The sequence below is a fragment of the Artemia sp. Qi Xiang Cuo genome, chromosome 7 (genome assembly GCF_049724085.1).
Source record: "Artemia sp. Qi Xiang Cuo chromosome 7, ASM4972408v1, whole genome shotgun sequence".
Taxonomy (NCBI): Eukaryota; Metazoa; Arthropoda; class Branchiopoda; order Anostraca; family Artemiidae; genus Artemia; species Artemia sp. Qi Xiang Cuo.
In genome coordinates, this window is record NC_142800.1 from 54,204,989 (window position 1) to 54,343,989 (window position 139,001).

At 34.8% G+C, this 139,001-nt stretch overlaps 1 protein-coding gene and 1 pseudogene across 3 annotated transcripts; one reads left to right on the forward strand and one right to left on the reverse strand.

The window, feature by feature from the left end:
• Window positions 1–35,795: 35,795 nt before the first annotated feature.
• Window positions 35,796–38,013, reverse strand: LOC148950432 (uncharacterized; annotated as a pseudogene).
• Window positions 38,014–45,981: 7,968 nt separating this feature from the next.
• On the forward strand, window positions 45,982–121,336 carry LOC148950433 (uncharacterized). Of its 3 annotated transcripts, none has more exons than XM_089091604.1 (6): window positions 45,982–46,104; window positions 63,058–63,285; window positions 68,943–69,018; window positions 80,263–80,434; window positions 97,668–97,888; window positions 121,219–121,336. In XM_089091604.1, the coding sequence occupies exons 1-4, from the start codon at window positions 46,000–46,002 to the stop codon at window positions 80,283–80,285; spliced, it is 432 nt and encodes a 143-aa protein (XP_088947730.1). In that variant the 5' UTR covers window positions 45,982–45,999; the 3' UTR covers window positions 80,286–80,434; window positions 97,668–97,888; window positions 121,219–121,336. The 3 variants fall into 3 exon arrangements, with proteins under 3 accessions (XP_088947730.1, XP_088947731.1, XP_088947733.1); XM_089091605.1 differs by lacking the exon at window positions 121,219–121,336 and adding an exon at window positions 110,368–110,539; XM_089091607.1 differs by lacking the exons at window positions 97,668–97,888; window positions 121,219–121,336 and adding an exon at window positions 87,796–88,683.
• Window positions 121,337–139,001: the final 17,665 nt, after the last annotated feature.

Consider the following 139,001-nt stretch of genomic DNA (forward strand, 5'->3'; position numbering starts at 1 on the left):
CCAGACATGCATTTTTTTTTTCATTATCTTGGAACTTCAGCTATGAACTTTTATTTGTCCAGCTGGGTAATGTTATGCCATCTCTGCTGCTGGTGTATTTTTATTTCTATTATACCCATGTTAAAATGCCAATAATCTGGTACCATTTAGGTTTTTAGATGGAATTCTGTCAGTAGAATTCACTGTAACATGTTTTATATTTATTAACTCCAAATTTATATGAGTTATCTTTTTTCTTATAGCTCATGAATGTGAAGATAAATTCAAAAAATTGAGGGAAACCTATTACTGACAAAAGCGAAGCATAAAAAAACCATCAGGATCCTCAGGAGAAGAGAGGAAAATTATGTGGCCTCATTTTAAATTAATGGATGCTTTTTTTGTCAGACCACATTAAACTCCGGCAAAGCAAAAAAAGCAGGGTCTCAAATTATAAACCAGGACAAAGTAGGGAAAGCACAAGTTCACCCATGGAATACATAGTAAGAAGTCCATCAATGGAGTATATGGAAGAAAATGATATGCCCAGCACTGCTGTGTATGAGGAAGAATCCAACCCTCTTGAACAGACTTCTCAAAGTTCTTCTCACGTCAATGCTGGTATTGGAACACCTGGGAGGTTTGCTCTCTTCCTTCTTCTCACTTTTTCAAAGGAAATAAGTCTCCTCCTTAAATCAAATATCCATTCAATAGATAAAGCTCAAAATATTTTTGAGGCAAACCCATAGAAAAAAAGTTGTATGAAAATATTCTTCGATTCATTAAGTATAGAATTTGTATAATCTTTTTTGAAATTAATTAAAAAAAGCTTTTCAAAAAAGTAAGTTTTTTAAAAAATTAACGAACAAAATAAAACACAAATGAAAAAAAATAGAATCAAATAAACTACCAAGAAAAAGCAACACTATATTATGTACTTTAATGAACAGAATTAAAATGAATTTATTAAAAAAAAAATATGAATTGTCAGTTTAATATAAATATGCTTATATTTATTCCTTAAAATCTTAAGTGTTTTTGACTTCTTAAAGTTAGAAAAGTGAAAACATTTAAAACAATATTTTAAGTAAAGTATAAATTATATTCTGGCCTTAGAAATATTGGGGTTTAGAAAACTACTCATATTAATGTATTCTCGTCTTTAGTTTGAATTCTATATATTAATTTATATGTGATTTCTGTTTCAGTTATTTATTGATACTGATTTGTGGTAGTTGTAATCTTGTTAGATTATTTGATTCTATTTTGTTCATTTTGGTTTAATGTATTTCTTTAATTTTTGTTAAAAAATTTATTTTTTTGAAAAATTTTTTTTATTAATTTATTTTTTTTTTATATTGACATAGTCCTTTTCAAGTAGAAAGACTGAGCCTCTTCTAAAGTTAAACAACTGTATCTTCCATAAAAAAAAAAAACTTTAAATACCCCCTGGGCATAGCTTACAACCCTTGCCCCTAATCTTTTGGTATTGTGTCAGCCCCAAAGGCCTTGGTATATGATATTAGACTAGCTATCTCAAAATTTCTATTAGATGCATTTCAAGAGAATACAATGTGTGTGGGGGGGGGGGGGGGTAGCTCCCCTCTGATCACTTTGACTCTTAAAAAGAACACAAGAGAGTCTCATTACAAATCCAATGAGCCCCCTCCAAAGTTAATATGACCCACTTTCTATAAAAACCATCCCCAGGACATAACTTACAACCTTTGCCCTGGGTGCTCTGTCATCCTCAAATACATAATTTATAAAACTCTCCACTACATAGAACAACCTGGCTATCTCAAAACTTTGATTGGATGTGTTTTGGGAAATAGTGGGCTTGATAGGGGTGTTAGTTGCCTTCCAATCAATTTCGACTTTTAAAAAGGGTAAAAGCAATTCCAATTTCCACTCTACTTAGTATTTTTTGAAGTTTCTACAACAACACCTTCAATCCAAAGTGCCCTAGTCTAAACCTCCCCCCCCCCTCAAAAAAAAAAAATTATTATGCATTATGCCAACATTATTCTTTACTTACTTGCCTCTCAATTACTTGGACTATCTGTCTTGGCTTTTCTATGTCTAAAATTAGCCATGTCTTGATGCAACCTACTGCAAAATACTTGATAAAAGGTTTTTTTTAAATCTCTAAAACAATTAAAAAAACAAACTTAGACTTGTTTTAAATGATCAAAATTGAACTAATAGCAAGCACACATAATCCTTCTTGTAAGTGGGTCTGCTGCCCCTGAATGATTATGCTGAATTTGAAGAGGATTTTAAGTATTTTAAAAATTAAAAAAACTACAAATAAAGGATAAATCGAGTATTAACAATAAAAAATGGAACGTTTAGGGCAAGTATTGTATATTTGATTATTTTTTTCAATGTACTGATCTGTGTGGTAGTTTGTCTATAAAATTCAAATGAAAATGTAAGTTTTTGTGTTTTTATCTGATCTGGGAGACAATATTTCAATTTTAACTACTGATGACTAGATTCATCAGATATGTAAAAATTTACTTCAATATGCTTGTGGTTTACGGAATTTGAAAAATCAATTTAGAGGCTAGTAATTCTACTAATTTCTTAGATAGTATATATATATATATATATATATATATATGATATATATAAATATAGTAATCTTTAACTTGAATAATTCTACTTTTAGCTCTAATAGCAAGAAGAAATCCAAGTCTACAGAGCTGGATTTGCAAATCACTAGCTTAACTTAAAGAATTGGAGATGTTGTGGAGGCAATGGAGAATAAAGATAAAAAATGAACTGTCAAATGATGGACAATCGAAATTCCAGATGTATTGTATATATATATATATATATATATATATATATATATATATATATATATATATATATATATATGGAGATGTTGTGAGGCATGTGGAATATAGATAAAATAGTATGTCATATGATGGATATGATATTCTGATGTATTGTGTGTGTGTGTGTGTGTGTGTGTGTGTGTGTGTGTGTGTGTGTGTGTGTGTGTGTGTGTGTGTGTGTATATATATATATATATATATATATATATATATATATATATATATATATATATATATATATATATATATATATATATATATATATATATATATATATATATATATATATATATATAGTATGGAGATGTTGTGAGGTAATGGGGAATAAAGATATATAAGTATGTCATATGATGGATATGATATTCAGATGTATTGTATATATATATATATATATATATATATATATATATATATATATATATATATATATATATATATATAATCTTTAACTTGAATAAATCTTCTTTTAGCTCTAATAACAAGAAATATATCCAAGTCTACAGAGCTGGATTCGCAAATCACTAGCTTAACCCAAAGTATGTGGAGATGTTGTGGAGGTAATGGGGATATAAAAATAAAATAAGTAACTGTCAAACGATGGACAAGAAATTCCAGATGTATTTGCTGTGGCAATTTCAAAAGATTTAAAGACTTTACCAAGTGATTTGCAGATAAGTGCAAAAGCAGAAATGTATGCTGTACGAGCAAAATATTCAGACTTAGCATAAAAAAGGATGAAGCAACAAGCATCTATCTTAAGAAACTTTGACTTTCATAATTATGCTAGGAAGTAAGTGGACTGCCATTTGCATACTTCCTAGGGTATATTTTATTTTTAAACTAGCTAACTAGATGACTACCTCATGTTGCATATACATATATATATATATATATATATATATATATATATATATATATATATATATATATATATATATATATATATATATATATATATATATATATATATATATATATATACATTTATTATTATGTATATTTTTGTATGGCACTTAGTATGATTCTTTATTTTGTTTTAGTATAGCCTCTGAGTAAATAAACAATTATACAAACAATATATTGTACTTTATTTATAATTTGAATATTAGTAGAACTAGACAATATGGTATGTAGCACAAGTTTATAATCAGATAGGAAAAGAAAATTGAGGATTTATTGTCTATTGATAATATCATTCTGCCAAGGCACACTCCCAACACCATTGAGGTAATTGCAGAATATATCTCGAAGTTGCCTCACCCTTGCAGTATAGTTATTTGCACTACTTCTTCTTATGTTAGTCCATGTATCAACTGGCCTTGAGAAATTTCTCCACTGGGCATTATTTTCATCACCATTATCAATTTCATCAGGACGTATGTATCGTGCATTAATTGATGTTATGCTATCCCTCACTCTCAAAAAATTATGCAAGATAACACAACACATAACAATTTGGTTTACTTTTTCAAGTGAGCCATCAATTGGTGTGTTGAATATTTGCCACTTTGAGGCTAAAGTGCCAAAACTGTTTTCAATTACTCTTCTGGCCCTTGCTAGTAGTTAAAAACTCTTTTGTCATTTGCTAAATATTTCCCTGGGTATGGCCTCATGATATGCATCCTCAGAGGAAAAGCTTCATCTCCCACAATAAAGTGAGGAAACATTACTCTTGATTGTGGGAGGAGAGCATTGGGTGGAAGAGGGAAGGTCCCATTATCCAAGTCTTGGGCAAATTATGTTTCAGAAAATATACCTCCATCACTCCCACTACCAGGTGCACCAATGTCAACAAAGGTAAAGTTGTAATCAGCATCACAAATTGCCATTAAGACACTACTACAGTAATTTTTATAATTATAAAATGTTGAGCCTGAATTGTTATGGGCACTGATGCGGATGTGCTTACCATCTACAGCACCACAACATTTGGACTATTCCAAATATGAAGAGATGTATCAACAATTTTCTTCAATGTTTCTGTAGACGGTGTAGGTAAATACTCACTTTGAAGATTTTAAATAATTGCAGCCATGGTTTCCTGTGTTATTTTTACTATTGTACTGTGCCCAAGTCTGTGCTCATAGGTCAAAGACTTTTGGGAATTACCTGCTGCTAAGTAGTGCACAGTAACACAAAGTCTTTCAGCAGGAGTGATAGGTTTCCTCATATTGGTTCTTTTTTTCTAATCTTGCAAACACTTTACTTAGAAGGAAATTCCATGTTTCTGGGGACATTCTTACATAGTTGGCAAATAGAATTATGTCATTTGAAAAAAACAACTCTTTCATTAAATTGTGAAATGGGCCCTGTTCTTTTCGCTTAGAAACTTTGAAGACATTCCTCACCCAAACTCTTCTTGTGCTTTTTACAACTCTCCTTTTCTTCAAAAGTAATATCAGGAGCAACTGCATATTCAAAAGTAATAAAATTTCTTCTTCCATTTTTATCTAAAAAGCAAAGAACAGGGAATGTTAAACATATGTGTATATGCAACTAAAAAACAGTGGGAGGAATTCCATTGGTTATACAGAGAATTTATTTTGAAGCCATGCATCTTAAGAATTTGATCAATTAGTGGTTCCAGCCAGATCTCTTGTGTACACTAGGTAACGTTTCTATTGGGAATCAGAATCAGAGGACAGTAAGCATTCCTAAATTTGTAATCCTTAGTCTCAAGATAGAGGTAACGAAACTCAATCAGATCCTATTACATTCAATTCATAGGAAAAGGGATTCAAACCCTTTGTCAAGCTACCTCTAAATTAAATGTCAGAAAACGCCTTCAAGATATGAAAGCCTCCTTGAGATAAAGCAACCCATAAGTTTAAACATGACCCCCCATTTCAGTTCGATAAGAAGCATGTTGAACTTTGTTTATGCTCCAAAGACAATTTTAAACCTTAAAAAACATTTATTCATCTTACACTTTATGTCATTGCTTGCCCTCTCTGTAAAATGTAATGCAAATGACCTAGTAAGAATCCTTTGCTACCACCCATTCTAGCTGTTTTGCCAAGTTCAGCTAGTCACTATCAATCTCCAACCCCCCCCCTCTATACACACACTTTCAATATCCCTTAAAACCAATGTTTTGCCCCTTCATATACATTTTTTATTTTTTTTTGTTAAACTTAGTGCAACAATTAAAAAAAACCACACAGGCTATTTAGATACCATACAAATCTAACCTTTTTGAGATAGTAATCTTACACCTCATTTGGAAGCATGCAGCATGAATGCTGAAACTTGTGTCTCACTGTATCTTGAATTGCACTGAAAGTTTACATGGGCTTCATTAGAGGTAAGTTCATTAGTTGATGCAAAAGTATTGTAAAACACAAAAACTTTATTTGGGGGCCAGAAATTGGAAATTAAATACCAGATTTTTAATCAGAAGAAAACATGAATAATGATCAATCCATCAGAAATATAAAATGGTTTTTATATTTTGGCTTTGAGTGTGACAAATTTCTAGGCGGCACAAAATTGTGTCATAATTTTGTCTGTAGAATAAATATTTTGTTTATTTCTATATAAAACTTTGTTCACAATAAAAATAATACCAGTTTTGGCAAAATTCCAGTATAAATATTTTTATTATCTTGGAAAGGGGTTAGTTTATGAAAATGATGGTGTTGCCAAGCTTCCTCTGATTTCTTAAGCTCTCTTGTTTGCTTACTTGACAGGTCTATAAAACCTATTGAAATTTTGACAAAACAACATTTTACCTTAATTTTCAGATACCAGTTTCTGTTTCTCTAGTCTTTATTCTGAAAATACAATTCTGATCATTTCAGTAAAATTTTAAGCCATATTAATCATTTGTTTTTTTAAAATTAGGAAATGTATTTGTAGAACTCTAAAACCTCATAAATTGGGACTGAGCAAAGATGTGAAGCTGAAAACAGTTTTGTTGTACTTCATTTAAGCAGAAAATCTGTTTTGTAAGGTTTCATGTTCATAACATTAAGATTTTTTAGAGTCATCAAATCTCACTGCCTTGTTGAGGGAGGAGTGGAGGCAGGTACTTCAAAGTGCCTTCCTGGGACACAGGGCTACTTTAGTCTGTGGACCTGTCCCTGAAAATTTCCCTGACCTAACTCCTTTCAAAGATATCAAAGTGTAGCTAAGCTAAAATTTTACCGCAGTTTCCTAAATGCAAATCATTAAATATTGCATAAGCCTAGATAAATAGGATTTCGGTTAAATCTGATACAGACCTAGGCCAGCTTATAAATTCACATGCTTGTAAGGAACTGATTTTGGTACAGACTCTGTTTATTGTTCAGATGAGCACAAATTGGCCTAGGTGTTTATGAATTTTGATGAACTAGCCTAATAACTGATCAGCCTACTGGAAGTGTTTATCACATAGTCCAGCAAAAATTTGGGGGCCTAGGCTACTTTTTATCTGAGCCTTCTTTAATAAACTTTAAAGTGAAAACAACGTCTAACTTAAGACTAACTTATTAAATTGAAAAAGTTATAAAAAAGAATGTCAGATATACTCAAGAATGAACGTGTGAATAATTCAAATTAATTGCTTCAAAATATTTCCATAAAGTCAGGAAGGTAAAATTCATGTGTGAGCGGGACGAACTTTACGGTATGTAACTTAGCGGAATACTTTATTAACTTTATTGACTCCGTGGGAGCCCCGCATAGTGGAGGAAAGATACGGAAAAAAATGATCAAACCTCGGGGAAATTGCAACAGAATTTTTTTTTACACCAAAATGTTCAGAAAAATTAGCTTAATCACACAAAATAAAATCCCTCCGAATCACCTCTGCACAAGTATCCCAAATTCGCCCTTGAAGGGGGGAAATGAGGGGGGACATCGATTTTTGTGGTTATAAATATTTTGGAGTTTGAATAGTTGTTTCCTATCAAATCAAGCATGCTGAATCCAAATATGAATTCAGATTTTAATTTTTCAGTACCCTAATGCCCATTTTCACCCATAAAGGGCAGAGGGTGGCGGGGTAAAAATTTAAATTTAGAGATTGCTGGATTATTTGGTCGTTTCATATTAAATAATTGGCGGCTACTTCGAAAATGTAGTTAAAAACTTGATTTTACGTGGTCAAGTACCTCATCTTTCCTAAAACGATTGTGAAAGTTGACCAACACGAACTAGTTATTTTAATCACTTATCAGTTGATTCACCATTTCCAATCAAGCTAGGAATGGAACCTTAGAATGCGAGTCTCGAACAGTTTAATTTCAAACCAGTATTCTAGAATCCCCTTCCACTCCCCCTCAGTTTGCGGTTTCCATTCCTTAGTGTCATTCTTTATAGTCAGTGGAGACATCTACCATAGTGCTTGATAGAAGACTGGTGTGTTCGAGGCTATATACAATGTTTGTGCCGTTTTTTTTTTACTTACGCAAAAAAAAGACAAAAGAATAAACTGGGATCTGTGATTTTTAATTGACACACTGCACAATCTCGGCTTCTGCTCTTCGCACTCAGAGGTAAAAAGATTTGAGAGATGTGGAGCAGTATATCAAACGTTGAGTCCAAAGAGAAAGCACATTTTTTTTCAGTATGTAGGAGACAATGCCAATTATGATATTGCTACTATCGACGGCCTGAATACTTTTCATGGAATGGGTCTTATTGAAGTGTCTACACCTGAGTTTCCGGCAATGGAGCTTTCAGTGCCAAGAAAAGAACTAAGTGGAAATGAGATGAAGTCAGTCGGCATCGTACCATTCTACACTTACCAAAAGCCTGCCAAGTCACAACCTAGGACTTTTGTTTGCTTGACAAAAAATGGTGACGCTTATGACAATGATTGGGAGCTTGAAACACTCTGGCGCATCTTTGGCTTTTTCAAAAGCTCATACATGAGCTGGTCGAACTTTATATGGTCAATACTCCAAAAGCTACCTCATCCGGGAACATCGAATATTCGTTTTTTGCCAAGGATTAACCACAACCCAAGCGATATCTCCTGTGTTTATTCTACACTATCATTCACCCAAACACATCCAATCAAAATTTTGAGATAGCCATTTTGTTCAGCGTGGTTGATTTCCATATAGAATACATGTTTTTGAGGAGGACACTCCCCCACAACCCACAGGGCAAGGGTTTTAAGGTATGCCCAGGGGGCATATAATGTTTTTATAGAAGGCGTTGTCGTAGAAACTTCAAAAAAAGCTCATTCGATTGGAAATTCAACGGGCTAGTGCGCTTTGAATAGTCGAAAGTGATTAGAGGGCAACTAGCCCCCCCCCACGCCCATCATTCCCCCAAGCACATCCAATAAAAATTTTGAGATAGCCTTTTTGTTCAGCATAGTTGATTTACTGATAGAAAATATGTTTTTGAGGAGGATACTCCGCCACAGCCCTCAGGAAAAGGGTTTTAAGTTATGCCCTGGGGGCATATAAGCTTTTTATAGAAGACGTTGTTGTAGAAACTTCAGAAAATGGCTCATTCGATTTGAAATTCAAAGGGCTAGTGCCCTTTTTAATAGTCGAAAGTGATTAGTGATATTTTTTGCTGTTGTTGTTGTTTAGACCAGGGCACTTCATATCGAAAGAGCCGTCGTGGGAACTCTGAAAGGGGCTCATTTGATTGAAAATAGAAAGGGCTGATTCCCGTTTTAAAAGTCGAAAGATATTGGAGGACAACTAATCCCCCTCCCAGTCCCACCCTCCCAATTGCCCGATATGTTTAAAAAGTAAATGTTTCCTTAAGATTAAATCAAAATGCACTGTAATAATGCTAATTCGCAATAAGGCATCTCAGCAGTATCCCAAGAACGACTGAGGGTATTATGTTCAAACTTTCGAGGCTACATCTGCTCTTAAAATTTAACCAAATCCGAATAGTGTAAGTTTATCAAAGCTATCAAAGAAAGTAAACAGATTTTTTTGCGAATGGTATCAAGTTTTCCATTTCAGGTGAACTAGAGGATATATGAAACTAAGTTAAACAGTACTATTTGTGTCCAGATTTTTAAAAGGGTGTATGTTGTTAAAAACTGCTGAAAATTTTTCTCCAGCATACAAATAACAGGCCAAACTATAAAGTCTTAAAAAAACGAAAAGATTTAAAGTGTTATTTTCTTTTTCCCTGAAAAGTTATGTCAATACAAAACGAACAGAAATTAATTAAAAAAACTTTTTCAGCAAAATAAGTTTTTCAAAGAAAAGTAAAGAACTCCATTAAACAAAAAATGAGCAAAAATAAAATAATCTACCAAGCTCGAAACTACCACAAATCAACATCGATAAATAAATGAAACCCAAAACGAACAGAAATTACAATAAATAACCGAGTCAAACTGAAAACGAGCAGAAATTAACATAAGTTGGGCGCAAAACCCCTATGCCTTCCCAAGGCCAGAACAAAATTTTCACTTTACTGAAGAAAATATAAATGTTTTTACTTTTATAACTTTAATAAATCAAATAATTTTAACATGTTGATTACTAAATATCAGTATATGTATATTAAACTGACAATGCATGTTCATTTGCATTTTTTCAGTAGAGTGCAAATTTTGTTCTGGCCTTGGGAAGGCATAGGGGTTTTGCGCCCAACTTATGTTAATTTCTGCTCGTTTTGAGTTTGAATCGGCTAATTATTGTAATTTCTGTTCGTTTTGGGCGCAAAACCCCTATTAAAACCCAAAATTGCATAATTTGAAAAGTAATAAAGACAGAAAGAGAAATGATTTTTTCAAATACATTATAATGACTACTATTTTCAATAGCATTTTCCAAAAACTTTTTTTCTAATTTGAACTCACTGATTGATTTAGTAATAAATAACGTATATAGTAATTAAACTTTTTCTTAATTACTTTTCTTTCTTATCGCTAACATAAAAATATAAGATTCACAAAATACCATTTTCTAGGTATTTTGGTGTGACGAGCTTGTGCTTTAGACTTTGTTTACTTGCTGATTCAACTTTTCTAAAATTATGGATTATTCAATGATTTTAAAGCAGTTCAAATATGGATGAAAATAGAGAGAAGATAATTGTGGTAAAAATTTACGAAGATTTTAGACAAGCCAATGTTTATCAGTTTCTTTTTCTTTCACAGAAAAGAATATATGGCTTCTGTTTTCCTTCATTTCAATGCATTGTGTTCTGCCGTTTTTGTCAGATGGAATACTCAAATACGTTCCCACACTCTTAACCTTTAGAAAAGTGAATCATCAATGTGCCATTTTCAAATTTTATTAGTCATGTTTCTGTGCAATTATTGTTTTTGGTTGTAGGATCGTTAATATGTATTCATGTATCGTGAAAAGTTGCGTACCAAAGTTGTCAATAACTCTCCCTGGACTTTGATTTGTGCGAGTTTCGCCCTGAATTATAATTATAGTGTTTTATACGATTTTTTTTACTTTTCATTACAATTTTTAATCGAGATCACATGAAATATGTATTACAAATAGTGTCGTCTATAGTATCAATACTTTTCCTAGGCCTGAATATTTCTTCCTTCATTTGGGGATACAATTAACACTATTACAGTAAAGCGATGGAATGGCAGAATATCTGTTTGGTTTTTAACTATGGCTAAACTTGTCAGTCCAATGAAAACAGTGAGGGGAATATTTAGTATTGACATGATTTGAAGCAAGAAAATAGAGATGAAACTAAATTCATGTCAGCTTACCCAGGAAAAATAAAACTCCTTCAACAAAACCGTAATCGATGGAACTTTAATTATTACACCTTATTCCTAATTGGGAAATTCCGCATTTCTAATTTACAATAACATAATATCTTTAGACTAAATGAAATATCACCTTTAACCTTGGCAACGACGGCATTTCAAAAAGCCTCTAAGCAAGGGTGTATCCAGGAGTTTTATTCGGGGAGAGGGGGGGGGGCAAGAGAAAAGCTTTACAAAATGCATCAGAAATTATTTTATGTGCATTTTTTTTTATGTTTTTCCACGAGTCAGAGGGAAATTTCTAAGGGTGGGGGCTTCAAACCTGGTAACAACCACTCCCCCCCTGTCCCTCGACACGGCCTTCTCTCTAGTAATAGGGGACTATAAGACTTTCAAACACTCCATACGGTAAATTTTTTCACCTCTTTGCTTCTGAAAATTATTTGCCGAAAGTTCGTTAATTTGCTCGTCATGGAAAGACAGTGTGGTCTGGGAAAAGGATACCTAGTAAAATCAAGCGAGTTAACTGAAAACAATTTTAGCACGTAAGTCAGTATTTAGGAGATGGTTTAGTCGGTTTGATTTTTTTACTTTTTTCGTTAGGGGATAAAATTAACTCTGTAACAGTAAAGCGACGGAACGGCAGAATATCTTGTTGGTTATCAACTATGGCTAAATTTGTCAGTCCAATAGAAATAGGGAGGGGCAAATTTAGTATTGACACGATTTGAAGGAAGAAAATAGATATGAATTTCGATACCAATAGATACATCAAAAGAATCAAATTTCAATGCTGAATCCAAATATATAGCTTTCATCAAGTTTATTCCTACCCAACAAAAGTTACGCGCCTGAGAAAATTTGGCTGATTTTCGAAAAAGGGGGAAAGACTCCCTAAAAGTTATAGAACCTCAATGAAAATAACACCATCATATTCAGCGTATCAGAGAACCCTACTGTAGAAGTTTCAAGCTCCTATCTACAAAAATGTGGAGTTTTGCATTTTTTTGCCAGAAGAAAGATCACGGATGCGTTTCTATTTGTTTTTTTTCCCCCAGGGGTGATCGTATCAACCCAGTGGCCCTAGAATATCGTGGGAGGACTCATTGGAACGGAAATTAAAAGTTCTAGTGCCCTTTTTAAGTGACCAAGAAAAATGGATGGCAACTAGGCCCCCTCCCACGTTCATTTTTTCCCAAAGTCACCTGATAAAAATTTTGAGATATCCATTTTGTTCAGCATGGTGGAAAATATGATAACTATGTCCTTTAGGATGACTTAATCCCCGAAGTAAATTTTGTGCTTGTGTTTATCTGTCTTTGATTTCATTCAAAAATATTTTCATCAATGTTGCCTTTTACAAACACTTGATCTTCACAAAAAAAATAAGAGAATTTAAATTACGTTTGGCCTTGACACAGACTTTGAAAAATATATCTTCATTAAAAAGAAATTGAAAAAATTCACCCTCCCCATTCTAGAGTGATTCTAGAATGAAGTGTATTAGAATAGTGATTCTGAAAATTTCATGCCCTTTTTAAGTGACCAAGAAAAATGGATGGCAACTAGGCCCCCTCCCACGCTCATTTTTTTCCCAAAGTCACCTGATAAAAATTTTGAGATATGCATTTTGTTCAGCATGGTGGAAAATATGATAACTATGTCCTTTAGGATGACTTAATCCCCCGAAGTAAATTTTGTGCTTGTGTTTATCTGTCTTTGATTTCATTCAAAAATATTTTCATCAATGTTGCCTTTTACAAACACTTGATCTTTACAAAAAAAAAATAAGAGAATTTAAATTACGTTTGGCCTTGACACAGACTTTGAAAAATATATCTTCATTAAAAAGAAATTGAAAAAATTCACCCTCCCCATTCTAGAGTGATTCTAGAATGAAGTGTATTAGAATAGTGATTCTGAAAATTTCATGCAAAATACCATCATAGTTTTTGAATGAAGTGTTCTAGAATAGTGATTCTGCCGTCAAACTAACTTTTAATCAACATTAAGTTTACTCTACCTAATTTAGGGAAAACTTTTTGGTTCATTTCACTGAATCGTTATTTTTTAATAATTGACTTGATAATCGATGAACTCGTTTTTCTTGTTTTTCATCTGACTTCCGCTTCTATCAGCGCAAGTTTAAGACAGATTTATATTTAAATCTTTGTCGTCACATACACACTTCTTTTATTAAATAGCAGCCATGCTGGACACACTTCAGACCACCATACACAAAAAAAAAATCATTAAAAAAAAAAATCATTTGTGTAATTAATATCATCATCCCACAGAAGGATACCCTTCTTACAATGGCCTTTCGCACTATTTCAGTTTTTTCAAATGGTGGTTTGTTTTATCTCCCACACAAAAAGGAGAAACTCTTTTATTCTCAATTAGCAAGATAATAAAAAAAAAGAATCATTAAAAAAAACATTTAACTTAATTAATAAAATGACGAAGGAGAAAAAATCGGTTCCCCAGGTCTGATGACAGAGGACAGATTCCGTCGTCCTTGAAGACTCGACTGGTAAATTCTACCGAGGAGAACAATTTTATGATCCACCAGAAGACTGCGGAAAAAGCAATTTAAGTGTGTTGGAGAATCAATTGGTCAACTGGAGGACCGCCTTAATGTGACTGTCAATGTATGCCCCGGATTCCCTTTTCTATGTATTTTGTACTACACGCAAAATTAGCAAGTTTTGCATTATGCTCTACTAATAGTGTTTTGTATTCATATTTTTTTTTATGAAGTTTCTGTTGTACTGTATTGACATAGGAAGTCAACTCTCTATATGTTCATTTTTTCCCCAAATGCATCCGATCGAAAAAAGAAATTTAAGTGTCTTGGAGAATCAATAAAAGGAGTTTTATTTTTCCTGGGTAAGTTGAAATGAATTTAGATTCATCTCTATTTTCTTCCTTCAAATCGTGTCAATACTAAATTTTCCCCTCACTATTTCTATTGGATTGACAAATTTAGCCATAATTGATAACCAACAAGATATTGTGCCTTTCTATGACTTTAATGTCACAGTGTTAATTTTATCCCCTAACGAAAAAAGTAAAGAAATCAAACCAACTAAACCATCTCCTAAATAGTGACTTACGTGCTAAAGTTATTTTCAGTTAATTTGCTTGATGTTACTAGGTATCCTTTTCCCAGACCACACTGTCTTTCCATGACGAGCAAATTAACGAACTTTCGGCAAGGTTTGTCTTATTTTCAAGAAAAGTGGGAAACATCCCCTAAAAGTCATATAATCTTAATGAAAATCACAGCATAAAAATTTCATTTCTTTTGATGTATTTGTTGGTATCAAAATTGCAAATTTTTTTTTTATAGTGTTGGCTACTATTGAGCCAGGTTGACAATTTTTCAAACATAATTCTGAAAAAAAAACATGAATTTGACTGCATTTTCTGTTTTTAGTTAATTTATATTTGTAGTTAGGCACCAAAAAAGGTGATAGAAAAACTTGAAATACAAGAAAAGAAGTGAAGATAAAGGTTTTCCCCCAGCAAAATGTGTTAACTAGGATTAGGCTCGGTGTAAATGTGTGAACATTTCATTACATAAGGAGACATTATAAGAAAACAATTCTCACCTCATAATATATAAAATTATTTTTTTTTAACATATTTTCCAGAGGGAGAACATTTATCTTCACTTCTTTTTCTAACTTTGCCTTAAAATTTATGAAAAAGGCCATGCTTATGATAAATGTTTTGTCAGTTTTCAAATTTGAGCTGAATAATAAACCATCCTACAATTTTTTTATACTACTACTACTACTAACAACTCACCGCAGGAGCTAGCCGCCTGAGGCCAACACAGCTACGCTTGCTCCTCCTCCATCCCAATCTATTCACAGCTTCCCTTTTTATGCCGCCCATGAAGTTCCCATTTAGTTTAAATCTTTCTTTATGACATCCTCCCACCCCAGACAAGGATGCCCTGCTTTCCAATTAGCCCTAGACGGTTGGCCAAAAAGAACAATCTTTGGTAATCTGTCATCCTTCATCCGCACAACGTGCCCTAGCCACCTCAACCTTTCTTTCACTTTAGCCCAAGAGAGCGGTATTGAACCACATTTTTTGTATAGCTTATCGTTTGAAATATATTAAGTCAGCTGGGTACCCAGAACAATCCTTAAGCTATTTCTCTGGAAAACATCTAGCAAATCTTCATCCGCTTTTCGAAGCGCCCATGCTTCAGAGCCATATTTGACCACTGTCATCACTGTTGCTTCTAATATTCAGTTCTTGGTTACGAGATATGTATTCCTATTTTTCCGGCATCTCTTTAATCGTGGAAAAAACATCCTGAGAGTTGACTATTTTAATTTTGAGGCTTTCACTGCTCCCACCATCTTTACTAACAATATTACAAAGGTAATCGGAGCTGTCCATCCAATCAATATTTTCATTACCCAAGTTCACCTTTTCATCTTCATTTATTCCTTGCCTTAGTGACTTAGTCTTTTTAACATTAATTTTCAAACTTATTCTAGCTCCCTGAACTCGAAAAACCTCTAAAACCTCATTCATTTTGCTCACACTTTCATCTAGAATGCTTAAATCATCATCAAAATCTAAGTCCAGGAGAATTTTTCCTCCCCATTTGATTCCGTGGTCTCCCATTGCCTTTCCTGTGCTCCTTAAGACAAAGTTCATCAAAATAATCCATATAAAGGGGGATAGAACACAACCATGCATAACTCCTGATTTAATACAAAACCAGCTGCTAAACTCATTTCCAACCTTAACCGCAGCAGTGTTATTCTTATTCTTGTACATAGCACTAATCACTTTAATGTATTTGTCTGGTATACCATACAAGGACAAAACCTTTAATAAAGCTGTTCTATCAACAGAATCGAATGCTTGCTCATAATCTATAAAACTGAGAACTGAGGAAAGGTGTTTGAAAACTAAGGCACTTCTCAATTATTAACCTAAGAGTGAAAATTTGATCAACACATCATCTACCTTTTCTAAAACTGTTGTATTTAAGTATTTTTAGAATAAGTTACTCTTGAACAAGTTAGTTATAAACTAGTGATTTCTTTTTAACCAGTTTTCAATAAGATATAAGATATATTTATTTCGAGAAATTTCTATCACAAGCCCTTAAGGGCCGAATTCGAATTTCGAAGTCCATAAAAAAAAAAAAAAAAAAAACAAACAACAAAATCATAACAAAAGCACAACAACAAAAAAATTGGCGACAAATGCAAAAAAATAAATAAAAAATTAAATATTGGAATTTTATATTATTCCTTTGTCAGTTATATTACAATATTCAAAATTGCCACTATTTACAAATATAAAAAAGGATAAATCTGAAAAAATCAGTAATGCATATACATTAACAAATGTTTAAAAAACAACATAAAAAGGGGATAGGGAACAAAAAAAGAGCATAAAGAAAACGAGCTGTTTCTTTTATTATATAAGAGAAAAGACAAACTTTATGTACAAATTAACCACTATTTATTATGTCAGTAAAAAAAAGGGATAAAAGATTTCTTATACCGCAAGGTAGTACAAAGAATGGGAGATAAGGTGGGGATAGGCTGGGACACAGTTCGTGGAGGACGATTTCTATCAGGTACATGGTAATCAGGGAAAAGGGACGCAGTACGGGGGTTCAAAAGTTCCAACTTACCAAAACGGAGGCACAAATTATTTATTCGTCTCTCGAGGGTCTCTAGGTTTGAAATATTTAACAAATGCAAATATGGTATCTTGCCCTATTTAAAAATAATTCTTAAAGCTCTCTTTTGGACATTTTCAATTTTTTATATTGCTTCAGTTGAAAGGACAGGGTGCCACACAGGACAAGTATACTCTAATATGGGACGCACAAAAGAAATATTTACTTGCATTAAATATGATTGGGGGCAACTGAATTTAGTTAAAAGTTTAAGGAGGGAAAGCGAGGAGTTTGCTTGTCGTAGGACATTATTTATATGGGCATTCCATTTCAAATTAGAAGAAATTGTAACACCAAGGAGTTTAAGAGATGTGACGGAGGTTTCAGGAGGAATAGTAGCAAGAAAAAGGGGAGGGGATTTAAGGAAACTTACTAAGACTGTTGCGTATTTAGAAGGGTTAACTGTCATGTCAAGGGAAGAGGCCTCACAGGCAATATCTTGGAGTATGCCCATTGGGTTGCTAAAGATGTTTTTATGACATATCTCTAAAACTGTCAAGTCATCGACATATTTCCATCTATTGTCATAAAGGGTTGAAAGGCTATTAATCATAAGAGAAAAAAGGAGAGGGCCTAGAATAGTCCCCTGAGGAATGCCATTAAATATGGGGAGATGATCTGAGGAACAATTTAGATATTTAACTGCTTGAGATCTATTAGAAAGAAAAGAGGCAACGAGCTTAACAAGGAAAGTTTCAATGTGGAATTCATTTATAAGTTTATCTATGAGTAAATTTTGGTTAATCAAATCAAAAGCTTTTTGAAGATCAATAGAAATTAGATTAAGCCAAGTGTTAGGTTTTTCAAGTAATTTACCCTTGGTATCAACAAGATGGATCAGGTAATGAGTGTTTGACTTGGATTTGAGATTACCATTATGTCTAAGAACGATGAGTGTAAGGAATTTCATCTTATGACAGTCTGTGAGGAAAATTTCATACAATTTTGAAAAATTGAGTCGAGGGTAATAGGAAGAATGCCATCAAAGATAAGCGTTCAATTTTTATTTATGAGTGGGGTTATAAAGCCTTGTTTCCAATATTAAGGGACCTGTCCAGATTCGGTAATTCCATTAAACAGGGTGGATAGGGGTTTTGAGAGGTAATCACTGAAAGCTTTAATCAGAGGAACAGGAATATCTAAAGGGCAAATGCTTGATAGTTTTAGTTTTTCAATTTTTTTTACAACATCAAGTGGAGAAATATGTGGGAGTGAAAAAGGAACAGGAATATCAGGAAATTCGTAAGATAGTGGTGGGAGACTCTGGACAAAAGAAGCCAGAAACTTATTGAGGTCATTAGCTGTGGTCTTTGGAGGTTCATTGATCTTAAAATTTAGTTGTTCTTGACTCTTGCCGGTAAGTTTTTTTTATTTCAGAGTACCAGTTCTTTGGTTTATCATGGCACAAGTATTTAATTTTATTTTTATAATAGGATCGGTCAGCTTTTCTAATTTGACTTTTTAATTCCTTTCTTAACTTATTTGCTTCGTCTAAATTACCCCTCTTAAATAAGCTTATTTTCGTGCGGATTAATATTTTTATGTGATTATTTATGTAAGGTTTATCACTGGAGCACTTTCTGATTTTTTTTTCTGGGAAATATAATGAGTAGGAATCAATTAGTTTTTTGTGAAAAATCAAAATTTTGTCATCAAGGTTATTAGAATTATAAAGGTCTGACCAACTTTCACTGGTCAGCCATGATCCAAAAGAAAAAAGTCCTGTGTCACTGAGGGGATGGCAAACCCCAATGGAGGTAGTAAAGGAATGTTCAATGGCTGAGGAGGGAGAAAAAGAAGACAATAGTGGTAACTGCCTCCTAGTGGTGGCAGTGCTTGCGGGGAGTTGTAATACTTACTCATGTTTGAACAAATAACATCCAGAGAGGTGTTACCTTTTGTTGTACATATTTTAACCAGTTGTTTAATATTAAGAGAGGTGCAGATAGAGTCTATCCTCAGGTTATTCGCATCGCCAAGTAAGCAAATACCAGCGTTCGGATACTTTGATAACACAAAGTCAGCACTTATAAGAAATTGTTGGATAAATTTGCGTTTCTGGTCAATACTTTGGTTAGGGGAATGATAAAAGACGGCGGTTACAATTAAATTGAAAGGGCGGGGAAGTACTTTCGGTTGAAGGCTCAGCCATAGAATTTCATCATAATCTGATAAGTTGGGGGTGGGGATGTGTTTAGGTTGGAGGTTATCTCGGACAAAAAATAATATACCACCCCCTTTTTTCCCGAGAGGGTGATCGGGCGGACGAAGTTTTATAAACTGAGTATAATTGCTAATTTTAAGGAAATCTGGGTTCTGGGACTGAACCTCTGTCACAGCAATAATACTAATTTTATGAATCTCAGAGATACCCTCGAGTTCGGTAATTTTGTAAAAATTCAGGCTCTCAGCATTGGTAAGTAGGAAATTAGGAAATTTAAACCGATTTGGGTATTGGTACTTTTTGTCAATTCGGGATGGAGTTATTTGGAGTTGAAGTTTATAAGAAGGTTGCTATGGGTAAGGGTGTGGCTTTGAGGCATTATTAAAAGGCGGGACTGGACCGGGCTTGAGAGAAACGGAGGACAGCGAACAAATTATGGGAATTTTATTAAGTTGGGATGGAACTACGGTGAAATTCGTCTTACTATTTGAAGTTTTAGAAACTCTGCACGGATGTGTTACCTGTGGATCGTTCTGCCTGCTTACTCTTAAATCAGAGTCATACTGGTAGGGTAGCCCGGGGGGATAAAGTGCAAGGGAAGGGAGACAGGTTTCCTGGTGATCTGGGAATAAGTCAAATTGGGAGTGTTCTTTTTATGGGGGTTGGGGGGGGGCAAGATGATGCTGAGGGAGGGAAGTACTGGGGAGGGTGTCTGAGAGGGGAGCCAGCTGGTAACCGGCTGGTAACTTTTTGGACGTGCGGAGACGAAAGGAGTCGAAAGGAAGTGGATTTTTGGGAGGAATATGAGTGAGGGGAGGTTTGGGGATGGTCTGAATTTAGTGAAGTGATTTTGGGGGTTGGACTGACTGGGCACGCGTAAGAACTTGGGGCGGAGGATTGTTTCCAGGGATGGATTCCTGTGGAATACTGCTCTGTAACGGGTATGCAGGGGGATAAGACAAAGTCGAATGGACCACGAACAAGGGGAGGGGGGGGGGGTTGTGAAAAATTACGGCGTCGCGCTAAAAAACGTTGGGTTTTAAACCTTCGCTCCAAACCGGAAGATGCATTATCAAAAGGACACGAATTATCAAAACAAGATAAAACCGAACAAAGATCAACATGGTCAAAAATACACTTATGAGACACACAAACTCCCGAAATAAACTGGCTACAAATATGCAGAAACTTGCATTGTTTGCGGAACTTGCAGAAACCACTATTGAAATGCTTGCAGATTACATTTTCCTTTCTGCTTATTTTTGTATTTATTTCACTTTTATCCTTCACTTTATTAATTTTTTCAAAGATAATAAAAATTTCATTGTCTGATAATGACTTCTCCATAACCTTTTTGTTTAGTTAATTATCACCAGATAATTTATGTGAAAAGCCGGAAGTCACTGGACTATTAACGAACTCAAGGTCATCACACATAGGTATTTGTAAGCTCTCATGGGATACTCTGCAATTAATGCTGGATTTGCTGAACTCAGATAATTGATTCCCTAGGGTAATAATAATTGCTTCATTGTTTTTTAAATCCTCTTGTAATTTGGTGGTTTTCAATTTAAGGGTCACCTGATTGTTCTCTAGACTGCAGAGTTCATCTTCCATAAGGAGGCGTTGTGAATTATGAGAGTTTATATTTTCACTTAATTTTTTAATTTCATGATCACGCTCCTGTAGTATATCGTTACCAATTTTTTAGTCATTGAGAAAAAGTTCAACTTGTTTTTTCAACTCTTCAATGGCTACTTCATGCTCTGAATTCTTCTCTAACTGGGAGTTGTATTTAGCTCGGAGATAAGCCAGCTGTTTGATGTGTTTAACACAGTCAACACAAGGGGGGACTTGGGAAGCTTGATTTTTTGAAATTGATTTTGGGGTTGTAGTTTTTGTGGCAGACTTGGGCGTAGAGCGTGGTTTAGAGACAGGGGGTAGAGAAAGTGGTGTTAAAGGTGATGCTGGGCCCTCATTCAAAGAACGGGGAGACTGACAGTTTAAACAAAACCACTCACCACATTGTTTTCTCTCCTCAATAGAAATGCCTGCACATTTTGGATGAAACCACTGTTGACACCGACTGCACTGCACTGTTCCACTGGCGGCACGAAGTCGGCACTCAGGGCATGTGTATTTCATGGGCCTTGACATAATAGCGAAACAATAAATCCAGTTTATATAGCTCGAAACTGGTCAATGATTGAAACTTGGATTATAATAACTTCCAAAAATGGGTTCAAAAATTTAACCCAGCATAGGTGTTATCAGGTCAAATGACAGGAAGCGACTGAATAACTAGTGTTGTTAACTTCTTTGTGTGGTTACGAAAATGAAATTACTTTGGGACCCCTTTAAGGGCTCAAGATGCAACTAGCCCCAGAAGAGATTTCTAAATTATGAAAGAGCATAAAAAAGGTATTAAATGAGGTTTTCACTTTTATCTTAGCTAAATTATGTGGCCTACTATAAATTTCCCAGAAAAAAGAAATCAAGATAAAGGTTCTTTCCCTAGAAAATATGTTAACAAGGATCCTTAAAGCTCTCAAATGGATTAAGGTAAGGATCATTGTGCACATTATTAAGTAAGAATTGTCTTCTTAACATGTCTCCTTATGTAATGGATAAATTTTTTGTTGTTCATATTATTGACTTATGGATAAAGTAAACATGCCACTTGATGCCTTTTTTATGCTCTTTCAAAATATAATAATCATTTTTGATGGAAATGAATTTTCCCTCACCCCTATATATACCAATTCAGGGTATATATTTGCACCTTAGGTGGGTGGGAGGGAGTTTAAAATACCTCTCATTTACATGAGAAATTAAATTTACCCCTCCCCCCTAATGTGAAAATATATACCCTGAATTGGTATATACAGGGGTGGGGGTAAAATTCATTTCCAACAAAATAATATTATTATATTTGGAAAGAGCATAAAAAGGCATCAAGTGGTATGTTTCCTTTATTCCTAAGTCAATAATATGACAAAAAAAAATTACCATGTAATGAAGTGCTCCTAGACATACACCCTATTGGGTAGTAAATATGCATAACATTAATTAAGCATGGGACACCAACAGATGGCTTATTTGACAATATATACATACAAATCTTTAAATTATCCAACCAGTATTATAAGCCTAGAAGCCCAGCTGGACATAAGGAAACATGTTAAGAAAACAATAATATGCAGAATATTCTTGGTTTACACATTTCAAAGGGGGAGAACATTTATCTTCACTTCTCTCCTTGTTTTCCTAATAAATTCATGAATTTCTTATAACCTAATCACAAATGAACTTTTTCACCCATATTAGCCATATGGCAGATATCCATAAGACCCTTACTGGATGGTGAATTATCCATGTATTGTAATTCCTTTCCAGTGAAACAAAACCAGATTGTTGTTGAATAGCTCTGTCATAAACAACTTGGTCATAAAATGTTTTTGCCTTAATTCTTTCACTGAATAAATCTTTTACATATTTATTTTCAGATATTTCAGCGAACACTAATTCCTTTTGTGGAAGAACCATTTTTAGGTTTTGAAATCACTTGGAAAAAAGTAGTAACTGCCAATTGTCAACGTCAAAAGTAAAGGTCTTCTTCTTCTTCTTAAAATGCAAAGCCTTCTGGAGTCCACTTCGGTCTCCTTTTGGCTTCACGACGATTTTCAATCTACAGGGGGTGATGGGTCAGGAATAAGTCTTGCTACGATCTATGTGAACTACTCGCAGATATTGTTGTCAAACAGTTCGTGGTAACGAACTGTAAGTAAGCAGCGACCCAGCTCAATGGTAATCGAAAAATAGATTCTTTCGCTATTATGTCAAGGCCCATGAAATACACATGCCCTGAGTGCAGACTTCGTGCCGCCAGTGGAACAGTGCAGTGCAGTCGGTGTCAGCAGTGGTTTCATCCAAAATGTGCAGGCATTTCTATTGAGGAGAGAAAACAATGTGGTGAGTGGTTTTGTTTAAACTGCCTCAGGACTCAGGGTTATCTTTTGGTTTATTTTTCTTTAGGATTGGTAGGAGGGACGAACATTTCCATATATTGGGGAACCTAGAAGATGCCCAAGCCTCAAAGCCACACCCTTACCCATAGCAACCTTCTTATAAACTTCAACTCCAAATAACTCCATCCTGAATTGAAAAAAAATCCCAATACCCAAATTGGTTTAAATTTCCTAATTTCCTACTTAACAATGCTGGGAGCCTGAATTTTGACAAAATTACCGAACTCGAGGGTATCTCTGAAATTCATAAAATTAATATTATTGCTGTGACAGAGGTTCAGTCCCAGAACCCAGATTTCCTTAAAATTAGCAATTATACTCAGTTTATAAAACTTCGCCCGCCCGATCACCCTCTCGGGAAAAAAGGGGGTGGTATATTATTTTTTGTCCGAGATAACCTCCAACCTAAAGTCATCCCCATCCCTAACTTATCAAATTATGATGAAATTCTATGGCTGAGACTTAGACCAAAAGTACTACCCCGCCATTTAAATTTAATTGTATCCACTGTCTTTTATCATTCCCCTAACCAATGTATTGACCAGAAACGAAAATTTATCAAACGATTTCTAATAAGTGCTGACTTTGCGTTATCAAAGTATCCGAACGCTGGTATTTGCTTACTTGGCGATGCGAATGACCTGAGGATAGACTCTATCTGCACCTCTCTTAATATTAAACAACTGGTTAAAATATGTACAACAAAAGGTAACACCTCTCTGGATGTTATTTGTTCAAACATTAGTAAGTATTACAACTTCCCGCAAGCACTGCCACCATTGGGAGGCAGTTACCACTATGGTCTTCTTTTTTTTCCCTCTTCAGCCATTGAACATTACTTTATTGTGTCCCCTCAGTGACGCATGCCTTTTTTCCTTTGTATCACAACTTACCAGTGAAAGTTAGCCACACCCTGATAAGTCCGATAATCTTTGCGAGAAAATTTTGATTTTTCACAGAAAACTAATTGCTTAATATTTAATATTTTTCCCGGAAAAAAAAAATACGAAAATGCTCCAGTGATAAACCGTACATAAATAAACCCATAAAAATGTTAATCTGCACAAACATAAGCTTATTTAAGAGGGGTAATTTAGACGAAGCAAATAAGTTAAGAAAGGAATTAAAAAGTCAAATTAGAAAAGCTGCCCGAGCCTATTATAAAAATAAAATTAAATACTTGTGCCATGATAAACCAAAGACCTGGTACTCTGAAATTAAAAAAACTTACCGGCAAGAGTCAAGAACGACTAAATTTTAAGATCAATGAACCTCTAAAGACCACAGCTAATGACCTCAATAAGTTTCTGGCTGCTATTGTCCAGAGTCTCCCACCACTATCTTACGAATTTCCTGATATTCCTGTTCCTTTTTCACTCCCACATATTTCTCCACTTGATGTTGTAAAAAAAATTGAAAAACTAAAACTATCAAGCATTTGCCCTTTAGATATTCCTATTCCTCTGATTAAAGCTTTCAGTGATTACCTCTCAAAACCCCTATCCACCCTGTTTAATGAAATCAATGTAACACAAATGAAATCAAGTCCTGTAAACAAATGAAATCAAGTCCTGAATCTGTACTCCTTAATCTCAAGATAGAGGCAACGAAACTCAATCAGATCCCATAGATTCATTTCATAGGAGAAGGGATTCAAACCCTTCGTGAGGCCACCTCTAAATTAAAAGTCAGAAAACATATTCAAGCCATGAAAGCCTCCTTAAGATCAGCAACTTCAAGAGTTCAAACATTACCCCCCATTCCAAGATAGTGTTTTGTTTCAGAAAAGGGTGAAAATAGCAGACTTTTCAAAATTATTGAAACATTATTGAGAAAATTTTCTAAATTTCTTAGAAAAAGTGAAAGAACACTGAAATAAGTGAAGAAAAGCTTAGCTGCATGCAAAATGTGTTAATAACAATTATTCAGCATATTATAAAAAAAGAATTGTTTTCTTAACATGTTTCCTTTTCTGGGCATGCAGCCGAACCTTCTGATAGATCAGCAGTTATAAATTGAAGGCATTTTGCCTTAAAAATTGATTTCATAGTTTTTCTCACTTTTTAAGACAAATATGGTTGTTTGTTCACAAAATCAATGACTTACTTTTCATTTTTGGTGTCCTTAATAATTTAAAGCTAGCAACAGTTTTAAAGCTACTTAATAAATTATAGTTTTTCCTACATTATTGGGATGAGACAGCTACCCCCCCCCGCAAACAATCCCAATGTATGTGTAAGTCAAGGAACAGTCGAGTACATAAGGAAATATGTTAAGAAAACAATTCTTATTTCATTGTTGAATAAAAAATACAAGTATTTTCAACTATAAGTAAGGAGCAACATTAAAATTTAAAACAAACAAAAACTATTACATATGAGGGGGTTTAGCCCCTTGTCAATATCTCACTTTATGCTAAAGTTCAAATTTTGTTACAATTCTTTAAGAATGAATTACAAAGGCCATTTAATTAGAATAAATAGCTGTTTTAAAAGTACCCTACTAAAAATACTTTAGCATAAAGAGCAAGGTATTGACAACGGGGCAAACCCTGTCATATACATAATAATTTCTGTTCATTTTAAGTTTTAATGTTGCTTGTTTTTTTTAAATTTAATTTCTAATTTTTTTTTTAACTAATGCTAATAAATCCAGCACTTCCTTCATGAAAATCCTCTTCCCCCAATAAAATTCTTCTATGTAGAGATCCTCCAATGTAACCCTCCCCCCAGAAAAAAACACCTGAAAACGTCTGTATTCTTCCCAATAACCAATACTAGCCCTATACATAACCAATAGGCAAAGTACATAGTTTGCAGCCCTTCCAGTAGGGACTGTGGGGGATTAAGTTATCCTCAAGGACATAGTTATAATATTTTTCAACTGTGTTGAACAAATAGCTATCTCAAATTTTGATCTGGTGACTTTGGGAAAATAATGAGTGTGAGAGAGGACCTAGTTGCCCTTCGGTTTTTTTGGTCACTTGAGAAGGGCACTAGAACTTTTCATTTCTATTGTGCTCTGTTACAACATTCTAGGAGCACTGGCCGATACAATCTTCCCTGGAAAAAAAAACTAATAAACATGCATCCATGATCTTTTTTCTGGAAAAAAAAAACAACAAAACTCCACATTTTTGCAGATATGAGCTTGAAACCTCTTCAATAAATTTTTCTGAGATGCTGAATCTGATGGTGTGATTTTCATTAAGATTATATGACTTTTAGGGGATGTTTCCCACTTTTCTTGAAAATAAGACAAACTTTCTCAGGCTTTTAACTTTTGATGGGTAAGACTAAACTTGATGAAACTCATGTATTTAAAATCAGCATAAAAATTTCATTTCTTTTCATGTATTTGTTGGTATCAAAATTGCAAATTTTTTTTTTATAGTGTTTTTTATAGTGCTTGCTATCCTCTGATACTGATCCCCAATGGGAACGTTACCTAGAGTACACGAGAGATCTGACTGACATCTGACAATACAAACAAGAAGATCATAATAAACAATGGTTTTATTGTGCTTACATAAAATGACAATTGACAAAGTGAAAGTTGACAACTCGGTAAATGAGCATAAAAATTGTCTCTGGATGTTATCCTAAGACTGCCTTAAAACACCAAAGTTTCAGTTTATATCTATTGTAAAACAACTGGTTTGCTGACGTCTCCCATGCGTGGGAAGATACAAAAAAAAGTTATCACACTTAAATGCAAGTCTGCATCCGCAAAAAAGGTTTGATGCGCAAAAATCGTTTATCTGACACTCCCCCTAATTCGTTTCCACTTAGATAAAAATGAAGGCAAAAAAACTTTAGATTCTTTTTGGAAAATTCCAAATGTGCAATACTTAGGACGTATGTTATGCTTTGCACTATGCTTTGCACGTAAGCCATTGCCTGTAGCTATTGCGAAATTGTAGGGTCCTGTAAAATGATACTTTTTTCAAAAGATACGATTTTTGCTTTTGTGCAAAGGAAACGCTTTTATTAGCTATGCAATACATTACTTATCTCCCTTCCCCTAGTAGATAATTCCCCCATCATAATATTAAAATATTATATGTTAGAATGTATTCTTACAATTAAAACATTGTTCATTATTTTAATATAAAAGAAATACATTTCATACACACTGGGAGATTAATGTTTTATAAATTCATTTTCGATTATATCCCCTAGATTATATTCCTATACTTTGGATTACAGTAACGTCACTTAAATATGGAATAATATTTTAAATACACTGACAATAATTAAATTCTACTCTCTCTCTCTTTTTTTTTATATGATACCAAGCTTCAATTGTTTCTCTTATGTTAAATTTTACAGTTTAGTCTTTTCTATTTTCATTAGGATTATACAATTTAGTATAACTTTGTTCAATTGATGCTGGGTATTTTAGATTGCAAACATACGTGGTTATTAAAATGAACAAATAGTATAACAAACATTCACAATCATTTACTTGTTTTCTGGCCTATATCCACTTAAATTGTCACTTTAATTTTTGTAATATATTATGTTTATAATATGTTCTGTTCACTTTTTGCCATAATTCTACATGTCTCTTATCTACCCTGGCCACTTGTTGATTTTGGTTAACTATTGTTCTTATTGCAAAAGCAAACATCTAGTCTTTCTCCCCATTGCTCTCATAATTAAACTTGAAATTTGTAATAGTCTATAACTTATGTAAAAAGTCATGATTGGTTCCCTGTTTTTCATTTTTTTCACATTAACGCATATGTTAATACCTTATTTGGATTTAATAAAGATGGAAGCTTATTTAAGGTATATCTTATCTTTGTTTTTGATGAAATTGTTCTTATAAACTTCCTATTGCAGGTGGGTTTTCTTTTTCTTGTCTTGTATAATTTGGCGGCTTCGTTTTGGTCTGCATACGTGTGACTTCTTTAGTCTGGTATATGATTCTTTTCTTGTTGATGATTCTTCTTCGTTAAGTTGTTCTCCTGTCTAAGTTTTCTACAAGATAGGGAACAATATAATTTTAACAGGTTCTCTTTATGATGACTGGGTGTCTCTTGCTGTGATGATCAGCGTGATTGGGAAATATCAACAATGTATCTTCTCGGGTTTTTTCGGTGGTTGACGAATTATGACAAAGGTGTTACATTGATTATGACCAAGTTGGTATCTTTGTGACATGCCAGTTCCTATAACAAAAATTCTAGGCAGATTTGTGTTCAACAACATGTATAAAAGGAAATTATTGAATATCCGACAAGTAAAGGTATTAGACACTAATAATATTATAAAAATACATAGTTACCATACATATATTGTGTGCAGCTTGTAAAATACAACGGTTACATATATAAGCACTGTCTTCACCACTTATTACATTACTGTGGTGGAATAGTTGCAGGGCTACATAAAAATCATAAGACTATATATTTTGAAGTTACATTAATTATAATTAACAATGGAGGTCTTCATTAACTTAGCTTTTGGTGCCTTCTTTATTGTTGATGTATGTTATTGAAACAGTACATTAACAATATTTATTTACAATAGGTTTTGGATATCAGAAATTACAAGAGAGGACCTCTCATCTCTCTTGTATTATACAATATCCCCTTAATTTGTAAGGCTTAGTTATTGTCAGGAGCTGATGGATTTAATTGATGCATTTCTTGCACATCCATTTCTTCTTGTTTGGATTCTTTGTTGCGTATTTTTAAGAGCTTACCATAGTTCAAAGTTAATATGGCTCTTATTGTTAATGAAACAAGAAATATCGGGGATATTGTTATAATAATCTTGTACCATGAGTTGGGTGAAAATAGACCATATTGGTTGTCGACATGTTCTAGTCTTTGATCTTCATTCGTGAAGGGTGGTATCTGAGATTCCAATGCCTCTTTTATTTTCATCAGTGGCACTGTGCCTTTTATGTTATCTATTTTTTTCCAGATAGTTTTTTATTTCTTCATTGTTTATATTTGGGATTGTAAATGAAAGATTTATTCCCTGAAAATTTACTATTTTTGGACTTATCACATTTGTACTTGTCGTAATTAATGGTTTTTGCACCGTACTCTCCTTGGTTACCTGGCGGCAACATTTTTTGATTGTTATGGTTCCCACATCCTGTAATAGTAGTTCAGTTCGGTAGCTTGGGTCTATTTTCTCAGTATTGTTGTAGCAGGAAATGGTTCCAACAGTCGTTTTAGGGACAGTAAATAGCCATAGGTCATTTCTGAGGTTGATAAATATTTCTCGTTTTGCATTTCCTATAAGTGCTTTACACGAATTTGGGACGTCCTCATGTTGGGATTCTTTTAGAAAAACATCCAAAATACATGATCCTATTTTCACATTGTAGATGTGTAATGTTAGTTGGCAGACCAAGTTTTTGAATGGGACACATTTTTTTAAGTCTTGTGCATTTACTAATGCATATTTCCTTCTGTCCTGGTCAATTAGCAAATATTCTGCCTCTGGCACAATGCTTACAAAGGAATTGGTTTCTTTAATACTAACAGGAAAGGTTCAAACTTTATATAGATCATATATTGATTGTTGATTAATTAGGGGTGTCGTTACTACTGCAAAAAGTTGATCGTTTATTTCTGTAAAATGTACTTTTAGTTTGGTATAATATAGGAATAGGTTAGCAATTTCGGGTTCAACTGGTAAATGGAGACCGAATGTTAAGTGGGTTTTGATCTCATCTAGAATACTTTTTAAGCTGATTAGGTCAACTAAGTCGTTTGATAATGTTCCGCCTGTTAGCTCAAATAAGGTAAATTCAAATTTACTCAAATCTGTAGCCAGATTTAGTAATGACATGGTAAAAAACAGCAAAAAACGGCAAAAAACAGCAACAGCAACCTTATAAGAAAATCAAAATATATTTTCTTGTGATTATTATTGCTTCTAATCAGCAGTTGTACAAAACCTATCCTGCTCAAGTCATCCTCAGGGCTATACTGTGGTGTTTATACTCCCCATTTTATTGTGCACACGTTTTGATAAAATATATTTTCACTTCTTTTTTTTTTGTTATTTTTTTGTTTAAAGCTTTTACAAATATTCATTTTTTATACGACCTCAAAAAAAAAACGTCCCCCCAGATCCCAAATCAAATTCCATAGTGAAAGATACCCATCCTGGCTGGTCAAGCACCTTATCTGAAAGTTCTAATGATAGCTCCGATTCGGAGTATAGCACAATGATAACTGTGGGTCCTAATGCAACCATAAATGATGATAATGGGTTTCAAGAGGTCCTCTCTAGAAGCTCTAAAAAAAGGAAAAAAATCTCCCCAATTAAAAGTATTTCCCCTCTCCCTTCCCAAGATCCTCCCTCCAAAAACTTAGGAATTTACCTTAAAATTACTCCCACTACCCCATTTGAAATAAAAATGATCACTGCAATAAGAGTTGCAATTTTTAAATTGCTAAAATCAATGTTCTCTCTTAACATTAACCGTGATGGATCTCTACTAATAGCTGTAGAAGATCAGAAATCAGCAGATACAATAATTATCCTAAAATCCCTTCTGAATACCCCAATTATTGCATCTAATTGGAATCCAAAACAATCACCAACAAAAATTGTGGTTTATAATGTTCCCCCAGAGATATCTACTCAGGAGTTAAAAGAAGGGCTCTCAGATAGGGCTGGAAACACAATCCCAGTTGAGGATGTTACCCAACTTGGAAAACCTAGCTCTAATGGCCTAAAAACTAGTAGATCCTTCTTATTCACACTGAAGGATAAAATTGATATCCCAGGAAAATTATTCCTATTTGGACAAATCCAACCACACAAGGAATACAAACCTAAGCCTATTCAGTGTCAGAAGTGTTTCAAACTGGGATACACAACAAACAAATGCAATGAAATTCTCCAAGAGTGTAGTAATTGTAAATCTTTCCATCCTAAAGATCTGACAACTTGCAACAACACTCAGCCTACATGCATCAATTGCAAAGGCCCACATGAATCTACAAATAAATCATTATGCCCTGCATACAAGAAAAGAGCTCTAACACTCCAAATATCAACAGAGAAGGCCATTCCATACCCCTTTGCAGCAATGGAAGCAAATGCTGCCCAACAATACCAAATAAAGCCTGTAATGAAACCAACCAAAACCCCGACGTCAAATGCCCCCAATGCCGCACGCCCCCCTTATAAAACACCATCTTCTAAGCCCCCTAGCTCAAATCCCTATCAGAAGGAATCACCAAGCCAACAAGCCTCCTTGTCCGGTGAGATGAGGTCAGCCTGGCCCCCCCCACCCAAGAAGAAACAAATCAGAAAAACTACCAGGAATCAATCCCTTAACCAACAAAAAGGATGCAGTACCAAAAATGCAATCCCCAAATATATGCTTATTCATTTTAAACTGTAATCCAGTTCAGGCCATGAACATACATCAAATACAGAAAACAAAAATTATTGCAGAATTGGCAAAAATCTACATCCCAGATGATATGCTCATTCAAGCAAAAAAAGATCTTGCTTTACTTTTAACAAAGCTGAACATTGATACACAGTCATACAAAGAATAAATCAACAACACAACATATATCAATACTCCAATGGAATGTAAGATCACTCACAGAAAATAAGCTAAATGAACTAATATCATTTATGGATAATAATTCCATTAATATTGCTTGCCTCCAGGAAACTCATTTAACCCAAAATCAACAAATTATGTCTCCGGGATATACTATCCTGAGAAAGGATAGATCTTCAGAGAGAAAAGGAGGTGGGGTAGCTTTATTAGTTAATAATAATATAAAATTTTTTGGCACCAATTTTCCAGATTTTGCAAATGATGTTGATGTTATTGGTATCAGTGTTTGGCTGAATAATTTAAAAACCTACATAATAAGCTTTTATAACCCTAATGGCCAAACTAAAGATGCCAAGGATTTCTTTAATTATATAAATAATTCTAATAAGTTAAAAAATATCATTATTTGTCGTGATTTCAATGCCCACAGCCTTTTGTGGGGGAATAAACCAGCAAATAAAGCTGGTAAATTCATTGAGCATATGACTTCAAATAATAATGAATTAGCTGTTGCTACCCCTCCAAACCTGAACACATATTTCAACCCCAAAAGTGGCAGATTCTCCACAATTGACCTACAAATTGTGTCATTAAATTTTTTTAACACAATTTACATAAATAAAATTGATAATCTATGTACTGACCACTTTGCTATAGTTTGCTCTCTAAATTAACCTGCTGAAACTTTATCTCATACCTCCAAATATATCAACACTAAAGTAGATTGGTCTACGTTCCAAAATAAGCTAAATGATGAAAATACAAGTTTCACCCAAAGTTCATGCATTTCTAACACAACAGTTGACACACATGCTGAAGCCTTGATATCTTTACTAATAAATACAGCTAATCATGCTATCCCCAAGACAACACCTAAGAAAACATTCCCTAAACAAATTCCTAAAGCATGGTGGACAAATGAGTGCCTAAATAAATGGAGGATAAAAAAGGCAGCTAGGACAGAATTCATAAGAAAATCATCACCTACTACATATTTAAAAAAATTACAAGCAGAATCTAATCTAAAAAGAACTATAATAGATGCTAAATATAAATACTGGAATAATTTTGCAAATAATCTCTCCAGAGAAACGCATGAGCCAATTATATATAAAGTCATAAGCCACATCTGTGGGAAAAAGACTTCCCCCAACCCACTCCTGTATGAGCTTTTACATAATAATACCCATTATGACAATGATAATGGAAAAGCTAACCCATTTGCAACTCTTTTTGTTAATAAGCTAACATCAAATAATCAAAGCAAACTGTCCACAATTCCCATGAACCCAAGTTACCAACCACGCCCAGGATCCGAGTACATAACCAATCCATTTTCAATCCAGGAATTGAATATTGCAATACATCAGATTAGGACCAAAACTAGCAGCAGCTATGACAATATACACCCTACATGGATAAAGAATCTTACACCTTCATGCAAATAAGAACTGCTAAATTGTTATAATCATGCTTGGGCATCTTCTAGGTTCCCCAATATATGGAAATGTTCGTCCCTCCTACCAATCCTAAAGAAAAATAAACCAAAAGATAACCCTGAGTCATATAGGCCCATAATGATTACACCTGCGATGGGGAAAGTAATGGAGAAAATGATTGATCACAGACTCCTCTGGATTGTTAAAAAAAATAATATGATCCAACACACTCAAACTGGATTTAGGAAATACCACTCCTCAACAGATGCTTTCATTTTGCTAACAAATGCAACAAATGAATCTTTCTCAAAAAATAATATCCTAGTGGCAGCTTTCCTAGATTTTGAAGGGGCATATGACAATGTGAACCACCAAATCCTTTTAAATAAACTTGCAAACCTTGGAATACCCCCTAAGCTAGTATCTTTTATTAAATCCTTCATAGAAGTGCAAAGTTTCACTGTTTGTGTTGGTTCAGCCTCTTCACCCCAAAAGACAATATCCAAAGGCCTACCTCAGGGAGCAGTCCTCAGTTGCCTCCTATTTGCCCTATATCTCTGGGACATGAACCTACCCCACACAAATCTACAATATGCTGATGATCTGGTGCTATGGTCATCTGGCAACACCTTTCAGATAGCACAGTCAAATCTGCAAAAGTCACTTTTCCAGTTTGAAAAATTCTCTCAACATTCAGATTTACCCATCGCACCCACCAAGTCAAAAATAATCCAATTTCACCGGAAGCAAAACCATGTTAATGCAAAACTAACTCTAAATAAAACAACTATTCCAGAAGATAATAATATTAATTACCTAGGTCTCATGCTTTACCTAAAACTTAATTTCCACCTCCACATTTCAAACACAATAAAAAAATGCTATAAAAAAGCAAATATACTAAAAAGAGTTTTTTCCACACCCTAGGGTTGTAAAGAGAAAACCTCACTCTAGTTTTATAAATCAAATATAAGACCCCATATTGACTATGGGCTTATTTTCTATGGTGTATGTGCAAAGACCCAGATGCAAAAAATTGAAACAATACAAAATGATATAATACGTCTCATATTTGGTCTTAGGAAACCCACAAGCACCAAGTTTCTGCTTATGGAGAGTGGATTAACAACAATAAGGGAGAGACGTAGCTTTCTCTTGATAAAACATCTTACAAAAATTGAATCAAATAGCTCACACACCTTACATAATTGGTTAAGAAATCCAGCCATGTATAGAGGTATTGCAGATGAGTATGCCAATATTCAAAAGAAGTTCCCTGTACCAGCAAAGTCTATTGCACCTACTTTCCCCCAATCCCCTCCATGGAATTGGTCATTTCCCATAACAAATACTGAATTTTCAAAATGGAATAAGGATTTAACCCCCATTGCTTTTGTCCAGAAAAAATTTGCAGAGCTTAATACAATTACCTATAAAAATCACTTCCAAATATTTGTTGATGGGTCAAAAATGAATGAGAAGGTTGCAAGTGGTGTTTTCCTTCCTCACCTGAAAATTGCAATGGGCAAGAGATTATTTAATAATTTATCTATAATGTCTGCTGAGTTAAATGCTATAATCATGGCATTAGAACACCTTCAGCAAAACCAACCTTTGATTGAAAATTTGAATAATATTATCATCTATTCCGACTCTTTATCAAGCCTTGAGTCGCTGGCCTCAGCTCCTCAATATAAGTTGGACATTGACACTTATCATTGTCTCAGCATTATTGATAATCTTGCTTCAAGTGGCATAAAAACTTACTTTCAGTACATTCCTAGCCACTCTGGCATAAGTGGTAATCATCAGGTTGATGAAATAGCAAAAAATGCTATAAATATTGACCAGCCAAGTGGGAGACCCATCCCAATTAGAGATATTTACCAATGAAGGCTATCAGAAATTACTTTTAATAAGATTAATCCTATCCTTTCCCCTTTTCCCAATAAGTATCTTTCTAAAATTTATCATAGAATTTGTTCTGAAACAAATGGACTAAATTTCCTTGCATTCTCATATAAGCTTTCTAATTCAAGTGGTTCAATTCCCCTGTCCCCTCTTTGCAGGCATTGTAATATGAATAATGAAACAATTGACCATTGCCTATTTGAATGTAATATGCTGACGTCTGCACAACATACCTTGCTTTCTAAACTGTTAAAATACTTCAAACACCACAAAATACCACTATCAGCCAAGAGCCTAGCCAACTATACCTGCACACAGAGTATAGAAATCAACATCTATCAACTTATATTTGAACTCCTAGAGTCAAAAGATCTGCTTAAAGATATCTGAATATATCTAATAAATATGAGGCAATCAAGCCAGTAGCTCTGTAGCCCACAGAGTGAAGCAAAAGGAAAAGGGCTAAATAGTTTTACTGAAAAGCCCGCCTGCTGTTAAATAGAAGAAGAAGACATGGTTATGATGTCTATTGATATTAGTGTTAGTCCAGAATCTGATAATACACGGTCAACTTCATTTTTCAAGTAATTCATTGTATTGACTGTCCTTGAAATTTTCTTGGAAATTGCTTCAATTTTGTCTTTTTGGTAGCTAGCTTTGCTTGCTTGTATTTTCTGGACATGTAGTGTGGTGTTCATTGCTGTATTCAATTTTTTTTTACATTTTCTCTTAATATGTTTAAGTCTTCATCGGTTGATAACCCAAAGAATTGTAAGGCAAGTTCACCAATGACTGGTATTAAGCTTGTGGACCTTTGATATCTGCTTTTTCTGAAGAAGACTTCAAATATTCTTGTTGTGCTTTGCTTGAGTTTTTGTATTTCAGCATTAAATAGTTCAAATAAGGTTTGCAACCTTTGTCTGTACAATATTAAGAAGGTTTGATGATTTGATAATTTTAGAGCGTTTTTCTTGGTTAATTCTGGGAGTACTTCCAAAATATCTTCTGTAGGTTTGTCAGCTGCCAGTCGTGTGCAAATTTTCTTTCCATCAATAGTCCAACATTCTCTTGGATAATCATCATCATTATCCTTGCCATTTTTATTTTCTTTGATATATTTTTGTCCACTATAATCATTTTCGATGATTGGGATTCTCATTCGTAGTCCAGTATTCTTATTCATTGAAGATTTCCAGACCCACCTGGTGGTTTGGGTTAACTGTCTAATTGTTATGTAATTCTCATTTGGATATATCTGTTTGGGGAGGGAATTGGTTGTTGTTTCAGAGATTGATGTTTTTAATTTTGTAGGTTCTGGTGCAATAGTTATTATTTTTCTTGTAGGTTCTGGGGTGGTGGTTATTACTTTCTTTGTTGTGACATTTAAGATCATTGTGGTTTTGTTATCTCCAGTTATATTTATTGTTGGATTTATTTTTCTACAAAAATATTGACATTTAAATTTATGTATTGGCTTACTGACATTGTTCATAGAATTTGTAGAAATTTCTATTTCTTCGGTGCCTTTTATTATTTCTGGTATTTTTCTTCCTTTTAACACTTCATTTGTCTTTACTGTGGTTATTTGAATTGGGGGTGAAGTGGCTTTTGATGTATCCTTAAGAGTTAATTGAATTGGAGTTGAAGTGGCTTTTGATGTATCCTTAGGGGTTGCATCTGCTTCAATTTGGGTTGATTGAGTGTTTATTACCTCAGATTTAGATGTACTGGACTGCATAGTATCTTGGGGATTTGTTGTGACCTTAGTGTTTATTTTAGGAATTGATAGGTCATCATAGATTTTTACTAAGACTTTTTTGTTCCATGCATTAGGTCCCTTGAGAAAATTCCATGTATTTGGTATTTCATTTATTAATGCATAGTTTCCATCATAAAACTTCCTTTCTTTTGCAGGGGGTTGAATTGGAACCTTTGAGTTTTGATGTAGTTCTTTAGCATGTTAGGAGGAGGGGTGATCCTTTATTGATCTTTATCGTATGTTCCCTTTTGTGCTTATTTCCATGGCTTTATCTATTTCAGCCATTTTCTTATCAAAGTCATCTATTAGATTTTTTTATTTCAAGTTCGGGGGTATGTGACTTGATATATACTCTCTTTTTTTTTTAAAACTTTTATTGTCTTGTAATCCTTTTTCTGATCTTAGAAATTGAACGATTGAATTCTTTAGTTCATTTGTATTTCTTTCCAGTCTCATTACTTGGAGAAATAAGGTCTCACAGAGTTATGAATCTAGTTTCATGAATACTTTCCATGCATTATGTCTGGCTAGAAGTGAATTTTCATGCTTGAAAATTAATCCATGTTTTATTATGTCCTGAGTTTTTATATGTAGAATAAAAATGCTCATCATTATCGATTTGATCATCATTTTGGTCTCTAAAATCAATGTTAATATTAGTTATGTATGTTAATAAGAATTACTTATTTGACCTTCATTTGAAAAATTCGATGGTAAATATTGCTTTGTTTGCACCATGCCTATTGATTTTTTCTTGATATAGAATTACAGTGTCTTTTGGAGTTTAGGAGTAATCAGAGTACTGGCATTATTAATTATCATTTGTTTAAATTGTTAGCTAGCATACTCAACAATGTTTAGTTAATGTCCAAATTTGATTACACATTTACTAGGACTAATGTTTTTATTGATTGTCTATGCTATACTAAATTGTTTTATAAGGGTAAGCTAAAGCACTTCATGTATTAAGGTTAGTTGGCGCAATTCCATTAGGCATCTTTTAGGTTTTTCTTACCTTAAATTACCTTAAATCACAGCTTGGAGTGAAATAAGGACTTTTGATCCTGTTGAATCACTCCTTGTGATGACTGTTGTAGTTGGTTAAGTTCTGGTGGAAGATTCTGGTGCTTCCCAGTCAAACTTCCATGGTGTATCTTTCCACTCAGCATCCAGATGGCATTTGAAAGCATCTGTTGATTCAGCAGCAACAGTGTCCTCCTTGAGGTTATTCCAGAGGTTCTCAATCCAATTCGAGAAGAAATTGCATCTTGCTCCAGTTGTAGCGTGATGTTTGCGGATTTGTCTAGGGTGTCCTCGTGTTTTGTGGGAGGTCTCGATCTCCAGGATCTCATTTTCTTGATTGGTTGTGAGGAGTTTGTGCACCTGGATCATGTCTCCACATTTCTGTCTGTATACTAAGGAGGGGAGGTTGAGTTCCTTTAGCCGTTCACTGTATGTCTTGTTTTCCATGCCGGCAATCATCTTAGTGGCCCTTTGTTGGATTTGCTCAAGAACTGCCTTGTCCTTTTTGAATCGAGGGGTGGCCAGTATTATCCCCACCTCCAGTCTTGGTCATACTAATCCTTTGTAGAGTTTGGTGATTACGTGTTTACTCCTGCTGGTGATGCTGTGTTTGATGATGCCTAGGGCTCTACTAGCATTGGCTGAGATTTTCTGTGAGTGGGAGCTGAATTTCAACTGGGACTCAACGATGACGCCAAGGTCACTCTCCTCCTGGACAGGCTCAATTGTGTGGTGACTTCCAGAATTTTGGGTCATGAGGTACTGATGTTTGGGGTTTTTGTGTCCAAAGTGTATGACCTTGCATTTTTCTGCTTTGAATTCCAGCAGCCATCTTTTGACCCAGGAGCACATGTGGTTGAGATCAGTTTGGAGGGATTGGATGGAAGAAGAGGTGTTGGCAGGACCTATGAGTTTTGAATCATCCGCATATAGGGTCGTTTTGTTGCTGGTGATGAGGGGTAGCTCATTTATGTAGATGTTGAACAGGGTGGGGCCCAGGACGCTGCCCTGGGGAACCCCACTAGTGACTTTGATTTCGTCAGAAAGGACATGGCTGTTTGGTCCGGTTATCACTTTCACTTTCTGTGTTCTGTCCCTCAGAAAGTCCTCTGTCCAACTGACCACTTGTGGACTAACAGATAGAGTAAGTAACCTGTGAATGAGGTATCGGTGACAAACCTTGTCAAATGCTTTGGCTAGGTCCAACAATGTTATATCCACAGGTAATCCTCTCTCTAGTAGGTCAGTTACAAGACTATATGACTCAAGAAGGTTTGTGTCCACCGATCTCTTTGAGCAAAAACCATGCTGACTACTGCTGTTAAGTGAGTTGGCCTCAAGATGGTTAATGATATGCTAGTTTATGATTCTCTCCATGACCTTGCATGCCACACATGTAAGTCTGATAGGTCTGTAGTTTGCTGCAGAAGTTTTGCTACCCTTCTTGTGAATTGGGATGACTATTCCCTTCTTCCAGTCCCCTGGAAGCTTTCCTTGTGCCAGCAACAGATTGAAAAGTTTTACCAGTGGGGCTGATATTGCAGGGCTTAATTCCTTCATCAGTCATGGGCTGAGACCATCAGGTCCCGTCGATTTATTGGGATCAAGGTCCTTAAACTCTTTGGTTACTTCTTCGATTGTGACTGGTGAGTGTACCATCGGGATGGGAGTGTGAGCCTGTTCTGCTGGTGGGGGGGTTGATTGGGGGTCATCCATGGAGAACACTGAGACAAACTGCTGATTAAGCAGGTTTGCTTTTTCAGAGGGGCAAGAAGATAAAGAGTTGTGGTTTACCAGGTCTGGTACGGTGTGTCTGCCTGGCTTCTTATGGGAGATGTATTTCTAGAATAATTTTGGGTTTTCCTTAATGTTTTTGGCCAGTCGTTCTTTGTAGTTTGGGGTCAGTTTTCTGGTTTCTTTTCTGAGGAGGGTCCTTGCAGTTTTGTACTGCTTGTACATAGCTGTAGTCATTTGTTTCGTGTACTTCTCCCAAAGCTTTCTCTTCCTGTTGTGTAGTTTCTTGATTTTTGGGGTGAGGAAAGGTAGAGTTTTGGGTTTTTTTTTCCATGTTATGCTGGTGTGTTTGGCTTGGCTCTCTAGTAAGGTCTTTTTTAGAGTTAGCCATGAGGCTTCGACATCTTCTGAAATAAGTGTTTCCAGGTTAGCATCTTGTACTAACTGGGTTCAATTTACTCGTTTGGTAACATATCCCCTATGGTGGATATTAGTATTAATTGTAATTAAAATATCTCATACATTAATTGTTAAACATAACTATTTTTTGAATGAATTTGTTTTAGATATACGGGCTAGTAGGCCTATGTCACCTTAATTTATGTTTATATTAGGTTTATGTTTGGTTCATAGGTTCATTAGTTTATAGGCTTGTATATATTTGATAATGTAGTCCATTTTTATCCATTCATTTTCTTTGTAGATTAGTAATTTTACAGCCTATGTAGTTTAACAAGAATGATTTTTGATGGGGCATCGGTCGTTGCCGTTTTTAAAGGACCGTTCATACTGAATTTTACTATTTTTATTTAAATAAATATAATATTCTTTTTTTTGTTTATAGATTATTGAGGTTTTTAATGGTTTAAATTATTTTTTTTTCTATTTAATTTTGTTTAAAATTATAGTATAAACGTATTTTGCAAGATTTAATTTTTTTATTTTGATTGGCTTTGAGTTTAGAAACGGAATTTCTTCGTTTAAATTGACGCCATTTTAAAGTATCAAGGACACCTAAAATGAAAACTAATTCATTAAATTGGTCAAGTGCAAACTTACACAGCCATATACGTCTTAAATTAGTGTGAAAAACCGATAATTCATTTTTTGGGGAGAAAGATCGCCTGTTTACATAATGTATTCAAATACGCAAGTTCGTGGCCAATTTCAAAAATAAAGAACGTGTGCTGTTAAACAGCAGAAAATGACCAAAAAATAAATAAATCAGTATATGGCCTTAGAAAGTGTTGTTTTCTTGTATGTTCTGGTAAAACAGAAATCGGAACCTAGTTCAGCAAAGCTCTTTTCTTTGAAAAATACTTTTTAGGAATGCTTCTTGAAAAGAGCTTGGCTAGACTAGGCCTAATCTTGATGTTACTAGGATTTTTTGCACTCCAGGATCTTTTAACCATGAAGCAGTGTAAAGGTAAACATTAATGATTCTAAAAGAAAGTATCAATATATAGGCTACCCTATTGGTAGTTTTGCAGACCTAATGACTTCCACTGATAGCCTACCTTATGTAGGCTAAGGTAAGACACCTCTGTAGGCTGTGTGATTTGCTTGAATATTTTGATATAAATCTACCTCATAGTTACTATATAATAGTAGCATATACCTTTTATGCTTTTTTTATATTACAAATACAAATTACTTGGGTGAGCACTGTTTGACTAGGCCTATTAAAGTCATTGGTTCTTTATACTTTAAGCAACAAATATTGTCATTTACTCTTATATACAAAACACTATAAAATCAAAACAATAGGCAATATTGTGTTTCCTTTAAACATGGAGAATGATATAAAGTCTTCATGATATAATGACTTTTTAAACATCAAATTATTATAGAGAAACATGAATAAAGTTATACAGAATGCTTTTTGGTTTTCTTATTTAATATATGATCCACTAAAATGTCATACAAAAGAAATTACATTACCCCACTGATGCATAGAGAAAACAACAAAGTCATACAGATGGCTTTTCATAGTTCCAATTGCAGTTCAGGCAACTTGGTGGTCACATATCAATCCTAAAACTTACTCAACCTACCTGAGAATTTATGTGGCCAGGAAAATTAGGCTTAGGATGCTTGTTCATCAGCAAGTTCCATAGAGATTATCTGTTGTGAGTCAGCCCAAAAATCTTAGTCATCTCTATTGTAATTCAAGTAGACTTTCCAAGTAGGCTTGTCTGCCTAGAGTCTAAGGCATTTTGACCAAGTTTTAGGATTAACATTACCACTAAGTCACCTGGACTTGCAGTCCTCAGTCAGAAAACCCAATCTATAAGCCAAGACAGTTACACTAAAACAAAATTAATTGAAAATTGGTTGACTGAAAAGTTGCCTGGCCTTGTGTGCAAACAAGTGGCATAGGGTCTACCTGCCTAAAGTCTTAGACAGGCAACCCAGTTTATAAGCTCAGACAGTTACACTAACACAAAATTCATTCAAAATTGGTTGACTCAACAAGTTGCCTGGATTTGCAGGTGAACCAGTGACATAAGGTCTGCCTGCCTATAGTCTCAGGCAAGGGCAGCTGAATTTTAGGACTAACATATGAACATCAAATTGCCTGGACTCACAGGCAAACCAGCAACAATAATAATAATCAATTGAATTTTCAGAACATATATCCTATAGGCCTTCAAAAAATTATGGGTATTCATTAATGACAAGGATGTCACACTGTTATACTAAAGCAATGCAGGAAAAGAAGGTACTGTTCTAATATCTGGGGAACATGTGAGAAGTGAAGTTTGGTTAATGCTAGTGAAATAAAACAAAATAGGATAAAAATAGAATAGTTTAAAACAAATTTTGGCTGTATATTTGCACATTAGGAGGGTGGGGGTAAAGCATAGCATATAATAAATACTTAACTTAAACTAAACTCGGGACCTGTTGTCCTCCTAAACCCCTAAAAACTAAAGCTTGAATATAGTTCATGGAATGAGAAACTCCTTTTTTATAGACAATAAGATAAGAAATTACTGGGTAATGTTATCTGTTCTTGGCTTTTCTCAAGTTGCATTCTTGCATGTTGCCCATATATTAGAACAGTACCAAAAAAATTTTAGTGGAACAAAACGAATTATATTAAGAACAAAATTAGAGAGTCATGGCTTCTCTGAATGACAAATGTTGATTAAATAAATCAGTACTATTAGATCATTATCTGTCATTGTTATTATGTAATATATATTATTGTATTATGAATCATATACAATATATTATTGTATTGTTTGTACTTGCCATTGTACACTGTTTATTCTAATTCAGCATTAAGCCACATAATTTTGGGGTGCCAATTATGTGAGGGGGAGCAGTTGCCTCAGTTAGACTTTAAAAAATACCTTCTTATTTCTATTTTGCTACTTTTTATTTTATCATGGCTAACTGGTTATTTTTGCCCCATTTAGATTTTGAGGATTGGAATCACTAACATAATTACCAGATACAAATCATCAGCACAACTGGGTTATATTTTGTTTAGTGATGAGCCTGAATAAAAGACTCTTGCTTAGTTACTTCATAATAAATAAGTTATTATGGTTATTAGACTTTGAAGTTGATATCACGAGCCTTTGCTTTACTCCCCCCTAATATGGAAATATATAGCCTAAGTCAGCTTCAATCATTAGTCAGCTACATATGACCTATTTTTCTCCTTAGCCAGTTATTTAAAGAAGCAAATTTTTGAGCATAGGGTTACTAGGTTTCTATGGGCTGTTCTGAGCCTTCTAGCCCCTTCATGGCTCAAAATGAATAGTCCCTGTAAAGTGATTATTTAATTATAAAAGAGCATGAAAAATACTCATTATTTTGAATTGTGCTGAAACGCTAAATTTTGCTGAAAACTGCAGTCTAGGCTATATACCAAAAATATGGTGTTGATTTATAATTCAGGGTATATTTTTCACCATTATTGAGGGAGGGAGGGGGGGAGTCTTTATAAATTTAGCTATATATGGATTTGCAATGGAGTTCTGACTATACGTGTGTCTTATTTTTTTAGGCCAGGCCATCTTAATATTAAATTAGGCTAATCAGAAAACTTTGAATATAGCTTTGAACTTAGAAGCTTATTTTTTTTATAATGCCCTTTGCCTATCACATTTAAAACAGTTTAAATGGGTGACTTTGATATTGATTTTTTTTTTTTTTTTTCTCTTTTGTATTCTTAAAAATATATCTTGTATTAAAAACAGGTACTATCAAGGTACTATCACTTAAATATAATAGCTCCCTATGCCCCCCCCCCTCTTCTATACTATCTTGATAGGATACCGTCTGTGCTTTAAATAACAAAAATATTTAACTTATTGGCACCCCTTCTTTAAAAAAATCGAGGTATTATGATTTAAATATTATAGCTCACTACCCCCCCACCCCCTCTGGATACCACCTTAATAAAATACCATCTCTGCTTTAAATTAGAAAAAAAAAATTGGGATCCCTGCTCTCGATAAAAAAAAATTCGATATATTATAATTTAAATGTAATACTTCCCCCCCCCCTCTGGATACCACATTCATCGGATTCTGTCTCAGCTTTAATTAAAAAATAAGTTACTTAATAATTAACTAGGTCAATATATGGTTCAAACAAACACGCAAAATAACGTTAAAAAGCTTAGTGTTCCTTGAAATATATTGAGGGTATGAGTAAGGGGGTACAAAGACAACAACAAAAATGTCAAAATTACTCGGATATACCTCAAATTATTGGAAAACTGAGTCATAGATTTGCCATGGCATTCAATAAGATCCAAAGAATACAATTAAAAGGAAGCACACACAAAAGCCAAATTAGGCCAGTAGCATATGAGAAATCACAAAATACCCAAGACAATGAATAAGTCCTAATGGGGGGGCTTGGGTCTATCAAAATATTTCAATGGTTTCCTAGGGAATTTGATATCATTTTCATCTGTCTCCATTTTAAATGAAAAAAAAATAAGTAACCTTTTGGCATCCCCGCTTTCAATAAAAAAAATGAGGGATTATCATTTAAAAATGATAGCTCCCTATCCCCCCTCTTATAGGCAATAGTTTACAATTTATTTTTGAATAATATTTTTTAGGTAACTTCCAGTTCAATCTTTAATTCCCAAACCTTGTACATAGCTTAGTCTATAGCTAAATTTGTCACAATAGAAGGTTTTTTTTGGGATTCAACTTGAAAATAAAATTCTTGACTACAAACGATGTAAGAAATAGCGATTGGGAAACTGCATTCAAAATGATTTGAACTCATTTCATAAAGACGATCCTGTTTTTTGTCGACATATGAAGAACTGTGTATATTGCAATATTTGCAATTGCATCTGTCTCTTTTTTATGCAAAGTAACAAAAGAGACGAAAATTAATGAACAAGAGAGTAGTGAAGAATTATGGCATGCAAAGTAATATTTGGGAGGGAAAGTCACTGGCGATAATTCACTAGGGGTGACACCGTGATTGCGTGATTTTCGTGGATTTAGGGAACCAAATTTTTTTTCGGGGTGACGCGCAGATTTTCGGGGAAATCCCTAAAGATTCGGGGATAGAGCAAGCTCTGCTTGAGTTCTAATCTGGAAAATCGAAATACTAAACCACACGAGAAGGAAAAGCTCCGACTTTGCGGTTGACGCAATAAAGAATGGCTGCAAAATTAATTTGAAATCGACCGAACGCCGCCGCCTCTGTCGGTGGTGGCGTGCCTGCGGCGTGCCGTTGGCATTACGACACTTCGGTGGCGCCAAGCCTCTCGTTGGCGGCGTTTGGTCGATCCGCCGGCGCGGCGTCGAGGTCTAGCTGGAACAAGAATCCTGAAATGGTATCTTGCATACCATCTAGCACTTGGTCATCATCAAAATATTTTCTGACACATCAGAATAGTCACTTTCTGAACTCGTGGTCATATTTTTTCACAAAATGTATTTTCACTAATATATATATAACAATCAACAGATTTTGTAAATTTGAATTTTCACAAATGAAAAACAGTGTCGGATTCGTAGGAAATAGTTTTCGCTGATATTATTCAGCTCTGAAGTTTATCGTTTGTTTTATTATTGACAACACTGTTTCGCGAATTTATTCAAACTAAAAATGGTAGTAGCAGCTTAACAAAAAATCGTAGGAAACCCGGATTTTCAGGTATGAATAGACCTAAAATAGATTAAGAGGGCTAAATGTGTTTTCATTTTGGTGTCCTTGGTACTTTAAGAATGACTGTTGAAGAGTATATATCCTCTGGAATGATTTTGTTTGCCATTTCATATTATTATAGCAGCACAGTAAGTTCTTTATTGGTTTATATTAGAATTTTTTTTTTTTTTTTAGTTTCTTTTCTTATATATTTAAAAATGACCTTTTGATTAAGAGTTTTTGTTCTTAATTACCTTAACTGGTTTTTTTCATTCATTTTTTTTTAGATGGATTAGTGCTTATCTTAATTATTTAACTATTAAGTATTCTTCATTTTGTATTGGGGTATACTATATGTCTATATATGGTCATATCTAAAATTCTGCCATTTTACAGATTAGGCTGTGTTTACATAATTGGATGTTAATTTTTGGTTTTTAATAAGAATTTTGACGATTCAAACGGGAACATTAAAATTACATTTTTAACTTTACTGACTAGATGTACATAGTCTAATGTCCAAAATGTATTTTAGTGAAACTTATAAGGAATATTTAAGGTAATTCTATTTATTTTATTTTTTTTTATTTAAAACATTTTTGGCCTTTTGTTCTATGGTTAGCCAATCAGGATTTAATATTCCTGGGTTGTTAGATCGCATGGTGTGGCCATTTTGTTATCATTTTTAAAAAGAATTTTAGGAGTTCTATTTGTTAAATAATTTTCATTTACAGGATTTTACTTTTTGTTAATTGATTTGACCTTTGGGATTTGGTTCATTGTAGCCGGAATATAGGACTTTCCAAGGTGTTGATATTTCATTTTCTGATTTTAGTATGTTTGGGGTCATGAATTGTAATTCAAAAAATTGGTTGTTCTTCTCAGGATTGTCATGTTTGTATAGGGTAAGACACCCAGTAGTCGGCCACCTGCCTATTCTCGGACAAAATCTTGGATAGAAATGAATCATCATCCTATTCACGGACAGAAGTCTCCAAGTCCTATCACCTGTGATGCATTAATCATTTTAAAAACTTTTTGACATTTAAACTACTCTAATCCCTGTATTATACCACCTAAAAACTTAATTTTTTACAGTTAAAATCCTGTTTCTTTTGTGAACAAGTAGGTTACTAATTCAAATAGTTTCGATTGTACTTTGCTTCCTATTTTTAAATTCACTAAGAAGTGTCAAATCTTCAGGAATCGCTCATGTATATAGTTATTACGCAATATTGCTTTGTTCCGTTCATTGATTTCCTGTTATCGGCTTTTGTCAACCTTCATGAGACGGGTTTTCGTCCCCTTGTTGCTAGGCCTATAGGCAGAACCTGCTAATTCATGTTTTGGCAAATTCATGATTCATGATGGCAAACAAAACATTAAATTGTAAAAGGTTTATTAATATAAGAAATTTTTTATTTAAATTTGATTTTCAGAGAAGATAATAATTCAGATGGGAGTTATTGAGAAAAGTGTTTATCCTTGTTATCCAATGTGTGCAGATGCAGATCAAGGATTTTTTTTTGGGGGGGGGGGAGCAAAAGAGTGGGAGTCTATAAAAAAAATTACGGGGTGCAAAGTAGGTTGATCTGATATATTTGCATCAGGAGTAAGTTGAATTAACGTAAATTTAAGTTAATTAAGTAAATTATGCTCTTTAATGCTCTTTTTTATGCTTTTTATGCCTTTTTTTATGCTGATTGCAAATATAATAATCATTTCTATCGGAAATGAATTTCAGCCCCCCCTATATATGCCAATTCAGGGTATATATTTCTACATAAGGGGGGGGGGGGCAAATTTTGTTTCTGATGTAAATCGGAGGTAAGTTTAAACATAAGTTTAAGATAAATATTCAGATTGAAATTATTGAGAAGTGATTTTCCTTGTTATTCAATGAGGACAGATGCGGATCAAGGATTTTGTTTTTTTGGGGGGGGGGCAGAATAGGTGGATCCAATAAAAAATTTATGGGGGCGCACAAACGGTTGATCCGATAAACTTGCGTAAGGAGTAAGTTTAATTAACGCAAACTTGAGTTAATTAAGTAAATTACACTACTTCAGGCTATACTAGGGGGGCGTGTACCCCTCGCCCCCTCCCCACTGGATCTGCCACTGAATGAGAGGAACTGATAGTCCCCTGTAAAATGTTTTCAACTATATGAGATTCCAATGGTGCACTTTTCATATTGATCTGACACTATTTTTGATATGCTTTAGGCTTTTTTTAGAAATTACCATAAACTTTTTTTTGGAATAAACTTACTTTTAAAACGAACCAAAATAATAGTTACCATTCCTGAATCAATGTCCCATGGCAACTTTTTCTTAATAGTAATTTTTTCAAAATTTTATCCTTTGAAACGAGGCGGGATTTCTTAATTGCTTTTGACAGCTGTTTTTGTTTGAGAAGTCGCATATTGATTCCTTTTTTTCTTTATTTTTGCCGTGTATCAAAAATGGAAGGTTGTATCAAACAGAAATCAAGTTTGGTTCATGCTAATGAAATAAAATAAAATAGGATGAATATGCAATAATTTGTAAACAAATTTGGGCTAGGGCCTATATATTTCAGCTCAACGGAATTGTTGTTGTCATTTTAATGACAAAAAATATTACTTTAATAGCGGGGAACTTGATTTTAATGACCAAGTAATGGAAAATTTTCTGCGGGAGCAAATTTGTACTAGGCGGCTGGTTATTTGTGGGGAGACTTCCATAAGGGATGGAATTTCTGTTTTTTCTGGGGGGAGGTTGGTTAAACAAAGAAAACATAATTGGGTACTTACGCATTATGCGGGCACCACATAATTTACAAGTCTGACCATTATTTTTTTTTTGGGGGGGGGGGTCAAACCCTAACCCCCCCCCCCTGGGTACTACCTTGGCCAAGGGAACAAATTTGCTATTGTACAAGGAAACCAGTCACGAAACCTGTCAAATTGGCTATTTGCAAGAGATCGCTATAGATAAATGACTGCAAAGCCGTGATTTCTCAATCAGTGTCAATATTTACACGATTGATTTTTGTGATTTAAGGGAGGAAAAGAGATCGCGGTGAGGTGTGTTTTCATATTCACTCGCTTGTAGTATTCCCTCCCCCCCTAATGGGAAAATTTATATACACAAAGTGTCTATAAATTATTATACATTCATCTTGGTTTATTTTTAACTTGTCATCGATACTTTTGTAAGTGAGATTTACACCTAGAGTTTTGACTCTCGGTTGCACAACCCATAAGCTAATGGATAACAGCTAATGGTGGCGGATCCGGGGAGTGGTGAGGGGAGCGCGTGCCCCCTAGCGAAGTCTAAGCATATCATATTCTTGATGCGCTACTTGAACGTCAAGTAGTGTATTCTGAAGAAAATTTACTTAAAAAAACAGTTTTTCCAAAGGAAGTAAAGAGCAAAGTTGAAACTTAAAACGAACAAAAATTATTACTTTTACAGCCTATCTAACATATATCAATAAAACTAGTACAAATAAACCAACTAATTGTGTTTCTCTATGCTTTTAGGATTATAAAAAACTAGCGCTTTACTGAAAACACAAAAGTCAAGTATAAAAAACAGGATTATTGATTTAAGAATCAAAATTGAGCATGTAGCCTAACAACACTAAACGAATCGAAAAGGCATTTCATAGTCTTACACCAGTCCTAATACTATCAAGATGGCTTTACTTCAACTTGTTTACAGACTTATTGTATGTCCTTTTCAGAACCAAAACGAGAGCCAGTCATTGAACTCAGCCATTGTGCAGAAGTAATACCAAATTAAATGTAAAAAAATAAAGCAAAATCCTAATCTGGATTGTTACTTTATCTTAAAAGGGATTGATCCGAAAAGGGATTGATAATATTTGTATTCTGTAAAACGCGTCCTTAATTGGTTTGCTTTTACTGTACCAAAACTCCTATATTATTTTGCGTTTTCAGTAAAGCGCTAGTTTTGTATAATCCTAAAAGTATAGGGAAACATAATTAGTTGGCTTATTTGTACTAGTTTTATTGATATATGTTAGATAATCTGTGAAGTACTAATTTGTGTTCGTTTTAAGTTTCAACTTCGCTCTTTACTTCCCTCGGAAAAACTTCGTTTTTTTTAAATTAATCAGGGAAAGCAGCATATCCATTTTGAACTCCAATGTCACTTCTGAACCCAAACTGATTGTCGCTGCGGGAAGAGAACCCTTTCAAGAAGTTTACTAATTATCGAACAAACAGTAATTGTGTATGTAGCTCTAGTTCGTAGCCGTGTTTGGTGGCCGAGTTTCGATGAACATGTTGAAAGGTGTATAGTTATTTCGCGCCTTTCCAAAAGAAAGTAGTGCTATCAACTTACGAAAATGTAGATTAAAGTCACGAAACCTTTTAATAAAAATAGCAAGAAAATACTATTCTCATTGAAAATGCCAAATTAAGAATTTTTCAGTCGGCGCGGGGAGAGTGGTGGCAAAAAATATTAGACGGGGGAATGCTTGGGGGGAAAATATTTTTGAAATCTACGGGCACAAAAATTCAGAAAAGACAGAAACACAGAAATCCCTGCCCCCTCCCAAAAAAAATTGAAATTTGCATTGCACTTTTTGGGAACTTGAAATTGGTCAATAAATGAAAAAGAGATGAAATATCATCTCATTTATTTGCAATAAAAGCCAACTTGGATATATAGTTACCAAGTTGTAAAAATTAAAAAACAAGTTTCAGTTGACTGTAATTTTGGTACTTTTATGTTATAGCGCCTATGTTATAGCGTTCTACATCAATTGACGCACTGTGTACTGGTTTTTCGTTAGTTTCTTTCAGCTTAGAGTGGGACAAAGTAAAGTGACAGAATAGATTGAAACGTATAATTTCGACTATATATCTGAACATTAGGGGGGTGGGGGTGAAGGAGGGGGTGAGGGGCACTTAAAAAAAAAAGTCGGAGTTAATAAAACGCATAATATGTGTGCCTCAATCCTTGTGAAGGCAGCCCTACTCTACTTTACCCCCCCCCCTAAGGTGCCAAGATATAGCCCATTTTGTTTCTAATATATTTTCATCGTCTTTGTTATATTTCATTATTATTAGTCAGAGAAACAGGTTCTACTTAGATGAAGACCTTATCGTGAGTTCTAGTGCCCTTTTAAATAGTCGAAAATGATTGGAGGGCAACTAGCCCCCCCACCCCACGCCCATCATTCCCCCAAACACATCCAATCAAAATTTTGGAATAGCTATTTTGATTAGAAATTCAAAGGGCTAGTGCCCTTTTAATAGTCAAAAGTGATTGGAGGGCAACTAGCCTCCCCACGCCCATCATTCCCCCAAACACATCCAATCAAAATTTTTAGATAGCTATTTTGTTCAGCGCAGTTTATTTCCAGATGGAAAATTTGTTTTTGGGGAGGACACTCCCCCACAACCCTCAGGGCAAGGGTTTTAGGTTCTGCCCTGGGGGCATATAAGGTTTTTATAAAAGGCCTTATTGTAGAAACTTCAAAACAGGCTCATTTGATTGAAAATTCAAAGGGCTAGTGCTCTTTTTAATAGTCGAAAGTGATTGGAGGGCAACTAGCCCCCCCCCCCGTGCCATCATTTCTCCAAACACATCCAATCAAAATTTTGAGATAGCCATTTTGTTCAGCGTAGTTGATTTCCTCATAGAAAATATATTTCTGAGGGGGACACTTCCCCACAACCTTGAGGGCAAGTGTTGGAAGTTATGCCTTGGGGGCATATCAGGTTTTTAAGAAGGCGTTGTCTGGAATCTTCAAAAAAGGCTCATTCGACTGGAAATTCAAAGGGATAGTGCCCTTTTTAAAAGTCGAAAGTGGTTGGAGGGCATGTAGCCCCCCCCCCCCGCCCATCAGTCCCCCAAACACAACCCAACAAAAATTTGAAATAGCCATTTTGTTCAGCATAGTTGATTTCCAGATTGGAAATATGTTTTTGAGGAGGACACTGCCCCACAACCCTCGGGGCAAGGGTTTTAAGTTATGTCCTGGGGGCATATAAGGTTTTTCTAGAAGGCGTTGTCGTAGAAACTTCAAAAAAGGCTCATTCGATTGGAAATTCAAAGGGATAGTGCCCGTTTTAACAGTCGAAAGTGATTGGAGGGCTACTATTCCACCCCTACCATTTCCCGAAACACATCCAATAAAAATTTTGAGAAAGCAATTTTGTTCAGCGTAGTTGATTTCCAGATAGAAATTATGTTTTTCAGGAAGATACTCCACCACAACCGTCAGGGTAAGTGTTGTAAGTTATGCCGTGGGGGCATATAAGGCTTTTATAGAAGGCGTTGTCGTAGAAACTTCAAAAAAGGCTCATTCGATTGGAAATTCAAAGGGATAGTGCCCGTTTTAACAGTCGAAAGTGATTGGAGGGCTACTAGCCCCCCTCCCCCCACACGCCCATCATTCCCCCAAACACATCCAATCAAAATCTTGACCCCACAACCCTCAGGACAAGGGCTTTAAGTTACGCCCTGGGGGCATATAAGGTTTTTATAGTAGGCATTGTCGTAGAAACTTCCAAAAAGGCTCATTTGATTAGAAATTCAAAGGGCTAGTGCCCTTTTTAATAGTCGAAAGCTATTGGAGGGCAAATCTCCCCCCCCCCCGCCCATCATTCCCCCCACCACATCCAATCAAAAATTTTGAAATAGCCATTTTGTTCAGCATAGTTTATTTCTATATTGAAAATATGTTTTTGAGGAGGACACTCCCCCACAATCCTCAGGGCAAGGGTTTTAAGTTATACCCTGGGGGCATATATGGTTTTTCTAGAAGGTGTTGTCGTAGAAACTTCGAAGAAGATATTTTTGAAATCCCCCTTCCTCCCAAACTGAAAATTTTCTAAAATTCTACTTTAGAAGCTTTTAAAATATTTCTAAAGCACTAATATTGGATGTGTTTGGGGAAATGGTGGGTATGGAAGAGGTGTTAGTTGCCTTCTAATCAGTTTCGGCTATTAAAAAGGAAAGAAGCCCTTCCAATTTTTAATCGAATGAGCCCTTTTCGTAGTTTCTACGACAACTCCTTCGATACGAAGGGCCCTGGTCTAAAAAAAAATAAAATAATAATAATATATTGTGCCAACATCGTTCTTTACTTAGGCAGCGCTATTGCGCTGCCTATGAAACAATGATAATTAATAGTGTAATAATTAATAGACAATGATACAATGATAATTAATAGTATTCAAATATAGACAACATAATAAAATTTACTATTTTCTTCTTACTTTTTCCACTCGGTATTGGGAGTTTGTAAATAAGATAAGCGAACACTGATTGATTTCTTGTACTTTGAGTAGACATGAAAAAAACAAAGTTAGACGGAATCCTTTTGTTGACTGGCAAACTTCATTTTTTTTTTTACATCAATTCACAGAAAAATTAATTATTTAATGAACCATTATAATGCTGTTTTTAGAAAAAAACTGCTAATTTGTCGTTGGAGCTCAGCCATAATACAAATTTCCATAGTTAAATCTAGTCTTCACATTTTGTGGAGTTTCGGGAACATGATAGAAACTTAACTGCACGAAGTCAACCGGAACCAGCAAAATTTTGGAAGGGGTTTACGATAAAGACAAGTTCGGGAACCTTTGATGTAGGGGGGGGGGTATTTTTTTCATGAAATTACAAAAAAGACATTTTTCAATGAAAATACAAATAAGTTTTCTTTTTAAAGCCTAGTGAGGAAAAAATGTTGTTGGGGGGCAACACCTCCTTCCAATTAATACCACTGTCCAGTGACGTCATTTGGGGGGGGGCAGTCTCCCTCCAAAAAAAATTGGAAAAAAGCTTTTATATAGCCCATGCCCCTTGACTCTCTGGATGTGGAACTTTTTTGCCCCCTCAATAAAAATGCTGGAGTTACGCCTCTGCCACTTTCCTTAATTTCGTGCAAAATTCTTAGTAGGCTACCATGGGGACTGAAATCAATCGGTATTTGGGTAATTGGAAACATGAAAAGCAAAATAAAATTCTAGAAAATTTGGTTTCCTAGATATCTATTTATTAGTAATATAGATGTCTTTTCTTCAATAACCGGAAAACTGACCTTTCGAAAAAGAACATTCCAGAATGTTCTAGAAAGAATTGCCGATTTCTGTTATATTTGGCAGCAGTTTACAGCAGCAATTTCAAAAGACTTAAGCATTGAATTAAAAGCGTGGTGATATTTGGAAACTTTCTCTTTTGAGGATTTTTAGAGGAAAGACTTGATGATAAAGGTTCTCCCCTTGGATAATATAAGAACTAGGATCATACATATTTTAAAGTAAGAATTGTTTTCTTAACATGTCTCCTTATGAGGTGGGCCAAGGCTAAATAAATACCCTCTACTGTTGGGAGAATCCTAAAAGAGATTGTAAATGATGCTGTTCTCAAACATTTGGCCACAAATAACCTTCTATCAAAACACCAACACAGATTCAAACCTGGCAAATCAGTTGAAAAAATCTGATTGCTTCATATAATTATATAACTGATTTCTTTGACCAAAGTCTCCCAGTTGATAAAGTTCTGCTAGAGTTTGCTAAAGCTTTAGATAGTCTGTCATCGAAGCCCCCAGTTGAAACTGAAGGCAATAGGTACAGAAGAGGGTGTGTTGGACTGGATTATGTCTTTCTTGAAGGGAAGAAAGCAGCAGGTCAGAGGCTTTGGTGATGGTGGTGCTACTTTCTATTCTGAAATAGCTGAGGTCTTAAGTGTGGTGCCTCAAGGTACTGTTTTGGGACCTATACTTTTCAATATCTGCTTTAATGATGCTCCAGAAACATGACTAATAAATGAAGCCTGTATGCTGATGACTTGAAACTTATTGGTCCCATTGACACCCAACAGGGTGGAGCCTCAGTAATTTCTGACCTAGACTGCTTTTGTAAATGGGCCAATATATAGACTCAAGTTTAATGTTGAAAAGTGCAAGGTTCTCCATTTTGGAAGAAATAGTCCTAATTTCCAGATCATTCAACTACAATAAACAAAATGGCTATCTTAAAATTTGATTGGATGTGTTTGGGGAAATGGTGGGCATGAAAGGGGGGTTAGTTGCCCTCCAATCACGTTTCACTAATAATGATAATAAGTTTATTAACCATAGGCCATACACAGATCAACAAGGAAAGAGACACAATAAATACACATACAACATGAACACTATTTACATTCTTTCCGTAGCTGGAGAGCTTTTCCAAGAAAACGTGTTGTATCCAAAATACTTTCTTTCCATTTGTTCTGCAATATATCTGGGAAACATGCCTCAGGCAGAAACTGTGGTCCTAAATTGTCAGTTATTGGACACCTGTTGGAGAAAATGGACCAAATCTTCATTTTCATTTTTACGTAAGGGACAACTGTACCTGCAATCCGGGCCAGGACCACGCCATTACAATTTCTTCAAATTAACCCAAAGGTAAATTACTTGTTTGTAGTTGGATCCAGTGTTTTAGTTCTCTCTTACCCAGACCTAACTTTAGATGAAATTCCTCCCCTAGGCTTTCCTTTACTTGACTATAACCTCTTAGGCTATCTGACTGCTCTACTTTAGCCTTCCATACCTGTTGCTCCTGTTCCTTGATTCTCCCTTCAATTAGCTACAAAACTTTACTGTCCTCCAGTTGGTCCTAAAAGGCCCATAAAGGCAAAGTTATAATCTATTCTTTCTTAATTTGCTATCAAAGTCTTATTTGGCAGTGAGTGATGATGAATTAGTCCAAAGATTTGCTGATTATACAGCAATTGCTCAAGGACATGGGATAATGGATGAATATTAAAGTCAAGCTAAAATAGAGTGGGTACATAATCGGATGGATACTAACAAATCAGTAACCTTGTATGTCATATTGGCCAAGAATTGGTTTCTTTGAATTGTTCAGGGGTGGGACAATATAAATACTATCTTTATATGTGAGCAATAATATTGTATACGTATTTATGTATGTATGTATGTTCTCAAAATCAACTACATATTTTTTCAGGAAAATTGGTATCTTAGGATATTCTCACATAAAAAAAAATGATCTAGATAGGTCAGAAGTCTAAAAAAATTGTTAAGAGGCTTAATTTTGGTTTTTGCAAATGATGTCAAGTACTATGTTATTAAATCATAAGCATTTCTTGTGACATCATATATGAAATCATATCAGTATTTTCTTATATGATGTCATGCATAGCATAAATAAGATTGTTGATTTCCAACACAACAGTTATTTATGTAATATAATGTCTGTTGAAAGGCCCAAAAAATAAAAATTTGCAGTTGCAGTCATAGGCAGCACAAAAGCTCTGACTAAGCAAAGAACAATGTTGCACAATGTATTATTATTATTTTTTTTTTTTTTTATACCAGGGCACTTCATATTGACGGGGTTGTTGTAGAAACTTCAAAAAGGGATCATTAAATCAAAAACTGGAAGGGCTAGTGTCTTTTTTAATGGCCGAAAGTGATTGGAAGGCAACTAACATCCCCTCCGTGCTCATCATTTCCCCAAACATCCAATCAAGATTTTTATATAGCCATTTTGTTCAACTTAGTTAAAAGATCTGCAAATTATGTCTTTGAGGAGGACACTTCCCCCACAGCCCTCAGGGCAAGTGTTGTCAGTTATGCCAGGGGGGTGTATAAGGTTTTTATAGTAAGCTTTGTCGTAGAAACTACACAAAGGGCTCATTCGATTCGAGATTCAAAGTGCTAGTGCCCTTTACAATAGTCAAAAGTGATTGGGTGGCAATTAACCCCCTTCTCACGCCTGCCATTTTCCCAAACGCATACAATAAAAATTTTGTTCAACGTAGTTGAGAGTTCTGGAAATTTTGTTTTTGAGGATCAAAACCCCCCCCCCCCATAGCCCTCAGGGCAAGGGTTGTAAGTTATGACCTGGGGGCATATAGGGTTTTCATAGAAAACGTTGTAGAAACTTCAAAAGGGGCTCAATCGATTGTAAAAACGTGGGGTTTTTCCACGGATGAATTTTCCTTGGGGAGGAAGTTTCCAGGGAGTGGAGTTGTCAGGGGAAATTATACACTGGGGGAATTTGCCAGAATTCCTATACAAAATTCTTTGTATATGTCTTACTTTCTCTTTTTGGTCTTAATTTTACGCGTGGAGTTGTTAAGGTTAACTGTCGTGGGTAAATCTTCACTGGGATTGAATTGTCTAGTAGATATTTCCGTGGGGAGGGTATTTCTCCGTGGAGGTGGGGCCAGATTTTCATGGAGCCAGAGGTGGGGCCAGATTCCATGGAGGGGGGGGGTCCAAAAAGAATGCTTTCTTCCTGAAGAAGAAATTCTGGCCTACACCTGAATTCTTTTTCTTATTTTGTCATCCCTTGGTTTATCCCTCTAAAATCCCCCCTCTATGCTTTGATCCATCAGCTTTGAACTCATATCTGAAATAAAAATCATTAGATAATATTACAACTGAACTTTCACAAATAACTTTGTCTCTCATAAAATTTTTAAAATGTATATCACGGTAAATAAACTAATGTTGTGGGTTTGATTTTTCTTCCCCAGCGTTTTTTCAAGACCTCTTCTATCCCCCAATTAAACGCTTAGAAACAGACCACACCAAGGAATGGGTTTCAAGTAGGAACCCTACTAAATAGGGGGTTGGTTAGACCTGCTTTTTTCTTCTTAATTCTTGTTATTTTATTCCATTGTCTAATATTTGATCTTTTTTGTGGCCTTGACAAGTTTACATGGAGCTAATTTGTGTTTACAAGGCTAGGCTATAATGTTATTTCATTTTATAATTTGACTGTAATTTGTAGAATTCTGATTGAGTTTATTACATCAGACACTTACAGTCTTCGCTTTCAAGTAGAATTTCTAAAAGCAAAGATCCAAAACTAAAGCTATTGTCCAAATACAGATCAATTTTGATTTGAGTTAGAAAAAAATGGAAAGAGAGAAAAAATCTTAGTTGCCATGTCTCAACTGACAGCAAAATCATACCACAAAATAGAAAACAATGACCCTTACCTTAAATGACCTTAAATCGCACTAGCCAGCGATAAGGACGAATCCTGTAGACGCTGGTCAATGATGATGGTGGCTCAGCTCATCGGGCGCATCCCAAACTGTGCGCCATGGCTTGCTGCACCAATCTCCGTCAACAGCTGACTTGAAGGCTTCAGTATTAGGGGACATGACTGCATTCTGCCTAAGGGAAGTCCATAGGCCAACCACATGGTTGCAGAAAAATTTGTTTTGCAGCCTGGTCTTAGTGCGTTTCCGGGAGAGCTTTAGGGGGTGCCCTCTTGTTCTTGACAAACTATCTAACTGGAATAAGTCAGGGATGATATCGTGGTTGCAGATCAATTTGAATGTCATCAATACATCTCCTGGCTTACGTCGGTATGTGAGAGATGGTATTTTGAGCCTCTGAAGTCTGGTAGAATATGGCAAATTTTGAAAACTCCTTATGCATTTCGTTGCTCTCCGCTGCACCGATTCCATAATCGATTGGTCAAGCTTGTTAACTGGCGTGGCAATGGACATCCCAAATTCTAATTTTGGTCGGATCAGGCCCTTTAGGAGCTTAGTAATCACTGCTGGAGATCTACTTCAGAACGATCTCTTTATTATACTGAGAGTTTGGTTGGCTTTGGCTACTGCAGACTGCGTGTGTAAGTTGAATTTAAGCTTGTTATCAACCAAGACTCCCAGATCTTTTTCGCAGTGACTGGTTGTAAGTGGCTGTTTAAAACCACAATTGGATTCCATAAAATACTGGCTGAGAGGGTTGTTTGCTCCAAAGTGTATGACCTTGCATTTCTGGATATTAAATTCTAGTCGCCAGGTTTTTGCCCACGTTGAGAGTGCGTCGAGATCTGCTTGGATGTCTTTGGTACTTTGGGGGCCATAAATCGGACCGATTATTTTGGAATCATCAGCATATAAGCAAATCTTATTCTTTATGATTGAAGATGCATCATTAATATAGATGTTGAATAGAGTTGGGCCCAAAACCGTGCCTTGGGGTACTCCGCTTTCTACATCTGCTGATTCTGAGAAGAAAATTGATCCACCATCACCAAATACTCTTACCACCTGCTTCCTGTTGGTAAGAAATTGCATCGTCCAATTTATGACTTCATCGTGGAGGCCTATTGCGTGGAGTTTAGAATTTAGCCTCCTATGACATACTTTATCAAATGCTTTCGCTAAGTCTAATAATATCATATCAACTGGGGATCCCGCGTCCATAAGTTCTGTGACATGCTCGTAAGCATCAATGAGGTTAGTATCAACTGATCGACTGGGGCGGAAGCCATGCTGGCTAGGAGATAGTAGCTTGTTTTCATTTATGTGTTCAATAATGGCTGAATTAACTATGCATTCAAGAAGTTTTCCCACTCCCGAGGTGAGACTAATTGGTCGATAGTTGCTGGTTTCATCTCTGCTGCTTCCTTTATGAACAGGTGTAATGTAAGCTTCCTTCCAATCTTGTGGAATAGATTTAGTATTTAGGGACTTTTGGAATAGTAGGGTGAGAGGCTGTGATAGTACTGCATACGTCTCCTTTAAGAGCCAAGGGGGCACTCCGTCAGGTCCTGTTGATTTATTTGGGTTAATCTTCTTTAGTCGAGTCTCTACATCTACCTTAGTAATATTAATGGGCGGCATACTTTTTTGAATTTCGTACTGCGGGGGATCTGGAAGTGGGGCATTATCTGCAACTGTGAATACTGAAATAAACTGCTTATTTAATGCATTAGCTATCTTCCTTGGGTCACAGATTTTAGATCCATCTTGTACAAGTTGAGTGACAGAATGCCTTCCAGGCTTACCTAATGACACATACCTCCAAAATTTCTTAGGGTTAGTTTTTGTTGCAGCTGCCACTGATTCCTCATACTTCTCGGTGATATTTCTGGAGAGACTTCTAAGCTTGTTTCGCGCCTGCTTATATTTTGTGTAATAGTCAGCCTGGTTTTGATTCTTTGTGTACAGCTTCCAGTATTTCTTTTTTCTGTTCCTAGCCATTTTTATTTCTTTTGTAATATACGGGAGGGTTATTGGTTTCCTTTTCCATTTTGTAGAAGAGTGATTTTCAATAGCCTTCAGTAATATTCTTTTCGTAGTTGTCCATGACTCTTCCACATCTGTATTCTCAATGAAAGACCAATCACATTGAGTCAGTTCCTGACAAATTAGACTGTAATCAGTGTACACATGTTTTGTAAATTCTAGTCTTTGGGGATACAGTCTAAAACTGCAACTTATGACAATGTGGTCACTAGCTCCAAATGGTGGTAGGGGCTTGATGCTTATTATAGACTCTTGGTCTTTTGCTAGTAGCAGATCAAGTAGTGAAGGGTTCTGGCTATTTCTATATCTTGTCGGGAAGTTAACTGCCTGGTACAAAGAATGATTAAATAGGCACTCCAGGAATGGTCTTATTAAACTATTTTCAGAAAAACCAAACCCATTGACCCATTGAATATTTGGGAGATTGAAATCACCAACAATAATTATGTTTCCTCGTAGCTTCATTTTAATATCAATTGAAGTACTCATAGCAAGTAAAGAGGATTCAAGGCTAGGGGAACTGGGGCTTCTATACATGCAACCAATGTAAAATGGCCCACAAGGCAGGAGGACAGATATCCACACTTGTTCAATATATGGTTCATAATCTGAATTAATATCTATGCTTCCTACCTTCAGAGAGCTTTAGATGTACAGGGCTAGTCCTCTTCCTCCTTCTCTAGATAAGTTGCTGACCAAGGTATAATCGGGTATCTGGATCTGGGTATCTCCAAGAGGAGTGTTGGTCCATTTAGGTTTAATCTTTCAGAAAGTGTAATCGTCTGCTTTTTCCGTCGAAACGGCATATTTTATCTCATGGAACTTTGACGTTAAACAATCTACGTTACTGAAGACAACTTTCAGACCATTGTTCATCCAATGCGTGCAACTTTTATTTGGGCTATTATCCAGATCATTACATTCCCCAGACTCTATGCTGCTGTGGTTTGAAACGTCACTCATGAAAACAGTCTGCTCAGAAAGAATACAGCTTACTGATCTCGCACTGTAAAAAGATTCACTTGATTCATCAATAGTACTTATTTCAACATTAGAAGACACAGGGCTATTTACACTACTATCTATATTTCTTTGAGAATTATCTAGATCGTGTCCATTGCAGCTGGTGCTGCGGTGACCCTTGATTACTTTACCTGCCATATTGGTGCAATTTTCATAATTGGAGGGGAGAGAGCTAAGATGCCTGTGCAAATGTTTATCTTGTCTTTACAAAAGCATCACATCAAAGCAAAATAATATATATTCACAAAGTGCATATTATTATTGTGACTCACCACGTTAACTTTCATCTGTCTTGTTGTTGATAAATTTGTCAAAACAGCAGGAGTAGAGATGATGTTAAGGAAATGTGGGGTTTTTGACAAGTGTCACCTGCAGGACTGCGCTTAGGCAGGACTGATGCAGTCTTATTATCGTTGTTGCAGAATATGGTACAATTACTTGTATCCATTTGTAATTTAGTTGCTTTATATATTATAATAATTAAAAAACTTTTTTTTACAAAATAAGTTTTAAAAAAATAAAAAACCATTAAACCAAAATGAGCAAAAATAGAATCAAATTATCTACCAAGAATATAACTACCACAAATTAGAATCAATAAAGAAACGAACCCCAAAACAAACAGAAATTAAATAAATATGAGTCAAACTCACCTTTCAACTCTGCTGGGAGTTTATTTGCACGATAGATATTCCCAAGACCAAATATAATAAACGTCTAAAAACGAACTTACTTGATTGTTTCAGCTCTCAGACGTCTTAAAGACAAAAGCAGTAAGAATCCACAAATCTTTTTTTTCGGTCTTATAGAAAGCATTTTTGAAATTTCTTGTTCTGTGATGCATACCACGCGAATTTGTTGTCTTGATGCGAACTCATGAATTGTGAAAAAAAATCATGTCTACGAAAAAAATTGCTTTCTGTGGACACCTAGCTTATGGTCTCTAAAGATATCACGAATATATAAGAATATTCCATGCTTGCTGCTTAGATGAATGTTGATAAAACCGAAAATGGTTGATTTTTCATAGAGATATGTATATTACTGTTGCTAATAGGCAATTAGTCTGGGATTGTCCTAATAAGAACCTGCTCAAAGACTGAGTCTTGGTATAGTTAGCCAAAGGGTGCATGTCCTGTCCATCACTCACAAAAATGTTCCCATGCCCCACCGGTGGGGAATGTGCCCCACTCCGGAAATCATAGCTTTAGAGCGTTAATAAAACAATTCTTTTCATATGAATGACGTCACACTCAAATGCATTTAAAGAGCAAAAAAATACCTCACCGTAATGATGTTATATATTGTATAAAAGGTGATGTATGGTGACAATTTTTCTCATTAGATATTTCTAGAGGGAAACCCTTTATGCATAATGTTGACACAGAAATTTTTGAGATTTTCATAAAGGCATATTCATAAAGACCATATTCAATATAATGTTGAAGTTATAACATCTTTATTATTAAATATTGGCAATAATATTTTTTATTTGTTTCCTTTTATTTTTTTATTTATTATTCTTCTGCTCCTCCTCCACTTCATGCTCATTCAGTTTATCCTAGATTGGAACCTCAGATTCTAAGATGACCTTCATGGATTCTTTCAACAGTTTTCTGATTTCAAGAAGTACCATGGGCGCCTATTTGGGGGGGCCAGGAGGGCTCCTGCCCCCCCCCCTGGCTGAATGATGCTACCTTATTTTTATACTTTTGTTCTGAGATTTCTATTATATAGCATTAAAAGTGCCAATTAGATCAGGTTTGCTCCCCCCTGGAATTCAGCTTATGGGCGTCCATGGGAAGTACTGATTGTGGGATATAACGTCAACCCTCCAGAGACAGAAAATATCCCATTTCCTTTTTACAGTAGAAGAAGGATGTTAGAATAAGCATGAAGTTTAGAAATTTTATTTTTTACAGTTTTGGTTACTGTTGAGCCAAGGCTTACAGTTTGTTACCACAAACTGTTTTTAAATATAAAATTGTATCTAACCTTTGCTCCATTCAAATGATTAGTTTTTGTTTTCTGTTTCAGATGATACCAGACGATATCCCATTCGTAACAAATGGACGGATGAAAAAATTGTACAACCTTAAAAAAAAGGCCAGGTCATTTGACTTACAGATATGCAAAATTGTTGAGACTTGTGCTGATAGGCAAATTATCAAGGATACAAAATCCCAATTGGAGAAGAATTATGGAATTATGTGGAGTTGTAATGCAGAAATTAATAGAGTAAACAACAGAATAGTACACCTTACGGTGAGTAGTAAGAGTAATTTTAACTATTTACGTATTTCATGATTTTTTATTATACCTATCATTAGAACCAAATATGCTGACGGGTTTTGAACTCGGGTGCCTGTCAATCAAATCAGTCCATGTGGCACTACTTCAATGAAAAAATGCTTTTTATTTGACAAGCCTGCTTTTCTCTTTGGTTTTTGGATGTGTGTAACTGACAGGGTTGCCTCGGAGTCGTATCAAAGTACTGTTCTAATAATCTATAATCAAAGGAGTAATTTTTGAATACTTTCTGCAAAATTATTTCTTTTTTAATACTTGTTGTTAAAAGCAGCGCCAATTTAAAATTTAATATCCAAGAAATCAGCTTCCTCATCATGGGTGCCAATATGGGGGGGGGGGGACCGAGGGGGTTAAGCCCCCTCTGGCAAAATGATACCGCGTTATGTTTTTATATTTTTGTTTTGATATTTCTATGATATAGCATTAAAAGTACCGATTAGATAAGGTAAGCCCCCCCTAAAATTTAGCTTATGGGCGCCCATGTTCCTGATTAGTAATCTGTTTGATATTGGCTAGGTATTTAACATAATAATTTCTGCCCAGCCTGCCTTATGCTAAGAAATAATTTCCAAGATTTTCATCGCGCTTTGGTTTACTTGGCGTTCTTGAAGTAACTGTTTTTCTAAAGAAGATTTTCAAGGTTTTCAAAACAAAAGCCAAACTTTGTATCTCTAACTTATCATAGGTAGCGCAGTAGCGCAACCTAAGTTAAGAATGATATTGGCACAATGTGTGATTTTTTTTTTCTTCTTCTTTCTTATCTAAGAAGCTGTCGTAGAAACTTGAAAAGGGCTCATTTAATCCGGATGGGGCCCATTTAATTGGAAATTAGGAGCTATAGTGCTCTTTTTAAAAGTCAGAATTGATTGGAGGGCAGCTAGTCCCTATTATTCCTAAAACAAACATCCAATCAAAATTTTGAAATATCTATTTTCTTTGGCGATGTTGAAAGGTCAAGTAATTATGCCTTTTGGGATGTTATCCTTCTAGCCCTCAGGGAAAGGGCTCTTGGTTGGACAATTGGTTCATTGTTAAAATATAGTATATGCCACTGAAAAAGGTATGCATGTTTGGCGTTTATTTTCGCCAAATACAAAGAAAAATCAGTCAAGTTTTTCAGGAAAGGTGCAGGGGAGCGGTGAAGTAAATCAAAACAGCTGTATGTATACGGTTTGTTAAAAGGGTGTAACTCAGGAACTATGACCTAGTTCTATTCCTAACACAAAGACTGGGTAAGTTTTAACAGGCTTATTGATTAAATGTATTCAGCAAAGAAAAATGTTTTAACATTTTCTTTTTCCATTCATTAAATTTTATCCATATATTTTCTGTATTTTAACACTTTTTAATGGAAGGTCTCAATATCACTGTCTTGGATGCAGCTTTTTGAGGCTGGGGCCAGCATACTGTTAGATTTTCTGCAGTCCATACTTTTTTTTTATCTATATTTAATAGTATATCAACTTTTCATAACCTTTTCTTTTACCATTCCCTAAATTTTAACTAAGTATTTTCTGTATTTATATTATTTTAACTTTTGGTTCTTTTTAAGGAGATGTCCTCCCACCTTCTTGAGGATCGGGCCCTTTTAAGGTTCTGGACCGATGGGGAAGTCTCTTTAAGTCCCTATTCTGGGGCACTGGCCGTTCTTTCTTTATTCTAAGGAATTGTAAATTTGTCTTTTTTTGGCTCATCTTCTTTGTCTTGTCATGTCTTATGGTCGAGGTGGCTGGATAAAATTCCTTTTTGTTGAAACGACTAATCGTTTTAATGATTTCATCTAAATACATATAGTGGGCAGGGGCTAAGGTGGGGTTGGAAGGGCGAGGAAGGGAGGGGAATTTGAGTTTTGATGAGTGATGGAGACTGGGTTTTTAATTATTATTTTTCTTATATATTTTATTTATCTATAATAATTTCTAATTTAGTTATTTATTTATTTATCTATTTTTTTCTTATGTATGTATAGGTTATAGTTTATTTATTTTTGGTTTATTTATAATAGTCTTGATTAAATTGTTGAGGTCTAAGTAAACAGTCGAGTTAATAGGTGAGTAGTTACGTGGATTTTCTCGTAATTGCAAACCTTCATAGGTTTTCTCCAGCACGTAAGTGTTGTTTAATCTATTTATCTGTTGGTAAACTTACGAACTTATGAACTGAAATTTAAAACTAATACAAAAATAAAATCCCACAAAATAACTGGGTTTGAATTAGACCCCGGCGCCGCGCCGATGAGGGAAGACCGGTGGTGGCGGGGTCAAAAACAGCGCGCCGAGCCACCGGTAAGATGTCAGCGGCGCGCCGCCGGCGCGATCAATGTTGACCGCAAACATTAATGGTTTCATCAGTCTTTCTCAAATCACAGCTTAAATTTAAAACAGATTCGAGCCTATTCAAGAGTTCAAAACTTCACAAGTCGCTGGCTGGAAACTTGTCTTCTTTGTTATTCATCAAGAGAAGTAGAAATCTGGTAGAAACGAAATGGCTGTGGCGTTTCAGAACCCTTGCATATTAGTTGAAGTGTCTATTAGCTGTGTATTCTTAACATAAATAATTATCAAAATTAGTAATTTTTTTCATGGAGCATTTGGCCTATTGCATACAAAACTTCAAATACTGTATCACCAAATTTGTCAGTTATCTGGGTAAAAACTTTGAATATAAGTTTGAACTTATAAGCTTAATTTTTTCATAATGCCCTTTGCCAATATCTGCTTTGTCAGCTTTAAAACAGTTGAAATGGGTGACTTTGATGTTGATCGTTTTTTTTTTTTGCTCTTTTAGATTCCTAAAAATCCTTCCTTGTATTAAAAACGGGTTTTAAAAACAAAACAAAAATACATCAAGTATAACTCACGAAGATCTTGTTAATTTTTAAATTATCATAGGGGTTGGATAAATATGTTGTACGGAGTATTTTTGCTTGGCTTCTTCTTTTAATTTACATATTAATTTTCATGTGTTGATTCATATTTAAAACATTATCCAACTGTTGAAATATACCATTCATAAAACATAAAACAATTTTTACAATGCACAAAAGAACATACAATTGCAAGCAGACATACATGTAAAACGCAAAAACACATCAACCTGTCCTACCAAATTTTTCCACAATCATTTATAATTATTTAAATAGGATAACTTAAATTTTCACCTTAAAAAATAATTAAGCATCAGCTCCTAATGACGAAAGGTGGATGACCCACCTCAGCACTGAAGGAAAATGGAAGTTAATTTCCAATCAATGGGCCAGTCTCAATCATTTAACTTGTTCGAACTTAAATGAATTTATATAATGGACGATATCAGAAAATTGAACAGCTTTTCGAAGAGCAAGCTTAGCAATTCAACGTCATCTTGTATGATTCGAACATGTTTCTCAATTATAATTAAACTAAAATGAAAACATTATGACGTTAAAAACTTTCAACTAAGACAGTGAACATTCAGAAATTTTCCTTAGGGGTATTCTCATTGAATTTTCTTTCTTTAAAGATCGTGGCAACGCGTGACGGGTTGTGTGGAGGGACAAAAAATCTAGGGGTCAACTGGTCGAAAAAATTCCTTCAGTCTAACTTGGAAGTCTATTCGAACTGCGGAATGTGGCTGTAATTGTCATGAATAAAAATCAACTTATCCACTTTGTGTGGACTGAGTCTGCTTTCAATTAGAAAATTAAAGATATTATTACTTGAATATGATGATTCCCTACCCCCCCCCGTTCTGGATACCACCGGGATAGGATACCGTCTCTGCTTTAAAACTAAAAAAAAAAAATTTTTGGCATCCCTGCTTTCAATAAAAAAAGAAAAAAACAAAGTACTATCACTTAAATATAATAACTCCTTATGCCCCCACCTCTGGACTAAAAAAATAGTTTTTTGGCATCCCTGCTTTCAATAAAAAAAAATCAAGGTACTATCACTTAAATATAATAACTCCCTATGCCCCCCTCTGGATACCACCTTGATAGGATACCGTCTCTGCTTTAAACTAAAAAAAAATTAATTTTTTGGCATTCCTGCTTTCAATAAAAAAATTCAAGATATTATCATTTAAATATAATACTTCCCTACCCCCCCCCCCTGGATACCATGCACCTTGATAGGGTACCTTCTCTGCCTTAAATTAAAAAAAAATTAATTAACTTTTTAGCATCCCTGCTTTAACAAATAAATAAATTTGACATACTATCATTTAAGTATAATATTTCCCTACCGCCCCCCCCCCCCCCTCTGGATACCACCTTGATAGAATACCGTCTCCACTTTCATTTAAAAAATAAACTTTTTGGCATCCCTGCTTTCAATAAAAAAAAATCAAGGTTCTATCACTTAAATATAATAACTCCCTATGCCCCCCCCCCCTGGATACCATCATCTTGATGGGATACCGTCTCTGCTTTAAATAAAAAAATAATTAACTTATTGCCATCCCTGCTTTCAAAAAGAAAAAATTCGAGGTATTATCATTTAAATATTATATCTCCCAGCCCCTCCCCCCTCTGTATACCACCTTGATAGGATGCTTTAAATAAAAAAAAAATAACGTTTTTGCATCCCTGGTTTTATTTATAAAATTTCGTGCTATTATCAGTTAAATATAATACCTCCCTATTTTTAGGGTAACTTACGTTTCAATCTATATTCCCCAGCTTTGTACATAGCTTCGTCTATTGCTAAATTCTGTCTCAATAGAAGGTTTTTTTTGGGGGGGGGGAGGTAAAATATTTTTCAGACAGTTGATTGTATTTTCTTTAATCTATCAGGCATTCGACAATTGAGTATTAAACATTAAAAAAAATCTTATCTAAAAACAGCAAAATAAATAAAAATTCTGCAAACTTACAATTCAGCTGTAGAAACGATCTTTCTGCTATCAATTTCAAAATCAAACTATATTGAATGTTGCATTCTATAATCCTACTCAACTTGGAAATAAAATTCTTGACTACGAATGATGTAAGGAATTGCAAGTGGGAAACTGGATTCCAAATTATTTAAACTCATTTCATAAAGACGATGCTTCTTTTGTCAACACATGGAGAACTGTGTATATTGCAATATTTGCAATGCAATTGCATATTGCATCTGTCTGGTTTTTATGCAAAGCAACAAAAGACGAAAATTAACGAACCAGAGAGTAGTGAAGAATTATGGTATGCAAAGTAATATTTGGCAGGGAAAGTCACTGGTGATAAATCGCTAGGGGTGGCACCGTGATTGCGTGATTTTCAGGGATTCGGGAAACCAAATTTTTTTTCGGGTTGACGCATAGATTTTCGGAAAATACTCGAAAATTTGGGGATAGTGCAAGCCCTGCTTGATTTCTAATCAGGAAAATCGAAATAATAAATCACACGAGAAGGAAAAGCTCCGACTTTGTGGTTGACGCAATAAAGAATTGCTCCAAAACTAATTTAAGGTCGGCCGAACGCCGCCGCCTTTGCCGGTGGCGGTGCGCCTGCATTGCGCCGGCGGCGTTGTGACACTTCGATGGCGTTTGACCGGACCTCTTGTCGGTGGTGTTCGGTCGATCCGCCGGCTTGGTGCCGGGGTCTAGTTTGAATTCCATTTATTTAAAAATATTTTCTTTGTTTTTTCAAGGACAAAACCATTGATGATCTCCGAAGTGAATTCAATGTTCTTGAAGGATTGTTCCCAGAGGGTATGACTAATCTAGGTAAGCTTTTACTAATTTAGAGCGTAATGCCTCAATTGCAAATAAACTGGTATAGTTAGTAGCCAGTATTATCACAGCGATATCGTATAAACCAAACTCTTTAATAACCAGTGATAAATTTCACAAACATACTAGACATTTCAGTCACAAATGCAGTGACCATCATCACTTGTAATACTAAACTAAACCGATTATAAACAGTAATTAAACATAAAATAAAATACACTATATATTGTTTAATAATCTTATTCCTTCCAAAGCAAAAACAGAAGGGAGTCTCTTTGACCTTCCTGGGTCTGGTCCGTTTGCATTGAATGGGCTAACACTTAGACAGAGGTTATTCGCATTGGGTAAAATGAACGTCAGTCTATTTGATTTTGATAAATTATCGTTGAGTTCAGACCAAATTCACCCGTGTCTCTATTTAAAGCAATATTCTTGAAAAAATTCTCAATTTCAAAAGTTTTGCAAAAATTTTGCTTTAAACCCTGGTGCTTAGAAATCAAAGAGACATTATCGAATAAAATAAAACGGTCTGGAAAATTAAAAATAATACTCTGAAAGGGCTAAAGTGAAATTTTTCGGCTTAGAGTTTTGCTTAAAGCCGACAAAATGCTGTAATAATCTCATTTATAAATTCTGGTTAATGCGTCCCACGTATGGGCTTCTGTAAGCACATGGGTTCCGATAGATCCCATTTTGTTGCCCCAATGATGTTAGATGCTTCCCAGAATTTAGTAAATAACCCAAAGTATTGTTACTTTTTAATGCTACATTTAGACCGTTATTCTGTAAAATTCTTTTAAAGTTTTTAACATAGTCCGGGTAAATATAAAACGGAACAAAAACATCCTTCTTCCGATTTGTCTCCAAGACTTCCTTTGAAATCTAGAAACTGTTTTCTTCTTTTAGAAAAAATCAGATTAATTAACCACTATGGATACATATTACTTAATAGTAATCATAGTCAGTGCGCTAGCGCTGCCTAAGTAAAGAACGATGTGGGCACAATGTTTTTTTTTCTCTCCATACCCGGAACTTCGTATCGAAGGAGTTGTAGAAACTTCGAAAAGGGCTCATTCGATTGCAAATTGGAGTGGCTAGTGCCCTTTTTAATAGACAAAAGTGATTGGAGGGCCACTAGAACCTGTTAGCTGTTAGATAACAGCTTCTTGTTCTAAGAATTCAATTCAAAATTTTACAGTTGGGCAAAATTAAATATCAAAATTGGTATAGGGGAGATCGGCCCACGTTTAGCCAAAGCAAACAGTTCCAATATAAAAATCTATGGGGCTTCTGGTGGATTATAAAAGCTCTGACAGGTAGTGTATGTTTTTAAAATGTTTGGCCTTAATTAATACTTTTACCAAAAATACCAGATTGGATCAGGTTTTATGGTGATTAACTCTGGAATTTGTTGAATTTTGTCTGAAAGTCTCCGCCTAATTATGAATACTAGAAAACTCGCGTTGTAAACTCACATTATATTCTCTTATTATTTGCCTGCTTTCAGCAGGTTCCGAGACGTGCCATCTTCACCAGTTTGCTGTTAGTATTTTTTTATCCTTTGGAATAGTGAACTTCCATGTTTGGCCGCAATACCCAGGGTAAGTTCGGCATGCCGTACCAAGGTGTCCAAAAGTAGGCTATGCTTGTAGAAGCTGTGTAAATAGCATATTTATGTTATGCTATTTATATGTAAATTGCCTTAAAACTCTCAATAGGAACGCCAAAAAGTACAAGCCTATGACGGACAACTGCTTTCAACTGTCACAGTGTAGGAGCTTTCTTTAACAACCTGGATTGAGGCCTATATAAATACACGTTCAGACCACAAGACATTTGAAATTTTGACGAATCAGGTCTGGAAAAATCCACAAGGCTGGTAAAATTTTTACACAACGAGGCCAGAAGTAGGTAGGTAAGGTCACGTCTGCAAAAAGAGGTCAATTGGCCACTATTTGTGCTGGTGTTAATGTGTTGGGAACAAAGTACCTCCTCTACTTGTTTCTCCACAAAAACAGTGTCCGGAAATTTTACTCAGGAGAGTTTTACCAAGAATCATCACGATCAGCTCAGAAAATACTTCTGGCTGAATGACTGCCTCTCATTCTTTGCTTTAATTGCAGCATTTTATCAATCAAGTCAAACCCAAAAAATCAACAGAAAAAAAATATGAAAAAGTCAGAAGTGCTCACTGACACCCCCATGAAAGAATGCATTACTGCTAGGATAAAAGCTGTATCTGCCAAAAAGCCCTAGTCCTGGAACGGAAGAAAGTCATACAAGTGAAAAGACTAAAAAGCAAAAGGCGTGTCTCTCGCAACAGGAGTCATAGTTAGTGACGATTCTGACGTAGATGATCCTGCATACAACAACTCTTCAGACCCCAGCATAGACATTGAAGAAGAGCCCCCTACCAGCAGCTTCTAATTTGACACTGAGAAAGTCAAGGCTGGTGATTACATTCTGATTGAGCTGAAGAGCAAGAAAGGAAATTCTGTTCACAATATTATCATTATCAAAAAGTAGCAACTGAAGAGCTTAAGGAGGGTGACTTTTGGAAGGTGACTGGAGTAAGATACTTTGCACTAACAGACGAGATGGATACTGTCTTAAAAGACAGAAGTTGAAATAAAACTGCTACCACTGGAAGGTAGAACACCAAGATTAGCGGAGCGACTTACTTTTGGTGTTGATCAGTCAATGTATAATTTGAAATTAATACTCTTTAGTTTTTTTTAAACCTTAATGAAATTCATTTTGTAGTTTTTTATGCTGACCATATTCTTTCTTAATTTGATAGCCGAAAAACAAGCTTTAATGTTCCCCTGGTCACTTTTCTTTTTCTTTTGTCATGCAGCCGAACGTAAGCCAGAGACGACCGAACCAGTGCCGGGGTGATCCAGGTTTGGCACTCTTGACCACTTGGATAGAGAGGCATCCAGGTGGAGAAATGACGGAGTATTTCTAATTGTCTTTTTCAAGGATGGTGTTGAGTGACTTATTTTTGCTTTGACATGCTCAGCAACTTCTTATCGCTTGAAGCAATTCATAGAGAATTAAACAAGTCAACATTGAAGATCGAAACGTAAATGTTAATATCGCAAACGATATTTGGAAATTTCTGTTTATTTCTAGCTTTTTTAACCATCTACCAGGTAACATCCAACAAAAATTTTTAACATACGAAAAGTTCTCGCTCATATCTATCGTAAATTTGAAGTTCTAGGGGGGGACAGCTGCCCTCCCCTGCCCCTCGTCCCTACGCCCATGGTTTACGGATGTCTTCATTGGATACTCGGTCGATGTAGGTGATCCCTGCTATGCGACGGAGACAATTAGTTTCAAATGTGGAGATCCGTCTTTTGTCATCACCATTAATTGACCCATGTTTCACTTGAATGCATAGCAATGGAAATTATGAGAGAGTTCGCCTTCAATGATTTTGACAGTAATTTAAATTTACTTTTCCTAATATAAGATAGGCACTTGAAGCTTCTGTCTGCAAGGCCCAGTCTATATCTAATCGATCTTGAGCAATCGTTGTTAGAGGTTAAAAGACTGCCGAGGTAGACAAAAGATTCTATATTTTCAATTTGCTCTCCTTTTGTGGCTCTGGTTGCAGAGTCTTTTGATACCCGCATGACTTCCGTTTTTGTTGTGTTGACGACCATCCCAAGGACTTCCGTTGCTGACATTATCTCGTTTGTGTCTGTTTGGAGCAGATGTTCACGATGTTGTGGGAACGCTAATTTGTTGACAAGTTTTCCTCCAATGGATGCACCGCCTGTGGTTTTGGCAAGTGATAAAGCTGCATTTTGAAACAGATTAAATTGATGAGGGGATAGGAGGCAACCCTGAAGAACACCTTCTGACGGCTGGAACTCCCCTGTCAGTCCCTCAGAATTAGTTTTGCAAGCTAATGTTGAAGTGAATCAATAAATTAGGATAGATATTGGTTTTACATTAGTTTTGCAAGCTAATGTTAAGCAATAAATTAGGGTAGATGTTAGTTGGCCTCCCTCTGGCAATTCAGCGTGTGCTCAAGTGGCGGTAGGGGAACACCCTACAGATTTGTAGGGTACCTCCACAGAAGGCAAGGACCAAGGGGGGACCTTGTCCCTGGGGGGTCCTTAACAGAAACTACGGTACCATCCCCCGGGGTCATATATACAAGCGGAGGAGGAAGAAGACCCCTCAAATGTACACTCAAAAGGGCCCACTGGTTTGTCCGCAAGTCCCAGGAGTTACAAACCTTCTCCCAGTAATGGGTTAAATTGCATGGTGATGCAGAACACCATAGCATGGGGTATCCTCTATTGAAGGACAACTGTGGCAGGGCGCAAGATCCAGGTCTATTGACAACGGCCTCTGCGAAGGGCTACCTCTACCCTTTTGGGGTACCTGCAAGACTGGAGACCTTGCAGTCAACTCTATTCTTACTTGAGGAGTGGCACCCCTCAAGGAAATTATAGCCTAGTAAAAGACAAAGTATTCGCAGGGGATTCTGACTAATATATAATTCTTCTGAGCTTGGTATGTTGTCACGGGCGTTTTCAAGCTGAAAAACCTCTTCCTCGGTGATTTATCTATTATTAACTGTCTCACCATAGTAGCATAATATTTGTAGGCATGAATATATAATGAGTCGGTGGTAATAGGCTCGAGATTGTCTGTGCAGGATTTCGACTCTTGTTGATAGAAGAGCATCGCCAAGTGCTGAAAACCATGTTGTGACCAAGATGGGCCTCTAAAGAACATGAAAATTGGAACTTAGAATGTTACGACGTTAAAAAATGACTGTCGTATCAACATTTTGACTGACGAATACAATCGATTCGAACTGTAATTTATTAGGAGTTTCAGAAACTCATATCCCAGGTGTAGGAAGTATGAAATTAGGTGATATAGAATTTGTTTACTCAGGTAGGAAGGATGGGGCACATAGAGAGGGAGTAGGGCTCATGCTGAATAAGGAAGCTGCTAAATCTTGTTTAGGCTGGGAATGTATTAATAATAGAATACTAATTGCTCATTTTATGACTAAGAAGTTCAGGGTATTAGTTATAGTAGCATATGCCCCTGTAGAACCGACTGACGGAGATACTAGTGACTCGGACAAATTTTACCTACAGTTACAGGAGCAAATAGACAGGGTCCCAGGTAGAAATATGATATTTTTACTGGGAGATTTGAACTCCCAGATTGGTAGAAATTGGGATAGATGGTATACCGGCCTAGGTAAATTTGGTGTAGGAAAAGAAAACAGTAATGGATATAGACTTTCGCAATTTTGTAGGTATAGTAATCTAGTTATAACCAATACGGTGTTTGGTCATAAAATGGCTCATAAGTTAACATGGTATTCACGTGATGGTAAGACAGCAAACCTTATTATGCTATTGTAAACCGAAGACTGGCAGAATCAATACAAGATGCTAGGGTATATAGGAGTGCCGTTATTGATGTTAAGAGTAAAGATCACCATCTAGTAGTGTCAAGGGTTAATTTAAAGCTGAAATATCGGAAGGGTAACTACCTCCCGGGAAGTTATGATGCTGGTAGACTCCAGGATGAGAATTTGAGAGAAACTTTCCAGGAACAGTTGAATACTAAACTTGAGAATTTAAAATTTTATAATGTGGAAGATGGTAGGAATAATTTTAGAAGAATAATTTGTGAAGTTGCTTATGGTGTCGTAGGGAAGAAAGTGATATTAACGATTTATTCCACATAGTTTTTTTTCTTTTGCTTTATATATTTTAATGAGTTGTTTTATATAATATTTTACCGGAATATGCATAGCTTCACATAATATTTTGATGGGGTTATTAAAATTAATGCGTGTCTGTGGGGGGGGGGGGGTTGAAGCTACAAAAACTAGGTTTCTAGGCCATTATTTTCATTCTTATTATGAGAAGCAGTTCAGGTCGTCGACTTTTTGTCGTAAAGTTCAGCAGATAGTTCCAAAATAAGAGCAGCGAATTTAGTTTCTTCAATTTATATCATTTACAATAAAATGAAACGAAAATAAATTTAAAAAGGGTTTTATTTCTATTTTGTTTTATTGCAAAAAATGGCAAAAAGGCCTTAATAGCAGCAAAGGGTCAATAGATCCTACGAGAAAAAGAGGAAAGTTTGGGAGATTGTGAAAGCATTAATGAGTGCTGAACCGTGACAGGGTATTAGGAAATAGTGGGTGAATATTCAATAATTCATAAGTGAAGAACGGTTTATAAGTAAATTTATTAAAAAGATTGAAAATTAATCAGGAAACATGTCCTAACAGCAGAGGTATAGGAAATCGGATGTGTATAATGCGTCATCGTAACTTTAACAGGAGTATGGAACAATTGGGAAATTGTTTGTAATTGTTAGTATTGTCAGTTGTTCAAACGGATGTCAGGGTATTTATACCCGTGAAATTATAGTCCGATATCTGATTAGGCTTAGTTTACAATGTTTAAAGTTAAATTTTTAGCCCTTCTTACAAGCAAGGAAAGCACGAATAAAGGATTTTGGTGAAATTGAAAATTTCGGGGAATTTCCACTACAAAACAAGACATAATATAATATAATATTTTCTTCTATATAATTAAGCAGAAAAATAAATATCCTCAAATGCTCCATGGCCTGTAATTATTGGACAAGATACATGTTACTAACAGTAGCCAAAAAAGCATATTATTGTCAGATCACTCAGCAAAATATTGACCCCAACCAATCATACACTAAACCCAGTTAAAAAAGAAGAAGAGCAAAGTAGAGAGAAGCTAATTCTTGTTTTGAGTTTTCTTTAAAGAGGTCAAACTTGGGGCTGAATAAAGTAGTATATTCCGCACAATATATACAAAGTTAGAGGATAACATTCTTACCTTTGGAATAGAGTGAAAAGAATTTAAGCGTGTATGTATTTATACATTTATTGGCCTTCATACAGTAAAAATACATCACTGATGGATTAATCAATTAATTTAGTCTCGGTAGGCAACCATAAAAAGGGATCGAGCCTCGGGCCTCAAAGGCCCATAGGCTCCACACCTGAAAAACCGCTATGCTTAATTGGGGGCCATTCATGGAATTGACCCCACACTCTTACCATATGTTTTTCTAGTTGTCGGACCTTCCCTTTATCATCAAGCTTGGCATCAATGTTGTAGAATATTTTAGATCGGTGGTTTATCATGGCTTGTCATTGTTCCATCAGATGCCTTCTTGCTTTGCCGGCGGCCATCTCGAAGTTTTGGCAAATTGGAGACTCAGTCGTCTCTATTGAGGATAGGTTCTTTACAAAATTTATAATTCCTGTTATAGCTTCTTTGATCATTTGTATATCAGACCTAATCAGTCGTAGAATGCATTTCGCCTCTGTGGATCATATGCTTGACTCATTTTAGTGTAGATGGTATTGACTATTTAGTCAAGTTTGATCCCCATTTAAGTTCTTTTTGTCTTGGGGAAGAGTGGTAACTTTCGTCAAAAGAATTAGTCTCATCTTCAAAATTTTATGAGCCTTCCGCCATTTCTACCTCCAGGCTCTTGGAGTCCGCGATTGTTGACAAGAATTCATTGTTACCTTGCATTCGTTGACTCCACGGATGGGGATCTTTCATCCCTAATTTTTACTATTTCAATTTCAATTTTCCCGTTAAAATCAGTTTAATTTTTTTTTTATCTGAACCTTGGTTTCTGACCTCCAATTTAGGACTCCTACACACGACAAAGTTACTTATAGGCTTGAGTTTGGGCGCGGCCTTAGGAATCCCCTCCACCTCTACACTTAACCTTAGTCATACCCTCTGGATTGCCATCCAATGGTCATAGGGTACATGCGAGATCATTGAACGTCTCACGGGTTAGTCTCCTAGGTGGAGAGCTCATGAGAGCTTGAGTCCATCTCCAGGCGGCGGCCTTGGGCGCGGACAACACCCAGTTTTATCCCTGTATCCTTTTCGTAAGTCCTCATCTAGAGCTTGACCGTGGCAACAGGTCTCTTCACTGCTTTCTTACGTTTCAGTTATTTGACCCTCAAAAATATTCCTCACTCATCGCTTCATTGGCCAAGTCAAGGTCGAGAATAGCCCAAATTTTTGGGGGTGGTTTAGCTTAGCTGTACCTGGTCCTCACGTAAGGGCATGATTGCGGATTCAGCCAAATGGACTGGAGGGGACTGGTCCGGAATATTTGGACGTCTCTGTCCTCCACCTTTTAGTTTGCCCCCAATTCTCCTCTGTAATTTCTGGCTCCTGACTAAGGAGTACATCAATAAGCCTCCTGATTTGTCTTTCATTTTGTTCTTTTCATTTCTGGCAAGGGCTCTGACATCGTTCCTAGAAAGGTTACGAGCTCCGACATCAAAATCACACGCCTATTACGCAAGATATATCTACAGCTATATCTACGCAAGATATAACTCAAATTAACTAACTCATGATATTTTTCGGACTATGTAGGATTCTAAAAACTACCGTTTTTCTGACAACACGGACCCCCTCCCCTCCAAAATATATAAATGAAAAAGATAATGATTACTTAGTAGAAGGACATTAAATGGCTAGCCTACAAAAAAAAGAACAAACACACATACTAATTTCCAAATTCGCTCTTTTACTTCCTTAAAAAAAGTTTTAAAATCATAGAATATTTCATTGACGAGTAACAGTAATGGATAGGTCAGCTGTTTTAACAATCGACACTAGAGAAGCTGTCCCATATTTTTTCTAACTTGCTTGAATTATTAAACAAACTTTAATTTCAGGAAATAATACTTTTTCCTTCTTTTTTTTTATTTAAATTCTTAAAAAAAGTCAACACTTCTTCTAATATTTCGAGATATCTCCTCATGATGAGGATGTATCCAACTTTCCTGATTTGTCAGACGATATTTATTATTAGGAAAGATAGAGGCTAGTATGGCTTTCTTAAAAACATTATTCATGTCATAGTCAAAGGTTTCATTCTCCTATTGAAAGGAAGTAGACTCTTGAAACGTACAAGCCTCTTGAAAAATTTTGACTTGTCTCTTTTCCCGGAGTATTTTCTATTCTCCTCATTCAGTTGCTGGATAGGTAGGGTATCGGTATGTGGTTATAATGTATTTATTAGTGAAAGCTGGAATGACTTGTAAATTCGGAATATTTTAAATACAATGATTTTTGTGACTTTACGTTGGATTGTTTCTATGGCGCGTAGGTTTTCTTAATTTTCTACAACCTTCAAAACGTTGCTTTTTAATCGTTGTTTCAGAAATAGTCCCTTATTTTTTAGCTTTGTTGCTAATGTTTGTCGTTTTTATTGCGCTGTGGAATCTTGTCTATATTTTATTATTCTTATTTTGTTTAACTGGACGTCAGTATTATGTTTTTTATTAGTTGTCACACACCTTTTTTTTGTAATGATTATCAAGTGTGGTTTTATAAATTGTTGGTAAAATTTTATACTTGAAATACAATTCGAATGCACTGACACATAAACCTAAAGCCTTTCATTTCCCCCAAAAACAGTAAATTTTGGCTATAATAGGAATTGCACTATATTCTAACATATATATCGCCTACAGCTATTCTACAGTTTTGTGCTATTATTGTTTTTTAAATTGTTATTTTTTTTTTTTTTGTGAAATTTTACTTTTTGTATTATTTAAATAATAAAATTTTTTATGTCTTTAAATATTTATTCTAAGTATGTTGATTCGATTAATAAAAATAACTCATAATTTATGCATAATAATTTTTACGTCTTTTTATTTTTAAATTTTAAAAATATGTTATCCTGAAATTCAAAATATTTAAATAATAATTGAAAAAAATACAGTAAACACGATTTTTTTTTGTTTCAAAAATAATTTAAGTATATTTTGAATTAATATTATTAAACTTAATAAAAAAACTTCCCCAAACACATACACAAAAGAAAAAAAAAGAAAGAAAGTCAACATACAGTCTCACTCGATAATAAAAAATCAAGATAGAAGAAAAAATAAATAATGCAAAAAATCATGGATTATGGATAACTACTGATTTTATGTTCTACTTAAAGTAAAAAAGGGGGTACTATTTTACCCCTCGGCAAAAAGTTTATTTTAGTGACATCAAATAATCCTAATTTTCACAGATGAGCAGGTTAGCTGACTGGGGGGTCACTAGAAGTGTTCACTTCATAGAAACCTAAAAATTTAATTTTTAGATCAATTGGTCGAAGAGAAACTACTGTTCAGAGTTTAGGGGGGAGGGGGAGATCATCCAATTAACGCTATGCCTCTAGTCTCAGGGAATCTAAGAGTATATTAACTGATTTTATTTGTTTCACCCACCTTAAAAAGAAAAAGTATAAAACTGAAAATAGTAATTTCGCCGAAAAAATATAGTTCGTTCAAACAAGAGCTATAATCGAGCTTTGATTTAGAGTTTTTTACGTATCAGTTTTTTCTTTAAATTTATTATTATTAAGTATTTTGTGTAGCTTTTTCCGTAAACAGGTTTTAAAGCTAATTTTCGTTTGTTCAAAGTATTATTCAGATGATAATATTGTTAGTTTTTTAATAGTGAATTAATGCTACCCAAGTGTTTCAATGAAGTAATGAGCATCATGTAGGCCATAATCGTGAAATGAGTCCTTTAATGTGTCACAGGTCATTGACAATCCCGAGATCAGAATTTGTGCTAGCTGACGCAGTTTTGAAGAACTTTTGAATTTTGTTTTGCTATTCGTATAATCGTATTAGAAAAAGACTCGCAGTCCGTTTCCTGAAAAGAAAGAATACAAAATCAGATTGGATTTTATGGTTAAAAGAAACTGCCGGAATTTTCGATCATGCTTTAATTTTTTTGCTCATTTTAACCAAACCTATTTACAGAATGGTGATGTAGACCTCAGTGCACGTTCCTACAAATCAGAAAAAAGTATTTGGAAAAGCAAATAATTAGTGGCATAGTTTTCCCTGGGGGTCTATTGAACCGAGTTTACGGGCAAACCTATATTCCTTAAGCCTATGAATGTGAGTACCAGGGCTGTCCTCCGATGAAAATCAAAATCACTATACTTTTAGTGATTTTTTGCTGGTTTACTGATTTTCTTCAATAATCTAGTGATTTATGTGCTGATTGAGTAATTTTTATTTGTTTAGGCAACATAAAAAATTACTAGAAATAGTGATAAATCACTAGGTATGGCAACCCTGGGGAGTACATTCTGACCACACATAATCAATTGTAAAAAAAAGGTAACTTTATTTCCTTGTAGTGACTTTGGCGGAAGTGCCGTGACTTGTGATTACACCAGCGCAGCCTGAATTCACAGCAGCAGTTGGTAACCCCTTAGCCTTTAATTGTAAAACAGAAGTACCTGACCCAACTTTGATTACCGACCTTAAGTGGATTAGCCCAGAAGGACTAGAAATTGGTGTTGGTGACAGGTAATTAAATTTATTATTGTTGCCTTATTGCAACAACTATGCAATATTTACCATTTAAAAAAATCAACCATACTAATGATTAAATAAAAAATAAGTGATTTTGATTGAAAGAAAGGAGCAGTGTTAAAAATGAAAACGAACACACATTTATTCCGTCTAATAGGAGGGGGACTGCCATGGTCTCAATCCATCATTGGTTACGCTAAAGGTTTTAGTGCTTTAAGAAATCTTTTGTTCCAGTCCAATATGCTTTGCGTTTCAGCCGTCGTTATCGAAGGATTGGGACATAAAGTCACACTTTAGCGTAAAGAGAAGGGGCAGCCCCCATCATATATAAAACAATTTCTGTTGGTGTTAATGTTGCTCCTTACTTTCAGTTGAACAATTTTTTTTATCGTTTAATTTCTGATAATTTTTCAAAGTATGCCCTGGCCTAACAAAGGTATGGTGTGGGCTACTGGCCCCGTGAACCCTCGATTTCTTGCTGTTGAATTACATACATAAGTAATTACAATTAATTGGTAGCGTTCCACTTCTGTTGATATATTTTACTACTTAAGTATCAAAATATTGAATTGTATATAAATTTTTGGACAAAATTTGTATGTTTAGTAAATTCTCGATGAGTTTGTTTAATAACTGCTTAATAATATTCTGACTACTGAATTTCGGTTGGATATGAAGGGGACCTATTGTTTACATGGATGGACATTCTAGGTAACTTGATCTTCTACGCGGCTAAAGCCATCGCGACCTCTGGAGTAGGGTTCTCTAATGTCTTAAGTACATTGTATACATATGCTTAAATAAATTGAAACATTGTAAATTTATCTCGTATGGACTGCGTGAATTCAGGAACGAATGCGCCACCGTGCGGCATCATTTCCGCTGCAACTGGGAAATTCAAAATCTAGTTTTTTAATACTTTTAAGTCGATTTGCTGTCTCAGAATATTCAGTCAATAGGAACTTGGTCTTCTTTGGGGCAATGTCGTGATTTGGTGCAGAAAAATGCCTCTTTCCAGTGGCATAATCTTTGAGATCATTTTAAAAAGTGCATTAGAATTTCTGGTACTGCTCTATTAGCTGTAAGACAAGCGATAATGCGAAGAAGTAAGAAATTAGTCAAACAGGTTTTTTTCAACTAAGAATTTATTGAAAACAGTGGTTTCTCACTGCGTTTACAATATTTAAAATTTAGTTTTTTGGGGTTTAGGGGAGGATAAAAGGTATCTAGTTTACGTTAGGTTACGTATCTAATACATGATATGATTTACCCATGTACAAATATATAGCCGACAAGGGTTCAATATGGAGTTGATGAAAAAAAAAAAGAAAACGCACTCACAAAGAAAACTATACAACAGAAAATAAATTCAATATTTCTACTAACACAAAGCAGGATGGAGGCTGTTTGTCCTATCAAGCCTTGAAAAATAGCGACCGTGATGATGCTCAGCCACGGTTAGTGGCTCAGTTAACCCGTAGCCTGATACTAGTTTTCTGTTTCTTGTCCTTAGGGGTATACACAAGAGAAATTTCGTAGAATGAAATATACGGATCTAATAGTCTTTTTATCAGTTGCTGTAAACATATTCCGAAATGGAGCCAATGCGAGGACATGAGGCATCACAAAAGCGTTGTAGACAAGGACGAGAATACACCTGCTGTAGCAAGCTTTATAGTAAACTAGCACATCAAACGCTTTTTTAAGTTTTTCACTTAGATGAGAGATAAGGAAAGCCTTGTCGTTTTTACACTATCCTCTATCGGAAGACCGAGATACTTAGGCCTAATATAAGCAGATAACTGAACACTCTGATTTCCTAACTGTACGCATCCAACATCACCAACAGATTTGCCGAAAGTAAGGACCTCGCTCTTCGAAACATTAAAATTGAAACCAATTTTGGCATACTCCCTACTAAGCACAGAAAAATTCTCAATAGACGATACAGTGCCTCTCCCTCTAATCTGCACAAAAAGCCAATACTGTCGGCACAAAAAATTTGGCGGAGTATTTTATGTCCATTGTTGCTAGGTTTATAGGCGGAAAAAATATAATGGTAAGCAAAAGGGGACGTTATAACACCCGTGTTACTGCTGCAGGAATACGGTATGCAAAGGGGCATTTAGGACGCCATGAAATTTTTAGGAAAAGCATAGGAGCAACCCCAACTCGTCAATTGAAAAAACTTACACGTGAAAGAATTATGGCTAGCTTAAGGGGGGAAAAAAATGCAAAGCCAAAAAGTGCCTATTTGGCAGTGTTTCAGGAAATATTGCTAGCCGAGGAGATAAAAACTATGGTCCCAACGCAAATGCTCCAGATCTTGACGCAGATTCTTTTGAAAATGCAATTACTTCTTCAGAAAATAGAATTACTTCTTCAGTAGCAGGGCTTATTTGCAAGCGGCGTGTTAAGACAGTAGCTCCAGTAGTGAAACAACTTCTGTATCCTGAACAATACAGAATTAAAGCAATGGAATACGGTCATATCCATGAACCAAAGACAAAGTTATCTTTTGAAATAAAGTTTGACTACAAAATTAGTTCTGCTGGCTTAAATATCCACACAAGTTTTAGATTTTTGGCGGCTAGTCCTGACGGTTGAGTACCGTTCCCATTTGGTGAAAAGGCCATAATATAGGTTAAATGTCCCATGACAGTCAAAGAGCTGTGTATCACTGAATGGTTGGAATCACAAAAGTCCAGTTGTATTGAAATCATTGACAGCAGTAAAATGAGACTAAAGAGAAACCACAATTATTATTACCAGATTCAGATGCAACTTGAGTGCTCAGACATCGAAGTTGCATATTTTGTGTTATATTTTGGTAAAGGTTCAATATATACGGAGCGAATAGTTTGTGACAAGGAGTTTTGGTCACAGAAAATGCTACCAAAGCTAGAAAGATTCTTCTTTGAAGCACTTCTGCCAAAAATAGTTGATGGTAGAGTTCCAAGAAGCATGGACATTCGGGAAGCATTCCTTTGAAGCAATTAACTTAGTTATGTATAGATAAATGATTTTTTGTTCAATGAATTCAGCTTGAATTAATATTTACTATCATGACAGTATCGCGTACCTCTTTGAAACAATGCTTTACGCTGCAGTTCAGTACACTTTTTCTAATCATGAATATAACTATTAAAAGGGAATATCGTACGCATATACATTTTAGGGATCTATCTTTCACGCATATACAGGGCTCCTGAATGGGGGAGAGGGTACAAGGAGGTTATGTACAAGATCAGGAGACGTTGACAGAAGTAGTAGAAGAGTTGGTATTCTTAATAGTAATAACAGTAGTAGCAACAGCACTAGTAGTATCAGCAGAAGAAGTAGTTGCAGCATCTACATAGTGCTCTTGAGTAATTCAAACCTCCCTCTCAAAATATCCCCTAAATTTTCAATTAAATACACGACATCGGTCTTGTGATATTACTGATAGGCTCCTTTGACAGCTTGCATGCCAATAGTGTGTTTTCATTTAGTTCAATCTTTTTTCTCAATATTCCCTGAAACTTTCACCGTAATACCTTTATACCACCATAATACCGTAATAGCCTAATTAGTAGCAGTAGGAGTATTAGTAGGAGTAGCGACAGTAGGAGTGGTAGTACACTCAAAAGAATAAATTTGATTTCCAACTAATTTTTCGCTGGAATTTAAACCAGGCAATTTTTTCGTTTAAATTTTGATTTGTGTTTTGGGTCCATCAAATTTTTGAAATTACTCAGATTTATGTATTTTTCAGCAGAAGAAACGTAATTCCCAATGAAAATAGGTTTTATTAATCCATATTGTATGGATTTATATGCTAGATCAAATTTTTTAGAATATCATATTGAATTTGATTAAGGTAACATTTAAATTAGTATGTTATATAGCAATCCAAACCAAAGGTTAGAATTACAACAGAAAAGAAGAAGCTAATTGTCTTTTGAGTAAAAAAGAGAGTATAAAATTTGGGTTGATATGAGTTGAAAAAAGTTTAATTTACACGTCTAGAAAGTGCTTACCCAAAAGTTTGTCAATAAATATTATATTTGCATAAAACTTTTATAGGTGATTTTGTTTCGTAATACATTCGTTTTGTGATTTTCCTTAACTAGAAAATTTTTGAAGCTGTTATCCTATTCTTAAAAATACCAAATTCTCAACATATTTTCCCCTATATACAATAAGCAAGAAGTTGTTCCTCTTCATCAACTATGATTTTTATGTTGGCATTCTCTTTGAGCGGTGTCATCTCTGGATATCTCAATCTTGAATATCCACCATCAGCAATGTTGAATTGTTTCGGCAGTCCAAAGAAATCGAATCTCTCTTTGTCATGACAACGCACGCAAACATTTCTAATATTGTTATCACTAGTACTTGTTTCATAGTTCAAATATTTGTCTATGTCAGCGTTCAACGCAACGACAACCTTATCATGTGCTCAGGCTATTGCGTAAAATTTAGGGGTCGTGGGGAGGGTTGTAGATAGTTAGGGGGGGGGGAGGCATTGGGGTCTTTGGAGGTTGAGTCATTGATAACTAAGGGCTGTCTTATCATCACCTAAAACTTATGACTTTTTTTAGTAGCTCCAATAGTATACCCAATATAAGGATTGTCAAAACACTTCTGTTAAATAAATAAAAAATATAAAATAAAAGTTAAACAAAAAATTAGACAAAAAAGGTATTAAAAAATGGGGGGGGGGGATTAAAAAGTTTGAAGGGGCGGTAAAAATTAGGGGGAGGGGCATTAGGCCCTTTGGAGGTTGGGTCATTGATGGCTAAGGGCTTTCGTATCATCACCTAAAAATAACAGGCTACGACTTATTGTAGTAGCTCCGTTAGTATACCCACTATGGGCATCGTCAAAAAACTTCTATGTTAAAATATGAATAAATATAAATAAAAAAGAAAAAAATAGACTTACATTTTTTTGAATTTTTTTGACCATTTTTTAATAGACTTAAAAAATAGTGGAGGGGATAAATATTTGAGGGGGGGGTAAAAATTTAGGGGGAGGGGCATTGGGGCCTTTGGAGGTTGAGTCATTTATAACGAAGTGCTGTCGTATCATCGCCTAAAATGTATACGATTTTTCGTAGAAGCTCCAATAATATACCCACTATGGGCATCGTCAAATAACTTCTATGTTAAATAGATTAAAAAGAGTTAAAAAAAAAAATAGATTTAAAAAGTCAAGGATCATATAGATAATATGATCCTTTCCACTGAAACTTTCTACTTTAATAATACGATCTTTAAACCCAAACTTAAAATAAATCTTCATTGAGGAAATTTTTATTCATTCTCAAATGGATCAGTGATGTAAATTTTCCTCTGTTCTGTCTTCATCTACATAATTTCATCTAATTGATTTTTGATTAGTTCGGTAGACAAAGCCAAATGTTTCAAGAGAGCATGTCGTAAATAAGGATAGCCATCACACAAATAGATTTATACTTCTAACTGACACTTTAGATAATCCTAAAGAATTCTATGTTATTGTCACCTAGAATAGGGTTTATTTTTTAAGTTTGATCGTTTGTTCTTCTTTTTTTTTACTGCTAATATAAAATGATCTAAGACATTGAAAGAACATTAGAAAGAACGCTCTTTCTGATATTTATTTGCATGAAACTGTTCTAAGGATATAACTTAGGGTAATGATTCCCTCTCCCCAAGGAAAAGGACCCCCTCCCCACTTGCTTTCATTTTGTACTTTATGCGCTTTCATTAGTGCTCTATCCTGTGTTTCAGAGGGATCACCATCGGGTTCCCCATATTTCATATTATATTTCCCTTTTTTAGAGTTTCTCAAAACGTTCCATCAGTTTTGCAAGCTTTTGAGCGCGTAAATATGCACTTGAACGGACAAAATCGAGCTGGTTCTTGCAATAGTCAAACTTCTAGTACTCTAAACAATGTTTTTTTTTACCAGTTTTTGCATTATATGGAATTGGTGCTTCCATTTCACGCTTTACGTGCTTTTTATTGCGCGCCTCATAGCAATCCTTTGCTTTTTTGTTTAGACACTATTGGAATATCTGTATCACAAAATGTATTGTCAGACTTATGGGTTACTTGTGCCTATGGTACCTATGGTACACTTTTGCAAAACACCAAAACAGAGTAAAACAGACTTTTCTCACAGCATATTTTGCATCCCAACTTTGAATAATAGAAATTTATTTTCATAGTTTCTCTGCCAAACAGAGTAAGACACTTTGAACCTAACGTTCGAATAAAATAAAAATGTACTTTCTTTAGGTTTTGTCCAAACAATAGTAAGACATATTTTGAACAAAGTCAATTGAATAAAAACAGCTGTCCTCCTGTTTTGTCCAAAACAGAGTACAAGACGTTTTGGACCCCTCCTTTGAAGCAAAAAAGTTATCTTCATAGTATTTAGTGCAAAACAGAGGACAACAAATTTTGAAGCAAACATTCGAATCAAATAAGCGTATTTTCGTTGGGTTTTGTGCCAAACGGAATGAAACACATTTTGAACCGTATATTTGAATAGAATTAGCGTGTTTTCTTTGGTTTTGGTCAAAAATATAGTAACAAATTGAATACTAAATCAATCGAGTAAAAAAAACACGATTTTTTGTCGTTTTTTGTGCAAAACAGCTTGTAATCTAAGTTTTGTATTCTATTGAAGTAAATTTGATTTTTGAAAAAGGGGAAAACACTCCCAAAGGCTGTTATGCGTCTTGATAAAAGTTACAGCATCAGATACAGCATATCATTGAACCTTAGTGTTAAGGTTTCAAGCGTCTATCTACATGAAATGTAGAATTTGTTGCTTCTTTAGATTAAAAAATATGTTTAGATAAGGTAAAATTTGATCTGGTATGATTGAGGAATCTGAGGTAGTATTCAAAGAACTTCACAATTTCGTAAAGACTCAGGGGAAAATCTTAAGAAATCATAGTTATTCATTGTATCAGTGAAAAATCCTTGACAATTTTGCTTGTAATCTAAGTTTTGTATTCTATTGAAGCATATTTGAAACAGGAGAAAACACTCCAAAAGGGTGCATTGGGTCTTGATAAAAGTCGGAGCATCAGATACAGCACATCAAAGAACCTTAGTGTTGAGGTTTCAAGCGTCTATCTACATGAAATATATAAATTTTTTTTCAATGAAAAAGATTAGATAAAAAGGAAAATTTAAATCTGGTAAGATTGATGAATGTGAGGTCGTAGTCAAAGAACTTTACAATTTTGTGAAGACTCAGGGGAAAAATCTGAAAGAATCATGGTTATTCACTGTATCAGTGAAAAAATCCTCGACAATTTTGCTTGTAATCAAAGTTATGTATTCTATTGAAGCAAATTTAATTCTTTTTTAAAGGAGGATACACTTCAAAAGGGTGCAACGTGTCTTTATAAGAGTTACAGCATCAGATACAGCACATCAAAGAACCTTGGCGTTGAGGTTTTAAGTGTCTATGTATTTGAAATGTAAAATTTGTTGCTTTTTCAATGAAAAACTTAAAAAAAGGGAAATACGAACTGGCAAGATTGATTAATGTGATGTAGTAGTAAAGAACTTGATAATTTTGTGCAAACTCAGGGGAAAAATCGTAGAAAATCAAGGTTATTCACTGCATCAGTGAAAAAAAAATCCAAAAATGTCCTAGGGGCGATGATGGATGCCACGTGGATGGCAGGGGTTAGCTGCATAATGTCGTGGTGGTGTGAGGTGTTTTGAGGAGCATCATGAAAGGGTTGGTTTGCGAAAGCATGAATCATTGGATTTAATACGTGATTTTTCACTAGAAAATATCTGGAAAACATGTTAGGAATAATGAAGAGGGTGTCAGAGGGGCAGTAATGGTGTGGCGCGTTGGGGTGAATGTTCATAGTCTTTGTTAAAGGAAACTTGGCATCGTCGTTAAAAGCACTCAGAAATAATAAATAATAAAGTATAATATATTATAGGGTTTAAATATTTATCTCTAACGAGATTATGGGTTATTTGAAAAAATTGTAATTTGAAGAGCACATTCAAATGTGCGCTTGTCAACCGGGGAGGGCATAGTCTTGCCCACCAAAGGATCCCAGTACTTTGGTAATGCTCCCAGAAATACCTCAATATGGAATTAAATTTAGCTCTAATATCAACCCCGCCTTCTGGAGATAACTGCTAGTACCCCCATCTCTCTTTAATTCAGTCATGTTTTTGCTTATACTTCATCCTTTTACAAGTCTTTTTTCACTTTTTGTTTTTCGTTTGTCGTGTTTTTAAGGGCCTTTTCTATGTTTTAATAATGTTTTTAAATCTGTTTTTTTTTTCAATAAATTGGCATTTAAAAAGGTCTGTGTTCTTTTAGATCCCTTGTTCCAGGATATGACTTCAATACCTAATAATTTACTGATCGGGGTATCTAAAACCTTAACTATGTTACACCTAATATGTAACTTAACTCTTATACATTGCATTAGTGCGAAAAAGTGATAGGTGTATTTAATTATGGACAAGTCAATATGACTTGGGAATGCTTGTGCTCTGATGTGGAAGGGCTTGGAAATCATTTAATCGAGTGGAACATGCGGGATTTATATTGCCTGCTGATGACTGTCATGTGGAAAGTATTCCTTAAAACAGAATATTAGAAATAGATTGCTGGTCCTCTCAGTTATTGCACAACTTCACTGGATGGGAATGACCTTTCGAGTGTTAATGAGGACAAACATCATTTCAATATAATGGTCCCCTGTGTAAAATGCATTGAAAGAAAAATTAAATCTCAAAAAGTATTATGTCTCACCCCGCATGTTTTTCCTCCTGAGTGAAAAGCAGGGATCCCCCGGGCTTTGATGTCGCGTTAAAATGCGTCATTCGTAAACTTTCCCATTACGTAAGAACTAAACAAAAAACGTATTGAAAAAAACGCCTTGAAAGACACAAAGTCTTAAAAGAAAATGAAATCACAAAAAGTATTATGGAACACTTCACGTGTGTGCCGTCATTGCGTAAGACTCACGTTAGTATGAAAACTCTATTTAGACTTAGAGATGAATATTTAGGCGGATTTTGAACTTAATCAAAACACACCATGTGCATGTGGGTTGTCAAAGAGGTGGATTGCTGAAAATAAAATACATTTTAAATGTTTTGTTTTTAATGTAATTAAACAAGACTAAATATTAAGACTTTTAAGAATGAACATAAAAATATATGAAAATATCAATCCACATTTTTTTTTCCAGTAACCTTGGTTATGGTAGTTATTCTTTTCTCAATATTATAAAAATTAGAAACAAACATATGAAACTAAGAATTGTTTTGAGTAAAGCGCACATTATTTTCTGGCTTTGGAAGATAAGGAGGCGTCAGCCCTACTCCTTTTAGTTCGTAACCTTCAATAATTTATCTCTAACCTTACGACAACCCTATTTAAAAAAAATCATTTTAACCACACTATCAGCACCTGGTACTTTTATTCTGCTTATCTCCCTCTAACGCTTTCCCTTTTACTAGCTCTGACCTCGGTCATACTTTTATCCTCTCAACTTATTCGCATGTCTCTGTAATATTTTTCTATTATACTGCCTGGCTGTATCTTTCAGGTCTTTGATAATTTTATCAATAGCCTCTACTTCTACCCTCTTTAATTCTTATTTCAATGTTTTTTCCACTTTCCTTAGATTCCTCTTATGTTCATATGATCCGTCACTGAAATGGTTATCGGATCTTTTCCATTAAACATAAAGTATCATCATGAATCATCCTAGTTGCGTTTTTAACTTCCTCTACTAAGAAAAAATCAGTGACTTCACAAACTATTTTCCAAAAACTAATTGCATCTATATTCCCTATTGTCAAATATTGAACTCTCCAGTTTTGTATTAAACTTATCCTGGAAACTTTTTCTCAAATTTTCATCCTGGAGTCCATCAACGTCATATTTTCGATGCATTATTCTTAAACACTACTTGATGGTTGTTTTTATTTTTAACATGAATAACAGCACTCCTCTATACCATAATATTTTTCATCAGTCCTGGCTGTCTTCGGTTTATATTAATATAATCAATAAGATTTGCTGTTTTACCATCATGCCAATATTATTCTAACTTATTGGTCATTTTACGACCAAATAGTGTTATAACTGTTATAGTGTTATAACTAAGTCTAAAACCATTACTGTTTCCTCTTCCTACTGCAAATGTACCAAGACTAGAATACCATCTATCCTTATTTTAACCAACTTAGGCATTAAAATCCCCTAAAGAAGACCATATTTCTACCTGGGACCCCGTTTAATTCTTCCTGTAGCTGTAAGTAAAATTCGTCTGAGTCACTACTGATTCCATCAGTAAGTTGTACAGGGACATGAGTAGTATGGGGTTATGCACTGTAACAAGGGCCCATCCTCTTCAATCCCCAGCGCCGGTACTTTTTTAAGACCACCCAGAACGGGGATTCCCCCAGTGTCGCCATCTACATTATCAAAGTCATAGATGTTGGAAAGTTTTCTTTTCCAACAACACATTTTATAGTTTTTAAGCAGTTTTCCATCAATTTTATGAGATTTGTATCTATAGTGTTGTAGAAATCGAACATGAGACCCATGGTTTCCTATGGTAAAATAACGACACGTTACTCGACTGAACTAACAAGTCATTGATGCTATTATGTTCTTAGAAATAGATTCTAGGCAATCAAAATATTGTTTCTGGGACGCTAGCCAACTGATATTAAGCGTCTATATATCATAACAAGTTAATTGTGCAATCAATTCCTCAATTAGAGATGGATTTTTGGTAAATGCTATCAGTGATTTGTTTTCGGGCAATCCTTTTGTCATCATTCCAAGAATATGCATGCCAAAGTGATTTGAGATAATTTCTAGATAGATATTCTCTTGATGGTTAGTAAAACTTGTTTCGATCTTCAAAAATTGTAATAACTACAACCGGCCAGCTATCTTTTATGTAATGTAATAGTCCTGAGTACACCGGTTTACTATTACTGGGGCTTGAAGATGAGTTTGGGTACTATAGTTCCCATCCAGGACACTAATACCCCCAAATTTATAACTTCAATTTTTTGGGGGGTGGAGACTTAGAATATTTTTATAACAAAAGAAATTCATTCGTGATATTTTCTAAATACGAATGCAGAAGATAAATATATGTTAGTCATGATTTTTCTTATTAGAAAAGTAATGTTTGTAGTGACATTTTTTTCTTTTTTTGACTCAGTTTTTTTTAACTTTAAATCTATTCAACTTTTTTAGGACTTCTGTTTTTTAGGGGGGGGGGGTTAGATTTTTGAGAATTAGTCGTTTTTTGGGTTGGGGGGTTTAATTTTTTTTGACTCAATTGAACACAGTCACAAGCATCGGTCACAAATGTCATAGGCTCTAGTTAAAGCAGAAGGTTTCATTAGAATGATTGCTACATCAACTCATTGAACAAAAAGACATATTTCATATTATTTCATATGTTCATTTATAGGCACATCCCCCTCTTCCTATTTTCCAACCACACCAGTACAAAAAGCACACTGAACCTGGTCAATGTGATCAAGAAAAAAGAATCCAGCTTTTGCAAGTTATCTGGTATCAATAAAATCCTTTGACCTTCTTCCATGAAATGTTGTTAGTCTAACATCCTAGTTATTGAAAATTGTTTTTATTATATCATTCCAGTGCAAAATTAATATTGATCGAAAACAAAATAAACCAACTACGGTCGATGACTAAGCTCAGGATTTAAATGAGACGGCTGTATAAAGAAAAATCGAAAAACTATATTCACTAAAGATATGTTTCAGTTGGAGGGTGAGTACCAACAATTAATAAAAGCACTTTTGAGTACAACAAACTTAGCTAGCTGGTAAATTCCAAGTGCTTTAGTTACCAACTGTGCATTAAAAAATAATAAAAACACGTTAGACTCCAACAAACTCAGCTAGTTGGTAAATTCTGAGTGCTTTAGCGGCTGACTGAATATCAAAAAATTATAGAATGCACTTTCGAGTATAGCAACCTTAACTAGTTAGTAAATTTCGAGTGTTTAATTTGCTGACTGACTATCAAAAATTTAATAAAAAGAACTTTTTGAGCACAACAAACTCATTTAGTTGATAAATTCATCGTGTTTTAGGTGCAGTTTGAATACAAAAAAAATCATAAAGTACTTTTTTGTACAACAAACTCAGCTAGTTGATAAATTCTGTGTTTTTGACTTGCAGGCTGAGTACCAAAAATTTAATGAAAGTACTTTTGAGTACAATAGCTTGTTGATTAATTCTTGGTATTTTAATTGCTGGCTGAGTACCAAAAACTTAATGAAAGCGCATTTGAATACAACAAACTCAACTGGTTGGTAAATTTTAAGTGTTTTAGCTCCTAACTGAATATCAAATATTTAATGAAAGCATATTTGAGTAAAACAATCAACTAGTTTGTAATTCAGGAGTATTTTAGCTGCTGACTGAATACACTGAATATTCTCGTACAAATTTTTATAAAAGCACTTTTGAGTACAACAAACTCAACTAGTTGATAAAATTTGAGTGTTTTAGCTTTTGACTTAGTATCAAAATTTAACAAAAGGACTTTTTAGTACAAAAGATTCAGCTAGTTGATGAATTCCGAGTACTTTAGTTGCTGACTGACTACCAAAAATTTAACAAAAGCACTTTTTAATACAACAAACTCAATTAGTTGATAAATTCCGAAAGTTTTACTTACCGAGTGGGTATCCAACATTTAATTAAAAGAGTTTTGAGCACAACAAACCATGCTACTTGGTAAATTTAGTGTTTTAGTTACTGACTGAGTGACAAAAGATAATGAAAAAACTTTTGAGTACAAAAATTTTACCTAACTTATATATTTGGTATTTTTTTAGTTGCAGGCTCAGTACCAAAAATTTAATGCAAGCACTTCGGAGTACAGCACACTCAACTAGTTGGTGAATTCCAAGTGTTTAAGTTGCTAATTGAATGTAAAAAAATGTAGTACACGCGCTTTTGAGCACAACAAATTCAGCTAGTTCATAAATTATGTTTTAGCTGCTGACTGAATATAAAAAATTAAATAGAAGCACTTTCGTGCATAGCAAATTCAGCTTGCTTATTAATTCTGTGAGTTTTACTTGCTGGCAGAGCACCAAAAATGTAATAAAAGCACTTTTGAGAACAAAAACTCTGCTATTTAATAAAATCCGAGTGTTTTGGTTTCTGGATGAGCACCGAAAAATTTAATGAAAACACGTTTTAGTACAAAAAACCCAACTTGTTGCTAAATTCTGAGTGTTTTAGTTACTGACTGAGTACTAAAAATTTGATAAAAGCAGTTTTGAGTTCAACAAGCTCAGCTATTTGATAAACTCCGATTATTTTACTTACCGACTGGCAATCAAATATTTAATCAAAGAACTTGAGCACAACAAACTCAGCCAGATGGTAAATGCTGAGTATTGTTGTTGCTGACTAAGAAACCAAATTTAAATAAAAACTCTTGAGTACAATAAAATTTGAATTCATCAATACTACATGTTTTAGTTACAGACAGAGTTCTAAAAGTTTAATGAAAGCACTTTTAGAACAAAAACTCTGCCAGTTGATAAATTACGAATGTTTTACTCACTGACTGGCTATTAAAAATTAAATAAAAGTACTTGATTACAGCAAACTCAGCTAGTTGGTATTTTCTGAGTATTTTAGTTGCTAACTTAATATAAAAAGTTTAGTAAAGTGCTTGTTTACAACAAACTCAGCTAGTTGATGAATTCCGTGTATTTTACTCGCAGGCAGAGTACCAAAAAGCACTTTTGAGCACAAAGAGCTCATCTAATTGATAAACTCCGATTGTTTTAGTTGCTGGCAGAGTATCAAAATATTTGATGAGAGGTTTTCCATAAACTCAACTGGCTGGTAAATTCTGAGTGTTTTGTTGAAAACTGAACATCAAATGTTTAATCAAAGCATTTTTTAGTACAACAAAGTCAACTAGTTATTATTTTTTTAGTGGTTAAGTTGCTGACGAATACATAAATTTAATAAAACTTTTGAGTATAACAAACTCAATTAGTTGATAAGATCTGAGCATTATAGTTGCTGACTGAATATAAAAAAAATAATAAAAGCACATTGGAGTACAACAAATTCAACTAGTTGGTAATTTCCAAGTGTTTTAGTTGCTGACTGAGTACCAAAAATTTATTAAAAGCACTTTTGAGTACAACTAACTCAGACTGTTAATGAATTCTTAATGATTTACTTATCGACTGGGTGTAAAAACTTTAATAAAAACACTTTTGAGGACAACAAACTAGGGTAGTTGGCTAATTCCAAGTAGTTTTGTTGCTGACTCAGTAATAAAAACTTAATGAAAGTACTTTTGAGTACAAAAAAATAGCTAATTGATAAATTCTGTTTTAGTTGCTTGTAAAGTTCCAAAAATTTAATAAATGCACTTTTGAATTCAACAGACTCAGCTAGTTGGTAAATTCTGAGTGTTTATTAGCCCAATTGAAATCAAATTTTCTTATAAAAGCGCGTTAGAGTACAGCAAATTCATCTATCTGGTAAATTCTGAGTGTTGAAGCTGCTGACTAAGTAGCAAAGTTTTAATGAAAGCACTTTTGAGTGTAAAAACTCACCTAGTAGATATTTTCCAAATTTTTTAGTTTCTGGTTGAGCACCAAAATAATTAATGAAAGTATTTATGAGTAGAGCAAACTCAACTAGTTGATAAAATCCGAGTTTTTCAGCTATCTGAGTTTGTTGTACTCAAAAGTGCTTTTATTGATTTTTGATATTCAGCCAACAACTAAAGCACATCTTGTTGTTCATGGTTTTTAAGATTTTTTTTTATGACTGTCTCATTGGTACCGTGTGCTTGGTCATTGACCGTAGTTGGTTTATCGGATGTTTCTGATCAACTTTAGTTGTGCACTGGAATGATGTAATAAACCATTTAAAAAGACTAGGTATATTATAGTTGCACATATCAAGACAAAAAAGTTGTAAAATCGATTATCCTAAAATTATTATTCAAGAAAATTGCCGTGCTCTTAAACGAAAGGGTGTTAGGCTAAGGACATTTAATTGAATCTGGTCAAAGAATTTCATCGATACCATTGAATTTACAAAAGCTGGATTATTTTTTGTTTGCCACAGTGCCTAGGTTCAGTGTGCTTTTTTGGTAAGTGTGGTTGAAAACTGGGAAGAGGGTGATGTTCCTATAGATGAACATAGAAGACACATTGAAGCATGTCCTATTGTTCAAGGAGTTGATGTGTGGAACATTCCAGTGAAACTTCCTGTTGTAAATGGAGGCTCTGACATTCGCGAGCGATAAATAGGATAAGAAGCTATTGTCAAAAATATATTAATTTTTAACTAAAACCACCAAGGTAAGTCTTTTGACCTTTACTGTTAAAAGAAGAATGTAGTGCTCTTAAGCGAGATTATGTTAGACTAAGGTCGTTTAATAGAAGGTGGTCAAAGGATTTCATTGACAGCAGAGAATTTGCAAAAGCTGGATTCTTTTTTCTTGCTTACAGTGACCAGGTTCACTGTTTTTCTTTGTGCAAATGTTGTTGGAAACTGGGAAGTGGAGAATGTGCCCATAGATGATTATATGGAACACTTCGAACATCTCTTTTTGTTAAATGAATCGATTTGGGAAACATTCCAGTGAAACCTTCTTCTTAAAGTAGAGGTTATGACATTTAACAGCGATACGTATGACTACATCCTGTGTGTCCGAAAAAATTTTGTCCCCCCTCAACCTGGAAAATCTAAGTGTTAGAAAAATCTATATCCAAAAAAAGTTGAATAAAAGGATTTTTAAGTTAAAAAAAAACTAAGCTAAAAAAAGGAAAAAAATGTCACAACAAACATTGTTTTTCAAATAGGAAAAATCACGACTAAAATATATCTATCATCTTCGTTCGTATTTCGAAAATATTACAAGTGAATTTCTTACGTTATAAGTATATTTAGAATCATATTAAGACAAGTTAAAAAAATTGAAAAACTTCTTTGCCCCCCCCCCAAATCGAAGTTAAAAATGGGGGGGGGGCAATGATGCATGAAGGGGGGAAGGGACCCTTTATGGGAACTCGGGAACCCAAACTCATGTGCAAGCCCCGGTAATGGTAAACCAGTTTGCTCACGACCATTACATTACATAAAGGATATCAGGCCGGTTGTATTCATTGCAATTTTTGGAAATCAAAACGAATTTCATTAAACATCAAAAGAAAGCATGTCTTTGCTATTATCTAAAATAACTGTGGTATGCATATTCTTAGAATGACGCCAAAAGAGATGCCCGGAAACAAATCACTGATAGTATTTACCAAAAATCCAACTCCAATTGTGAAAGCGATTGCACAATTAACTTGTTACGATATATTGACAATAAGATCAGTTGGTTAGCATCCCAGAACAATATATTAATTGCCTAGAATGTATTTATAAGAACATAACATCATCAATGACTTGTTAGCTCATGTGAGTAGCGTATTTTTTTACCATAGTAAATCATGGGTCTTATGTTCGATTCCTACGCAAGATATAAATTTCATAAAATCAATGGACAACAGCTTAGAAGCTAAAAAATGTGTCGTTGGACAAGGAAATACGTCGCCATCTATAATTGTAGTTAACAAGAATGCCATCTATGACTTTGGTTACTAAGATGGCGACCCAGGGGAAATTTCCTTTCTTTATGGTCTTAAAAAGAGTGCCGGCACTGGGGATTGAAATGCGTGGGCTCTTGTTAAAGTGCATAACTAAAAACTACTATTCTTCAGGGGTATGTAATATTGTCACGGATACCTTGCACATTCTAGTCCTAAAATAAGCGACTAGCATTCTTTTATTAATAGCTTTCCAATCTAAACAAGACTTGACAGCTTCCTTGCTTGTTAGCAACACTCCTCTCTGTCTATGCGCTCAATCATTCGTGCCTAAATAAAATAAATAAATCCTATATCACCTAATATCATGTTTCCTTCACTTGGGCTATGAATTCCTGAAACTCCTAGTAAATCCAGTTCGAAACACCTCAAAGACAAGATTATGAATATTAAATATTGACCTTTAAACTAATTTTTAAGCAAAGTGAGTCGAAATATTAAGAACTTTCAACAGTTCTAACCATTTGACTTTTGCTTACATTGAAAAATGAATTTATTTGTAAAAACAGGAAAAATGTTTTCTAAACGCCATTTCATTTTTTATTTTTCTAGATTACCTTAATGAAGTATCAAATCGGTGGTACGATTTGCATTATTTTACCATGTTAAAGCCATTTCTGCTAGAGGAATTTAAGCGAAATAATGAAGTAATTGAGACAGAAGGTGTTTTCCATTGTGGAACTGAAGATGAGTTCGGCAGTACCGTTAAATTATATGGTGCTGGGAATAATACTTTTTCAGAGCAAAGTGGTGTTACGCTAATATTTCAGCTGGTAAGTTGGATATTGTTTCAAATAGCGTTGTTGGGTATCATTCCTTAATTGAAAACATTTGACATTAGTAGTGGGGCCCCAACGAATCCGATGGGCTAGATGTCCCTTTGATTCCTGGTATCGGTACTTTTTTAAGCTACTGGATACTAGGTGAAAGCTTAGAAAGGTATTTTTCTTCAAAATTTTCTACTTCGAAATGTTATTTTCAATATTTTGGTTTTTCTTTGAGATGTTTTTGTCGAGATTTCTTTCCTTGAGATATTTTTCCCCCGGACGTTCTCCAAGACATTAGTATAGTCTTCACTTGTGTAAATTTAAATGTAGATGACGCAGTTTCTAGGGTCAACAACGCTTGTTTTGGTAGGGCCTTCAAAAGGGTTCACTTCTGTCCAAGAAGTCTCATGGCTAAAAACACCGAATATATCCCGTTACGTGACCTATACACGGGTTTGTTTATATACATGATTTTACACTTCACTGCAATAAAGTCTTATGGATGCAAGCCGTCAGGTACATTTTCCCTGATTCCTTTTTTGATCGCAAGTTAATTTATATTTGGCAGTGAGAAAGGCAGCAGTGAAAAATAATCTACACATGTTCACTATGTTTGTACACATTGGGCAGCTGGTCATCCTTTGAGAACTGCACTATTGCTTATGACTAGGACGAAAAGTGTATATTATGCAATCCATGTAAATTGTATAGAGGATACGATGTGCAAATTAAAACCTTTGCAAGAGGTTTGTGACTCGCACATTAGGGGTTTCCTACTCTCCAACTGTCACTATGATAAATGAGATCAATGGGAAATTACTTATCTCGGTATTATTGAAAAAAAAAAACCTGAATGTGTTTTCAGTTTATTTCTAATAGACTGATATTGTACTGGTTTTAAGTTGTTTTGGGAGGAAGAACACAGTCTATACTTCAATCGTTGAAAAAAGAAGAGAGAATGGTTTCTGCGTCATTGCTGTGAAGATAATGGCTACTATGATTATACGGCTATTAATTTTTATTTGGCTTTTATTGAAAGTGATTCTTGATATAAGAATACCGTATGTGACAATGCTTCAGATAAACAAATTGAAACACGCGAAGTTTGCAATATGAAGCAAAATAGTATCATTGACTTTACTAAAAGATTAATTAAAAAAAAACTTTCCAAAAAATAAGTTTTTCAAAGAAAAGTAAAGGCCATTTTAAACTTAAGCTCAGCAGATATAAATACATTTTAAAATTTAACCTCAAAACGACCAGAAATTACTATTAAAGAATAAATGGAACCCAAAATGAACAGAAATTAAATATGCAATCATAGCAAAAACATACAACAATTAATAATATAAACAAATAAATAGATCTTAAAGTGAGTAATGATTAGATTCAATATGAATATCAAGCTTAAAATGAAAAAAAATATCTTCCTATTGAAGTATAAATGAAACTTAAAACGAACAGAATTAAATAAACAATCAATGAAAACAATACAATAAATATTGATGTAAATTAATAAATAAATCTTAAAACGAGTGAAACTTAAATTGAATACGCAAATCAACCTTGAAACGAACAAAAATCACCACAAACAAGAGTTTGGGTATGACCTCCTTCTCTCACTGTAGAAGTCTAAAAACTACTGCGTCATTGGCGCTTTACTGAAAACCAATTTTATTACAAAAATTGTTTTGTACTTAATATTGAAAATAAACATTAAAATTATAATAAAATTTTGAACTGATGAGCTTTCAGCAATTAATATCATTATAAATCAAATATTCAGTGTAATTTATTAGTTCTTTCTAAAGTTGTACAAGACGAATTAAATTTCACTACAAACAAGAGTTTGGATACTGCCCCCCCCCCCCCCTCCTTAACTGTGAATAAAACCAAAAGCCTACTACGTCATTGGCACTTAATGAAAATGAAATATATTACAAATATTTTCTTTTCCACTTCTTACAGAATTGAAAATAAAAATACAATTCCAGTGAAATAAATTCTTGAACTGATGGATATTTCAACAATTAATATCAGTATGCCTCAAATATTCAATTTGATGTTGTTTATACTTTCCAAGACTGTTCAAGACGCACATAGTATTCAGTAAAGCGCCAATGACGCAGTAGGTTTTAGACTTTTACAGTGAGAGAAGGAGGTCATACCCAAACTCTTGTTTATGGTGACTTTTGTGGCTACCTCAAATTTTTCATCAGATGTATTTGGGGTAAAAGGGCTTGGGGGGCCAGTTGCCCTCTGATCACTTTTGACTCTAAAAAGGGCAGTAGTACTCTGGATTTCCAATCGAATGAGCCCCCTTTGAAGTTTATACGACGACCTCTTCTATATGAAGTGCCTCTGGGAAAAAATAAACAGAGTGTGGGGGAAGGCTAGCTGCCCTCCGATCACTTTTGACTCTTAAAAAGTGAATTTAAAATTTCAATTTCCAATCAAATGAGCCCTCTAGGAATTTTATACGAGCATCCCTTTCCGTAATAACCATTTATGCCCCCAGGGCATAAATTACAACGCCTACCCCCGGGCCCTGGGGGGCTGTGTCGACACCAGAGTTTTTGTTATCAGAACTTTGAACTATTTTTAACAGAATGTCTATCTCAAAATTTTTATCTGATGCATTTAGGGTGTGGAGGAGGGGAGGGCTAGTTGCCCTCCGATATCTTTTAACTCTTAAAAAGTGAACAAGAACTTTCAATTTCAGATCAAATGAGCCCTCTCCGAAGTTTATAATAGCATCCCTTCCATAAGAACTATATATGCCCCTAGACCATTACTCAAAACGCATGCCTCCGGGTCCTGGCGGGTTCCATCGACAAAGGAATTTTTCTAATCTAACCTTTGAACTATTTTTAATGAAATGGCCATTATAAACATTTTTTCGGATGGGCTTGAGAAAAAAAGGCGTGTGGAGGGGCTAGTTGCCCTCGGATATCTTTTGACTCTTAAAAATTGAACTAGAACTTTCTATTTCCAGTCAAATGAGCCCCCTCTAAAGTTTATACGAGTATTCATTTCAAATGAACCATATACGCCCCCAGGACAACACTTACAACGCCTATCCCCCGGGCTCTGGGGGTTGTTTTTTGTTATCTAATTTTTTAATAATTTCCAAAACACTGGCTATCTCAAAATTTGTAGGGGGCGGGTTTGGGTAAAAAATAGCGTGGGCGGGGGGCTAGTTTAACTCTCTTGACTCTTAAAGAGTGAACTAGAACTTTCAATTTCCAATCAAATGATTCCTCTAGGAATTTTATACGAGCATCCCTTTCACAAGAACCATACATGCCCTTAGGGCATAGCTTAGAACGTCTTCCCCTGTGCCCTCGGGGTTTCTATTGACACTGGATTTTTTCTTACACGACCTTTGAACTATTTTTAACAAGATATCTATCTCAAAATTTTCATCAGATGGGTCGGGGGATAGCTGCCACCGGATCTCTTTTAACTATTAAAAAGTGAAGTCGAACTTTCAATATCCAATCAAATGACCCCTCTCTGAAGTTTATACGAGCATCTCTTTCATACGAACAATATATGCCCTAGGGCATAACTTACAACGCCTACCCCCGGGCCCTGGGGGTTTGTGACGACACCTGAGTTTTTGTTATCTGACTTTTGAAAATTTTTTTACTTAATGCCTATCTCTAAATTATTACTGGATGCATTTGGGGATGCAAGGAGCGTGGGGGGCTAGTTGCCCTCCACTGTCTTTTGACTCGAAAAAACTTAACTAGACCTTTTAATTTCCAATCAAATGAGCCATATCTGAATTTTTTACGAGCATGCCTTCAATAATAACCACATATTCCCCAAGGGCTTAACTTACAACACCTGCCCTCGGGCCCTGGGGGGCTGTGTTGACCTCTGAGTTTTTGTTATATGGGCTTTGAACTATTTTAAAAAATAGGTATCTCACAGTTCTTATCGGATGGCTTTGAGGAAAAAAGGGCGTGGAGGGGGGGCTAGGTGCCCTTCAATCTCTTTTGACTCTTAAAAAGGGAACTAGAGCTTTCAATTTCCAATCAAATTATCCCTCTTTGAAGTTAATTCGAGCATCCCTTCCATAAGATCCATATATGCCCCCAGGGAATAACTTACAACGCCTGCCCCTTGGCGCTGGTGGGTTGTGTCAACACCGGAATTTTTGTTATATGATCTTTGAACTATTTTCAACAAAATAGCTATCTTAAAATTTCTATTGGATGCATTTGAGAAAATAGGGTTTAGGGGGGAGAAGCCGGTTACCCTCCTATATCTTTTGAAGCTTAACAAGTGAACTAGAACTTTCAATTTCCAATCAAATGAGCCCTCTCTGAAGTTTATACGAGCATTCTTTCTATAAAAACCATGTGTGCCCCCAGAGCATAACTTATAACCCTTGTCCCTGAAGACTGTGGGGGGATTGTCCTGCTCAAACATATAATTTCCAGAACTTTCAACTACGTTGAACAAAATGATTATACCAAAATTTTGATTGGATGTGTTGGAGAAATGGTTGGCTCGGAAGGGGTGTTAGTTGCCTTAGAATCAGTTTCGACTATTTAAAAGGGAACTAGTCATTTAATTTTCCAATCAAATGAGCCCTTTCTGAAGTTTCTAGGACAATGTTGTCTATACAAAACCTTTTATGCCCCCAGTACATAACTTACAACCCTTGCCCTGAGGGTTTTGGGGGAGTTGTCATCCTCAAAGACCTAATTTCCTGACCTTCAAACTACGTTTAATAAAATGGCTGCCTCAAAATTTTGATTGGATGTGCTTGGGGGAAAGGTGGGCTTGAGAGGGGGGTTAGTTGTCCTCAAATCACTTTCGACTATTAAAAGGGCACTAGCCCTTTGAATTTCCAATCAAATGAGTTTCTACAACACCGCCTTCTATAAAAACCTTACATGCCCCCAGGATATAACTTAAAAACCCTTGCTTTGAGGGTTGTGGGGGAGTGCCCTCTTTAAAAACATATTTTCTATCGGAAAATCAACTACGCTGAACAAAATGGCTATCTCAAAATTTTGATTGGATGTGTCTGGGGGACTGATGGGCGTGGTGGGGGCTAGTTGCCCTCCAATCACTTTCGACTAGTAAAAACTTAAAACCCTTGCCCTAAGGGTTGTGGGGGAGTTTCCTCCAGAAAAATATATTTTCTATCTGGAAATCAACTACGCTGAACAAAATGGTTATAAAATTTTTTTTATTGAATGTGCTTGGGGGAAAGGTGGGCTTGAGAGGGGGGTTAGTTGTCCTCAAATCACTTTCGACTAATAAAAGGGCACTAGCCCTTTGAATTTCCAATCGAATGAGTTTCTACAACACCGCCTTCTATAAAAAAACTTATATGCCCCCAGGATATAACTTAAAAACCCTTGCTTTGAGGGTTGTGGGGGAGTGCCCTCTTTAAAAACATATTTTCTTTCTGAAAATCAACTACGCTGAACAAAATGGCTATCTCAAAATTTTGATTGGATGTGTCTGGGGGACTGATGGGCGTGGTGGGGACTAGTTGCCCTCCAATCACTTTCGACTAGTAAAAACTTAAAACCCTTGCCCTGAGGGTTGTGGGGGAGTTTCCTCCTGAAAAACATATTATCTATTTGGAAATCAACTAAGCTGAACAAAATGGCTCAAAAATTTTTGATTGAATGTGCTTGGGGGAATGATGGGCGGGGGGGGGCTATTTGCCCTCCAATCACTTTTGACTATTAAAAAGGGCACTAGCTTTTTAAATTTCCAATCAAATGAGCTTTTTTTAAGTTTTTTTGACAACGCCGCCTTCTATAAAAACCTTATATGCCCCCAGGGCATAACTTAAAACCCTTATCCTGAGGATTGGGGGATTGTCCTCCTCAAAAACATATTTTCTATCTGGAAATCAACTATGCTGAACAAAATGGCTGTCTCAAAATTTTGATTGGATCTGTCTCGGGGAATGATGGGCGTGGGGGAGGGGCTAGTTGCCCTCCAATCACTTTTGACAATTAAAAAGGGCACTAGCCGTTTTAATTTCCAATTGAATGAGCCTCTTTTGAAGTTTCTACGACAACACCTTCTATAAAAACCTTATATGCCCCCAAGGCATAACTTAAAACCCTTGCCCTCTGGTTTGCGGGGGAGTGTCCTCCTCAAAAATATATTTTCTATCTGGAAATCAACTATGCTGAACAAAATGGCTCTCTCAAAATTTTGATTGGATCTGTTTGGAGAAATGACGGGCGTGGGGAGGGAGGGCTATTTGCATCCAATAACTTTCGACTATTAAAAAGGGCACTATCCCTTTGAATTTCCAATCAAATGAGCCTTTTTTTGAATCTTCTACGACAACGCCTTCTATAAAAACCTTATATGCCCCCAGGGCATAGCCTAAAACCCTTACCCTGAGGGTTGTGGGGGAGTGTCCTCCTCAAAAATATATTTTCTATCTGGAAATCAACTAATCTGAACAAAATGGCTATCTCAAAATTTTGATTGGATGTGTTTGGGGGAATGATGGGCGTCGGGGGAGGGGTTAGCTGCCCTCCAATCATTTTCAATTATTAAAAAGGGTACTAGAACTCTCAATTTCCAATTGAATGAGCCCTTTTTGAAGTTCCTACGACGACGCCTTCCATATGAAGTGCCTCTGGAAAAAAAAGTAATAATAAATAACAATAAAAAAATATTGGAGCCGTATGGCCTTTACTATAGGCCACGCTACAGCGTTGCATCTGATATAATAAAAGTAAAGTTACATTATATTGTAGAAAATTTTACCCTGATTTTGCAAAGCAAGATAGGTGCAATTTGAACCCGAAGGGTTTGCTACCAATTTTTGTTGTCGATGACTAGCTACACGTAGAAGAAAAAAGGTAAAAGATGAAGACAGACTTTTATTGTACGTATATTTTCATTAATAAACAATTTTGAAAACATCAGTAAATCACTGAAATCAATATTATACAGGTAGGAAAAGGTGTTTTTCTACTTTGAAGTCGTTCAATCGAGGATTGTCTAAATAAATGCTGAGAAACTCATTGTTAGTATAGCCATGATATCGAAAAATAAACTATTCTAATGCATGAAAACCACAGCTTTTGTCGATAAATCTTGTAATCGCTTCTGATTTTGAATAATAGATTTTCCACTTCGCTCAAGAAAGTTTTTGATATGAGGTGCTTAGAATCCACTTGGTAGGCCAAGAGGATTAAAATATTCTATATCTATTTGCTGTTTGAAAGATAGATAGACAATGACCCGTCTTTACATTGGAGGGGCTAATATTAGCAATGATAGTGCTAATGCTAGCTTTATCAATGTTTTCAAGGAAATCCAACAATATACAGTATGTTTTGTATTCGGACATGTACGAATCCAAGTTGAGTACAGTGATTAGTTGATTTGTTTTCATGGTGCCAAGTCTAATAGAACACTACCATCGGTGGTTATTCTCCAATAGGTCTCGAATTGATTTAGCGAGATTAATGCTGAACTCTCTATCAATGGCTTGGCTAAGGGGCCTTCTAAAAGTACTGTGCTCGTTCGGACAATACTCATACCTTCAGTACCTGACAAGTCCAATACAATGATACCTTGACTAATTGCAAATGCTATCGGTTATACCATTTTCGAATATTTGTGATTTTCGATCTATGGATTACATTGTAAATTCATATAGGGCTCTATAGGATTTGTAAAAGGATAAATTATAGAGAGGAATTCCATTTACTTTACATTCAAGAGATGATGAAAGTCAAAACATTTCAAATTTGTATGGGGAACTTGTTCATGATCCTATTGTACTAGCACTTTGTACAAAAACCAAAATAAGTTTGGAAAGAATTTCACCATTGATAAATGAAGAGTCGGTGTAGGTACGTGAATCTGTGGCAATATGTCATTGATTGGTAGTTGTATGAGGAATACACAGTTAGATATTTTTTCCACTGGCTCTTAAATTTCAATGGCCAAAGCAACAGAACTCATTTGTATTTTTCGTTTATGAACTATTGCTGAAGTGACAGAGACTGTTGCACCAGTAATTTCGGCAAGTACTTTTTGCAAGATAAAATTCGACGGGGCAAGTTGTAATTTAATGTATATCCTGAAATTGGGAGGCAAATACTTAGGTATATTAAAGATTTCATTATTTATTTGCCCAACGAAGTGTAAATCACTATTTTTTGCCTCCATAAGTATATTGGTAGAGTCATTGTCCATTTTGTATTCATATCCAATGGCTAAGCCCCCCAATTTCTTATAGGACATTGGTGTCATAAGCGTGAATTGTATTTAATATGCATATTCTGAAAGATTGTAGCTAGTGCTCACCAATGTTCCATTTATCTAGACACTAATATGTCGAAACAATTTGTGTAGTACACAATATTCATAGGATAACCCCTCGTTAGCACTTTGGCTTTGATTTTTTTAAATTTTTTTTACAGTCACATGCAAATCTATCAGTGTGGAAGTCAAATCTAAGAAATGTTCTTTACTGAAACAGTATTGAAAGTGGACGTTTGCAAAGAGCAGTTGTTGTAGATAGAATTATTTATAGTAACCATTAACCATGTTTTACCCTCATATCAACATTTTTCTGCATTAAAAAGATTCAATGATGAGGTAACTGATGGATGTGTTTCTTTGTGTTTTAGATTTTTCATTTCCGTCTAAAATAGAAATCCTTTCTTGATCTACCAAACATTTTTTTCTTGGTTCTTTTTCTTCTTTGACAAGATTGATGTCTTTTGTTTCTCACCTGGGTTGAGACTGTTGAGTGATGAGGTGTTTCTCGACCTTCTCAAACCTTTATACTTTCTTGTGATTTCAATCACTCACCGACGGATCGTGCGCTGGACCTGAGATTTTGTGAAACAATTTCTTAATAAACTTTCTCAGAGCTGCAACCGTTTAGTGTACAGGACGCAAAATGTGTGGCAACAGCAGCAATACATTTTTTATTTAGGAGTAGTGCAGAGCAAAACAACTTAGTAAACTAATTGCCAAGACTTTAGCCTCGCATTGACGAATAACTCTTGTAATAGTCCATTCCATGACCTAATTATCGTGGTTTAAGAGTAGCAACATAGTGAATGATATTAGAACCAAGGAATGTATATTTTTCTTTTAGCATCTCGTCGTTGAATGGGGCGAAAATGACAAGTAATCACAGCCAAACATCTTGTTTTGCCAAGGGATCAGATGATTCTGTTCATATGTCTCAACAAATGATGCATAAGGAACTAAACAACTGTCTTAGGAGAAGCCAGCTGCAAAGTCTGCAAAGATAATACGTTTCATCCCATTTGTTGTTCCAGCACTTTTGCCATTGAGTAAATTCTATTTAAAACCATTTACATCTCTCAGTTTACCAATGAGATCAACCTTTTTATTCTTATTAGGATTGCTAATGTCAATCTTGCCATACTCCATTGAAAAGTTAAACTGGAAAGCATCATTCTTACGAGCTGAAATTCTTCTATTGATTCGACGACACAAATTATTCATGCTACAAAAATCTTTGTATGGTTATGTTACGAAGATGTATTCAACAGAGTCAAGTGATTCTGTGCATTCTTTGGTAAAAAGTGGTCAATAATGGGATCTAACTTCTGTCACATGGACGATATTTTCTCAGGATATCATAATTTTTTTTTGAAAATACAATGAACAAGAGCAACTTCATACTGTCCCTCGTATTTGATGGCGGGTGTGAGTTTTGTAAAAAAAAATTGCCTGTTTTATTAAAATCATCGTGGAGTGGGTCAGAGACATTGGACATGAAAGTCACATAGAAATCGTTACTCATTGTATGCGTCTTCAGCGGCAATAAAAGAATCAAATCAAGCAACTGTCTTGCTCAATGAGTTTGATTATTTAATATCTTTTCAATCTGGTAGATTCCCATCTTTTTGATATTTTGGAATTCATAGACTTAAAAACCACCGAGAATCTCTTCATCTTTCATATCACGTAGACGATACTTTATAGGTTTACTTTCGAAGACTTTAGAAACCTTAAAAAGCTCAGTAGACCATAGATAGTTCCCTTTTTCAAACACATTAGTAGTTAGATTGATTCGATGTGTATCACCAACATTCAATTTCTTTTTTCACTTGCCCTTCATTGAAACATTTTTTAGGAAAATGTCAAGTGTATCATGGCCTTCTTTATCAACTTCCAGAAGACTGAGATTAGACAGAGATCGATGACGGGCTGATGATAAATCATCATGATTTTATCTAGATCGTGAATAAAAAAAGCGTATTTTCTAATTTACAAAATCTTGAGTGGTTGGTTCAAAGTTGAATTAAAAGTTGAATGATTCTTATCAATCTTTCAGCAAAATCCGCCTTTATTAGACTATGACTATGGTAGAGCATTGTATTATATTTCACCGAAACCTTTTTACCTGTGGATTAATAAATTCACTACCCCAATATGTTTGAAATTTCCTAAAACAATCTTGTTCAAAGATGAATTCAAGAGCTTTAGCAGCTTCATCGCATCTCTTTGATTGTTGTGGAATTTCATATGCATGGAGACTACAGACTGACGTTTTGATTAGACTGACGTTTATTAATCTCATCTAGAGTCAAAATTTCTGTTTGTAATATTTGCAATCGGGAAAAGACTTTAGTTTTCGATAATACCTACCACAAACTTTATGATTTTGATGTTGAGAGTAACTCATTTCACTCTGTAAATACACTGTTGCTAGAGGAGCTTAAAGTTCCCGCTTCACCAATATTCCCATAAACAAGTGCCAAAACTTGATCTATTTTCAGCATTAACACATAACGGGAAAGTGTCCACTACCCGTTTGCATACTATAAAGAAGTGTTGGTGATGCACTGATATTAATATGTCTTCAATTGCATTCCCTGTCTCTTGTCGTCAATTCATCGCTACTTGGCGTGCTAGTATTTTACAAAAATGATTTAAAATCATCTTTCGATATTTGACATAATTCCAATAATCGTTTCAAAATATATTTATTGGCAATAGGAAATTTTGAGAAGTTTGATGAGTTTAAAAATTCATGCTAATGGCTCTCAAATGATACCAGTCCTTTACGATGTTATCAAATCTGACATCAAATATATTAGATTGCAGGTGTTGCCGTTTATTATAATATAATCTCTTTTACCATCAATTTATACATGTTCACTATCTTTGAGATAGGTTAATAGTTACAGAGTCAAGAGTTGCTAGGTCAATGTCAAGAGGTTATATTGCTCATGATACAATTGGGGCAATAGGTCGTTAACACTTTTCAAACTTACGGCAATGCCGAATCTTCTTGTTTTGGTTGTGGGTGTTTCAAATTTCCAAATTTTTTATGCGTTTCCTTTTTGTAATCAATGACATTAGCTTTGAGTTGTCCTTTGCAGTAGGGTTTATGCCTGTCTACTCGTCTAAGTGTATTTTGAAGCAAAAATAATTTTTAATCGTCAGGAATTGTCTCATTGTTAATAAATGTTAATGACAGTTGTTATTCTTAATAAAATTGTCTCATTGTCCTCAGTGCTCCTTTGCCGAAGGGACGAGTTTTACTGGTGTCAACTGGTAAGGTTTACCCATGTTTAGAGAATGCTGTTTACAAGTCCTTCAATCATCGGCAGGAAAAGGGTGAAGATGCTACCGCCCACATGAAGAAGACGTTCTCTTTTAAAACCCTTTCCCTTGTTTTTTGCCTTCTAGGGCACATAAAAGTGAACGATATTGCTTTGTCTGCTGTTTAACTATTTCTGGTAGTTGAACATTATCCTCAGTTAAATTTAAACAAAGCTCTGATAACAGATTAATGAATTCTCCGTCAACACCATGTTCGATTATTGCCTTCATAAGCCTTGGTTTTAAATTAATTAGGACGGATGTCTGTTTTCATGTAGTTTCTTCGGTGTCATGATGGTAACTAATGAGCTTTTTCATTGTTCACTGGTAAATATACGATAATTTCATTATCAAAAATATCGTTTACTACACGTAAATCCTCGAGTGTTCTGATTGAGATTTAGTAGAATGTAACCATAGGGTTTTTTCGTTGCCTGATTGTATGTCGAGAATATAAATTTCGGTTCACCAGGATATATTTGTTTGTTTAAAGTTATGAGGTTACTTAAATCACGAACATCCCTTTGGATGCTATAGTAAGTACATTTCAAAGCAAGTGTCTATCAAAAGCTTCCTCCAACGAAGTAGAAAATCTGTTATTCAAAATTGAAAGCAAGTATAAGATTTATCGACCAAAGCTGTGGTTTTCATGCACTACTAAATTTTATTAATCGGCCACATGGCTATACTTACAGCGAGTTTCTCATCATTTATGTAGACAAATCCTTGATTGAATGACTTCATAGTAGAAAGTACCCTTTCCTACCTGTATAAAATTGATTTCAGTACACTATGAATGAAGTGTTTCAGTAATTTTTATAAATTTCTGTATTAGTAAAAATTCAGGTACAATAAAAGTCTTTGTCTTCATCTTTTAGATTTCTTCTTCTACGTATAGTTGGTGATAGACAACAACTAGGAGTAGCAGATCATCGTGCATCGTGCTGACCGTGGCGTGCAGTCAGAGTCTTATTTTCTACTTTACAATGTAAATTTACTTTTATTATATATCTTTGTAAAGTCACTGAAACTATTTTGGTTCATATTATAACGTTCATATTTTTCAATTTATTTATTTGAAGCAATTTCACACACGGTATTCTCATATTAAAAATCATTTTCTGTAACAGCCAAATGATAATCAGTAGGTTTATAATCATAGTAGCCATTATCTTAACCGTGAGGACTTAGAAACCAGACTCTTTTCTCTTTTTCATAGACTGAAGCGTAAAATAGGCTCTTCCTTTCAAAACAATTTAAACCCAGGAAAATACTAGTTTCCTAGAAATAAACTGAAATCACGTTTAGGGTTGTTTCAAATCATACCGGGGTAAGTATTTTCCCATTGGTCACATTTATCAGTGACAATGTGAGCAGAGGAAACCTCTTGTTTGAGAGTCACAAATCTTTTCAAGACAGGAATATACAGTCTAATTTGCACTGCATATCCTTTATAAAATCTACATGGATTGTGTAATCTACACTTTTTGTTTTAGTCATCAGCAATAATGCAGTTCTTACAGGTTGACCAGCTCCCCAACCTATACAAACATAGTGGACATGTGTAAAATATTTTTCACTGTTGATTCTCTCTCTGAGAAATACAAACTAACTTGCAATCAAACAGGGATCAATAGAAAAACATACCTGTACATAAACAAACCTTGGTGTAGGTCACGTAACGGGCAATATCAGGTGTTTGTATCTACGACACTTCTTGAGCTAAATCAAACCCTTTTGTAGACCCTACCAATTAAGTTTCGTTGACCTTCAAAATTACACCATCTACATTTAAATTAACATAAGTAAATTTAAGTTTAATGTCTTGGAGAAAGTCCAGTGGGAAAACGTCTCAAAGAAAATGAATCTTGAAAAAAACATTTTGCAGAGGAAAACATTGAAGAAAAATAGCTTACTAAGCATTTTCCCGATATCAAGTAGCTTCAAAAGTGCCGGTATCGGGAATCGAAGGGATACCTGACCCGTCAAATTCGTTGAGGCCCCACTACTGACATTCAGCAAACCAATTCTTTTTTTCTATCTTCTGTCCTTTTGTTTATTAGTTATAGCTGTAAATTTAGCATATTAAAGAGTAAATCCTCGTTCTTTGCAATGGAAATTTAAAAAATAAAAAAAAAATGCAAAATCGTCTAAGGAGGAAAATTTCACATGCTAACATCGTAACATTTTATTTGCGCAATCTATTTCTCATTTGGATACATGGTAAATGCAATAAGGTATTTGTTTCCGGACACACTTTTTTTACATCATTCTGAGAATATGCATAACACGGTGATTTGAGAGGCTTGCTGGATCGACATATTCTTTTGATGATTAATGAAACTTGTCTCGATATCCAAAAATTGTAATGACTACAACCGGGCAGGTATGATTTTTGTAATGTAATAGTCCTGAGAACTGATTATTGATTATCAATATTGATTAGTGATCATTGACTATTGGGTACAGATTCGAAGACTTTCAAGAATGATGTGTTATATTATATTGCCTTATCATTCATGTCGTCAGTGAAACAATGCAATGCATCCTGTGAAAGCCCCAACATCTGGTCTTTTGAGATAAAAACTGAGTCAGTAATATTTTTTAACTTCTACAAAATTCCATTGATTGCTCAGTTTCCTGACTCCACGTTGGTATTTTTCTTTACTTGGCATTCATTAAAAAACGAAGATTTTTTGTTAAATAAATAATTCTTGTATTCTTTAAAAGAAGTATACATGGTTCGAGAGACTGTTCCCTGATTCCATGTGTTTTTTTTTTCACTTGGCGTTCATTAAAAAAAACGAGATTTTTGTTAAATAAATAATGCTTGTATCCTTTAAAAGAACTTTACGGTGTTTGAGATACTCTGTTCCCTGATTCCATATAGGTGTTTTTGTTGTTACTTGGCGTTCATTAAAAAAACGAAGATCGGAGATATAAGAAAAGGAATTTTCAGAGAAACGTATTCTACTAGCAAAATTCACACAGACAAACGAACACCCATATCCAAGGGTATTCAATATGATTTGTATTTGGACATGTACGGATCCATATTAAATATGCATATTGTTTAGTTTTTGTTCATGGTGCTAGGTCTTGTAGAAAACTGCCTTAGCGATTGATTTCCTAGTAATTTTCAAATTTATTTAACAACAGTAATGCAGAACTCTCAGCTAATGGCTCAGTAAAGGTGCACTCTAAACGTACACTCCCCGATCGTAGAATGTTTATATTTTGAGTCCCAGACAAGTCCATTACAATGATACCATGACTTTTTGCAGAATTTTGGGAGAGGTTACTTTGAGTTGAGTCAGTTTTTTATGCGGCAGCCCCCATGGTACTATATGGCTGGTCAGTTCAAGTTCAATTCTCATTATCGGATTTTTTTTTTAATACGTTTATATTAGAATTGGACATAGTATGCTGGCAATAAGGCTGATATAAACAATGTGAAATTATATCAACGTAAATTTGAGATGTCTTCAAGCAGTGATTACCTTTGACTGTAAAGAAGCAAAAATAAATTGGAAACACAGCTTTCCATCAATTTCTCTGGTATGTAAAGGTAGGCTACATCCTCATGAAAGTACATATTTGGTATGGCATTGATAAGGGATGATGTTATTTCCTTTTCAATTCTTCTTTTGCCCTAATATCCTTGAGAGACTTAGAATTTACCCAGTAGCCGAGTTCGTTCTAAGCAAAAGTACTTTTTTATTAATTTTTGATACTGAGTCACCAATTAAAAGACTTTTCACTCATTCACAACATACTTTTACTATGTTGAAAGCACATATTCACAGTATCGCATATGTTATATGTGGGATCTGACACTAAAGGGCCTTGTTTAAAACGAAATTGTGTTTCATTTAGTAGCCCCGCATTCAAACTTAGCTCTATAGTCAGAAGTTCGAACTTGCTTCTATAGTCAGAATTGCATCCTGAATGCATATTTAACATTCGTTTGGGTCGAAAATGGATTTTACCCTACCACCCTAGTTTGTAAATATATACCCTGAATTGGAATATTCATGCAACGTAGTTAATTTCAATGAATTCAGGCTAATTGTATGCGAATTGAGAATGGTAAATCGATTGTTTTCTGATCCAGCTAAGCAAATTTCTCGATTGTGTGCCATTTAATGCAGACATACCTTTTATTTTTAAATTACGGGTCTTTACCTTTCTAGTCGGAATCACATTTTTTGAAACAACATGAACAGCCCCTAGAATTGTAAATGACCTGAGCAAGGTTAGTGAGTTTTTTATTTGGGAGTTGATCTGCGTTTTTATATCGACCCGTTTTTTTAAAGATGGTTAATTGTTTCTTAGATATTGATTGATATAGAAGTTATCTGAGAAAGTTTGGGTTCTCTAGTCCTCCTTTGACCTTCTTTTGCACATATTTGCTTTTGATAATGGTTAAGTTAATTAGTAAGTTGAAGGAACTTGAAAGGAGCCAAGTGGATGTTTGTGGATTTATAGATGGTGTTTTGAGTCGGTATAATTCTCTGATGAGCTATATATTAAAACTGAGCCGCAGATCCTGACGCTAACGGAAATTTGGATGGGAGATCATAATTTCGCATTATTTGAAATAGAAGGATATAATATGTATATGCAAATTAGGGTACTGCACCAGCGTAGTGGTTTAGCTGTGTATGTAAAAAGTGAATTTGATGTACAGATTAGGTTGAAAGGCGCAGTTAATTATTAAATGAAATTTGAGTCTATGGCTCTTGATGTAAGTAATTTGGCTCCTGATGCAAATAATAAGTTTTTGGTTGTAGTAATTTATAGACCACCTTCAGATAATGTTGAAGAGTGTATCAAACTGATAAATTCCTTTTTGGGAAACTTGCCAAGTTCAAGAATGTCATGTTTTATTGGTGAAGATTTTAATATTGATTTAAATATGGTCAGTATAAATAGTAGGGCAAGACATTTTGTTAGTACAAGGTTAAGTTTTGATTTTTATCCTGCCCTTAACATATGCACACGAGTGACAGAAACTTCGGAGTCTATAATTGGGAATGTTTTCGTAAATAGTAATTATTTATGCCCTACAATAGTTATTAATAGTGTATTCGACCATTGTGGGGTCGCAATATCTGTACCTGGAATAATTTGATCCTAGTCCCAATAATAAAAGTTTGTCAACGGTGCCTTTCATATATGGAAATTTGCTTTTGAAGTTAAAGTGAAGGCTAGAAAGTGGAGATTTTGAGTTTCCTTTGGATAGTACCGATATTGATACCACATTTGGTAAAAGGATTACTATCTTCAATGGAAAAAAGGCAAGAGATGTATAAGGGGAGCGCGATTCGAGGTTCAATATCTGATAAAGAACATGATAAAGAATTTAATAGAAAGTTACAAAGTCGTCAAAAAAACGAAAATAGACTACTATGCAAAGAAATTTAAAGATTGTGAAGGAAGCCAGGCAAAAACTTTTAACTGATTAAGTCAGTGATAAGCCTGATTAGTAAACTAATAATTCCAAATAATCCCCCGTGGCAGTCAGATAGTGGTTTAGCCATTAACTTGTGAACCCACATTTCAGAAGATGGGCTAAAAAAATCGACATAAGTGGAGTGCATAAATAGTGATGGTACATACCACAATTTTCTTTCTTAAGCAAGTGATACAATCATTTATCTTCAACCATTGAAATTGCATAAACTAGAGGATACATTGAAAAGTATGAAAAAATCGGCTGCTTGAAAAATTACATAATTATATCCAGTCATCTATTGTACATTTTTAATCTATTTTTCGAATTTGGAGTGTGCCCTAATTACTTGAAAAGTGAGGTAGTTATACCTCTGTATAAAGGAGGTGATAAAGAAGGTATAAACAACTACCTTAAAATATCTATACTTCCAATTTCTCTTGTTTTTGAGAAATTGATTTATAGACGAGTGATATATTAGTTTGAAAAAAGAGGTTTACTTCCACTTAAGTCAATTTGGTTCTAGAAAAAATATGTCTACTGAGCATGCTTTATTATCTTTGACAAAATTTGCTAACGATTGCCTAGATTCAGACTTAAAGGTGACTTCAATTTTTATAGGTATTATAAAGGTTTCTGATTGTGGTATTCTTGAAATTTTGTTGACAAAGCTCGGAAATGCTGGAATCCGTTATAAAATTCTGGAATTGATAGCTTCATTTCTTGAAGGAAGGACAGAAAGAGTCTGGCTTGGCATAGTCGTGCCAGAAGATATGGGAGTAAAGTGCGGTATTCCATAAGGGTCTGTGTTAGATCCCGTAGTATTTCTTGTATGCATTAATGATTTAAATGGATACCTCAAACAGCTGTCAACGCCAAGGTACAATAATGGCATGGTGTGAGAAATGCTTCGAAGTTTTTCTGATGATACTCAGTTTACAATGGCCGCGAAAACAGAAGCAGACTTGAAAGATGGCATGAAGCAAGGAATGGTGATAATCGAGACTTGTATGAGAGTGAACACTCTGCTTGTTAATCATAATAAAATAATCTTCATGTTTTATGGCAGAAGTGCGAATTACTATCCATGAATTGAAGAAATTGAGTTAGAAAATGGACGTATAAAACTGAAATATACCGTTACATGTAAATGCCCGGGGGCTACAAAGTGCATTCAATGAACTGAAGCTTTTGCTTGCATCTAGTCCTATAGACATTGTTGGAGTTTGCGAAACTTTTTTGTCTGCTAATACACCCCTTACAATGTTAGATCTGCCCGGGATGAAGTGTATTTCACGTAAAAGGTGTCAGAATGCGAGAGGAGGTCAGATGCTGTATATTCGTGATGACTGGTCTTTTAGTAGTTTCAGTGATTTGTCTGTATTTGATGAAGGGTTAGGTGAGACTATTTTTGTTGAAGTTGTACCTTTGGGCTGTAATCCATTTATTTTCTGGTCTGTTTATCGATCTCCGTCGGGTAACCCAAAAATATTTTTTGAAGTTTTTGAACCGCTGTTAAAAAATCTGGAAGCGTTGAAAAAACCGGTTATTATTTCGGGTGATTTTAATTTTGATCTTTTGAATCTCGATGTTGGAAATAATAAGGAGTTTTTAACTATGATGTTGTGTTCTAATTTTCTTCCAAGTATTTCTCTGCCGACAAGAGTTACAGCTAACACAGCTACAATATTAGATAATATATTTTTCTCTCCTGTTTTATTTGATGCTGAAAAATCGTCAGTAATTTTGTCTGATATGTCAGATCATTTTCCGGTGAGTGTTCTTTTAAATTTAAATAATAGCAATAAACAACATCGAGATTCAACAATGGATAATTCAAAAAAGCGATATACATGGATTGACTGTAAAGTTCTACGTCAGTTAATTGATGACCATGATTGGAGTTCGGTTTATGGCTCAGATTACGCAAATTCTGCTTTTTCATATTTTATTGATCAAATGATGCGACTGCGGGATCGGGCTTCTTCAACACTAGTTTCGCATGGAAAGTTTGCGCAGAAATTTGACCCATGGATTACTGAAGGTATTTTGGCATCGTTAAAACATAAAAATAGAAAATTTAAGAATTATTTAAAATTACAGACACCTGAGTCGTTTGAATAAATCATAGTTTATAGGAATAATTTAAAATCAAATATAAGACATTAGAAGAGAAAATATTATAAAGAGAAATTTTTGGAGTATAAATCGGATATGAGAAAAACATGGCAATTGATAAATGAAAAGATACGTCCTCATAGTCGTAAGAATACTAGTGTTAATTGCCTTGTTTTAAATGGGGAAAATGTTACAGAGCCCAATGAAATTTTAAATGCTTTTGGAGATTATTTCAGTAATATTGGTTCTAGAATTGCATTGACTATGAATATGCAACTGAATTCCCCTTCTGTTCCAGTTAATGAGCAACATGCGGAAAATTTGTTTTCTTTTACTGAGATTAAGCCTCATGAGATTGAAAAAGTTATTCTGAAGCTTAAACGGAGTTTTTCTAAGGACGAATTTGGATTTTCGGCTCAAACCGTAAAGCAAGTAGCGTCAAGCATTTCACCTTTGCTGGCACATATTTTTAATTTATCACTTATGCATGGGGTTTTTCCTACCTTTTAAAAAAAGCAAATGTTATAGCATTACCTAAAGCTGGGAGTTCAACTGACCTTTCAGATTATAGAGGTATTTTTCGACCTTTGATTTTCAGCAAAATTTTGGAAAAACTTGCAAACAGTCAATTACAAAAATATATATTTTATAGTAAGATTTTACATAAGTCTTAAAATGGTTTTATAAAAGTAAAGTCAGCTGAACTGGCAATTCATGAGCTTTTACTAAATATTAATGATTCACTAGATGATGGTCAACAAGTGTTGGCGATTTTTCTTGATGTCGCAAAAGCGTTTGACACCGTAAATCATTCGTTGCTTCTTTTTAAACTAAAGTCTTATGGGTTTTCAACACAAGCTGTTAAATTTTTTTCATCTTACCTTTCTGGGAGATGACTAGATTGTGTTGATAAATCTCGTGATCTCTGTTCCGAAACTTTTCCAATTAATTACGGAGTGCCTCAGGGCTCTGTTCTTGGGCCTATTCTATTTATTCTTTTTATAAATGATCTGCCAGAAGTTTTGCCTCTTTGTAAAATTATAATGTTTGCTGATGATGTAGTAATTTTTGCTTCTCACCGGGACCTATCAGTTCTTTTCCAGAACCTTGGAAGTACGTTACTAACAGTATCTGTTTGGTATTCAAGGAATTTACTAGCTCTTAATGAAAAAAAATGCCAGTATATGTTATTTTCGCGAACTGGATCAGTAGTGTCAGATACCTTCTCTCTTTTTTTGAATGGTTTTGAATTAAGACGGGTGGATCAGTTCAAATATCTTGGGATTATTTTAGATGAAAATTTGTCGTTTCATAATTATGTAAAAACACTGTCGTTAAAAATTTCCCGAAATATTGGCATGCTCTCTCGTCTTTGTCACTTTTTTCCTAAAGCTATTATAAAATCTATTGATTATTCTTTTGTCCACCCATATTTTATCTATTACATTTTGGTTTGGGCATCTACCTTTCCGTCTGTTTTCAAATCTCTTCAAATACTTCAGAATAAAGCAATGAGGATTCTTTTTAATATTGACTGCAGAACTTCAGTTAGACACCTATATGGGACTTCAGGAATTTTCTCTTTGGACCAACTTCATTTAATTTCTATCTCTAGTATTTGTCATGATTATCAATATAGTAATTTACCTGTAAATTTCTCCGGCATTTTCTCAACTAATTCTCAATTTCATAATTATCATACTACGCATCGTTCAGACTTTTCGTGCGAAATTCGCCCGACATCGAGAGCGGGATTCAGCATCCGTCACATTGGCCCAAAAATCTGGAACTCAATTCCTGCATCAGTTCGAGAATGTAGCAACAAGCGACATTTTCTAAGACTGGTGAAGAAATATCTTATGACATGCTAAGCATTTTTTTTCATTAGGATTTTCTTTTTCGTTGTTGTAAAATTTAGTTAGAAAATGGCTGTGTATTTTCGTTGGCAATATTTTCAGCGCTAAAGTATGCCACCAGGCATGTGCGCTGTTTTGTGACATTTATTTATTTACGTGTTATAAATAAAAATATTCTACTCTACTCTACTCTAAAGTATCTAGGTGTCAGGGTAGATCATATTGCATTTATAAGTACCAAATTAGCTAAAAATGTTGGAATTCTGCAGAAGCTGAAGATTTTTTTTTTCCCATAAAGGTTATTAGAATATTATATTCTTATCTTGTTCATACATATTTGTTGTACTCTGTTAAAGTCTGGTTATAGACGTTCACTAGCCATTTATATCCGCTCCATGTGTTACAAAATAAAGCTGTAAGAGATTTGACCAATGATTTGTCCCAGAATTTGGTAAGATCTAGGTATCACCAATTAAAAATCCTACCTGGTCTGGTTAAAAATTCTGTAAAAAAATTTTAAGTTTATTTTTTTTTCTAATTTGTTACTTGCATGTTCTTCGGAGTTTTATAAGGAAAAAGAACATAGTTATGAAACTTAGAAATGCTGAATTGGTTGGAACGCCGGTTCCAATTGCATCCAGATCTAAACTTTCTATTAGGAATATCGGTCCTGAAGTCTGGAACAGGCTTCCGGTGGAAGTAAAAGGTAAGAAGGCGCTTGAGGAATTCTGTAGTTTTTTTTCGATTTATTTGTTTTAACCAATATTTTAGACATGGATTAAGTGATTCATTTGGGGTTGAGTATATGCTTGTTAGTTTTTAAAGAGAAATTGATTTGTGTGTTGATTGTGGTCAGGAATGTGTAAGGAAGCATGATGAATTATATAGTATAAGTGTGGAATTCCTTTAAGTTCTCTGTAAATATAGTTTATTTATAGAATTGTTGATCATTGGTTTAATAGGGGTGGGGGAGGGGAGGAGGAGTAAGATATTTTTTCTGAGGAAGTGTATCAATAGTTGAAGTGTTCTTTTTTGGGTCGTCCCAAACATGCTAATATGTGTCGGGACCTATTTTGATAGTAAGATGTTATGTTTAGTTTTGTTTCGTTAGTGTTATATGGAGATTTCAATAATGTATTTTTTGTGTGGGATCTATTTGTTAATAATGATACTATAAAACATCACCATAACTTTAACTCAGAAACTTCGAACAAACAAATATGTATGTTGCTCGAATCCAACATCTTTCTATCTGTTTTGCAGGATTTCTTTCGGTTATAGGGTTATCCTTAAAAAATAAGACACAAACTACGTCAAATTCAACTTTCTTTTAGTTTGTTTGGAATTTAATTACTTCGACTTAGGTTCTGCTACACCTGGAGGCCGATGAGGCAGCAACAGTAGATCACCAGCTGAGCCTTCTCTGCTCTTACTTCTCAAGGAATCGGCCATAGTCTTTAAGGCTTGCCTGACTTGTAGAGACCCGGGGTGGTCCATCCCCACAAATTATATGTCAACCGTCCGTCGCCCATCTGTAACATAGCTCCTATGTACATCCAGTAGCATTTTCAGATGATTGCAAGAATAGAACTATGGTTAGTAATGTGGTAGATTTTTTTATTGGATGCTTGTTCTTGCTAGTCTGTATTTAATATCGTCCTTAGACAATTATTGTCAAAGTATTGAAACCGCGTTAACTATTTCGCACTGAAGCCCCAAGTATCGCAACCATAGGTAAATACAGATAGAACGTTGTTGCAATAAATTCTAATCTTCAGCTTCTGGAAAATTTTTTATTCTTCCAGGCATTTCTGAGTGTAGATAAACCTCAAATTTGAGCTTGCATTCACGGAGAACGAAGTATGGCAAATAGTAGCGGCAATATAATGCAGCCCTGGTGCATGCCAGATTCTGCAGTGGACTGCACTATTAAACCGCTCCCTGTCTGTATAGCACATAACATCCTGATTTAGTGCTTTTATTAGGAAAATTCAGTACAATCCCATTGTGCAGTAAAATCTTCCACATAGCTCCGTGGGGAAAAGAGTCAGAGGCCTTCAGGAAGTCAATTAACACCATAATTATCTGAGTTTGCCACTTGATTCCTTAAGCGAAACTTGCAGGATGAATATGATATCGCAGTACAATTGATTTTCGCAAAACCCATGATGCTCATGTATCGAGATTTTCTCTGCTTGAGTAAACTTTATTTAAAAAAAAAGAAAAATTAGTAACAGGATGTAATTTATAGCGAAATACCACATAACTAACTGTGACTCAGTGCTATTCATTTGTTTCAGGAAGGATCTTCATGCATAAAAATTGCAGGCGGGGCTACAAGGACAGTCCAACCTGAGAACCTGAGCCGGGGCGAAAGTTCTGCAAATTGTCATGGGAACAGCGCCCCAATGAAGTTTTAATTCCAATATCTTTCAATTTTTCTAGTGTATATAGTGTATATTTTCTATAGTTTTTATATAGTACCAGTTAATTACATGATGTGTATAGTTTGTTAGTATCAGTGAATATGCTTACCGTTCACTGAGAGTGGAGCTTCCCTAGACACAGAAACTTTAGGGGGTGTGTGTGTGTGTGTGTGTAACATGTCAAATAAATAGTCTAATGGTTATAATTACTTTGGGGTTTCGAAATTCATTTTTATAGAATGAAGTGCAAGTTACAGTTAATAAATGGAAATAATTAATAGATTGTCAATTAACTAGTAAATCAAAAATAAAAAGTAATTATATAATTAAACAATAATAAATTAAAAATTATTAATTCAATTCAATTCAATTTATTGAAATAAAAAAAAAGATGAAACATAACACCAATAATAATATGGATCCTGGAAGCGAACTTGAGGAAAATAACAACAAAAAATTTAAAATGAACACGAGAGAGAAAAAAAGAAAAAATAGAAAAAAAAGAGAAAACACGGGTAAATTAAGGCAAATTGATTCAAAATTTAGAAATTTATAATATCAAAGTTTAGTAAAATTGTTATACAGCGTGCGAAAACTTGTGGATAGCTCGATACTGGAGGGTATTATATTCCATTGAAGTATAGATTTATAAATGGAGGATAGCTGGGCGGATCTAAAAACACACCTGGTGACGACAAAAGAACAGTTGACTGAATGGAGACATAAGCCTTCAGAATTATTGAAATTAAATTAATATACTGATTGGGAAGGAGTGTTTTTATGGTAATCGGAGTGTGCACAGGATTGATTTAATTTTTTTAGGATTTGTTCAAAAGGGATAATATCAAAATCGTAGAACAAGTCCTGGGTGGGATATAGTCGGGACAGCTGAAAAACTGCTTTGATGGCACGGTTTTGGGCAGTTTTTAATTTATTGGTAATTGAAGGATAAGTTTTGCCCCAAACAGATCCGCAGTTTGAGATATATGGGTAAATAAAAGAGTCATAAAGGGTGACAAGGATATCAGGAGGAAGAAAATTCCTCACACGATTACTCATACTTACCTGTCACAAGATTATGGCTCTTATGAGGAAAAAATATGTTACAAATGATAGGAGGAGTCTGTGTGGTCACAATGAAACTTGGCAACTTCGACCTGCGGGAGGAGATTGGTGGAATATTTTAGGCCAAGTGCTTGCTGAGCTTCATTTTTTTTGTAAGGGGTTCGAAATAATATAACCTGACTTTTCTTGCTGTTAATGGTCATGCAGTTAACGAGAGATCATTCCTGTACTCTATTAAATAAAATAAAAAACAAGTTTTTTAAACTGAAAGTAAGGAGCGACATTAAAACTTAAAACGAACAGAAATTATTCCGTATATGAAAGGGGCTCTCCCCTCCTCAACGCCTCGCTCTTTACGCTAAAGTTTTTATCGTTTTAAAAAATAAAGTTGTGAGACTGAGTCAAACTTTAGCGTAAAGAGCGAGGCGTTGAGGAGGGGACAGCCCCTTTCATATACGGAATAATTTCTGTTCGTTTTAAGTGTTAATGTCGCTCCTTACTTTCAGTTAAAAAAACTTTTTTTTTTATTTAATTTCTGATCGTTTTTTAGTTAATGCAGCTTTTATTTTGGCTCACCGTCCTTGAATAAGTAAACAAAATTTGCATAAAAATTTTACTCTTCTTTCGCTAAATGGCTGTCTCTAAATTTGGTTCTGACGTAATTTACACATTAACTTACGTAAGGAACTTCTATATTCGTATTTTTTTCTTCTGGCAAAAAATACGTTGCAGATATAGTTGCAGATTTTTGCAGATATGAGCTTGAAACCTATGTAATAGGGTTTTCTGATACGCTGAATCTGACGGTGGGATTTTCATTAAAATTCTTTCACGTGTAGGGGATGTTTCCTCCCTCTTTGAAAAATCAGGTAAATTTTCTCAGGCTCGTAGCCTTTGATGAGTAATACTAAACTTGATAAAATTTATGTATTTAGAATCAGCATTATAAACCCATTCTTTTGATACATTTATTGACATCAAAATTCCGTTTTTAAAAGTTTCGATCACTATTGAGCCGTATCGCTTGTTTTTTTTTGTTTTTTTGTTTTTTTTACGTATATGAGGGGGTTCTCCCCTTAGTCAGTACCACCCTTACTTTCACCTCCCCTTACTTTCAGTTGAAAAATTTCTGATTTTTTTTTTTTTAATAATGATGGGAAATCCAGCGCCCCCTTCATAGCAATGTCCCTTCCCCCATGAAAACCCTTAATGAAAAGATCCTCCCATATAACCCCAAACCCCCCACTACCAGAAAAAATTCCCCCTGAAAACGTCTGTATACTTCCCAATAACCAATACTATATGTTAACATTGGGTAAAGTTCATAACTTTCAGCCCTCCCCCTAGGGGCTTCGAGGGATTAAGTCATCCTAAAAGACATTTATAATATTTTCGACCATGGTGAACAAAATGGCTATCTCAAAATTTTGATCGGGTGACTCTGGGGAAAAATGAGCGTGGGAGGGGGCCTAGTAGTCCTTCATTTTTTTAGTCACTTGAAAAGGGCACTAGAACTTTTAATTTTTGTTCCAATGAGCCCTCCCACGATATTCTAGGACCAATGGGTCGATACGATCACCCCTGGGGAAAAGAAAAGTAAACATCCGTGATCTTTCTTGTGGCAAAAAATAGAAAATTCCATATTTTTGCATATAGGTGCTTGAAACCTCTACAGTAGGGTTCTCTGATACGCTGAATATGATGGTGTGATTTTAATTAAGGTTCTATAACTTTTAGGGGGTCTTTCCCCCTTTTTTCGAAAATCAGCCAAATGTTCTCAGGCGCCTAACTTTTAATAGGTAAGATTAAACTTGATGAAACTTAATATTTGAAATCAGAATTAAAATCTTGTTTTGATGTATCTATTGGTATCAAAATTCCGTTTTATAGAGTTTCGGTTACCATTGAGCCGGGTCGCTCCTTACTTACAGTTTGTTACCACGAACTGTTTGAAACGTTTTGTATCCAAAAACAACTGGAACCAGCTTTACTCACTGAATTTTATCATAGCCTCAAGGACTTCAGCAGTACAAAGGCGAGTTGGAGTGGGCTCTCGCGCGGTTTCTGCACCATTACTAAATATATCCTTTAATACTGGGGTCAAAGATTGAGGGACCAGAGAACGATCCACAAGTGACAGCCTTTCAGACATTGAAGGATCCAGATAAACTGCCTCTTGGAAAAGATGAATTGCAAAATCAAGGCTTGTCACAAAGCCTTTTTACTCAGGGACTATGAATTCTTTGGGGGGGGGGGGGTGCAGCAATGGGACTATCACCGGCTCTAGTATTACAAAAGAGCTCAGGCCCTTTTGAGACTGTGTGTGCTCGACTGCCAATTAGATATTTAAGAAGAACTTACCATTACAGTGGTATCGTGCATGGGAGATAGTACGGTAATAGCAGCTTCTGGTACAGTGTAGCCTTTAGACATAAGCAAGGGACTCTATCTATGTAAAAACTATTTCCAGGCTATCTAATTTTTTTGTAGACTATCATTTCCAATGTGCTACTCCATCGCACTTTCATGTCAAGAGGGATGTGAGAACAAAGGCCACTCTCTTTGCAACATCTTTTAAAGTTACCATGCTGGACGATGGAAAACTTTAGTTTTCTAAATAATTTTCGTAGTTTTTTCAATGTTTGAGCAAGTGTAAAATATATTCTGATAGCTTGTTCTACAATATCGTTTTCTGACAGGCCCCCAGCTCCCCACTGCTCTTCTCCATTACTTTCCTCACCCTCTTCCGTAGATACTGCATCAGATTCTTCAGCAAAAGTATCTTTACTTCCGGAGTTTCCCGAATAAGGAAGAAATAGGACGTCTGAATAATTTTCACCAGTTGGATTGACATCTTCGACTTTATCAAAGGATTCCGTGACATCATCTTCAGGGATGTCATTGGCTATGTTGTGGGTGGACCAAAGTCAAAGAGCACCTATAACAGATTAATGAAGACAATGTTCAAAACATGAAGTTCAGGAAAGTGCTCATAGCCTAGAGTCACAATGCGGAACATCTTATCTGTCAGTGAAAACTTCCTGATTGCAACTTGGATTGCTGGAAGGGTGTTAGTAGTTGTATGAGAATTATTAATCTTGAAATGTGAAACATTGTGGCGCAACCTCTGCTCATATTTCATATTCCTGGGGTAATAGGCAGTGATACCTATAAAAACAGATCCTTTTGCAGACCAGCAGTCACAAGTCAACCTAGCCTTAATGGCAGACCTTAAAGCAGCCTTCTGCTTAACTTTTTTTCTGGCAGCAACATAGTTGTGATGATAGATAGTTTCCCAGGATGGTGCTTTCAAGCCCCCTGTTGTTTTTTAAATAAGCTGTTTCATATCTGGCTTATCAAACACAGAAAGTTGCAATTTGTTCTTAGGGCTTTGCAGCAGAACTTCGGTAGAGCAGCTTGTTTTGATCGATTGGGAATAAAGAATGGTCGTTTGTCCAGGGTTCGATCCCATCTTCCACAACGATCTTTGTTGTCAAGAAGTGTCTCTAATCAATAGACATTCACTGTCGAAAACTTGCTAAAGAAGCACATCTATCTAGAAGTTTTAATACACACTATCTAGTGAAATGCCTCTGCAATAAGTTAGGTACATCTCTCCTCTGCAAATATTCCGTAGAACAGCATTTTTAAAGCTTAAACTTAACTAAAACTTGAGTGATCGAATTGGAGATACATTTTTCCCTCTTAGACTTGATACGATGATCTTAGATACGATACTACACTGTTACTAATATAAACGGAAAGAGTTAATATTATTTGTAAAACTGCAAACAGCATTAGAGATTCTATTCCATGGTTTTCACTATTTAACAGCGAATAGACAGGACATACATAAAAATTAACAGGCTTTCTTGTTCGTTTTAACCCCATCTTTTTTGTGCGAATGGCGTTTAAATTCCCTTTCCACCGCTTCCCATGTAATATCTCTCCACGCTGTTGGTATTTCCTTGAAATTGAAATCGCTTGCCAGGCTGACAAGTACCCACTTCCAAAATATGCCTACTGCAAAATGATGCAACCCCTCCATAATGGCTAAAAACAAATGAAAAGACGCAAAGACGATTTGCTTGCCTATTCCGTAAAAAGGACAGAATGGACGCTATTTGTAAACTATAATTTTTGTTTTAAATTTTTATTCTTTGCTTTTCTCCTCTCCCATTTTCTCAACTGTGAACAGTTCGTGTTTCTGAAAGCTTTAAAAAGTTTTCGAATTTTCTTAAGAGTAATGGTCCTCACTTTTGCGTGAAACTTTTGCCAAATTTACAATTCGCATTATGAGCCCTTGACCTCTATTGTCAGTGGAAAAGAATTTTGATGATCTGGATAATCAGAGGAATGGCAAAATTTTTGTTTAGAATACGTTCTTAGGAAAAATTGTATCCCTTGAACAACTCTTTGACCTTACACAATTTTATTCATTTTGGACAGGATAAAAAATTGTTGAAACTCCTATAGGTACTTTTTGTTTTTTTTTTTCATAAAAGTAGGCAAAACAAATATAATATGTCACAATTTTATTTGCACAATTAATAAAACAAAAATATTGATTTCAGTTCCAAAAATTATTTTACATTATCAAGAATATCCCACACTAGGATAATACGACACTTGTATATACACATTTAAAGTAAAAAATACGTTCATTTCATTTCCTCCAAAAATTGAAATCCTTAATAATATCCTTCACCTTTGTTGCTTGTCTTCCTGAATCTGAAATAAACACCTTAAAGTGAAATTATTTTTTAATAGCGTAGGAATTATAGGATCCGGTAGTATGAGATCCCGTCTTTGAGTCAACTTGCATTGTTGTCGACCCTGTGATGAGCTTTTCTTAAAACGTTTTGCATTTGGAATCAACGGAGGAGTAAAAACTTGCTCAAAAGCATTTTTTTTTAGCATTTTTCTTTACAGTGGAATGGATGAACGCATGCCTGAAAACTTTGTAGGCCTTTATCCAAACTAGTCCATCTCATGGCCTTCTCCTTTGAGGAACAGTTACTCGTGGGATAAATACCCAAGAAATCAAAAGACCTTGCTCAACATTAGCCTCAGACGCAGTTTTGTGCTGAGACGAGTTGTTAGTATAAGTCGAACATTTTGAAAAAGAGCTATGAACAGCTTAAAAATTGAATTGAGCCATATTAATGATCACGTGAGATTTTTGGGGAGGAGGGATTCTTTTTTGGAAAGGAAAAATTGTTTTTCATTAATATTTATTGCACCCTCTCTTAGCTTTTACCTATGAAAAATATGTCAACTATGTAATGGAACGGGCAACATGTACTATCACGTTTTGGGGGAGGGAGGATTTGGGGAGGCTTTATCGTAGACAGTTCAACTATTTAGTGAACAGGGTCACATCCAAGATCACATGTTTTTTGTGGTTGTTTTTTTTAGGGGGGGGGGAGCATCATAGGTGTTTCTGAGAATGTGGCTTATTTTTGGCTGTAGATCTAGTTACACTAGTGTGTGGCCACGATCCGAAAGGTGGTTTCCGGTGAGATGGTCTCAGAAGGGAATTTGTGGCTCCAAATCGTCAACAAATTACTCAAGACCGTGGCCTATGGAACATAACAGTCCCCCAGATCTTGTCGAAATGGAGAGCCACATAGGTGTACTCTAGTGCGAGTAAGTAAGTACACAAGGGATATTTGCAGTTTTTCTATTTTTCGGTCGTTAAAGAAAATACCAAGCTATGAGATTAAAAATAGTGTTTAAGAAAAATTTACACTAAAGCTTCTAATTAGAACTTATTTAAATATATATTTTTTCATTTGAAAGCAAGGAGCAACATTAAAACTGAAACCAGTGGAAATTTTCCGTATATGAGGAGGGGGCCCCTTCCTCAGCCTTGCTCTTTCTACTAAAGTCTTAAAGTTCTTTAAAAATACTTCTCATACAAATTCAACCCACTTTGTGTTGGAGTAGTCTTTCTTAAGGTACAAATTCTTTAAGTGACAAAAGTCAAACTTTAGCGTAAAGAGCGATGATTGAAGAAGGAGCAGTCCCCCTCTTTATATAAGAAAAAGTTCTGTTGGTTATAACTTTTAATGTTGCTCCTTACTTCCAGTTGAAAAAAAATGATGTCTTTCATTTAATTTATGACCGTTTTTCAAACCATGTCCAGAAATCCCTTTCCCTAACCCGTATAGCATTTCTTCTGGAAACTGCCCTTCTCACAGAAAATTTCCCCTATGGAAAACCCCCCTCCCGGCAGAAGATCTTCCAAAAATTCCCTACGCTTCCCAATAACAAATGCTAAATATAAACAATGGGCAAATTGAATAGCAAACAGCCCTTTCCCCATGGGCTGTGGCTGCCATTTCACCCCCAGATGTAGAGTTATTGGATCTTTCAACTATGCTGAATCAAATAGCAATTTCTAATTTTTTATCAGATGTCTTTGGGAAAAAAAGGGGCGTGTGAGGGCGGCGAGCTGCCCTTTAATCTTTTTGATTACGTAAAAAGGGCCCTTAAACTTTAAATTTCCGTTCAAATGAGCTCTCTCCCATTCCTCTAGAACCATTATTTCGATATGATCACAACTGAAAATAAAAAATAAACTCGCATCCGTGATCTTTCTGCAGGCAAAAAATATATATTTTACATTTTTGTAGAAAAAAGTTTAAAACCTCTGCACAAAGGTTCTCTGACAAGCTGAATTTGATGGTGTGATTTATGTTAAAATCGCTTGTTTTTTGGGGGATTATCCCTCCTTTTTCGAAAATCATTCAATTTTTTTCAGGCTCGTAGCTTTTGTTGGGAAGGAGTAAACTTAACCAATTTTATATATTTAGAATCGAACAGCTGATGGTAACAAACTGTATGCAAGGAGCGACTCGGCTCAGTAGTAACCAAAACCGGAATTTTGACAACAATAGATACATCAAAAGAGTTGAATTTTTAAGCTGATTCCAAATATAAAAATGAAAACTGGTTTACTGAAACAAAAGCGATAAATTTGGTACTGTAAAGAATTTTTGGTTGAAACCCAATGGAGTTTTTCCTTGCAGATAATTCCCTTATGGAGAATTTCTTACGTGAAAAATCCCCCCTCCCCCGATAATACCAACCCCAATGGTAACTTCCCTCTCAACGAAAAATTCTACCCACGGAAAATTATCCCCCCCCCCTTCGCCAAAAATGTCTGTGTATTTCCCAATAGCAAATGTTATATGTCAACAATGGGCAAATTTCATTTGCCGTTTCCCGAGGGGCTGGGGGGGGTCATGTCATCCCCAGAGGCATAATTGTTGGACTTTTCAACTATGCTGACCAATGTCTTTCTCAAAATTTTACTATTTAGCATTTTATTCACTTTAAAAATGCACTAGAACTTTTAATTTTCCGTTTGAATGAGCCCTCTCCTACAATTTTCAAAAAGGGGTCTGAAACCTCTACAGTGAGGCTCTTTGATGTGCTGAATCTAAAGGTACGATTTGCATCATCATTTTTTAACTCTGGTTACACTTAAAGGTTAAGGTTAAACTCTTAAAGGTTGAAGAAAAAAATTGTAAATGGTAAGTTTTGGCTTATTATCAAAAAGTTAATTATTGCATCAGCTGTTCAAGCCTTAAAGCTTATCATTTAAAAATAGTGCTTTCCCCTTGTTTGGACATAGTCCGGGCATTCTGCTTTTGCACGAAATTCTCAGAGATCAAAAAGGCCTGTTCGCTTGACACTAATAGTAGTACGCTAAGATGCCTTAGAGCGGTTTCTGGCAGCTTCGAAAAGATCTCTTCCATTTTAGTCCAGAAAATGAATGGGTCTCCAAAACATTAGCTTTTTAATCTCTCATTAATTTCTTGTCAGGATTTCCACTTAACACGGGTAGTTCTTTTCTATGGCGGTAACACTTTTGAGAAAACCCAGTACTATTACAGCATTTTTTTTCCGCAAAATAGTGCAGTGTATCTAATAAAAGGGCGAAAAATTGTCTGTGCACACAAATATTGCCATCTTTTTTCTTTATGGTTACCTTCTTCCATTTTCCCGTCCCTTTTTTCCAATTATGTCCTTTTATGTTATTAAATAAAAAAAACAAGTGTTTTAAACTGAAAGTAAGGAGCGACATTAAAACTTAAGACAAACAGAAATTATTCCGTACATGAAAGGGGCTGTCCCCTCCTCAACGCCATGCTGTTTACGCTCAAGTTTGACTTTCTCACAACTCTTATTTTAAACAATGAAAACCTTATTCCTTATATGAAAGGGGCTGTCCCCTCCTCAACGCCTCGCTCTTTACGCTAAAGTTTGACTTTCTCACAACTATATTTTTCAAAAAATAATAAACTTAAACATAAAGCGCGAGGTGTTGAGTAGGCGACAGCCCCTTTCATACAAGGAATAAGGTTTTCATTGTTTAAAAAAATAAGAGTTGTGAGAAAGTCAAACTTTAGCGTAAACAGCGAGGCGTTGAGGAGGGGACAGCCCCTTTCATATACGGAATAATTTCTGTTCGTTTTAAGTTTTAATGTCACTCCTTACTTTCAGTTTAAGAAACTTGTTTTTTTAAAATTAATTTCTGATTGTTTTTTAGTTAATGCAGCTTTTATTTTGGCTCACCGTCATTGAATAATTAAACAAAATTTGCATAAAAAATTTACTTTTCTTTTGCTAAATGGCTGTCTCTAAATTTGGTTCTGACGGAATTTACAAATTAACTTACGTAACGAACTTCTATATTCGTATATTTTTCTTCTGGCAAAAAATACAAAATTGCAGACTTTTGCATATATGGGCTTGAAACCTATGTAATAGGGTTTTCTGATACGCTGAATCTGACGGTGTGATTTTCATTAAAATTCTTTCACTTGTAAGTATAGTCCATCTTTTGAATTCGCGGCCTTTACGTTCCTTCCGGTTTTTCTGGTAGTTCTATTCTACAGGTCATTACACCTTTGCCAAGAGGAACGAGTATAACTTGATTGGTGATTAGGATTTGAATAAAAGGAATAGTTTTCTTTACAATTCATTGCGAATTTTTTGCGAAAAGATATTTGCGTAAAGGTATTGCGATGGTTAAGAATGCCTCACGGGTAATTAAAGAATCGGATGCTTGCATCAACAATACAAAGAATAAGCTCAGATACTTAATAGATTTGACGCTTACAAGAGACATTGCTAGAAAGTATTCAATAGCTTAATTGAAAAGTAACGATAGAATGACATTGTGACGGGCAATGACTAAAGGAACATTTGAAGGTGGAGAAAAAAAGGGGTAATTAGCGATTGGATAATTTTAACAAGAATTTTTGAAAAAGGTAATTACTTCTTTAGTTTACGAGATTTGCGAATTTTTTGCGAAAAGATATTTGCTTAAAGGTATTGCGATGGTTAAGAATGCCTCACGGGTAATTAAAGAATGGGATGCTTGCATCAGCAATACAAAGAATAAGCTCAGATACTTAATAGATTTGACGCTTACAAGAGACATTTTTAGAAAGTATTCAATAGCTTAATTGAAAAGTAACGATAGAATGACATTGTGACTTGACCTAGCTTTACCTCGCCGATGTGGTCTGTATAATACATAAGTAACGTTTGAAAAGTATTGTCAATTTAAAAAGAAGCAATCGGAGATGTTTGATTAACCTTTGAAAAAAAAAGGGTAATGGGATTTGTGAATTGGAGGAGATGCCATGATTATGTACTGTATAATACACAAGTGATGTTTTGGAGCGTATTGTCAATTTAACGAGAAAATGACTGAAAAGTGTTTTGAGGGAGATGGGTTGCATGGAGGGTTGAGTTGAATGAGAGTTCAGATAAAGTGGGTACAGTTACAAGGGGGTTTCGGTTATACAGGGATTCAGTTACAAGAGGGTTCAGTTGCACGGGGGTGGAGTTAAATGTGGATTGAATTCCACGAGAGTACGAGAAAATGACTGAAAAGTGTTTTGAGGGAGATGGGTAGCATGGAGGGGTGAGTTGCAGGATAGTTCAGTTAAAGGTGGTACAGTTACACGGGGGTTTCGGTTATACAGGGGTTCAGTTACAAGAGGGTTCAGTTGCACGGGGAATGAGTTCCACGAGAGTACGAGAAAATGACTGAAAATTGTTTTGAGGGAGATGTGTTGCATGGCGGGTGGAGTTGCATGAGAGTTCAGTTAACGGGGGTACGGTTACACGGGGGTTTCGGTTATACAGGGGTTCAGTTACAAGGGGGTTCAGTTGCACGGGGGTTGAGTTAAATGGGGATTGATTTCCACGAGAGTAGTCCTTTGTCGTGGATTAGCTTGTCACAGTTTTAAAAGAGCTTTACGGGTATTGAGAGACTCAGTTGCCTAATTCCGAGTGGTTTTTCTTTACTTGGTGGTCATTAAAAACGAATTTTTTGTCTTAAATAAGTAGTTTTTGTATCTTTTTAAAAGAGCGTTAAGGGGATTGAGAGTCTCAGTTGCCGGATTCCGTGTGGTGTTTCTTTACTTGGTGGTCATTAAAAACGAAATTTTTTTTTTAAATAATGAGTTGTTGGATATTTTAAAAGATAATTACTGTGTTTTAGAGACTCAGTTGCCTTAGTCCGTGTGGTTTTCCTTTACTTGGTGGTCATTAAAAACGAAATTTTAGTGTTAAATCAGTAGTTTTTGTATCTTTTAAAAGAGCTTTAAGGGGTTTGAGCGACTCAGTTGCCTGATTCCATGTGGTTTTACTTTACTTAGTAGTCACTAAAAACGAAATTTTTGTGTTAAATAATTAGTTTTTGTATCTTTTAAAAGAGCTTTAAGGAGTTTGAGAGACTCAGTTGCCTGATTCCGTGTGGTGGTTATACAGGGGTTCAGTTACAGGGGGGTTCAGTTGCACGGGGGTTGAGTTAAATGGGGATTGATTTCCACGAGAGTACGAGAAAATGACTGAAAAGTGTTTTGTGGGAGATGGGTTGCATGGAGGGTTGAGTTGTATGAGAGTTCAGTTAACGGGGGTACAGTTACACGGGGGTTTCGGTTATACAGGGGTTCAGTTACAAGGGGGTTCAGTTGCACGGGGGTTGAGTTAAATGGGGATTGAGTTCCACGAGAGTAGTGCTTTGTCGTGGTTTAGCTTGTCACAGTTTTAAAAGAGCTTTACAGGGTTTGAGAGAGTCAGGTGCCTAATTCCGTGTGATTTGTCTTTACTGGATGGTCATTAAAAACGAAATTTTTGTGTTAAATAAGTAGTTTTTGTATCTTTTAAAAGAGCTTTACGGAGTTTGAGAGACTCAGTTGCCTGATTCCGTGTGGTTTTTCTTCACTTGGTGGTCATTAAAAACGACATTTTTGTGTTAAATAAGTAGTTTTTGTATCTTTTAAAAGAATTTTACAGGGTTTGAGAGACTCAGTTGCCTAGTTCCGTGTGGTTTTCCTTTACTTGGTGGTCATTAAAAACGAAATTTGTGTGTTAAATAAGTAGTTTTTGTATATTTTAAAATAGCTTTACGGGGATTGAGAGACTCAGTTGCCGGATTCCGTGTGATTTTTCTTCTTTTCAGTAAAGACATTCGATATCCTAAAAGTGTTTAATTCAAACTTTTTTAAAACTTCGAAATTTTTCAACTTTATTTTTTTTTTCTTTTTGTACATAACTTAAAATGTCAAAATATTCTTACAGTTCTAACAATTGCGCTCTGTGATTGGTCAGAGACACGATGTGACTTACCCACTGGTATTCTATGACCGGTTATTGACACTACCTAATCTATTGCATGTATTAAATCAGTATTTTTTACGCAGTGGAACGATAAACACATAAGTAATATCTTTAAAAAAAAGTGAAGATGGAGCGTTTTAATAAAGTGTGTTTACATAACAAGGTTATTGTAGCATTGAATGCTGACAAAGAGAAGTATTTAAACTTTGAAACAAGTACAGGTGGTAGCACTATTGGAAATGTATGCATGCATTGTCATGACAGTAAGGAATTAAATTTCTTTGGAATACCGAAAAAATTCAACTCTTATGTTGGTGGTTATGCCAGATTGAGATCTCCAGAAATGATTGCACTCAAAGAGAATGCCAACATAAAAATAATCATTGATGATAGAGGACAACTCCTTGCTACTGTTGCAGGTAACACATTACCTACTGATAAATCCAATCGTCACCTTTCGGGTATTAACATTCAACGGAAGATCAATAAAAGAAAGGCCTTCTCTTCTACTAATATAGTAAACAATATCTTGTCTACATGCCGAAACTGTTACCTGTGTAAAAATAATGTGATAATAGACAGTGAAATTTCCATAAAAATAAAAAGGGCATTTTCAGAAAATATCACGATGGAATATAAAGATGAATCGATGAAAAACAAATCACCAGCAAACGTTACTGCCATTGATCAAACAGTCATTGATCCAAATAATACCAAAGACGAAAAGCATATTGAGCCTGTTGATGAGAAACCAGTAAAAATTGTGTATGACTCAAAATGGAATAATGATTATTCTACTGATTACGAACTAAGAGAAGACAATAGCTATAATATCAAGAGAGAACATGGTGAACTATTTTATGGAACAGATTCAAAATGTCCAAATTTGATAATTGATATTAATAATGCATCATAATATATTTTTGGTATTAATACTCTACACAGCATTATTGCATCAAAAATACATTATGCATTACATTGTTATGTGTTCGTTATTTTTAGAGTAAGCTAGCATATCAAACGCTTAGAATATCTAATAAAACGTCGGAGATGTAAGAAAAGGAATTTGCATACATCTATTGTCAGACACATGGGAACAAATCCTTTCTTGAATTCGCCTCCTGGATAAATAAAAAAGACATTTCATTCAAGAAATTATGACGAAACTCTAAGTAAGCAACAAACTCTTTCTTGAAGTTACCTCATGGATACACAATGCAGAAATTTCATTTAAGGAATTATCAAAAATTGTAAGCATAAAAGTTTTAACACAAGAATAGTTTGATATGAGTAATTAATACATATCTCTGTGTTCAACCTGCATTATCTCCTCAGAATTGCGTTCATCAATCCTTTGGATTTTGAAGAAATTTTCATACATTGAAAATAGTTTTACGTAATTCGCCTACTGGACACAAAACAGATATTTAATTTTAGAAATCATAATAAAATTCCAAGTAAGTAATAAAGTCGTTATTGTTTTCACCTATTGGATACACAATACTGAAATTTCATTCAAGAAATTATGAAGGAATTCTAAATAGGTTACACACTCATGTTACCTCATGGATACACAATGCAGAAATTTCATTTAAGGAATTATCAAAAATTGTAAGTAAGTAGCAAATTCTTTCTTGAATTCGCCTCCTGGGTAGATAAAAAAGACAATTCATTAAAGAAATTAGGAAAAGATTGCAAGTAAGTAGCAAATTCCTTCTTGAATTCACCTGCTGAATAAACAAAAAGACATTTTGTCCGAGAAATTATGACAAAAATTCCAAGTAAGTAACAAATTCTTTATTGTTTTCATGACTTAGATACACGATGTAGAAATTTAATTCAAGAAATTATGAAAAAATTCTCAGTAAGTAACAATTTCTTTCTTGAAGTCAACTCTTGGATACACAATACGGAAATTTCATTTGAGAAATTATGAAAAAAAAACAATTTATTTATTGAAGTCAACTCTTGTATACACAATAAGGAAACTTAATTACATAGACAATGAAAAAATTTTTGAGTAATTAAAGATCCAATTTCTTTTTAAATTCATTGATACACAATACATATAATACGTTAAAAAAAATATGAAAAAACCACTAGTAGTTTACTTTTTTTTTCTCTTTATCAAAAAATAATATCGCCTATGAACACTACTTAAATATTTAATACAATAAATTGGGAAAAAATACGTAGTAAGCAACAATTTCTTTCTTGAAGTCATCTCTTAGATACACAATACGGAAATTTCACTCAAGAATTTCATTACTTAGATACACGATGTAGACATGAGATTCAAGAAATTATGAAAAAATTCTCAGTAAGTAACAATTTCTTTCTTGAAGTCATCTCTTGAATACACAATAGGGAAATTTCATTCAAGAAATTATGAAAATATTTGTAAGTAAGTCACAAACTCTTTATTGATTTCACCTCTTGGATATACAGTACAGATACTTCATTAAAGAAATTATGAAAAAATTGCAAGTAAGTAACTTTTTTTTCTCTTTATAACAAACAATTTTAACTTAGCTAAATGATTTAGAATTTTAATTAAAGAAACTATTGAAAAATTCTCAGTAAGTAACAATTTCTTTCTTGAAGTCAACTCTGGGATATGCAATATGGAAATTTCATTCAAGAAATTATGAAAAAAATTGTAACTAAGTATAAAATTCTTTTTTGAATTTACCTGTTGGACAAACAAAAAAAAAGACATTTAGTTCAAGACATTATGAAAAATTTCTAATTAAGTAATAAACTCTTTATTCTTTTAACAAGTTAGATATACGACGTAGAAATTAAATTCAAGAAATTATGAAAAAATTCTCAGTCTAAGTAGCAAATTCTTTCTTGAATTCACCTGCTTGACAAACAAAAAACATTTCGTTCAAGAAATTATGAGAAAATTCTAAGTAAGTAACAAACTCTTTATTGTTTTCACGAGTTAGATATACGACGTAGAAATTAAATTCAAGAAATTGTGAAAAAATTCTCATTATAAGTATCAAATTCTTTCTTGAATTCAACTGTTGTATAAACTAAAAAAAAAAAAAAAAAAGACATTTCGCTCAAGAAATTATGACAAAATTCTTAGTAAGTAACAAACTTTATTGTTTTCACGAGTTAGATATACGATGTAGAAATTAAATTCATGAAATTATGAAAAAATTATCAGTAAGTAACCATTTCTTTCTTGAAGTTAACTCATGGATACACACAATACGCAAATATAATTCAATAAATTATAAAAAAATTTTTAAGTAAGTAAAAAAATATTTATTAATTTCAAATCTTGGATATAAAGTACAGATACTTCATTCAAGAAATTATGAAAAAATCGCAAGTAAGTAACAATTTCTTTCTTGAAGTCAACTCTTGGATACACACAATAAGGAAATTTCATTCAAGAAATTATAAAAATATTTGTAAGTAAGTAACAAGCTCTTTATTGATTTCACCTCTTGAATATACAGTACAGATACTTCATTCAAGAAACGTGATTAAACACATTTTGAAACTGCATGCTATTTGTATGCCTTTCCTTGGCACCTTTCCAAACGAGCGGGGATTCCCCATTGGTTGCTACACATTGCAAAAAAGTGAGTAGTACGAAAACTCCACGTTTTCAACCAGACTGGCTTCTTAGGGTCCACACGGGAGAGATATGCAAAGTCGACATAGCTTTATTTTATTTTCTTTAAGGTTCATTAAGACGCGGTTACGTGCGCGCACGTAACCTCGTCTAAATGAACCTTAAAAAAATGAAATACCAGTGGGGAATCCCCGCTCGTTTGGAAAGGTGCCAAGGAAAGGCATACAAATAGCATGTAGTTTCAAAACGTTTTTAATAAAGTTTCTTTAATGAATTATCTGTAATTTATATTCAATAGTTTATATCAATAAAGAGCTTGTTAATTACTTAAAAATATTTTTTATAATTTATTGAATGAAATTTCATTTTTGTGTGTATCCAAGAGTTGACTTCAATAAAGAAATTGTTGATTAATGAGAATTTTTTCATAATTTATTTAATTAAATTTCTATATCGCGTAGCTAAGTGAAAATTGTTTGTGATAAAGAGAAAAAAAAGCTACTTACTTGCGATTTTTTAATATTTTCTTGAATTTTTATTATTTACTTTATCTCCAAGTTGATAAAATAATCATGTTATTTTTAACGAATACATATTTTGTTAATTATTTCTTTTTTGATAATTCAGTAGAGTGTATCAAATAGTTGACTTAAAGAAATAAATTTTTAATAAATTATAATTTTTTTCATAATATCATGAATTTAATTTCTACATCGTATATCTAACTCGTGAAAACAATAAAGTTTGTTACTTACTAAGAATTTTGTAATAATTTCTTGAACGAAATGTCTTTTTTGTTTTTTTTTTGTTTATCCAACAGGTGAATTCAAGAAAAAATTTGTTACTTAGACTGAAAATTTTTTCATAATTTCTTGAATTTAATTTCTACGTCGTATATCTACCTCGTGAAAACAATAAAGTTTGTTACTTAATTAGAATTTTGTCATAATTTATTGAACGAAATGTTTTTTTGATTATAAAACAGGTGAATTCAAGATAGAATTTGCTACATAGACTAAGAATTTTTTAATAATGTCATTAAATACATGTCTACAACATATACCTAAATTGAGAAAACAATAAAGTGTGTAGCTTACTTAAAATTTTGTCATAACTAATTTAACGCTGATTCTTTTTTGTTTGTCCCGAATGAGGAATCCTTAAATAAATCGGTAATTATTTAAAATTTTGTCATAATATCTTGAATGAAATTTCCGTATTGCGTATCCGAGAGTTGACTTCAAGAAAGAAATTGTTTCTTACTGAGAATTTTTCAATAGTTTCTGGAATTAAATTTATACATCATTTATCTAAGAGAAAATTTTTTGTGATAAATAGAAAAAAAAAA

Bases quoted from the DNA above. Each gene is read 5' to 3' on its own strand.
- LOC148950433 (XM_089091604.1), top strand. From the start codon at position 46,000: ATGTGTTTTCATTTTGGTGTCCTTGGTACTTTAAGAATGACTGTTGAA. The intron at 63,286-68,942 runs GTGAGTAGTAAG...TGTTTTTTCAAG, and splicing joins ACAGAATAGTACACCTTACG to GACAAAACCATTGATGATCT. The intron at 69,019-80,262 runs GTAAGCTTTTAC...ATTTCCTTGTAG, and splicing joins AGAGGGTATGACTAATCTAG to TGACTTTGGCGGAAGTGCCG.